General features: G+C 41.8%; 1 protein-coding gene across 1 annotated transcript; it reads left to right on the plus strand.

Moving 5' to 3' along the window:
* Positions 1 to 7024: 7024 nt before the first annotated feature.
* Positions 7025 to 64090, plus strand: IRS1 (insulin receptor substrate 1). The gene is made up of 2 exons (XM_075031839.1): positions 7025 to 11811; positions 63027 to 64090. Exon 1 carries the CDS (start codon positions 8180 to 8182, stop codon positions 11786 to 11788), a length of 3609 nt encoding a protein of 1202 aa, XP_074887940.1. The 5' UTR covers positions 7025 to 8179; the 3' UTR covers positions 11789 to 11811; positions 63027 to 64090.
* The last annotated feature ends 41726 nt before the right edge of the window (positions 64091 to 105816 follow it).

Raw genomic sequence — 105816 nt, forward strand, 5'->3', positions numbered from 1 at the left:
TGATCATCTACTCTTATCTTTTCAAATTCTTTAATATTGTTTTGAAGACCAGAAAGTAGAATTTTTCCACAGTAGGCAAGGACAAGGTGCACAATAGATTATACATCTAAAAAAATTGTTCTATATTTTGTTTTCTCTCCTTTACATGATAATTCCTAGTGTTCTATTTCCTTTTTGACTGATGTTTGCATAGAGCTTACATTTCCATGAGCTCTTACAATTCCAAGAGATTCTTCAAAAGTAGCTGTAATTAACTCAGAGCTTGTCACTGAATATGTGAAGTCAGAATTGCTTTTTCCTGCATGTGTTTACGTTTACCATTTTATTACCCAGCATCACATAGTGTCATGAGGCTTTTCTGCAACTCTTTGAACCTTTAGTAATTCTTTGAAAGAGCAGAGACCAAGAAAGTATGTTCCATTTATGATCAGCAGGCCATGATTAAACTTGATCCCATCACACAAGTGAAAGCTCAAGGAACCCTGAATCACAGCTGGAGCCTGTGAAATGAGTCTGTGCCTTCCCAGGTCAATAAAAATCACTAAATTTTGTCCACTATCACTGGACATAAGTCAGGTCTTTAGATAAGCTCAACTGATAAACTCTTTGAAAACCACAGTAATACTCCTTTTTCTCTAGAAACCATCGCTTACTCTTTTGCTCTGTTATCCCATTTTCAGTCACCCATTCCTGATTAACACAACTGAGAAATCGGTAATGATCAAACACCAGCAGCTCGTCCTGCTTGGAAGTAATCAGCCCTGAGACCAGACTGCAGCGCAAGGACTGGCAGCGAAGTCTGATGATCACAGGCAGCTTCCTCATGGCCAAAGGAAGGATCTCTGACTTCATGCTGCAGACTTCCCATGCAGTTTCTGACACAGTGGACCCCAAAGTACAGTTAACCCATCTCAGTGGCATGTAGTAGGAGCAGATGGGTCAGCACAGCCTGGCTCCATTCACTCCTCTCCAGCAGAGCGAGCAGAGAGGGAGCTGCTTCTTGCCTCAGAAGGCTCTCACCCATGGGATCCTGTAGGGATCAACACCTTTTCTCCCTGTCTTCTGTAACTGCTAAATACCACTGCAGGCAATAACATGCACATTAACTTCTGCTTTATCTATCATTCATGGTTAAACACTGTGACACCTAAAAGATGAAATAAAGCTGACTGAATAAGACCAAGACTTGCTGCTATCACCAAGTAACTGTAGGCAAAACCTTCTATTTGGCTTTCACTTTCATACCTCTGTGGACTTTGCCACAGTGGCAAAAAACAAACCAAACCCCCATGGAGTTACAAAACTCCCTCCCTCAGACAAAAACTGCTTGAGACCATTGCTTTAAGCCATGCACAGACAAAAACTATTATAAATTGGATAAAAGATTCTGTAACTTCCCTTTTGAAATTCATGCTCCAGGCAATTTTGTCTGTGGTGAAGGAGACAGAATTAAAGCAAAAAAAAAAAAAAAAAAAAAAAAAGTCTGTGAAGCATCAAAACCTTTTCTGAACAAATTACAAGATGGAAATCTAAAGATAATAGATGCAGAGCTGAAGGTTGATCAGTGTAGTCTGGGAATTATCCAAAAGTATTGCTTAGCTTCCTGTTAGTTTAGTGATATTTCAGTGGGATATCCATATTCCCCAAAGGAAAACAGGAATGATGTTTTATCTTTTCTGGCTTCTTTAAACAGAGACATATGAAGGTATGTAGGGAGGTAGAAAAATACAAAAATATATGATCTGTATGAATTAAGTGTGGTTTTTGAGATGAAAGCTGGTTAATTGATCATTAGAACATGCATTAATTACATGAAATATTTGTTATACTCTCTGCCTAAATGCTGATACGAGTAAAACTGTTTTACACGTGAACTGGAGAATAGACTATAGAAGCAATCCTAATAAGTGAGAAATGGAAACGATGACTTAGACTTTTCTAGTTCTCATTACTGTGATACAGTGGAATACAGCTGCTAACAATCAGATACGCTTACTGTTCATAATGTAATACATTTGAAGATTCTAATTAGTCATTCCATATGTGTTGTTGTTTTGCCTCAAAGAGATGACAGTAGAAGTCAGGGATGTATGATCTGTTGTTTTGCATTTCCACTGTAATCATGATATTACTACCATTCCTTTAACAGAGAAATTAAACAACTCATTTACTTAAGTAATGATTTAACTAGTTTAGAGTCAACCACAATATTTTTGAAGGAGTTAAGCAAGTTTCATCCTTACTGTGGAATGTAGAAAAGTAAATACTACAAATGAGCTTAACAAATAAAATATCCAATCAAATCGACCTTGGAACAAGGGCAAGAACATAATTGTGTCGATGTGATGCAAGGGACAGAGAGACGGGTTCTTCTCCATGGTGCCCAGTGTCAGGACAAAAGGCAATGGGCACAAACTGAAATACAGGGAGTTCTGTTTAAATGTAAGAAAAATCTTTCTTGCTGTGAGGGTAGCCAAACACTGGAGCAAGTTGCCCAGAGAGGCTTTGGGATCTCCATCTGTGGAGATATTAAAAACTCAACTGGGCAAGGACCTGAGCAACTTGCTGTGCTATGCCCTGCTTAAAATGGGGGCAAGGGGTGGACTAGACAATCTCCAGAGGTCCGTCCCAACCTCACCTATTCTGTGACTCTGGTTTCTGTCACCAGCTTGCCCTGCTCACCTTGTTTGGATGCAATAGGAGTGGGCTGCTATTGGGGAGGTCACTGCCCACTTGCCTCACTGCCCCTTGGCACCTGGCTCCCCTCCTTTTGCAGAGCAACTCCTTCTCTTCTTGCTCCTGGACAACTTGATTCAAACTCAGAAAAAAAAGAAAAAAAAAAAGGAAGAAAATAATATTCAGAAAGCTTTGATTTCCTGACCTGTTATTTTTTCATGAGATTAGCCTGGAACTAGAGTTTTTTTTACAACTATTTTAACTGAAGATTTCGATGTGGAAGATGAGATCTAGTGTTAAGGAGCAGCTGTGAGTGGGGGTTAGAGCAAGCAACTTGTCAGTCAGTTGGGTCTGGAAGGTAAATTGATGAAGCTGATGAACAAGAGTCATGCTGCTTTTCTTACAGGCTTACAGTGATGTGATTTCACCTTTGGGGAATATTTCTTTTGGTTTGTATCCTTGTGAGTCACATTTTCAGTGGACCCTAAAAATCTAGAAGAAAGTAATAACAAGACTAACACCCTTTTAACAGAACAGTCAGGTACACAGAAAAGTGGGCAAAGTGCAGAGAGACGCGTCAGAGGAGAGAAAGGTTGGGGGAAAAAAAAAGCAGTAAAAGCAGGTGACAGCAGAGGCAAAAAAGACCAACAGCCTATGACAGTCACCTGAAAAGATAAATGGAAAGTGGTGGGTTTTTTTCTTACTGCATTAAGGGTGCAAATTTAGTCATAGCTCCTACTTTCACTCCGTTTTTTATTCAAAGGTAAAAAAACCCAACAACAACAACAAAAAACCCACCCAAAAACGAAACCACAAGGTGCTAGAAATATAATTTACCCAAACCTTCTTTTTTGCAGCTAGCTGAGAGTCTACATGTGAACAGATAAACGTGGCTTCAAGAGAAACTAGTCTTCATTGTAATTTAGAGCAGCACTAGATCTTTAATTACTTTTCGATCCTCAGTGGCCTTCCTGAGATGCCATTCCACCAATGCAGCATTACCAAGCTCAAGTTTTGATTATCTCATGGCCCTTACCTATCTGCTCTGCCAGGTTCAGTAGTGACACAATAGGAACTAATTGTTTCAAGCACTTTATGCCTCATAGGATTACCCTATGCTAAACTCATCTTTAACCAATTACTAAGGCAGATAAAAACACGGGAACTTCGATCCTTGTCTGTTCTATTATACTCTTTCCGTTCTCTACATCAAATAATTATATTGTCTCCAAAAAATGGTTAGTTCCAATACATTCTGAGGTGTGGGATCTGAATACGGGGATGCAGGGTACTGCAGAAACTTGGTTGTATGGAATTTAGGGTTTGGACATGGATACTAAAATAGCAACCTCTATTTCATTCATGTTTACTGAAGCTGAATTTCTCATATAGAGAGCTAGCGATGTAGTGTGATAGGCATGGGTATTTATACAGGGAATGAAATGTCTTGATTTTCTGCCCAGATATTCTAGTATGTGAACCCCTTTGCAATTAATTGCATGGCCTGAATTCTCAATAGCTCGCTGTCCAAGGAGGGGGAGTATTTAAACAGAAAAAGCAAGGGTATGTTCTCTTCGGTGTGCTGCTGCGCACGCTTATGTACCTTACAGAGAAGTGCAGTACTTCAGAGCTTTGGAACTCAAAAAGCCAGAAAACAATTCCAAGATGTGGTCTGATATGATGCAAAGTATCTCTAAAAAAATAGTTTTCAAAACATGTTGGGAGTATTAGTTATTGCCTGATATTTCTGCTGGACAAAGGACATGAATCTATACAAAGTTTGAAAACACTTCGGGGGTGTTTACTGAATCTGCTTGAAAACCAGATAAGAACAACCAAATTTCATTGTATCTGCAAAATCAGTTATTATTGAAGAGCATGTTCCCAAGATGAATGGAGCACATTTAAATACAGTGTCAGGGGAAGCTCAGATTGGACATTAGGAAAAGGTTCTTCACTGAGAGGGTGGTCGGTCACTGGAACAGCCTCCCCAGGGAAATGGTCACAGCACCAAGCCTGTCAGAGTTCAAGGAGTGTCTGGACAATGCTCTTAGTCATATGGTTTAGTTTTAGGAAGTCCTGTGAGGAGCAGGGATTTGGACTTGGTGATCCTTATGAGTCTCTTCCAACTCAAGATATTCTATGATTCTAAGACTATCTCCTGCTTTTACCCTCAAATCCACGTTCCCTTGTGCAATGCAATGCAAATCTGGTGGTTATTATTCTCCATCAAGAGATCATTCCACTTACATGTGCATATCAGTGTACCACTTGCTAAGGGAAAGAATGGGGCAGAGCAAATACAAGTTATTATTTTTAATATTAATAACCTTACTTTCTATTTTTCAAGTGTATAACTAAAAAACAGTGCTACATATCTTCCATGCACAAACATGCATTCCTATGCCTCTGGAGGGACAGGGAGAGGAGGCTTAGGAGCTATCCTCTTGCCACAGGACCCACTGCCTTTTTAGCATGTACAGTGCAACATGTGTGTAGGGTGATGGTGCCCTCTGCCCACAAAACATACCTTGTCATTAATGACAGCCATGGTAGCTGACCTTAATATGCCTTGAGGCCGCAATTCTGTCCCGCAGCTCCATGGCATGGGCTGGGGGAGCAATTTCCTGTCATTCTACTTGCTGAAGATGGAAATACATTTGGTTTGTAGGAAGCTTTATCTCAAGGTATGTATAACAGGTTTATTTTCAATACAAATATTTGTTTTTGTCATAATGAACTGCAGTGTGAAGTGGAGGAAAGAATGAGATGATGATATAGGTTATTGCTATAGTGTGGATTATTATTATCTTTCCTTCTCATTCCTTGCGTCTTGCCAGGTAGACTCTGCTCCTACATTACAAATGGTCATCCTGTGTTTGGTAAACACCTTCAAAGAATGCTGTGTTTTATGGTGTTATCTATAGGATAACATGAGAGAGGGTGGCTTGCAGTGCTGCCTGTTGTTCTCTCTGGGTTCTCCATGTTTCTCTGCAATCTTTTGACCAGCTAACTTCTTCTTGTCTCAAACAATTGTACAATCTCCGTGACAACAAAGTTTGTAATGCAGATGCATTAGAGAAGCCTCTAACTTATTTGTTCCATGTTTGGACCTACATCAGTCCAAACAAAAGCATCATTTTGTATTGCATTTCAACCTTGAGAGTGGGTATGAGCATTGCAATCACGCTTTCACCTCTAACCAGCTGGGGAGCAGCCTGCTCGGGCAGGGCAGCGCCAGCAAAGGGCGGATGAAAGATCGACTGCACTGCACGGCATATTGCACGGCATTCACCGGTCAAGAGAAATGGCGCTAGGAAAAAACCAAACCAAACCAACCAGCCAACCAAAACCCCAGACAAAACACAAGCAAACAATAAAACGTAAGATAAAACCTACAAGCAGGTCCTCTCTCCTGCTGAATGCCGGAGATGAACCGGGACCGTTTTGAACTGTCCTGGAGATGGCAGCATTGAGCAATTTATTTTTTAGACTTGGCTTGCAACACTTGTCTCTTTCCCTACCGAGGAGGTGAAAGTTACGCGCACGGTACATTTCAGCCCCGTAAACAGCAGATCACGTTGACTATTCAGTTTAATTTAGCATATAATGGTTCGGGAGACACAGCTAACTGCTAGACACTGCCCGGGAAAGAACTCTTCCGGGGACCTTCCCCCTGCCGCACGCCATGGAGGCAGTGCCCCCCCGCCCGCGGCTCTTCCTTCGGGGCACGGCCGCACTGGCAGCGCGGGGACGCGCCGCCTTGGGCCACGTCGGAGCCGGAAGCGGTTCCCGAGGAGCGGAACGCGCCCCAGCCGGGCGGGGAGGGCGCGCGCGCCCAGCGGGCCTGCCGCCGCCCGCCCAGGTTGCCCCCCCCTCCCCGCCGGCCCCGGGAACCGGCCCGTCGCCGGCAGCCGCCCCGCTCCCCGCGCGGCCGCCTGGCCCTGAGGGGCGGCGGTTGTCGGCGGCGGCTCGGCGCGCGGGCCCGCCCCCGCCGCGCGGGGCCGGCGACGAGGGCTGCGGGAAGGAAGGCGGGAGGAGGAGGCTTTCCGCCTCGCCGGGCCCGCCGCGGCGAAAGCCGCCACACTGCAGAGGCTGCCGGCGGCGGGTATAAATAACACGCGGCTGAATGGCGTCTACGCCTCCTTACTACGCGCCGCGCCTCGCCTCAGCCTGGCCGGGCGCCGCCCCCCCGCCGCCGCCGCCGCCGCCGTGACGGACAGGCGGCGGCACCAATGGGGGCGCGGCCCCCGGCGGGCGGTGCGGCGCGGGGCCGGGCCCGGCGGTGGCGGCCCCCGCGGCCGCGCTGAATGAGGGCAGGCGGGGAGGGCGGGGAGCGCCGGGGCGGGCCGCGGGGCCGCGGCGCTGGGCTGGCCGGGAGCCCGGCGGCGGCGGCGGCTCCGGGGATGGTCCACGCACTGGCGCCGTCACGTGTTGTTCTCCTCGGAGTGAGCCTGAGCCGCGGCGGCGGCGGCGGCGGGCGGAGGGGGCTGGACTGGCGAGCGCGGCCCCCGCCGCCGCCTGTTTTGGTGCGGGGCGCCGGGAAACTCCGTGAAGAAGCCGGCGGAGAGGGAGTCGCCGCGGCGGTGCCCGCTCCCCCGCCGGCCTGGGGCACGGGAGGGGGCCGCGCCGCCGGCCGCTGAGGCGCTGCCGCCTGGAATGAAGAGGAGGAGGAAGAGAGGATGTTCCTTCGGCACTCGGGCTGCCTGCCTCCCCTCCCGCCGCTGCCGGGCTGCGCCCTGTGTGGAAATGGCACTTTCTCCGCCTAACGAGATGGGACTGAATGGGGTCGCCAGCCTCCTCCGCACGCACGAGCGGGAGCAGCCGCAGCAGCCTCGGCGCTGATATTTGGGGAAGGGGGGGCTGTGTTGCGGGCGGCTTTTTTTTTTGGGCTTTCTCTTTTTTGGGGGAGGGGGGAGAGGGGGGGGAAGCAGCGTGTGTTTTTGGGTGCAAACCCCGGACTTTGCAAAACAATCTCTGCCCCCGGGGGGGTATTTAGTTTGCCACAGAAATCGCCGCTCGCGGAGGCAAACTTGAGACGGGGAAGGGGTGCGGGGAGCGGAGGAAGGGGACCCCCGCCCCGCTGCCGGCCCCTGCGGAGCCCGACCCCTGCAAGGGAAGATGCGTTTCTCTTTCCCGGCGGCTGCTCTCGGGACGAGACTTTCGCGTGGACTGATCGGGACTGGACTTTTTAAGGACGCGCTTACCCATCTAAGGGCGATTTGGGCATAAACAGCAACGCAAACTCTGATTTGGTGCTGGAAGCTGCCTCTGCCACTGAACAGCTGCTCTCACCCTGCTTCTGTCCCTCCCCCGTCCCGTTCTCAGAAGAGGATCCTGAGCTATTTTACTGCCTTGTTTTTTTGGGTGGTTTTTTTGTTGTTTTTTTTTTTAATTCTTGTTGCATGAATTTTATTTTAGGTGGTTATCTTTTCCAGCTGGCTTGGCCGTTTTGGGGTCTTGCGGACTGCTAGCTGCAGTAACAGCTCCACCGTCTCGCATCATGGCTAGCCCCACAGATAATAACGAGGGCTTCTTCTCAGATGTCAGAAAGGTGGGTTACTTGCGCAAACCCAAGAGCATGCATAAACGCTTTTTCGTGCTGAGGGCAGCCAGCGAGTCTGGACCCGCCCGGCTGGAGTATTACGAGAATGAGAAGAAATGGAGACACAAGTCAGGGGCCCCCAAGCGCTCCATCCCACTAGAAAGCTGCTTCAACATCAACAAACGGGCTGACTCCAAGAACAAGCACCTGGTGGCCCTCTACACCAAGGACGAGCACTTTGCCATTGCAGCTGACAGCGAGCCTGAACAGGAGAGCTGGTACCAAGCGCTGCTGCAGTTGCACAACAGGGCCAAGGGCCACCACCACCTCCATCACCATCACCACCACCACCACAGCGATGTCACCTTTGGAGGCAGCAACGCGGGACTGGGGGAAGCAGGTGAGGACAGCTATGGTGAGGTAGCCCCTGGCCCAGCTTTTAAGGAAGTTTGGCAAGTAATTCTGAAGCCTAAGGGCCTAGGCCAGACAAAGAACCTGATTGGCATCTACCGCCTGTGCCTGACTAACAAGACCATCAGCTTTGTGAAGCTGAATTCAGATGCGGCTGCTGTGGTGTTGCAGCTGCTCAATATCCGCCGCTGTGGTCACTCTGAGAACTTCTTCTTTATTGAGGTGGGGCGCTCAGCTGTCACTGGGCCCGGTGAGTTCTGGATGCAGGTGGATGACTCGGTGGTGGCGCAGAACATGCATGAAACCATCCTGGAGGCCATGCGAGCCATGAGCGAGGAATTCCGGCCCCGCAGCAAGAGCCAGTCTTCCTCAAACTGTTCCAACCCCATCTCTGTGCCCCTTCGCAGCAGACACCATGTCAACAACCCCCCACCCAGCCAAGTGGGGCTCAGTCGCCGGTCCAGGACTGAGAGCGTCACGGCCACCTCTCCTGCTGGTGGTGGGGGTGGAGGTACGGGTGGCAAACCCAGCTCTTTCCGGGTTCGAGCGTCGAGTGACGGGGAAGGCACGATGTCGAGGCCTGCCTCTGTGGATGGTAGCCCAGTCAGTCCCAGTGCCAACCGGACCCATTCGCATAGACACCGTGGCAACTCCAGGCTCCATCCTCCGCTCAACCACAGCCGGTCCATCCCAATGCCTTCCTCGCGCTGCTCTCCTTCAGCCACCAGTCCAGTCAGCCTGTCATCCAGCAGCACTAGTGGCCACGGCTCCACCTCGGACTGCCTGTTTCCACGAAGGTCTAGTGCTTCGGTTTCTGGCTCCCCTAGCGATGGCGGATTTATTTCTTCTGATGAGTATGGTTCCAGCCCGTGTGACTTCCGCAGCTCTTTTCGCAGTGTGACCCCAGATTCATTGGGACACACCCCACCGGCTCGGGGCGATGAAGAGCTCAACTACATCTGCATGGGGGGGAAGGCCACCTCCTCTTGCTGCAGCCTGGCAGCCCCCAACGGCCACTTCATCCCACGCACCTGCCACCCGCAGCAGCAGCCCCGCTACCCTAGTACACCGTGCTGTCCTCGAGGTGGTAGCGAGGAGGTTGCCGACTTGGAGAAGGCATTCAGGAAGCGGACTCACTCTGCGGGCACTTCGCCCACCATCTCCCACCAGAAGACGCCCTCGCAGTCTTCGGTGGCCTCCATCGAGGAGTATACGGAAATGCTGCCTTCTTACCCCTGCGGCGGCAGCCGGCTGCCCTCCTACCGGCACTCAGCCTTTGTGCCCACTCACTCCTACCCAGAGGAGTGTCTGGAGATGCACCACCTGGACAGCGGCCATCATCGGACCAACTCCGCCCCACACACGGACGATGGCTACATGCCCATGTCACCTGGCGTAGCCCCTGTGCCCGGCGGTGGGGGGCCCCCCAAGGGTGGTGACTACATGCCCATGAGTCCTAAGAGTGTGTCGGCCCCACAGCAGATCATCAACCCTGGCAGGGGGGGCCGCCACACTCCAGCCACGGTGGACTCCAACGGCTACATGATGATGTCCCCCAGCGGCAGCTACTCCCCCGACAGTGGCTCTGCGGGCTACGGCAAGATCTGGACAAATGGTGCCGGCCACCACCCGAAGCTCTCGGTGGAGAGCAACGAAGGGAAGCTCCCCTGCGGTGGTAGCGACTACATCAACATGTCCCCAGCCAGCGGCTCCACCACCAGCACTCCACCCGACTGCTACTTTGGGGGCGCCGGGCAGCCAGGTGTCGAGGAGGCCGCCGCCGCGGTCCACCACAAACCTATATACTCCTACTTCTCGCTGCCACGCTCCTTCAAGCATGTGCACCGGCGGGGCGGCGGCGGGGCGGCGGCGGGCGAGGAGGGCAGCCCCCAGCCCCGCATCGCTCTCGGCTCTGGCCGCCTCCTCTACGCCGCCGAGGACTCGTCCTCCTCCACCAGCAGCGACAGCCTGGGCGGCGGCGGCGGCACCGAGGGCGGCCCCCCGCCGCAAGCACAGCCCCCGCGCAAGGTGGACACGGCCGTGCAGACCAAGGGCCGCCTGGCACGACCGACGCGCCTGTCGCTGGGCGGCCCCAAGGCCAGCACCCTGCCGCGGGCCCGGGAGCAGCCCCCGCTCCTCCTGCCCCCGGAGCCCAAGAGTCCCGGCGAGTACGTCAACATCGAGTTCATCGCCGGCGACAAGCCGGCCTTCCCCTCGGCCGCCCTGGGGCTGGGCTTGCCGCCGCCGCCGCCGGGCAACGAGGGCGCCGAGGAGTACATGAACATGGAGCTGGGGCCGCCGCGGGCCCCCTGCCCCGCCGGCTTCGCCGCCGCGCGGGCGGCCTCCGCGGCCCGGCCCGGCCGAGGCGCGGCCCCCGGCGGCCGGGACTACGTGACGATGCAGCGGGGGGGCGCCGCCGCCGCCGCCGGGGGCTCCTGCTCGGACTGCGCCGACAGCCCTTCGCCCTGCTCGCCCGCCCTCTTACTCAGCTACGCCGACGTGCGGGCGGGCCGCTCCGCCGCCGAGAAGCCCCCGGCGGCGGCGGTGGCTTCCCCGGAGCTGCCGCGGCCGCCGGCCGAGCTGTCGGCGGCGCCGCCGCGCTCCTCCTCCCTGCTGGGGGGCCCCGGCGCGGGCAGCGCCTTCACCCGCGTCAGCCTCAGCCCCGGCCGCAACCAGAGCGCCAAGGTGATCCGCGCCGACCCGCAGGGCGGCCGGCGGCGGCACAGCTCCGAGACCTTCTCGTCCACGCCGAGCGCCGCCCGCGGAGCGGCGGGCGGCGGCGGGCTCGGGGCGCCCTTTCCCTGCGGCGGCGCGGGGGGCGCCGAGGAGGTGAAGCGCCACAGCTCGGCCTCCTTCGAGAACGTCTGGCTGCGGCCCGCCGCCGGGGAGGCGGCCGGCGCCCCCGCTGCCCGCCGGGAGCCGGGGGCCGCGCCCGCCCTGGAGAACGGGCTCAACTACATCGACCTGGACTTGGTGAAGGACTTCGGTCACCGCCGCCACCACCGCCTCCACCCCCCCGCCGAGGGCGCCGCTCTGCCGGGGGGGAGGCAGCCGCCGCCGCCGAAGCCCCCGGGCCAGCCTCGCGGGAGCGGCCACTCCGGCGACGACTTAAGCGCGTACGCCAGCATCAGCTTCCAGAAGCGGGAGGAGATGTAGGAGCCGGGCGCCCGCCGGGGAAGGTGAGCCCGGGGCGGGGCGGGGCGGGGGGAGCCGCGCAGCCGCTCAGGGAGTTGAACGGCCCCGGGCGTCTCTGTGAGGGGAGAGGGCCCGCGCGGGTGCCGCGGCCCGAGACTGCGCCTTGTGATTTCTTCCCGTGGGGACTGCCAGCTCGCGGAGCGTGGCGCGGCGCGGCAGGGCGGGCTGGCGGCGTGCGGCATCCTCCCGCGGGCGGGCTTCGGGAGGTGCCGCAGCCCCGGCAGCGGTGGCTGTGACACCTTAGCTTGGTTTCGTTGTGCGTTTTGGCCTTAATATCTGCAGCGTGTTTTAGCGGCCAGAGCATCCGGGAGCACAGCATCCCTGCGGGTGTCCCAGCTGCTGGCCCTCGCCTGCACGGGCCGGGCGGGGGGTTGCTTCCGAAGCAGGCTTGGATGCTCCTGTTCGGAGGGGGATACGGTACTGGGCCTACCGTGTTGCCACGTTTCCTTACTTTTCAGAATCGGGTGTGCTTCAAACGTGTGCGTGTGTGTGTGGGGGAAGGGAGTTAGCTATAGCGTAGGGCTGGAAATGGGGAAACTCCCATTGTAATCCTAGTTTGGTAAGGAATCGCTCTTGTGGCCGGGGGTAAAGCAGTCAATCATGCCAGCTCTTGCTTTCCCATGTGCAGAACACAGCTAACGGCATCTACCTCGCAGGGCTGTGATGAGTGTTACAGTTTTGTTTGGAAGGTACTTTGGATTTGAAAACAGACTTCACAGCCTTCAGAGCATTACATCTCACTCGTGTTTCAGCTGATACTAAGCGTGCCTGTCCCATGCTCGCAACAGTGTTACAAACTGTGTAAGAAACTGACCCTATGAACTGTTTCTTTCGCATTGACTGATGTGCTTTATTTTTCCTTGAAGCTTTTCATTTTTAATTTAGGAGAAACTTATGCCAGGCTGTTGCATGTTGATTACAGGTGTGTAAGATAAGTAGGAGCATTGTTGCAAGCAATGTGATGTTTCTGCTATGTGGGAACTTCATGTAGCATGTAACAAATACATCTTGTTTAGAGCTCACGAAGTGCAGTGCACGCGTGTGAGTCCTTACAGGAAAGGTGAAGGCCGTTTTGGTGCAGACAAACACTAGTAGATAGTTACCCAGTTAACCTTGTTGCGACACTTGATTTTTGCATTTTTCTACATACTCGAGCAGCAGTAATCATAGTAGTTTAAGTTGTTATTATGAATGCGTGCAATGACATCAGGGGATGAATCTCATACCACCGTTTAGATCATAAGTGTAACGAACCTACTATTTGTATTGCTTGTTTGTTCAGCTCAAGGGAATGCTGAGGGTTGGTCTTGATACAATGCCTGGGATCCTATGTTCACCGTTTTATATGTTTTCCATCCTTATAACCTGAAGAAAAGTGTCCTGCAAATGCAAATGCAAGAAAATCTCTTTGCATTTGCTACTTAGCACTTGCTGCCGTTACCCGTTAGAGCAATACAATATTAGGTGTTAGTCTTATGTGACCTGTGAATACCAGGTTAATTTCAAAGTTTGAGGTGAGGTTTAAAATCATTGCAGATATTGCTGGTCTGGTTCAAATGGTAACTGATAGGAAATGATTATTTTTGTAGGTATCTGACAGAAGGGTGCTGGCTGTCACAATACATTGCCTGTGATGAGACTTACAGTGCCACACCCTTTATCTGTTCTGGGTTGTGCTTGCAAGAGCCTGTCTAGACTGTCTTCGAGATGCCTCTCGTTTCCCTGGGAATCCATATCTGTCTAGGGCAGTGTTGGTGTTATGAACTCTCCAGGAGGGGGTTTTTGCCAGAGGATGCAGCATGTTGTGCTGTAAGTCACATTGCTAGGAGCATCACTTCTTTTCCCCCCTATTGTGTGCTAAGGTTGGGGGAGCAAGCGTGAGAGAAAATCCTCTGTCCTCATGTGGTTAAATAATAAATGTTTGCACGAGTGCGAGAATGCAGGTCTGGAGGGGGAGCAGTGTCATAACTGTTTGCTTACACAGTTTTTTTCCAAATGCATTGTTTACTTTTGCTGTAGACAACTTATTTAATTGATCCTGTGTGTCATCTTCAACATAAAAGCTGTGGCAATGTTCTCTCCATCATGGTGTTAGATAGATACCTGCTGTGATTATGCTATTCAGTGGAGCATCAGGATGTGGAAGACCTGATGTAAGAACATGCTGAAAAATATTACATAGATGTTTTTCAGAGCAGTGTTGTGAAAGGTAGTGTCTAATAGAGTAATTGCTGTTTGAAGTCGGTTGTTATTTCCCGAAATTAGGATTGGACTGAGCAAGCACAGCTTCTTCTGGGAGGTGGGGGAAGAGTCAGGCTATAATTATATGGGGAGTTTGTAGCCATGGCTGTTCTCTTTCCCTTCCCCTGTAAAGCTGTGTTAGTTGCTTGTAGCTTTCTCAGACATTAACCCTTTGGACTCTTACTTCCCAAGCTAGATTTCTTGCCATCAGTTGAAACGTTCCTTGCAAAATTCAGCCTGACAAGCTCATCTGTTGTTGAGTGTGTTAAGGAAACAAAAAAAAAAACAAACCCAGCAACATTTTACAGCTGTTTTTTGAAATATCCATGTACCTTTTGTGCTTTGGAGGTGGAACTTAGGTTTGGCAGGGGAATCAGCCCATGTAGGTTATACCTTGTGCCATTCTTGAGAAAGTCTGCCCAGAGGTGAGTGATTTACAGGCCTGCAAACAATCTGTTTGCACATGCCTGAAAAAGCTGTTGAGCACCTTCAGCTAAACCGTTCTCCTGAAAACTCGATGTGCAGTGAGGGTGCTCCAGTTCCCCGAAGCTTTGCATGCCCTTTCCAATGAGCAGTCAAGCAGGCTGTGCTGCCTCCACCTTGGCCAGCTTTCCCCTGTGCTCCTACTGGCAGGTGAGGCTGTTCAGGCTCTGGCTGAGAGTGAGGAGACTGCGGTTGATGTTTCTCCCGTTGGTGTCTGAGCAATGCGAAAGAGGAAGGAAAAGCTACTTAGAATGTTTGCAGGTATGGCAAAGAGTAGAGAACATCCAGACCTGGGAAGGGAGAGGTAAAGCTGCAGGTATCAGAACGAGGGATGGGGAAGGCTGCATTAAGTACCCTTTCTTTGCTCTCCATCTCTTTAGTGGGTTATTATTTACACTTTGAATCTCAGAAATGGCAAAGGGACTGCACGTGCTCTTTTTTTATTCCCTCCTCCTCTCCACAGAGCAGACTTCCACCCCACCCCAAAGGCCAAAACTATCTGGATAACTCTCGTTTTATCCATTCTGGAATTTTTGGTTGTTCTAGACTACAAGACAAGGACTCCAAATGTTGGCCATTCATCTCCTAACGGGTAAAATGATTGTTGCTGCTTGGCTGCAAGCTAGCTAACTCCTCTCCTCTTCTGTGCTCCCATGTCCTCCCTCCCAGCCACCTCCAAGTTGCTCAGGCATTACATTCTGAAGTATTTTTAACCTCTTTCAGGTGTACTTATTTCTCCTAACGTTAATGATCCTGGCCGAAATAATCACGTTGTTTTCCAAAGTTAATTAAAAACCATTTCTCTTGCACCCACAACATTCCTCTGCACTCTCCAATCCCGTTGCCTTCCCTGTCATATATTCTTGGCTGTTTCCTAACAGCTGGCCCTGCCCTAGCCTTTCTAGTTGCCTTCTCTCATCCTGTTAAAAGCGTAGTGCAGTGCAGTGCAGTCCTACGTGCTCCCCTGCCCAAACGCTTACCTCTACTTCAGAGGATTGGGTACTATTGTGTGTGCCTAGCCTAGTTGGTGACTCTTTGGTGCGTGGATCCTCTGATGAGTGGACTTTTATGCTCTAGCTGGAAGGCCACGTTGCTGCAGTGGCCAAATCATGCTGGGAAACAGCAGCCTGTGACATGGAGAAAGTGAGGCAAGAGCTAGGGAAGGGGGAGAGCAGTGTTGCTGTAAGGCGATTTCCTCCTGTTTAGAGTTTTGCATGCACAGATGTGGTGGGTTGACCCTGGCTGGATGCCAGTTGCCCACCAAAACCTTCTATCACTCCTCTTCCTCAGCTGGGCAGGGGAGAGAAAATACAACAAAAGGCTCATGGGTTGAGATAAGAACAGGGAGAGATCACTCATCTCATGGGCAAAACAGTCTCAACTTGGGGCATCAAATCAGAGTAGGATAATGAGAAATAAGAAAAACCACCATGAAACACCTTCCCCCACCTATCCCTTCTTCCTGGGCTTAACTTTATTCCCGAGTTCTCTACCTCCTCGCCCCCAGTGGCACAGGGGGATGGAGTCAGTTCATCACACGTTGTCTCTGCTGCTCCTTCCTCCTCAGGGGCAGGACTCCTCACACTCTTCCCCTGCTCCAGCATGGGGTCCTTTCCACAGGAGACAGTCCTTCACGAACTTCTCCAAAGTGAGTTCTTCCCACGGGCTGCAGTCCTTCATGAACTTCTCCAGCGTGGGTTCCCTCCCACAGCGTGCAGTCCTTCAGGAGCACACTGCTCCAGTGTGGGTCCCCTGCGCGGTCACAAGTCCTGCCAGAAAACCTGCTCCAACGTGGGCTCCTCTCCACAGATCCGCAGGTCCTGCCAGGAGCCTGCTCCAGTGTGGGCTTCCCATGGAGTCACAGCCTCCTTCGGGCATCCCCCTGCTCTGGCGCTGGGTCTTCCCCAGGCTGCAGGTGGATATCTGCTCCACCGTGGACCTCCCTGGGCTGCAGGGGGACAGCCTGTCTCACCATGGTCTTCCCACGGGCTGCAGGGGAATCTCTGCTCCAGCGCCTGGAGCATCTCCTCCCCCTCCTTCTTCACTGACCTGGGGGTCTGCAGGGCTGTTTCTCTCACATGTTCTCACTCCTCTCTCTGGCTGCAGTTTCTGTGCCGCAGCAACTTTTTTTTCCTTCTTAAATCTGTTATCCCAGAGGCGCTGCCACCATCGCTGATGGGCTCAGCCTTGGCCAGTGGTGGGTCCATCTTGGAGCCGGCTGGCATTTGCTCCATGGGACACAGGGAAAGCTTCCAGCAGCTTCTCACAGAAGCCACCCCTGTAGCACCACCACCCCCCCCCCACCCCACCCCCCGCTACCAAAACCTTGCCACACAAACCCAGTAGAACAGATGAGCAGATGTTGTGGATATGCTGTGGATCCTGCTTTTGGGATTACTGTGAGAAGAGAAAGCTCCTAAATGAGCAGGGATTTTGAAGATGAACCGCTGACAGCTTGTGTTCTGAGCATATAGTCAAAAAATATTCTGAAAAGGAAACCATTAGACGTTGGCTCCAGAGGAACAGGAAAGGCTGTAGTGGGATGGTAGCATGAATCCAGGTATGTGGCTTTGATCTCCAAAGCTTCAAAGCAAAGCCATTATTCCCCTGCCTCATTTACATTTTGTTGAGGAGTCTGAGAACTCGTGAAAGTGAGTGCTAATAACACCGAATAGAATATGTGTAGTCTGAGCAAGTGGTAACTTGGCTCACTTGCAGCTTTAATGATGCCTATTTTACCCAGTGCATGGGTGGTTTGGGGTTTTTTGGTGATGTAAGAAAACGGAATACAGTACAACGGCAATACAGTACAATGGCATCTATATGGTTGTTACACCTTTTGTCTGGTTCCAGTTAAAGCAAAGCACTACTAAGGAGAAGAGCTAAACACTTGTTTGGGTCTCGGGAAAATACACGATGGTAAACAGAAAATTACACCCGTAATTCTTGTATAGTATACCTGGATTTTTTTTTTGTTGGGACATTGCTTGCTTTTTTATTTTATTTCTTTAATAGTTTTCAATAGTTGGTTTTGTTTCCTTAAGTTAAAAACTTAAGGTGGAACAACAGAAACACAGCAAGTGCCAAAATAAGACGTGTACATTTAAATTAAGTTTTTTTGGCGGAGTTTGTTTCCAAAACTGAAAGAACAGAAGTTTCCATAGTTTTGGGTCAGCACCAAGGTAAATACCAGTAAGTTATGAAAGTTTTCCATGCTTTATGGGTATTACTGTAGACAAAACAGTGCATTTCTTACTGTATGCACACATTCCCCATACCTAATTATTTGCCAAAATTGAGCCTGTGTCTCCACATACTTGTGTATTTGCAGCTCTCCTGTTTAACAAGACCACAAGCTTATAATTGATGTTTTCAGTTTTTTTGAGGGTTTGTAGGATTTTTTGGTCATTTAGACAGTAGACCAGTTCCTTTAATCTAGCTGCATTAAATTGTAGTATCAATTATTTCCCCACCCCCACCTTGATTTTAATGACAAGTTTCTTGGGACTTTTCTCTTTTGTTCTCCTGGCTTAAAAATTGGAACTGTATGATTTATAAACCAATTCAGTAGATTATGAAGTACTATCTGGACTTTAGCGCATAGGTTTCATATTTAGTCAATGTTTAAACTGGTTTCTGAATGTCATTTACATTTGAAAATGAAAGAGGACATTGCAGGGCAAGGGTGACGCTCATTTTTAACTAGCAACTGTGGAGAGATCATATGTGTCCTTGGATAATACTTGTAAATAGAGAATTACAATTCTTAAATAAAATGCAGCAAGCAGCCGTAGAGTGGGAATGTTATTTGACCAATATCTTCAGTATGTTGTGTTGTTTCAGAAATGCTTTATAGTAGCTGAAATTTTGATATTCATTAGGACTATACAGTTTTCATGACTTAATAAGCACGAGTGCAAGTATTGAGAGTAAAATGTACTTGAATATTCTTTTGAACAAGTTGCAGTAACTGTATAATAGCTTATTTGCAAAGAAAGTGGGTGTTATTTTTCAGTTTATTGAAGCTCTGAAAGTGGATCTGTTCAGTTCTGATTATTGTGAAAATAAAGTCACTAGTGAACATAAGCTTTAAAAAAAAACCAAAATTGGTGTCCAGTGTTACGGAAGAGAAATAGATATTCTTTTCCAAAACTAATTTGATACTAGATTTAACCTCTGTGCCAAGTTTCATTGAAAACTAATTATTGCATTCGATTGACAGAGTTATGAAACACAGTAAGTACTCTTAAGAAATGGGAAGAAAAAGGGGTGGAATGCTGTTCATGGGACCTGTGCTGTTGCTAGAAGAGAGACTATGGGATGCTGACGTAAGACAATGGGGAATTAGAGGTACAGGCTGGGGAATAGCTGTAGAAACTGGTATGGGAGGAAGATGGAAATGAGAGATTACTTGGGGGACACAGAGAAACTTGGTGTGATGACATGGGTGGAGAGAATTGCAAGTTGTCCGTGATGTGAAGGGAATTGGGATGGTGGTATGTGAAAGTTTGAGGATGAGTATAGAGAAATGTGGAGAGCCTGGATATATGCAGAGAGTTTATTCCAGAGGCGCTCATTTTGCATGGCACTGCAGTTTTCTGAAGGAGTTTTTACTTCTATATTTTTATTTTGATCTTTATTACTGGGATAGACACTCTGTTTAGAAAGCACATGTGTTCCTTACTTGTGATTAGATTTATTATTTTAATGTTATTTGGATGTTCTGCTGACCTTAGCAGGTTGATGTGCATAGTAAGGTAAGCAGAATTTGCCTCCGGCTCTTTTTTCCTGAATTCTTTGTCTTGTAGTGTCTCTGTCATGACCACAGCAGTAAACCACAGGTAGGAATGTGAATTAAGTAGAAGATAAATAAGAATGAGTGAATTTTAACATTAAAACCCCTTGTTTTATAAAATACGTATAAAGAAAGGAGAACTATATTTACAAAGGTTTTTTTAACAGCAGTATTTTGGTTTTTGCACTCTACTACTTGGACAGTTATAAATTTGATTAAAAATGAGGACCATTAGTTTCATAATTTGTCTTATGGTTTAGTAAGTATAGACTCCCTTAAAATTGTTTAATTTAAAGAATATCTTGTAAAAGAAAATTTCAAATGGCAAAATTATTGTGGCTTGTTACAGCAGATCTTGTGTTTTTCATTTTGTGGGAAGAGCTGCAACACAAATATATTAATATTAACAAATACATCTGAATTCCCAATTTGTCAGACTGCTAAAACCTGGCTTTTGGTCATCTGCACATAGTCTGATATGTTAGAGTACCTCTTCGTAAAAGTGGATAGCGTTATGTATTTTTACATCATTCTGGGTTTTTGATAAGTGATGATTGTGATGATTATTATTTTGAATACATGAGATAAAGTTAGTAAAGGAGAGATGTCGGTAACATAAAAAAAAAAAAAGATGCTCAAGTTTAACAGCTTTACTCTCCGCTTACAGAAATGATGGGAAATATAACAAAAGCCAAGGTGTGAACAGATAAAGGAGATTTAAATAAGGCTGGTACTCTTAACTAACTAAAAGATGTCTTGATATATATCTCTCTGATCATGTTTGACATATCTAGGTCATGTTCTCTGAAGACTATTATTAGAGATTTAACCTTGGGTAATTGTAAAGTGTATTTTCTTCAGAGTAGTTTTTGATCAGGTAGGTGAGACACTGAAAGTTTGTGTGTGTTCAACTGCTTGTAATAATTTGGGAGTCTAGTTAGAAGATCTGGTGTCAGCCACCTGAGCTGTAAGGTGAAACGTACCATTCCCATGGCGTATCACAGAAGATTTGCCTGTGTACATTTTTTCAACTGTTGTAAAATTCAATTTTTTCTGGAAGCTGGAGATGTCGAAGAAATGACCTGTTAAATTTTCAAATAAGATACGCTTCAGGAAGAATGGAATTACGTTGTACACTTTACAGCTAGTAGAGCTGTTGAAATGTACTTGCACATTTGAACTGTCTGATGATACATGTTATAAAATGCAGGAAGGTAGTAGTCTGGGAACATCCACAGCTTTAATTGACTGTGTTTCTTCCCCCGCGGCCTCCCAGTCTGTGTAGGTTGGGTATTTGTAACCCACTAGGGCACCTAAGCATTGGGCAGGCTTTCTTTGAAATACAGAATCTACGTGAACAGAAAAAATGTGAATTATCTATCGGCCTTGGTTCTTGCCCAATTTCAGCAGTCTGGCTTTCAGTGTGGTGCACAAATATTTGTTAAAGACATAACTATAGGGGAGGAACTCCATAAGCTGGCTTTGCCAGTCAGTAAAATACACAACTCATCTGTGCACAGGAGCTTTCCTTCAATGGCACAGTTACGTGAAGGAGTAAAAAGCTCAAACATGTGGAGTGGAGGACACTAAACCAGTGATTGTATGGGTTCCTTCTGCCCTTACTTCACTGAGCTGTAGACTTCAAAAAAACCCAAACCCCAACCTCAACCCCAAGCCCCCCTTCATCCTCCTTGCAAGATACTGTATGTCTGGATGTCACTAGTAACATCCATGTTTAAATGCTGTGCCTGGAGTTGTGGAGAAGACATGTGTCTTGGTCAAGAGAGTCAAAGAACCTCAGGAAGTGTAGATGGGAGATAGAAGATTGAGCTCCCCTTACAGCATATTTCAGCTGGGGTCTCACTGTTTATCAGTTTGTAAGTAACAGCAGAGGAGTGGAAGGGAGGTGGGGAGATTGAAACACTGTGGCTGAAGCTGTGACTTGCTTGCTTCAGTTCTGTCTCGAGCTTCCCGTGCCCTGTGCTGTGTATGAGAGATGCAAAAAGACATCTAGAGCAACAGCTGATGTGTATCAGTGAGGAAATCTTTTAGATTAAAACACTGGATGGTAACTCATCTTCAGCATAGCTGGCCTTCATTTTGGAGAGAAGATTGCTGTGTTAGAAAAGGAAATTTTAACCCCTAGAGAACAGGGAAAAAGATAGGGGAGACCTCAGCTTCAGAGACAAGAGTTGGAGCTCGGAAGCCCTCTGTATGCGCTGCACACCAGGGGAGTGCTGCTGCCCAAGTGTAAGTAACGTTTAGTCACTTTGCTAAAATACCTTGAAAATTACTAGAGCAAGGAGACTATGGTCTTCCAGTAACTTCCCAGTTTAGTTTGATGATTCCTATGCAAGTGATCAACAAGGTGTTTGGGAGTCAGTGTCAGCAGTGATGCATGTGATATGCAAGAGCCTTCATACTGCTATTAGAAAAGAGGGGGGAGGGGAGTGGGAAGTAAGGGCTGATAAAGTCTGCTTCCTTCCCTGGGGTGGTACAGTGTGCTTTATCATGGTACTTGTTTTCTAATGGTGATACCCAGAGAAATGGTTTGGGCACTTCTGCTGTAATAATGGCTGTTCCAATTCTGACTCTTGCAGGCACTGTAGGTAAGTGGTGGAGAAGTTGGCTGAATCGTCTCTGAAAGGTGGGATTAATTTTCATTTCCTCAGAAAAGTGCTGTCACAATTACTGATTCCTCTCCCGTAATTTCTGAACACAAATACTGAATGACTTGTTACTTCAAAATAGCAACATGTAGCATTTATGGAGCAGAGTGTTATCCAATAATGAGGAAGTAAACTGACAAGTTGTTTAGCAAGTTGAGGCTAAGACAATGTTCTCTTTACTTTTTTTTCTACTTTGGAATATATCCATGAGGATTTTCCTTTCATAGTACAGTTGTATGTCATGGAAGTGACCAACAGCAGGTAGCCCAGCTGCACAGTCCTTGAAAGAGGCAGGACAGCTTGGCTTGCCCAGAGGATTTGAAATGACTCGTAGATGTCAGTAAGGTAATGCTTGTTTTGGTGGGAATGAAGATCCGTACAATGGCTGCATGAAGGGAAAAATGAGCAATATTCACCTTTTTGCAGTGATGGTAAATTCAAACTGAACCATTTTCATCTGGTGAAAATGAAAGCAACTAATTGAAATCCTTAGGAGGACAAAAATATATGTTGGACAGGTAGGAACTGCTTTGTTAAAAGTGAAAAAAAGTCTCTAACCTGCTACATTTGCCATATCTCTCTTTTTGACTTCTTTGCTTGCAAGGCATAGGCACAATATACCATCCCTTCATGCTTTGCTCTGTTATGATATTTTTAGTACTTGGTCCACTTTTTATTTTCTGTACTGCAGAACACAGTTGATTTTTTAATTTCTTTTTTAAACTAGTGGCAACTAAACTGCAGAATAATAAATATTCATTGTCCTTTGAAAAACAAAGGGAAGCGCACAAGTACTAAATAGTTAATTGCTTGATCACATACATAAAATGAAATACAGGTAAGGAAACCCTAGCATTTCTAAAGCTTAGGTGTACTGAAAACCATTACAAACAAAGGAAACTTGCTATCTACTGTATGTCGTTCAGGAATCTCAAAAAGCAGGCTGGCTGGCCCATCTAGGGTGTGGTCCTGCAAGATGTTTGGGCAGATTTAAGCAGCTTGCTTTACTGAAAAGGGTGCTCTCACCTTAGCTGCCTTTACTCTCATCTGCATGCTCCCACTGTTTTTCTGTGCTGGTTCTATACAAGTAAATGGCAACTATAGTTAGGCTGATGTATTATTTAGTAACTGTCTATATGTCCTCATTTTGCATATAATTGCATTCAGATTTCTGAGAAAAGGTAAAATAAAATTTATTAAGAGGAATTTAGTTTGTTTAGGAAGCTGTAGGTTGAAAACTGTAAATATTTTTCTCATTGAAAGTTAATATTTGTTCTAGTGTCAGTATTTTGGCAATAATCTGTTATTTTGTTGACTCTATCATCATCTGGTGAACATGATGCACAATGTTCTTGAATTCCTTGGATATCTTTATATGGGTGGATAGCCATGTGTGATTTACAACTATCTTACCAGTTTGAGATAAAAACAGAGGCAGATGAAACTAAATAGAAGAGCAGCGATGGAAACCAAACAGCTCCAAATTATCTGTCTTCCTTTTGTAACTGCTGTGTGCACTTCTTCTTCCCATGGCTGCTTCTTGGGAGCAGAAGTTAAAGAACTGGTATCTGCTAGCATCAGTTCACTGTGTATGAACATTGTAGTTTAAACATGGAAATAGTGAAACTTTATTCTTTGAATAAAGTGAATGAATTAACATAGCTGATCAACTTATAAACAAGACAGTCTTGAATACTTCAAACAATTTAAGGGTTCTTAAAAATGAAACAAAACTCTCAAATACATTTAATTCTTTTCTGTATGAAACTTTCCCTAGCAAGCTCTGATACAAGGGAAAAGCCCTTCTGAAGGTGTGCAGGCATGTAGCTAGGGCATGTTTTTTCAGGCCTTTGAACTAGGTTAGGAATGTGTCTCAAGATGGAAGAATGAATAGTTACTTGGTGCTTTTAGCCTCCGGGCTTGAAACTCGCAAGAGGAATGTTATTGTGTCTTCAAAGCCTGTTTCACACAAGCCTTTGTTGAGCAGGAACTTGGAGAGTCTTTGTATTATCATGCACAAAACAAAAACAGGGAGCCACACAATTTGATCTAATTGGGCAGTGGTGGTGAGATGTTTCTTCAGTAGGAAGGCTCTGAAAAATGGGGTGCATATTTCTGATTAGGAATACCCTTTAGAGTGATGGAATTGCCTCCACAGACATTTACCAGCTTGATAAAACTCTCTAATTACACTGATGCAATTCCCCATATGCACATCCCCTCTTATCCCCTCCTCTCAATGTAGTGCTGTCCTAGGAAGAGAGCAAATATTTACATTTCTTTTAAATTCTGTTTTGACCCTGAGGTGGTGGTAGCACTTCCCTGGAGAAGGCAAACTGGGGTTGAGAAAGTGGGGTGGTTCAGGTTGAAGTAATTTTTGTAATGCTTTCTCAAAGTTATACCTGTATTCAGGACTAAGTATGCTGTAATATACTAATATTACCTAAATTAAGACAGACCTTTCAATCAACGTAACTATCAAGTGTTTAGAGCAAATAAAACCACTCCTCTGGTGAGCATGATTGGTGAAGTATCCAGAATCGGGGTTTGAAGTGCTAAAAACTCATTTTTGAGAACAACAGCTGCTTCAGTAGATATCCAGAGAAATCTGTTTTCATTTTAGTATATGACTTGCCTAATTACATGAGTACTTTATTCACAGTTGAGTGAGATCAACTGAAACTGAAAAAATAGGAAGACTGATTTCCTTTCTAAAGATTTTTTTAGTTAAAAAAACCCCCATGAACTCTAGTAAATCTGAAATTTTGAAGTCTGTAGTAGCCAAGCCCACTCAATTTCACCTACTAAATAAAGAGGAGGCTTTAAAAAAGAAAGGAGTTGTCTTTAAATGCAAGGTTTATTTTGTTAAGCAACTTCCTTATGTGTTCAGGATATTTTGTTAGTTTTTATTTAGCTGATAACTAAATACAGACCATAGTATTTTACAGTTGCATCCTGATTTTCATTCAAACACAGCTTGAAAAGTCAAAAATATAATATTTAACCAGCTTGTAAATAGTGACCTGTATTGGTCATAAATTTTATGTCAAGAATCTGCATAAATATACACTAATGGTATTGTCTAATTAGGGACTATACCAAATGCTAAATTAAAAGGTTATATTGCAGATCAGCATGATTTAGTGGTTATCACTCTTTGAGAATGACCATTAAGAATGTAAAAAGATAAGTTTCCTCATTTGCTAATCTAAATTTGATTATTTTAATTTGAATTAATCCACCGTGAAGCCAAGTGTCAGGATATACATGATAATTAAATATATTTGAACTGATATGACCATGCAGAAATAAAGCGTAGGCACAGAAAAGACCTGGTTACGGGACCTCGTCTGGTCCAGAGGAGGAGGAGCAGATGATGATACATGAAATGGTAGGAGGTTGGGAGGGTGAGAGGAGAGGACAAAACCACAATTACAGAGAAATGGTGGTTAAATGTATTGAAGGATAAGAGTGACAGGCAGGCTGTGTAAATTGGCTGGCCAGTTAGTGGGTCTTCTGTAGGAGAAGTTTCACAAGGTTAGAGAAGGCAGAGTTGTGTAGGAAGAGGTACAGGGGTTGCGTGAGCAGAAGGAGAAATTGGAATAATGCTGGGAAGTTCAGTTTCAGTTGATGTAATTGGGCTTTAATGGCTTGAATGATTCATAATCTCTTAGCTTGATAGGCTGTTATACAATTTTAAACATAGGTATGAATGAAGTTACTTACGCTGATAACATTGTGGGATTGCAGTAGTGGAAAGCATTGATGTGCCAAGAATTGTTAGAGGAAAAAAATTGTATAAGATGATGGTAACATTTGTGTAAATGTATTTTGGAGGAAGGTTTGAATGATGATCCTTCTGCATGAGTGTGCTATGAAGTATTTCTCATCTTGGCAGGGAAAGGGAGGAATCTTCAACTGATGTAAATTGCTGTACCTACTTGAAGTCGACAGGACTAGGGCAACATGCCTCATTTTAGAATGTGTCCCTTTAACTTTTTTTTCTTTCTTATTCTGTAAGCTGTTACTACACTGTTCTGTTTGAATTAATAGCAAGTCCCCATTAATTTTAATTAGCTATAGTAATGAGTTAGTTCTAAAGTGCTACAAAATGATCTGTAATTCAACGTCTAATTTATCTCCCACCTTGGGTATTTAATCTTTTCCAAAAATTCTTCTCCTGAAGATTGGTGAGGCGTTTGATCTGTCTTGATTTAAGCTTGTTTACGTCTATGTTTGTTAGAGTAGCTCATCAGCTTTTATTCCTTTATCAAATAACTCCTGTGATGTTAATTGTGCTTTATGGATTTGGGTCACATTTCAGCATTTGCATTTAGGTTGAAGGAACAGGTAAAAGCAAAAGACTCTTAGCAGGACTGCTATATGCTTAGAATAAACAGGGCTACAGAACACTTAATGATAACCTTTGTGTTATAGGACTCCTATTGTTTCTAGAGCTTTGCAACCTGTTTTTGTTTTTAACTGATACGCTCTTATAGTAGCTTCAATAAGAACTTCATTGTAACTTTTTGAAGGCTTTTGCTTTGTTTTTGTGAAGTCAAGAGTTATACAAATCACTATCTGGAATCTGTTTTCATGTCTCTGGCTTTATCTGCATATCCTATAACCATACTTGCAACTTCTACCACTGTTGCAACTTTCTCTTGTTCTGAGTCTCTAGGCTCGGTTCATGCAGGTATGTATGACATTTAAGGCCACAAAGAGCTGTGATAAGTATAGGTAATTGTTCCACTTCAGAAGCAGAATGCAGGGCACAGCTTTGCCACCAGCTTAAAGTACTTGAAGGTCACCCTGTTGTTGCTGTCTCCTTGACCATGTATTACTCTGGAGAGTTGGTTTTGACATCACCTGTGGTTGCTCACAGGTGATGGTGCAGGGGAGCACTTGGAAATATATTTAGGAGGAATGCTGGACCATTTCTCTAGGCAGCAGCTTCTAGTTTGGTTAAAACCACCTGTGAAACCTCATCTGCAGTATTCTTTCAGGCAGCATTTAAACTTCTTTTTCCCCCCAGTCTGGACTTCCGTTTTTTAAACTTCAAGTAGAACACCTTATGTGATTAGTGCCTTACACTCTCCTTGAAACCACAGTTGTCTTGGCCTACACTACTGCTGCTTCTGGTCTGGGTTCTCCTTTTGCCAACTGCAAAAACTGTGTTTGAAATTGCCTGCCTGCACAGTTGCTGTGAAATTGTGCCTTTAGTGAGGTATGATACTGACTAGCTGCGAGTTGGCCAGAACCAGCTGTACCACCAGTCCCTTAGCCCCAAATGCCTTCACAGGTGTGCTGGGTTAGAATCAGAGAGGTTTTATTGAAATGGGTTTGCTTCTTCACTGGCCCTGGAGGTACTACTTTTAAGTGTGAATGCTGTATAGTTGTATTTATGCTGTTGAAAAAAACACTTCTCCATTATGTCTTGTTTTGGTTCAGGTAAAAAATAGTGAGCTGTATCTGAGAAAAGACATCTTTTACTGGCAAACCTGCACCTGCTGCTTTAGTATTCATACTAGTTTAGCTGTCTGTGTTAGTCATCTTCTCAAACAAACCTTTACCACCAAAACCAAAATCCACACTGACAAATTAGCCTTTCTAGTTTAGATAAGGTCATAAGTATGTGGAAAACATTTTCAGGTGAAAATGAAAAAACATGTAATGGCTTCAGACAGCTGTCTTTCAGACCTTCTGATATAGTTACTCAAGATGTCATATGAGAAACAGGCAGCTTTCCCACCTTTCTGCCCCCAGTTCTCATTCAAATTTAGTGATTATAGAAGGATTCAGTAAGTACCTGACTTGGACAGAAGGAAACACAGTTTCCCTGAAACATTTCCTGCTGATCTCATAGCTACTCAGTTGAGTCTGTGGAAGAAAATTTTTGTTCTTTTATTAAAAAATCTTCTGCATGTTGTCCCCTGTGGTGTGATACAAAACTGAATGTGTGTTGTCCAGCAGATGTGCGACTGTAAAAACAAAACTTGCTTTTAACTATTTGTTGAACTTCCAACATTATGGTCTACATTAGGAAGTAACCTCTTAAAGATAGCTCTGTCTTTCTGCTACTCCTGGCAACGTTTCTGGATGTATTTGATTACAGCTGGACAATTAAAATGCTCGAAGAGCTACTATAGTCATCTGTAGCTTGGCAATTTTTTTTCTTTGCCTCAGTTTCCTGTAGCTTTCTGTTTTAAGCCTTATTTATTAAGAAATGTTACTGCGTTCAGTTTGTTTTTTCAAACTACTGTGTCATTTATTTAGCAGGAGAGGGGGAAGGTTTAAGTTCCTCCTTACCTCCTCCCCCTCTCTCCAGTGAAATTTTTGATTGTTCTGTTTAATGAGTCATTTTCTCTACAGCTGAAGTTAATTTAGCAGCTTATCCAAACAATGAGTATTTTCTGAGTGAAGAAGTGAGGGAACTTTAGTTCTTCCCCCCCCCCTTTTTTTTTTAATATAAAGGTGTGTCTTGGGTGTTTCCAAAGAAACATGGAAGAAGACACAAACACAGGTTTCTTACATCTTTGGAAAAATAACCTTAAATTTTGTTTTGCATGAGCTTGACTTACTGTGTTTAGGTTATGTTCCTCCTCTCCATAGACTCATGGAAATCCACTGCTCCAGATGGATGAGTAGTTTTCTTGACCTTAAGTAGCTCTGGCAGTGCAAGTATTTGGCATCTTCTAGTGGATGTGTTTGTCTGTCAATGACAGGATTCCCCCAAGTTCATTCTGCTTCAGCAACTGAAGGTCACACAACACACTCTTTTCAGTTGGCACCTGGCAGTTTATTGTTAGCAATTTTATGGAAACCAGAAATAAGAAAAGCTGGACCAAAACTTTCAACGTATTGTTTCAGATGTTCAGTGCAAGCTCAGTTCACCTACACCGTGTGGTGGCACCTCCTTTCCAAGGGCCATCCAGCCCAGCCATTTGGCATTTGAAGCAGCTTTACCTTCTGTTTGAGACACATCTCCCCAGGGTTTCTTCCTTCTGTCCGCAGCTGCCTTTGGATCTGTTTGCAGTTTGAGTTGCAGTGCCATAGAAAAATAGGCTTAGTTTTCATTTCTCTGTACCACAGTTCAATTTTTAAGCTGGGTAGTCCTTTGTACCATTATCCTGAAGGCAGCAGGAAGATACGGCTTTGCTAATGTGTTTGCATGCTGTTGGAGGAACTTTATCATATAAGAATTGGTAACAAAAAGTCCATTGACTTCATTGGAGCGGAGTTCCCTCAGTGGTATAGACACAGTAGAGGGAAGTGAGTAGAGTTTGGAGTGCTGTAGTGCTGCTGTATGTTCAGAAATGCTCTTTTCTAAGGGTTCTTTATCAGTATTTAAAAGCTGATAGTGCCATTGAACTCTTATTTTCTCTAGTTCTTTCTTTCGTGCGGAAGTGTGTGTGTGCATTAGAGTGAGAGTTGTGTGCTTTCTGCTGTTTCAGCCAATCTGCCCAAGAGCATTGTTTTCCGGAGAAAAAGGGTAATCAAAGATTTGAAATGAAAATCACTTGTGAAATATTTCTGACATGTATGTCATAGATTTGTAAAATCTGTTTTATACTTCTGTTTGTTGAATGTAGAGTGTTCTGATTTGGCTGAATAATACCAAGTTATTGTGCATCAGTGTCCTCATGCACAAGGCTTTGATTAAGCAAGAAGAAAATGCTGTGATATTAAAGGCTGGCCTATGTACAAACTTGCACAGAGAAACAAAATGTGTGAATTAAGAAAGTAAGCATTTTAACACAAGTGTTCTAATACCATGCATAATAGTGACTGGTCTGGGCAAAAGAAAATGATGGTGTAAAGTGAAAGATTCATGTAGACCTTTGGGGAAGACTCAGAGACATTTCATAGCAGATCGGGGTTTGTTGGTTTTTTTTTATTTTACAGCTACATGTAACTTTAACCAGGGTAAGTTCAGTGACTTTGTTTACTTAACGTGGACTGCAGGTATGAATGGCTATTCAAGGTTCAGTCATCAGCTCAAGTTCCATTTGACTAAACCAGATTTCCCCTCCTCCTGGTAAGCCCTTTACGGTTTTGATCACAGTGTATGACACTGTATTCCTGTGTTGAATCAGGTTGCTGAGCTGAACATGCTGTCTGATTTGGCCCCCCCCTTTCCCAGGAAGAAGAAAGGGTTACTGGAGCTGGTGTGATTACAGCTGTCTCTGAACAGTCTCTTGACAGGGGAAAGTTGGTGCCCTGTCAGTTCAGAGCATGGATGGCACTTGTACATGAGTACCAGCGCAAGGCTTTGGGCATGCTTGTACACCATCCTTTCACTGCTACTTTTTGGACTGTCGTTTTGAAGAAGTATTCTTATTCTTGCTCCCATGCTGCTGCCTCCTTTGTCCAAGTAAAAGCATTCCTGTAGCTGAGCAGAGAGCTACATCAGGGACCTAATCCAGGCTAAAAGTAACCTGGTTTGGGGAGGGGAGAAATCAATTTTTAATTCGAATCCAATTCATCATGCTGCTACAGCATCCGTTGTGCCTGGGCAAAGGAGGGGTTGCTGTGTGTGATGGGGCTATGTAAAGTAAGTGGGAACACTTAAGGCAACAGCAGGACAGGCTTGTACTGGCTTTAAGTAGACGTGAAACTGTGATCATCATCTCTTTGCAACATTTTCATTCATTTTCCAGAGTGCTTATTTCATTGGAGCAGGATGATAACTGTGCCTTGAGGCATTATACTGATGGTGTGAAGCAGAAGGGGCTTGGTCTTTTCCTGTGTTTTCCGGTGTTAGGATCATAGAAACTTTCTAAGTCAAATGGCTGGAAGTGAGCCTTATGCACAAAGGTTCTTTTGTTTTGTTTTTGTATAAACCCATTTGATGTTAAGCAGCCAAATCTCATCCTTTATGGTTAGCCTAGTGCATTTTTTAGATGCTCCTGGCCTTCCTGTTCAGCTTTCAGCCCCTACTCCAGAAGGGTATCTATCTCCTTACATGGTCCTGTCTCATACCTGCCAGGTCGGGGATACCAAAATGGCACTGGGCACCTCTGAATTTCTGCTTAGGAGTGTTATTTACTCTAGTGATTTTTCTGTCTTTCAGCTATGGAGAGTTTTGTGTGGTTTTTTTTTTTAAGAAGAATCAAGTTATTAATCGAAATGTGAGTGATTGTGCTGAATTATGTAGCGAGATGAGGGGGTGGTTGTTGTTGTTTTGGTTTGTTTCCTGAAAGGTTATCTGTCTTCTCTGTCTGTGCTTGCAGAAGCATACAACCTCTTGCTCCTTGGGAAATGTGTCACACTAAACTCTATGTAACAGTTAGCTAGTAGAACAAATACAATGTTTGAGGCTTATTCTGTAAGCCTATCATTATCAACAACAGATGAACTGGTAGTTTACCTTGCCCAACATATGACTTTAACATGCAGGGAATAGATCAGTAATTTACTTTGCTGTTAAGCACTAGAAGGGGATGCACTTTTTTGTGCCACAAGGCAGATTCTAGGTTTTGTTTCTCAGGTCTACAAGCAAGTATTTTAACTGGACTTTTTACCATCTTACTACTCATTTGAGAGTTAGGAACAGATGTGTGCTTAATTGTTTTTGCGACAAAGATTAAATGATTAAAACTCAAGGCATTCTTTCAAAGAAGAAGAAATAAAGATTTTTCCTCATGTTTCAGGGCTAGAAAGATAGAGGAGGGGAAAAATAATGAACTTCAAAGAAAAACCTTCTGGATCTTTTTAGGAAATGCCAAATAAAGAGCAGGTCCCAAAGACCAAAATTAGTTAATGAAATTTTTACTTAAAGAAGAGAAACCTAGAAATTCACGTAAGGGGTACCTGATGGGTGACCTCTGCAGTGCACTCAGTGGGCTGAGTTTGGAAGCAATAACCACATCATCTAAGCTCTCTGGCCATGAAGTACTTAATAGAAGCCATACCACTATAACCCACTGCTCATCTTCTGACCATCCAAATGCCAATCTGATGCATCATCATAGTGAGGATGTATTTCTAAAGCTTTAGATGATGGTCACTTTAAAGAGAGGAGGGGGAATAAGAACACTCAAGCCCAACTCCAAGCACTCTCTTTTAATGTTGTGTGTCCTGCACTAGTCTGTGAAGCATAGTTAAAGGTAAGAAGCCTCGCTGTTCAGATGGAAGTTCTCTGATGTGCATGTAGGAAGGATGTTGAACAGTTACGCAATTGCAGCTGTGTGTTTGTTAATTAATGAGAAATAGGCCAGCTGTGGCCTTTGGTAAGTTGTACATGTGGCTCACAACATGTTGAGAAATACTGTGCAGTTATTTCCCTGTGCTCTGATGTATCGACTTGTCTCCTTTTTCTTTCCCCATAGGTCTGCTGGGGCAGGGACTGTCATTTTACTTTCTTTGCTCAGCGGCCAGTAAAGTGAGGCCTTCAACTGTGACTGAGGCTCCTGTGTGCTGTTGCGGTGCAAATGATACGAGTAATCATTATCGCTAGTTATCACTTCAGTTCCTGTACAGCGCTGGCTGGTGTTGTCCAAATACGTAATGTTCTGCCGCTGCTGAGATTCAGTGTCTTCATAAACCCTAAATCGATAAGCCTCACCTTGTTCACAAAACAACTTGTCGTCAAGCTTTCTCCCCCTCTTCATCCTCGTAACTGTTTCTGCCAAAACTTGTCCAGAAGTGCTGGCAGTGGGATTTTTTTTCAAGCCTGCATCATAAAGGTTGTAACCAGGAATATGGTGTGTATACCAGCTTCCTTTCCTCTGTGTTTAACTTTGAATCACATGTGTGATTGCTTTCATTGCCCTGTAATCTTTTTTGCTGTCTCTACTTGCTGGTTGGTATTTAAGAATAACAGCAATCTTCTTAAAAGGCACATCCTTCATTATTTAATAAGAATTGGATCCTTTTTAATGTCAAGTGATATTTTGTTACAAAGCAAACAACAGATGATCTGTCTTTTTCTCTCCCCACAATCGTTACACAGCTTGTGTAGTGTGCTCTGTATACCTTTTCTGAACTACACACGTGGCTGCTTCTCAGTGCAGCAGAGCTGAGACAGACATGGTCACTCTCCCTAAAACCACCTGGAACTGTAGCATTTTGGAGAGGGGGAAAGAGCTTCTAACTCTTTAATTTTATGACCGCTGTCATCTAAATTTAAATCTTCAGTCATTTCAGGGATGATGAAACCAGATAGCCTGGGAGGTTCCTCTTTTGGGGGCACCCAAGAGAGAGCACCAGCCAGACAACTGGTACAGACAAGCAAGAAGTATCGAAACGCACAGCGCGATCACTCAAGCCGTGCAGGAGGGAGAGCTATATTTAACAGATACAAGTGCTAATAATGAGACTTCAAAGAGAGCACACCCTTTTCTTCCACAGCTGTGCTTTGCCATGCAGAAGAGACAGGGTAGTTTTCCAATGGAAGTTTGCTTCATGTCTTTGCCTTGGGGAAGAAGTTCAGAGAGCTCTGAAATTAGCTTAGAATTTCAGAAAGGCAAAAGGGAGAGAGGAGATATGAGGGTAATTACGAATTTTGATGCCAAACCCGTCATTCTGAAACAGAAGATTTTTTTATTCCATCTTGTACTTTAGGGGATAAAAAGGTTTTGGGGTTTTTTTCCTCCCCTCTGTGTTTCCTTTTAATTTGAATTTTTACTAGCTTTTTTTACACACTGCCAGTAAAAGATCCGCTCTGTTTCCTGCTGAAAGCTGTTTGCTTAGCTTTGTTGAAGCACAAATAGACAGTTGGGCTATCTTTTTGGACAAAACATTCACAGTCCCTTTATAACTGAAGCCTTTTCCATAAGGTAGGGTATAGCTTTGATTCTGTTTATTTTCAAGTGGTTTTTCCCCTCACATATGAAGCCATAAACCGTAAAGGGAACTTGATATACTTGTACTGTATTTGCAATTTAGATTGTAGAGAGTGTTTTGGAGTGCACGTGTTTGGCTGCCAGTGAAACCACTGGCTGTGAGTCAGAAGGCATCGAACGTTGTTTTTAAAAGTGTCCTTAAGGATGAGGTCACGTAAATGATGGAAAAATATTTCAGAGTGTTCTGAGAAGCAGCAGAAGGCTATTTCATGTCTTGTGAGTAGGTGACCTGAGCGGCTGGAGGGTACATGCCAACTTTCCTTGCCTATACCAGTCTGATAAACCATTTCAGAGGAACTACCAGGCAATCTTAAGTGTTGCACTTGTGTGGGGCAATTTAAGGCTGGGAGTTAATGGAGACTCAGTTTTCTACGCAGCTTTCCTTTTTCTTTCCCTTCAGCTGTGGTCCCATTTCTTGCCATTCTAAGTTAATTTAAAAATATTTCTAGGTCACTGTTTTAACTTCTTTTTATGGTTTAGAAATAATCAAATATTTACTTTTAGGTATATTTTGTTGTTGTGGTGTTAGAGATTTTTAAATGCCTCAAGTCAAGAGCTGTAGGGTCACAGACACCGTAGGAAGCACAGGAAAGCTGTTAAATGAGGTTTATTTGCAGCCCGGCTTTGCTTCTCCTTCACGGATGTGTTTAATGAAAGGGCTGAGGTGCCTTGCTGAGAAGCAGAACAAAAATCCTCTTCTTGGTGCTACCTACTCCGCTGGTTTGGATCTGAGGCTGGAGACGTGTCACTTACAAGCATTAAAAGTGAAGCAAATACCTTGTTGCCTGTGAGTGCTGGGGCCGATTTGTTCCAGTCCCTCACCCGGAGCTGCGGTACGTGAGCGCAGCAAATGGGGCAAAGTTCAGTCCCTCGCCCCGAGCTCGCTGGCGCTCGCTGCGCTGCTCCCTCCCGCCAAATGCGATCCAGCTGCCGCCTCGGCAGAGCTGGATCACCGTTTCTCCTCCTGAGCCTGTTTATTAAGGTGTATGCTGTTAATATTCTAAGTTGTTATTATTTTAGAAACATTATTACATGCTAAAGCTGGCTGCCAGGACAACTGACAGCTTTGGTTTTGCTGCTGCTGGAGAGGCCGGGAAGAGTTTCGAGCAAGTAGGAGGAATCAGCTGTTGGAGGAAAACCTGTTCCATGGATAAATGGGGGATTGCATTCTCCTGAGTCAGCACAGACTTGAGTGAGCAGTGTTCATAAGCACTAAATTAACTTTTCTTTTTAAAAGCGCATGTGCAATATTTTTTTTAATTATCACTGGCAATATGTATACTGTTTCTTTTGCAACTTGGCAATTTGTTTTACATTTTAATTCTTTTTTTCTTCAGACTTTTAAATTAGTACTAGAATTCCTATCCCATGCTACAAAACCCCACTTCCTTAGACCATCAGATCTTTTATTTGTTTTCTGCAAATTACATGGCTTATATTTCACTAGAGCAAATGACAGGGTTATCTGGAGTAGGCAACTTAAGTGCTCCACTTCTGTGAGCATAATTCATGACAGGATCTGTGCCACTTGCGTGTGTAGTCCAAGCTAGGCCTGTAATGCTAGGGGTTTGTATTGTTTCAGTTGCAGAAGCATCTTTTCAGCAACACGTATTGGAGCATCTCTTATTATGCAGTCTCCCTAAATGTTTTATAGGTTTCCCGAGGCTTGGTAACTACGATCTACTGATCTACCAGCAAAACCCATTATTATTTACCTTAGAGATACTCTTAGAGGATTGACAGAATGGTGTAGTTTCATCTTGCTGACAATTCTTGGATGAAACTGTTTTCAATTTACTCCTCTGTACTGTGTCCATTACGTTGTAGTCAAGCATGACCAATTCATAAAAGATGTAGGATAACAGATAATCATCTTAGATGAGCTAACCTGTCATCATCATGAGTCTCATCTCCCTTAATAACTTAATGCCTTAACAGATGAAAGTCCCAGATCAGGGAACCTCAAATTAATAATTGGCTCAAATGGAATAGAAAAGATACAAGTGAAAGCACGTAAACGCTACTAGTCAACTGAGGGTAAATACATCTTCTATTCTGATGTTCAGTCTGTGATTTGAGACTAGACTGACCACTGAAAAGTGACCTCTGAAGATGGGCAGGATAGACTGTGTTCAGCTAATACATTCCTGGGGCAGCCTTTCACAGCCTTTAAAATGACTGTGAATGTTTCTCTGCCACTGTGGATGGAGGTATAAACCAAGAAGTATCAAAGTTATAATCGCAGCTTTAAGGCACTATATTAATTTCATCTGTCAGGTCCTCGGTTTTCTCTTATTAAGTAGTGTATGTTTTAAAGGGAGTTTAAAACTAGCATTTTTTAACAGCAAATGCAGATTAGAGGAACCAAAAGATTTGATCTAATGAATAGAGCAGAGAATTGGAAAGAGGAAAGAGATGGCTTGTAATGTTTGACACATACCCTTTGCCTGTCTTAAACAGATTATAAATTATGTTATTTATTGCCTCTGACTTATGTGGGACAGATTGCTTTTTAGGGGAGGACTAGATATACGTGCCAAGGTAGATGTGATAATAGTAGTCTCTTTCTGCTTTACTAAGTTAAACAGACTCAGGATGTGCAGGGTAAAGAACCAAAAACCTGAGTTAGCATGTGCTAGTATCTCAAATGTGTACATAGTGGCAACTTACTTGCTAACAAGTTATTGTTGCATATACAGGTTTCAAAATGTTTTGAAAATATATTCTCCATACAGCAGTTGTAAGGAAAATAAAACTTGAAGAACTGAAGATCTTCATGCCCATTACTGGGCACGTTTTGTTACTTCTGAGTGGCTGACTTGCAGGAAAACAAAACAAAAAACTTCTAGTTAAGAGACAGTGCACAAAAATTTACAAGGTTTTTCATTTGAGAATCAAAAGTAGGTTTTCTTCTTTTATAGGTTTTCTCCTTTTATTATTCATTATGCTCTACTTTACATTTGTTCTGGGAAAACAGAGTTAAGGTGTTGGAGACTACTCTAGAGGGCAAATGGCAGACGAGACTTCAGCACCCTCAATGAAAGTGCAGTGCTTTTAGTTGCAGAAGATAACACCCCATTGGTACCAGGTGCTCCAGAAGCTCTTGTTCTGGGCTGCTACAAGGTTCTTCAGCATACAAAATTTCAAGAAAAGAAAGTCAGTACCTGTCAATCAGCTGATCCCAAATGGAAGATTCATCGAGAACAGGGGTTTCTGAAAACATGTCTGCTGAGCAAAACGTTCAGAAAATCCCAACACACACATTAGGGGGAAGACAGAGAAAGTAGATTTCAAATGTAAATCTGTTGGAACCAGAAATTCATTTGCATTCTGGAATCTGGAAGTTTGTGGGGTTCTTTTGTTTTGGAGAGGGGGTTAGGGCATTTTTTCAGTAAGTATGGTATATGCTAATTATGTGCAATGTGTAAGTATCTTTGAAGATGATAAATACGAAATGAATGTGGTATTTATATTTGTTAGGAAGCAGTCTGTGCCAACACACCTGAAAGAGACTCCTGGCTTTACCAGGTATGGCTAAAAAAATACCCTTCTCTTCTAAAATCACTGTCTCGTCAACAGAATCTGATGAAGCTAATTTTTTAAATGGGGGATTTTTTTTGTGTGAAATTATTTGATGCTCGAGAGAACAGCCATAAAATTGTCTTTGATTCCTTTGACTGAGAAAAGAGGGAATGCAGTTTTGATAGTTAATTGAAATTAACTTTTGAGTCTGAATGAAGGTGGTGGTGTGCATTTGGGTTTTTTTTTTGTTTTCTTTCACAGAGTAAACTGCAGTTGTATTCAGAAGTAGAAATTACCAGTATTGTTTTTAACTTTAGATCTGCTACTTTTACCACATGAAGTTTCTGTGATACATTTTAGGGGACAGCCCTTGGCAATGCTGCACATGATAGATGATGAGTCCTATGGTGCTATAACAGTGCTCAGAATGCAGTTGAGCCAAAATAATTATTTTTTTAAGATCTTACATTAATCACAGAAGTTCTTAAGGCTTTTGTTTACAGTTGCTGGTTAATTTTGTTGTGTGATAAGCTGTTGTAGCCGTCTAATTTGAGTAAGGTTTTGTTTAATTTCTGTTGGTATTGTGGTGATTCAGCTTTGCCCAAATACAGAATTCTTTAGCAGAAGAATCCTGCTTCAATCTTCAGTATGATTTCTAATTAGAATTTTTTTTTTCCTCCAGTGTTACTTGGATTTTTACATTAACCTTTTAAAAGGTAGTTTTGAAGACAGTCATTTTTCATTGTAAGGTAAAAGTGAGGACTGATAGCTGAGATACACAAAATGATGTTAGGAGCCCTGCTGTCTGGCTGACGTGCTAGAGTATCACCAGAGTTGGTGTTACAAGAGATCTAATTTCTTGCATAATAGTGGTCAAGTAGCTACATCCATGAACAGCCTACAATTCTATGAACAATCCATTGCAGGTTTTGCACTGTTCTCTATCATCAGTCATGGAGGTGTGATGGGGGGTGGGGGGGTTATGTTCTGGTTAAATTTTGCACCCGATTTCTGTCCTGTTTAATAAATCTTCTATCTGGTAATTTTCCCACAATGATAAAACCAGCTCTAGTGGTCTTGATTGATCTCAGTTGCCTTCCCTGTGGCTTCTAGACATCACTCAAACCAACAGCTCGATTTGTTAACTTGCACCAGCCTCAAAATAATTCCAGTTCAGATGAAAAACAGTATTACTGTTACTTTTGGGTATTTATATGCTGTGTCAGTGCTGAGGAATTCCAGAAGGCCATCACATAACTAAGTGGGCAAAAGCGCGGTAGGCGAATGTCAGCATAGGTAAACATAGGTTTTTAAACATAAGTTTTTTCCAGTAAGGAAAAAATTATACTAAACCATGCTTGTGTGATGCTGAACTCGGAACTGAGGGTTGCAACTTGGAAGAGAGGTCTTGTGGTTGTCATTGACAGTTCTCCAGAATCATTGTCTGCAATGTGGAGCAGCAGCAGCCAAAAAATGCCAGAAAACCATGGGCAGTGCCTTTTGGCATCATCAGAAAAAGGTACTGAGGACAAGAAAAAGGTGTCATTTTGTCTATATTTAAAACACTGGTGTGCCCACCACATTTTGAGCACTGGGTGCAGTTTTTGTGTCCACGTCTTAAGAAAGTATAGTTAGTACCCTTAGTTTGGGGAAGGTACAGAGAAGGGCAACCCTCAATCCAAGGGGATGGTATCACTGTCTTGTGTGGAGTTGTGTCATTTAAAAGGCTTGATTTAGAAGATGAGAGGCTGAGAGGGGCAACATGATCAATGTTTACAAAATCATGAAGTTGGTGGGTAAGGTGAATGCCGAACTCTTGTTGACAGAAACCCTGCAGTACCAGAATTACAGGACTCTTGATGAAACTGGTTGGGAATCGGTTTAAGACAGATTAAAGAAAGTATTTGTTTACATAGCAGGTAGTGAATTTATGCAACTTGCATCCAGAGGATGTTTTGAAAACAGGCTGTGTAGGCAGGTTCAAAACAGGGTTAGAAGAGTTCATGGTCAGCAGGTAGAGTGTGAGGGGAGTGGACCACAGAACATGGTTTATGGGTTCGCTCTAAATAGTACCTTTTCTGCCCTGTTGGAGACACATTCTGGACTAGATGAACCATTGGTCTGACCTACCTGGGCATTTCTTACATTCCTGAGCTCTCAAGCTTAGTGGGATCTTTTTGTCATTCACTCAAAATTATGTTCTCATTCATGGCAGGGTTAGATGGGAGGCATGAAGCTTCTCTATTTTTTTCTTGTTCAGTAAGCTGCAACTCCAAGGGACACCCTTGATCTACTTGCTTAAATTCATCAGTACTGCAAGCTGAGATGGCTGTTGCTTCATGGTAAGCTGGAAAAAATTTCCTTCTTTCTAGCCAGGAAAAAAATACTGGGAAGTCCATCTGGGAATGTGATTCATCTGGGTCACACTCATAATTTTTCTTTCAGATTACAAGGAGAGGTTTGGGATAGTGCTCAGCTAGTAGTGATAAGATTTTATTCAAACTTAGCTGCCTTCAGTTTGTGGTGGTAAGCAGGTACACTGCTGTTTATGCAACAAGACTCCAAACACACTTTTTATCAATTCATCAGTGTGACATACTACTTAGTATTTGGTATGTCCCAGGGTGCTTTGAGAAATGAAAGTTCTTCATCCCCTGCCTCATCTCAAAGTTACAAACGCTGCATATTGATGTAAATAAGTGGGTGGACTTTGCTCATGAGCAAGAGTAAAACCCGCAGCTAGAAGGCATTGAATTACAATCTGAAAATGTGAGCAGTTCTTTTGTTAGTCTAGGGTAGTATATTACACAATTTTCAAGTAAATGTGTTTTTTTTTAAATCCTCACAAAGTTAACTTCAGTATAGCAGTGGCTTGTAGGGTGGTAACCACTGGTAACTGGAAGACAGTGAACCTAGGGCTGTTAGTGGTTTTCTTTGTTGTATTTTTAGAATTAATTTGGGTGGAAATCATCTAAAAGACAGATTAATAAAAAGAACTTGGAGGTTTTTGCATAATTTTAAGACTGGAGAGGCTGCAAGGCTGAAAAATAGCAATTTGAACAAATGCTAAAAATGGCATAATAAGAAAAATAGAAAAATTGGTGAGGGCATTCCTTTCAAAAGTGGTGGGGTTTTGTTTTATTTTTAACTTCAGTTTTAACTTCAGTTTCTTACAAGAGAAATAAATGTCCCATTTTTAATGTAACATTCTGCAATGTATTTTATCCTACAGGAAAACTTCATTAATGAAAAGAGCTAGGTTGTATCTAAATCTGGACACAGTCGAGCTTCATCTTAGTTTAGTCAAGCTGCTCTAGAATCTGTCACTAAGAAGGCTATGCTAGCAATAGTTATTGTTCATGTGGATATATCCATCTGAATTTTTCTTGCTGGGGCATGGTTGTCTTGGAATAGCACTGAGTATGAGCCCTGTAAGAGCTTGTCCTGCTTTCTTCCTGCCTTCCCTGTCCCCTCTTTCTGTAACGCTGCAGTGAAATTTGATAGCTCAGAGTGTAAATTAATCCTAAATTATATGATAGTCTTTCCTTGAAAGAGACCATAAATCTTAGCAATACACTTCTACTTCTTAGAATACAGAAAAAGAGCCTCTGTTCAGGGGGTGGCAGAGTTGATTTTTTTTTTTTTTTTTTTAAGTACTTAATAGAAGTGTATAAAGTAAAGTTTGCTCAATAACTTTAGAACCAACCAAACAGGAAAAAGCCCCAGCTTTTCTTCTTTATTTATCATCTTCATTATTAAATAATGAAATACTTATATAAAAAATGTCAATATTTACTATTTTGTGAACAATCTTTAATATTTACTGTTTGAGGCAGCTCTGTACTTTTTTTGTTCATTTTTGAGAATGTCTAGTGTTTTCACGCAATGCAATGAAAATACTCTTAAATGTTGATAATGTATTTAGTGATCAAAATAATCTTTTAATTTGCATTAAACGAGTTTGTTGAGGTGATGTAAAGGCCATTCTTGGTGGGTGGAAAAAAAGCACTAGAAGAATACAAACAGAGAGGTTGGTAACATGATGAGCACTGACGCTGGAAACTTGAGCTTAGAATTACTAGGGTTTTGGCTGGTTTGGTTCCGGTTGCAGCATGCAACAGGGAAAAACAGATGTGACTTCTTTTTGGTCCCTAGAAATTGTCAGCTGTAAAGAGTGAAGGAGGTGGGGGGAATGAAGTCTTCCTCAAACCTGTTTTTTTATGGAAGGCCACAGCGTATGGCTCCTTATTAGATTGCTTTGCTGGTCCATTAGGAGCCCTACCACTCCTTGAAATATTATATTGCTACAGTTTGGTCCATGCAGGGACAGGGTCCTGGTGATGGCCAGCCAACCTCTGAGGGTAACGTGGAGCCCACCTCTGTAGCACAGGGAAGTGTGCGGAGGCCCACCTGATCCTGTGTATTGCATACAAGTACTCGGGGATAAGCGTCAACATTTTTTGATCAAGGGGAGCTGAAAGTACGTGTCTTAGTATGCTGAGAGAGCATTTAACAAATGCAGCGTAAGATGAGGTGCAGGATGCTGAGTTTGTCTCTGTGGCTAAGTAAAGCTGTAAACTTGCATGCCAGCAGTGGTGAATTCAGTGCTCTCAATATCCATTGAAGTGGCCTTGCTACTTAAAGCATAGGTATTACTCTTCTGCAGATGGATGCTTACAGATAATATTACAGCCTGATCACTACTGAAGGAAGAGAGCTAGAGCTCACAGCCTAGGAAACAGTAGCAACTCTATTCAGTTTCTCTGTTTCTGTGGAAGTTGGGTTTTATTTCCAACTATATTTGTAGAGCAGGAACTGAAATCCAATCCAGCTTTCTAATATATATGTATTCCTATTGGCAGCTGGATTTGAAGCTTTGCTTGGTTATTTAGCTTTGAGAGGCTGGCAAAAGCTGTCCGAAATACTCTTCTATAATAATGAGGTAACTGACCGTAACGTAGCATGTCAGGAAGGCTTCTTGGGCAGCTGCATCCTACAAGCAGCTAGAGGCATAGGAGAGGCAGTGGAAAACATGCAGCTCCAAACCAGCCAGAAAGAGGGGACAGACAGATCTACCATCCCCAGCTGCTGCTGCAGGCTGCAGTACATTACCATGAACAGAAAAGATGCAGCTTGACTGTATTGAATGTCAAATGAGCCTGTCAAAAAGGGAGAAAACCATTTGATAAGCTGTATTCTGAGTTCTGGCTAGTGCAGCGATGGCAGTTACATTTGAGGTTAGAATAGAGGAATTCTTCTAATAAAAAGATGAAGTGCTGAAGGCTACAAGCCTCTGTAGGCTGGATACCTGTCCTCTCCCTGTTGCAGGTTAGTTGTGCTGCAGAATGTCAAACATCATGGTATTCCCATGGCAGCCTCACTAATCCAGCTGCCGCAGTTAAGAGAGACCGTAGCTCGGTCACATGCAGGGATTACTGAAGTTACTAGCTAGAGTCTTGCCATTGATAATTTGCACAGTCAGGTTCTCATCCCTGAAGTTCTGTGAGCAGAAAATTCCTTCTGTTACTCTTGGAGAAATATGTGAAGTATCCACGTAATCTCCTCAGCCTCTCTGTTCCCACAAGTCACGGGGTGCTTTGACAGGCATGGTTGTCCTTTCCTGGGTATTCTGCAATATCATATTCATTATAAGAAGGCTGAAGTCATCTTGTATAGTTTCAAAGTTAACTTTAACACCTCCTTGGAAGTTATCTCAAACTGTGAGATTTGTGGCTTTTTATATTTAGCTCAAATTGCCTGCTATAATTGGCATTTAGACTAGTTATAGAAGGATAGCTGGCTCCCCATGAAATGCGCTTGTATTTCATGTAACTTAAAAACATGCATCTGTCGTCTTGTCATCTCAAAATCTGCTTTGCAGGGTAAGATTTATTGGCATAACTCTTCAATTTACTTCCTTTACTTCCTTACTTGAGTAAAAATGAGATCAGGCTGTCCCTGCATCTTCTTACTTGGCTACATGTTTGTCTTGACACACCACCTCACCCCCCCGCCCCCCCCCCCATGGTGCTCAGCTTGGCTTCTAACTTTAGTTTCACATAAACAACCAGCAGTGAAACCTGGAGGTATTGGTTTTCATTGAAGCTCTGCTGAAAGAGACACACACAGCTGTGCTGCAGAGTACACCCTTACGCTGTGCTGTGGTGGCGTGTTGACTTGATGTAGTCTTTTCTCCAACATACCATATTTTCTAATTATAGAAGAAAGCAATGTAATTACATAGTTGCTTGACTTTGACTTTTTAAGAAAAATTAAAATATCTGTATGGTTGTGATATTTTATATTGGTAGTCGTTCTCAATGCTTTGTTAGGGCCTTTGGATGGTATGGAAAGAAAAATTAAGTTGAATTGCTTCAAGATACTCTGAATAGTGTGAAAACAAAATACAGTGAAAGTTAGATGTATCTGTTGTCCACCCCCCCCCAAATGTTTTTTATTACCTTGCAGTACAGTTGCACTATCTTAAGGTTAGTTGTAGTCTTTCCAAAATTACAAAAATAGATACATCTAGAATGATGGCTCCCAAATGATGTGCAGGGACATGCAGAAGATCCAGCAGGCTGTTAGATATGCTTTGAAATATGAAGTAATTATAGCTGTCTCTCTGAAGTGTTGCATTCAGTTTATAAGCACACTCATGGAAGTATATTGGCAAATGCATGTAGGTATATCATGGAACAGTTAATGGATGGAGGAGAATGCTGGGAAGAAGTACTGCTCAGGAGAGTTAAGATACATGGGTGTCAGGTACTTATCTGGTATGAATCTTATTTGATGCTTTGTTTCATAGTGACATGAACTCATGTTATTTCCTCTTAGTATAACTTTGAGCTCTTATCTTCATGCAAATGTTTGCATGTTTGTGGTAACTAGAAAAGTTGCAGTATAATGATCATATTAGTGACATGTATGATACTCTTGCTTGTTCCTTATTATGGTGGTTACTATAAATATCTTGCTGTACATGAAACAGAATTAACACCATCTTTTTTTAAAAAAGTTAAATCTCCCTCATTTGATGATTACGGACTGTATTAGAAAACACGATGCTATGGGTTTCTAATATTCATGTAATTCTTCCTTTGGAAGAGTGATCTGGCTTAGTTACACTCTGTTCACATGATCTTTGTTCAGCTGTAGCACAGAAATAATTGTTAGTGCATACCAAAACATATAGGAGGTGCAGCAAGGTTTCTGAATTTGATTTGCTACAGCTGCTCTGCAGTGGTTAATATGTCCGGATGTTTACCAGCTGCCGAAGTGTGCGTATAGGGACATACGCACACGCACCCCAGTTTAACTTGGTATTGTAGCCTAGGGCTTAGTGCCTGTCTTGTGGTTTGAACCCGAGGATCTGCTTTTTCCAAAAGAAAGGTATACATGAAATGATGGAAGAAAAATGTGAAGCAGAGGACTTGTTACAGTTGTTGTTCTGCACTGTGAATAGAACATGTTTAGTAATGGCCTTTCAAAATTATAATCAGTATTTTTCACAAATGATAATATAATTAAAAACTAAGTAATCCATTCCAGTATTTTTGACTTCCCACCACCCAACTGATAAGTTTAAAAATAAAGTAGCTGCTGCACAAGGAGCTGCACGTTGTGGAGCACGGAGTACAGTTAGTTTCCCAAACTGGAAAGGGGCCAAATCCACAGAAGGTGAAGAGAGGCTGGTGGGGCCTCTCTGCTGTAACTTAATCCAAAGAACAGATAAATTCTTTTCAAAGTCAAAGCAAGTAATGAGTTCCCTCCTGGTATACCAGTGTTATACCAATTTAAAAATGGCTGCTGTTTTCATGTCGTCTTTACAGCCTGTAAGATGGAGGGGCTTGAATTTTTTTTTTTTAATGTATGTAGTCACTAGATTTAACTTTTTCTATTTTATTTTATGTTGGCATATATGGGTACTAACTAACACTTTATTTCATCTTCACAGAAACAATCGCCACCAACTGCAGAGAATGGTTTAAAACTATAGGAAGGTCAAATACTGCTTGTTAACATAGTTTGATTTTAGTATTGTGTATGCCAGGGCCTCTTTTAAGCTTTTTCTGTGATAAAGGTTAAAATCATGTAAAGTAAAAGTCAAGTTATTTTCTCACAAGAGACCTGAGCCTCTTTAGAAGCTATCTTTTTATTAAGTTAGAGTAAAAACGATAGAGAGTAATTAAAATCAACAAAACTAACTAGAAACATTATTTGCAACTCAATTAGTTGCTAGCAGCAGCTTGTTTTGTAGGGTGGTAGCTGAGATACCATTTTGCAACTACAGGTAATTTTGGAATACATGGGAAAGAAAATCATCAATTCTTGTTGACTTCAGGTAGGTTTGCAAACAGTGAATTGGTATTATTTATGAAATGTCTGAAATCTCAGCTGCAAGTTCTGTGTGGATTTATTTATGAGAGTCTGCAGATGTACAGAAGATTGTATCTGTGGGTTTGTAACCACGTCTGTTTTCCCCTTTTGAGGAAACCTAGCTTCTTGTCTAACCTACCTTGTTGTGGATACTGCTGTAGTGCAGGTTACGGAATTGTATTTGTGACAGATGAAGGCGAAAGGTAGGCTAGCTCAAAGTACTTAATATATTTGGAAGCACTGTTGATCACACAAAGACTGTCCCTCAACTGTTAAGTGACTTTAGTATTTGTTTTATCTCTCAAAAGGTTAGACTGTAAGCTGCTTCAGGACAAGAGTCATGAGAGCTTTGAAAGCTTCCAGATCATCATCTGTTTCGGGTGCATTATTTTCTAATGATTGATAAATCTGTGCACATAATCTTTACCCTCTAGTTGGTACTGACATGGAAGATGACACGTACTGTAGACATTTGAAGGAAATGCTGAAATAAATCATGCTTTATGCTAACCTATATGAACGAAGAAAGAGTGCTTGGATATGTTGTGTGTGTATATGTATATACTTACATGTATCAGTCTGAGTGTGTGTGTACAGAAAGAGGGGAAGAGAGATAAAAACTGTTCTGTGGCAAATGAAGGCAAAAAGTGGGCTAGCTCAAGTCAAACCACACATGTATAAATGATTGCAATATCAAGGTTGCTTGGGTGGTGGTACGGGTAATCTGTGCAGTAGAGTGAAGCATGCCTTTTTCTGCCTGTCACCTGACAGCACTAACCTTTCTAGTTGCTGTACCCTTTGAAAAGTGCCCTACCTACCCAGACTGCAGACTGAAGTTTAATTTGCATAATATTGCAGGAAATGCAATGTTTTAAAACTTCTGTGGTTTTGTCCTTTATTCAGGCACAACGTGTTTTATTTGTATGGAGAATATTTTAAAGAGTGGATGCTTTAGAAATATAAACAATTGGAAAAGTAAAATGCAGCTGTTTTCTATTACTACTTAATATTATGCTCATCTGTGGCCTCTAAGTAACAGGTACTTGTTTACATATTACAGAATATGGATAATAATTTTATAAACATTGTTTGTAGTTGCATATTAGTTTCCTAAATAAAAGAAAAGCAATATTGGCTTATAGAAATACTTGCACTAAGGCAGTCATTGAAGTCAAAAGAAGCAGCTGGTATACAAAGATGAGAGCGGGAGGAGTTTGTGCTTTATGGACTGCCCTTCCCATAGCTCAGGTACTGTGTCTATGCTCAAATTTGTTTCTACTAATGGCTTTTTGCTTACTAAATTTAGGGTTTGTTGTAAATGAAGATTGCAGCATTGTTTTCCTGTAACTGAGTCTGATTTGTAAACCCTTAAGTAAAGGGGGTTCTTTAAACCTTTTAAAGCAAAATGTCAGTAGATATCTATGTTGTTCCCTGGTTTAACGACTGCATCTAAATTGCAACTGTGGGATGTTTCCAAAACCCTGTTCTCCTTTCTTCCGTTAATTTTGTGATCTCACTTTCAGTGAAGCATGGCTTTGTTAGTGAAGTGGCTTAATATTTTCTGGGTTTTATATACATCGTATTACTGAAGTGGCCAGTTCAACATTTAAAATATACAGCTTTGAAATCTTACACATGTCTAAATATATTATTACTTTTTGTTGTCATAAGATTGCTCTGACTGAAACAACAGTGCAGAAAAAATTGGTTGTTTACTCCTCTCTTGAATGTTTAAGCTGAGAATAATATACCAGCAGCAAGGAGGCATCTGAGCACAGAAAAGGAAGTAAGAGTCTGGAAGCATGTGTGGACGTATTCTTAAGCCCATAGGGAAGACATTTGACAAGTAAAAATAGTAGCAAAAGAAGCAGTTTTGTGGTTTTTTTTTTAATAAAAAGATGTGTTTACAGTTATGCAATGATTGTGCTAGCAAAAATCCGATTGTCTAAGATGAGCTAGCTTTAAAATAACCATTATGTTGTGCCCTATAAGGAAGTTCAGGGCGTTTTATCCAAGTTGCTTATTCTTCTGAAAATGGATATTACAAGAAGATTTTCACTTAAGTCATGTGAATGTCTGTATTGTCTATATTTTGGATGGTAAAATAGAAGAACATCTAATTTGCTCATTTTTTGACAACTTTCAGTGCTTAAGGCTGGAATTTCTCATGGTTGTTACCAGTCCCCTCCAGCTGAAATTCATTGGAAAGCTTTATCTAAAAGAATTTAACCATCCTCAATAAGGTGAGAACAGTATTCCTTTTTCATCCCTTCCAACCAATATGTTAGACAGCTCTGATGTTTTGCAGATTTTGAAGTGACCTTGACGTTTGGAAGGAAGTAATCACTACATTTCAGGTGTTGTAATTGTTTGAAAGCCATGCTTTGTTATGTCAATAAGTAACTGAAAAATGCCAAGTTGCATTTACAGTAGAACTTGTTATACCTTTCAGTTATTATTTCTAAAAGCTGTGTCTCCCACTGTGTGTGCTTCCACAGACCTTGATGCATCTTTTCCTATCAACTAGGGCTTTCAGCTAGAAGAGAATCACAGACAAAAAGGAAAGTTTGAAGGGTTGTTTTACCTTGCTGAAATACCAGGACTCGTGAGTTATAGAAAGTGTTTGTATTTCATCATATTGTCTCTGTAGAACAAGATGCCTACAGACACTGCAGAAACTCTGACATTTCATTGTCGTGATTCTTAATTAAAATTAAAAATTGCATTGAGCATTATGCATAGTTGGTAATGAGCAATGAAGTTAAGTTTGAAAAGTTTAAAGTAATGTTTTTAAAGAGAGATGAATATGCAATTATTGAGACTGGAGAAAATGTAATAAAAACCAATCATTACCAATAGAGGATGTATTTATCTGTAGAAAATAAGTGTTCTTTGTTTTTCCCTTCTCCTTCCAAGATGATTCTTATTTCTAAGAGTCCTTGGAATTTGAACTGGGAATCATAAGTTGTGTTTGACAATATGGAGGTTTTGGGTTGGGTGTTTGTTTGGTTTTGTTTTTTTACTGAGACAGGGAGCTGTCCTGGTTTTGGAGGTTTTGGGGTTTTCCAGCAATGCAGTTGAACTTTTTTTTTCATGCTACTATAGCCTACTTTAGCTCCTTTTTGCATATATGCAAACTCATAGGCAGTGGTGTTGTACTCTTACATTTTGTACAATGCATGTGATAAGTAGAAAACTCATGTTGCAGAAAAGTGTGATAAGCACTATACCTTCTGATAAAGTTCTAAACTGCAATATACATATATTTTCAATATGACAACATAGTTGCAAAGTTGTTTTCTTTTGTTCCTTATGTGATGTAAAGTGATGAAATGTACCTTCAAAAAACCTTCTTAATAATATGAAAAATCTGCTGTTATTGGAAAACAGATGGACAAAATAATGTAGACTGAGATCTCTTTGGTTGCCATGCTGTGTGTGGTGTGTTGGGTTTTTTTTCCCAAAAGGCCATGAAAATGGAAGTTTTATAACAAAAATACTAGCTTTATCTTAATTAAAGCCTTCATTTAAGAGAACTGGACCTAAAATCATACTTAGAGTATTTTTTGGATCTGGCATGAAGATACAGATGGAAAGCAGAAGTCAAGATACTTTCTGCCATTCTTCATATGTTGTTCTTACTGTAGCAAGGACACTCAAGAGTCCCTACCACTGGAGCTGCAGGGAGTTTCCAAACAGATAGAAGAACTTAAAAAACAAATGCGATATCCTGTTGGATAAGGATGCAGGGAGAATTTCATATAGATAGCTTCCGAAAGCAGAAAAGGTTTTAAAAGGGACTGCACTGTAAAACTTCCTTACTGTGGAGCATTGGCTTTGGAAGTAACTTAGTATTAGGTGTCATCAATTGCATAGCTGCTTGGTTGCAGTCTTATTGTGGTTTGGATTACCTTTATAACAAAGATCAGAGTGACAACAACTTTCTTGAAAATTGCAGTGTGGCTTGTCACAACTGGTGATTTTATTTATTTATTTACTTATTTTATTATTTCCCTCTGCTTTTCAAGCTGCCTTCTCCCATCTCAGGAATATGTTGATCTGCACTTGCTCCTTTAAGTATAATGCAGACTTCTGGTTTTTAAGTTATAAGGCTAAATGGAGCATCACCCTCCTTGTTTGACCTTCTACATGTGATACACAATCCATTAAATCTCATGTAATATTTAAGAATTTAATGCATTCTTTGCATAACATAACAGTAATAGTACTAACAAAACACTGCTGCAAGCAAAACTGCTTACACAGACGATCTGTGAGCAGTGGAACTAATGAAGCCCTGTTTCCTATAGATTTGTCTTAGAAATATTAACTGGCCCTTTTGTGCCTGCAGTACACCCTCTGCCCCTTTTCCTCTGCAGTATCTGCCAGACAGTGCTGGGTCTGTTGAGGAGAAGGGAGTGGGGTCTAATGGTGGGTGCTGACCAGCCTGCTGTCTGCGGCACACACGGGTTAAAACTGTGCCTCAGAAAAGGAATCCTTTACTCAGCCATAGATTTTTACAAAACATACAGCAGTGTGGTGGGTTGACCCTGGCTGGAGGCCAGTGCCCACCAAAGCCACTCTATCACTCCTTCTCTTCTCAGCTGGACAGGGGAGAGAAAATATAACAAAGGGCTTGTGGGTCGAGGTAAGGACAGGAGAGATCACTCACCAATTACCATCATGGGCAAAACAGACTCAACTTGGGGAAAATTAACTCAATTTATTACCAATCAACCAGAGTAAGGTAATGAGAAATAAAACCAAATCTCAGAACATCTTCCCTCCACCCCTCCCTTCTTCCTGGCACAGCTTCACTCCTGGATTCTCAACCCCCCGCCAGCGGTGCAGGGGGATGGGGAATGAGGTTAACGGTCAGTTCATCACACGTTGTCTCTGCCACTTCATCTTCCTCAGGGGCAGGACTCATCACACTCTTCCCCTGCTCCAACATGGGTTCTTCCCATGGGCTGCAGTTCTTCACAAACTGCTCCAGCGTGGGTCCCTCCCACAGCGTGCAGTCCTTCAGGAGCACGCTGCTCCAGTGTGGGTCCCCCACGGGGTCACAAGTCCTGCCAGAAAACCTGCTCCAGCGTGGGCTCCTCTCTCCACAGGGCCACGGGTCCTGCCAGGAGCCTGCTCCAGCGCGGGCTTCCCACGGGGTCACAGCCTCCTTCGGGCATCCCCCTGCTCCGGCGTGGGGTCCTCCCCGGGCTGCAGGTGGAGATCTGCTCCACCGTGGACCTCCCTGGGCTGCAGGGGGACAGCCTGCCTCACCAGGGTCTTCCCACGGGCTGCAGGGGAATCTCTGCTCCAGCGCCTGGAGCATCTCCTCCCCCTCCTTCTTCACTGACCTGGGGGTCTGCAGGGCTGTTTCTCTCACATGTTCTCACTCCTCTCTCTGGCTGCAGTTTCTGTGCCTGCTGCAAATTTTTTTTTTCCCCTTCTTAAATCTGTTATCCCAGAAGCGCACACTACCACCGTCGCTGATAGGCTCGGCCTTGGCCAGCGGTGGGTCTGTCTTGGAGCCAGCTGGCATTCGCTCTGTCAGACATAGGGGAAGCTTCCAGCAGCTTCTCACAGAAGCCACCCCTGTAACCTGCCCTGCTACCAAAACCTTGCCACACAAACCCAATACAAGTAGCTTAGTGTATCTGAAACTTTACGTCTTTGCAAAGTTAAACTGAATTTTACATCCTGTTTAGAAGGTCTGCTCTCTATTCTACCAATTACATCAGCTCCATTTCTTCAGGAAACCAGACCAAAGAAACCAGTGCAAGCTAAGGTTTCTTGATTATGGCACAACGTATTTTGTCGTCTTGGTGACTGTGTTACTTGTGCTGTCCATACCCTCCTTTCCTCTCCTGTCACTTCATTGTCTTTGGGTTTTGTGCTGACTGTATTTCTGCTTTGCAGCAGATGAATGTCTTTGCCCCTTAACTGGCTTATGTTTAGCTGCAACTTGGGCAATCCACTGAGCAGTTGCTCTGAAGGAAAAGAAAATATTTATGTGCCTAGGATAGTTATTTTCAGGGTATTTTAGTCAATGGCTTTTTTGTGGCATGGCTGAACTGTAACAGACTTCAGTAGTGGGATACATAGTTGTTAGAAGACTTGGTGGTGAAAAGAGGCACAAGGTAATGTCTGACGGTAATTTGCCTTGAGGACCTTTACTTCTGTATGCCAAAGTTTGTCCTTTTTCCTAATTGTGCTTCCTTCTCTTTCTAGCGCATTTTAGTTTTTGAAGTGCTAAATGCCAAAAGTATGCCTAGTTTTGGACATCAAGGAAACTATGGTCCATCATCAACACTAATTTAAACAGTACTGTAGTCAGTAAGACTAGCAGTTTCAATAACTACTTGTCAGATACTATTTTGTGAAACCATTTCTAAAACCATTGTTGATGCTTAACTAGTATAATATTAAACTTCGTGTTTCAGGAAGAGACCTTGTTCTGTGTGTGTTTTGAGTAACTTTTTGAATGAAGTTGATATTAAAGGATGATTAATTTATTTGGGGGAGAGGTTTAAATGTAGCATCAATTACTTCTGTAATCACTGAGACTATCAGCAGTCCAAGATAGTTAAAGAATTCCTCTCCTGGTTGAGAAAACTGGGTGGCCAATGGTACAAGTTCATGTCGTAGGTTATGAGAACATGGAGAACTTTTCATTTTATGAGATTATATAGTGCGGTCATACAGTGTAAGAAGGTTGAATTTTTACATATTTTGCCAAGGTTAATGTTTTGTGGATGTTTTCAATCATTGATTAACCCAGACATCTTAATGAGATGTGACATCATATACAGATCCTTTGGTGTGCATGCTAAGCCTTTAATCTGTAGTGCTATATGCTTTTAATTTTCAATTGACTTATACTAATGGCTTTTAAAGAGTTATCCTTAATACTAGGTTCGACAACTGATGGAAGATTTATGTGTCATGATAATACAGTATCTATCATCTAGTGAGATTCTTACTGATGCTGTTGTGAACAACTTTCATTAAATGGGAAAAATTTCTACTTGGCATGTTTTTTTAAAAGAATTTAAGTATTACTGAATTAAAATGTCTGACTGCAAATTCTGAGATGAGAAAAACTTTCACCTATTTTGACTTTTGCTTGTGTAATTATACAGTTTCATAATGCTAGATTGTTGTTAAAATTATATCGGATAATTAACGTGACTGTTGATTTGTTTCCCATTTGAAATCACGGCAACTGAACAAGTGAAGGTTAGTCCATTTAAGCTGTTAGTAACTTTAAAATATAATATTGGCTGTCATTCAGGCTTTTAGGATTTCACTGAATGAAACTCTAAAGAAACAGCAGTAAAAGACTTGGTTTGTCTGATTGGTCTTTATAATTTGGATTTAATTCACAGCTGTATCCACGTAGTGCTCCCCCCTCCTGGAGAGCCTGCCAGGTGCTGCTTCCTCTGTCCATATACTTAAAACTTGAGATAGCTCCATTGTTTTGAATCAGTATTATGTTTCCTTTGTGCTCTTTCATCACCCTATATTTACTATTTTCTTGTCACTATGGTTTCTGGAAATAAATTGGATTACAATTATTTTGAAAACCTAATCTATATACAGACAAATATTTTGGTGTTTAAATGGTACAATGAATAGTTTAGCCATGAACCATCTCGGAGCTCATTAAAGTGCTCAGCATTGTTTTTGAAGTTAATCCCATCACAGTCCAGAGTATCTTGATTGCTAAATCAGTGGGAGTAGAATGGTAGAGCTCTTGCTCTACCAGTAAAGGCTTATTTTCTTATGTTGGAATTTTGTGTCTTTTTCCAGCTAAAAAATCTATTTGCATGTAGAGTTCACTTGATTTTATAAATCTGTTTTGATGTGGAATAATGCTTGGCAATATATACAGTCACAAAATTCTCACATGTTATTTATTTTCTTAAGCATTGATACTTTTGCCCCCACCCTCATGCATATGCATTCTCACAGTTTAAGACCATGTAGTAAGAAATTAATATTACCCACAGATAACATATTCTTCTTCAGTTTGTAGGCAGTGTTCAGGGAATGAAGCATTTTTTCAGTTCTTTTTGTTCTCATCAACCTATGGTTGGCCTAATATTTTACTGATAGCACCTTGTCCAGACGCTGCCCTGCATCTGTCATCATGTGGGCGCTGTCCAGACACTTATCACCCTGCTGTCTGGCCCTGGGCACAGTCTGAACTCTTCTGTCAGGTAGCAGTTCTCATCTCACAGTCAAGACACTGAGATGCGGGAAGATTAAGGCTCAAACCTAATTCCCTAGATGTTATAGTGATTGTGTTTGAGACATCATGACTTCCTCCTCCTCACAAGAAAATTTTGTGTAGAAAATAGATGGGACATATGTTTTACTTGTTTTGCGTGAGACCAAGACAAAGTAACTTGAGTAATAGCAAATCAAACCAAGAAGCAGAGTTAGATTTCAGGTCTTTCTGCATCCAGTTGTGTGCTTGTCCACGTGCCTCTAGGTTGTATATACCCCAACCACAGCACTTCATTGTTGAAGAGCTTTTGAGCATGGCTGATGCTTTGGATTTCAGTTGTCAGCTTAAGTGTCAAACGATTTTGAACATCAGATTTGAAGTGCTGGGAAGAGGAAAATGCCATACGACTCCAGCTAAAGTTTTGCAATTTATGGCAGAGAGGTCAGGTCAAATGAGTGCCAATTACTAGAAACTAGAAATAAATTGTGAATGTATGTGGATGTACATGAAAATACATTCTTACTGAAACAAATTTATGTCAGATGTTGTAGACTTGTAAGATTTGTTATTGTCTTGGTCTACAAAGGAGAAAACAATGGGTCGAAGCAGTTAATGTCACTCATTTGATGTCAGACTGATGATGGTATCTTGGTGAAAAGCTAAGTCTGTGGTTAAATAATTGTTTTCTAGTCCAGCTTCAAGTTGTAACAAAATTTACTGTTGCTTTTTGCCTTTTACCAAAGGCCTTCTCCTTTTACTTTATTAAAGCACTACCTTGGCACTGGTGAGGCCGCGCCTCGAGTCCTGTGTTCAGTTTTGGGCCCCTCACTACAGGAAAGACATGGAGGTGCTGGAGTGTGTCCAGAGAAGGGCAACCCAGTTGGTGAGGGGCCTGGAGCGCAAGTCTTAGGAGGAGCGGCTGAGGGGAGACCTTATCACTCTCTACAACTACCTGAAAGGGGGTTGTAGTGAGGTGGGTGCTGGTCTCTTCTGTCAGGTGGCTGCAGATAGGACGAGAGGCAATGGCCTCAAGTTGAGCCAGGGGAGATTTAAGTTGGATATTAGGAAAAATTTCTTTACTTAAAGGGTTTGTCAGACATCGGAATAGGCTGCCCAGGGAAGTGGTTGAGTCACCATCCCTGGAGGTATTCAAAAAGTGTGTAGACAAGGTACTCCAGAATGTGGTTTAGTGGGCATGGTTGACGGTTGGACTCAATGATCTTGAAGGTCTTTTCCAGCCTAAGTGATTCTATGATTCTAATTTGTTTTCAACTGTTATTTCTGCTGTATGGTACAGTTTTTGTATTAAGGCATAGCAAACAGTGTCAAAATAATGAATGCTTTGCTTCTACCTTGGCTTTCCAAACTACTTCTTACAATTTTGTCAACTTTATGACATTTCATTTCTTCTTATCCCTTCCTCTGTTTTCTTGGCGTGTTTTTCAGAATGTGTTTTCCAGCACCTCCTTATTATCCTTTTTTGATACTTAATGCGCTGTTGTTGGGAATTAAGGAAGTGTTTTATCCAAAAGTACTGCAGAACTTCCTTCCCATGCTGCCGCCAGAAGTGCTGCAGACTAGCTACTTAATTTGCACTGGGAAAATTTCAAAGGAAGGTCAGCTAGCCAGGTTATGCCCCTGCAGGGCTTCTGTATGTCTTCCTTTTAAATGCCATTTTTCTTACGTCTGTTCTACTTTTTTCCCCTTACCTTGTCCATTGGGAGGAAAATGGCTCCAGCGAAGCCGAATGGTGTGAATCCTTGCTTTAAGGTGGAACTCTCACAATTTAGCATGTATCACGAGAATACTTTCAAGGTAGTTGAGACTATTTACGTATGTTAAAAAACCATGTCAAAGAAAAGTAAATCTGGCAGAAAATAAGCATTGTAAAGTTGGGTCTGGAAAGCACAGGAGAAAGTGGCAACGTTTGGCTGCAGGAATGGGGAACCAGACCACAAAGCCAGAAAGGCATGTGAACTACAAACTTACAGAAGGATAATGAAAATGAAAATTCAGCAGCTTAGATCTATTCTGATTATGTGGTAGCTACACTGGGTGTTATGTGTTGCTGAGCTCCACTGCTGATGTAATTTAGTTGATATAATATGAGCACAGCTTCAGTGCACTCAAGTTTGGTCAAATTTAATTGTGTACGTTTAAATTGTTAACAAGCTAAGGGTGTGTGAGTGCATCTAAAGGCACACAGGTCATCTGCTTCCCCATAGGGAGAGCAGTTGTAATGATTCCCAGCATTGGTGAGTTTTATTGAATTCCAAACTACCATAAATGTAATTTAAAAAAAAAAAAAATTGTGCTAAGAAAACTCCTTTAAGAAACAAATTGCGTAATGAAGTTGTGTTTCTGGATTCCCTATGTGTTTGATAAAGATAAATACTGAGCAGTGTTTCCCTCTTTCAAGGATACAGCCATACAAAGTACACTTCACTGTTGCTTTATTGAACTGAGTGTGGGTTATTGGGTCGTCAGGGGAAGCGTGAATGCCCCAAATTCTTCAGGGTTAGACTCTGAAAATGCAGTGAACTGAACAGTACAAATTCCAAAATAATTAATGACCCGGGTTGTTGAATTTGCAAGTTTCTTTGGATCTTAAAATCAGAAGCAATGTTGTCCTGTGAAGGCTGAAGCTATTAACTAGATGATACACATTTAGGTTTTGATATCCCTTCTCATTATTGCAGTCTCGGGGATGGGAGAAGACCCTGAGCCAGCAGTGGGTTTATCTGAGGGATATCAAACACAAACAATGCTGCCAAGAGTATTAGAGAAGCATTATGAGAAGATTTGGGATGAACTTGGAGTATTGATCTCATGAGATCCTGCATTCCCGGGCTTCATAATAACATCATTATTTTCAGTCCTGAAAACAAAGGAATTTCTTTTCCTGTAAGCTGGACCTAACCTGTAGGTGATTACTCAGCTGGACTACTAGTAAAGGAAGGGGAAAGATGCACACTGTCAGTCCTTACAAAATTGGAAGAAACAAACATGAGAATCCCAGTTATAATGTAGCACTTTTTAATGAGAGATACTCTTCCCATATTTTCCATTTAATAAAAAACAAACAAAAATCTTTGGGCTGCATCTTGGGTTTTTATAACTTGCAGCTGTTGGACAGTTGTTTTGCTTTATCGCTTAGTTGTACCAATGCAAGAAAATTGTAGAATTTCTTTACAAAACAGACTATTGAATTTAAGCTCTTTCTTTCTAGGCTTAGTCATATCTTGTTTCTTGTAGTCTTCAAGAAAAACAAGAACTCAGTAACTTTTTTTTCCAAAATTGAAAGATGAAATATTTAATCAGAAATCCAGTACTTGGGTCAAGTACCCCCTAACTGCTGCTGATTTTGTGTAATAGAGCAGGAGATCCCCTAAATATATTTCTACATACAAACTTGGTGAATTCCTTTTTCGAGTATCTTTTTTTTATACCAGTGCAGAGAGCTGGCTTGTTTCTTCCTCTTTACAGGTGGAAACTGGAAATGGGCAAATCTGACCTCCAGCAGTGTCACTCTCCTATGCTAGATGCTTGGGGCAGACAGTCCTTGGCTTCCTGTCTGTAGCAGCAGCCTTTCTTGCTGACCTCAGTGATGGGTTTAGTTTTGTCTTGAGAGAGTTTAAATCAGGTTGACATACTGTGAAGTTGAAAACAAACATACGAATTCTTTGCTGGGTAGCAGCTCATCCGAAGAATGCATGTGGTTTAGTTTGTGTTTTCTCACTGTACTTACACCCCAGGAAATGAGTTCTTAAATGTAAGAACCTGATTCTGCTCATCATCTTATTTTAAAAGTCTCTTAGTTTTTTGTTTTTTTTTCTCACCACCTCTTTCTGGGGAAAAGAGGAAGATCTTCCTCTGTGGTGAGGATGACATTTTTCAGTGCTATACATGAAACGAGTGAATTCTGTCTGAACTCATAGCAGAAAGACTGTACCATCTATTACTGGTCCTTACGTTCCCCCATCAGAGAACGATTACCTGTACGAACAAGAAAAAGGGGATGAAAACATCAAATCCAGTTACTCGCCCTGATAGGAAAGGACTTGGTGAAACCGAATCCTCAGTAATTCCCCACTTACGACTGAAATAGGCATTTTGGGGTACAGTGAAGAAAAGCTTATCTAGGCTTATTAAATGTAGATTATAGCCTGTCAAGTTAAATAGCAACGTTGTAATTACTTTGTTTAGTTCTATATTGAACTGCTTTTGTTAGTACTTAGGCTGCAATTAACATACTAGAGCAACCATTGTTTCTTCTTGCATTCCTTTACTCTTTCAACGGTCCATGTGAGGTGGGGGAAACTACACCGTATTTTTATCTCTTTGAAAAGAAGCTATTTGAGCCAGTTTAAATTTTGGTGGATGTTTTTAATTTATCTGAATGGGGTACTTCCCATATCTGTGCACACGTTAGTAATGCCAAGATGTAAACAGACACTACTTAGGATCATCAGTACAGTGAACACAAAAACATGTGGATAAATTCAGCTTTTAAGTAGGTGTGCACCATTTCATTATAATCAGGTGATGACTCATGCAAATGTCACCAAGACAAGAGCTGTAAAAGAGTTTTTCAGGACTACTTAATGTGTTTACGTTGTGTCACATTTCTAGAGACCTTTGGTTATACCTGCCCAGACAAAGGGTGCCCAGGCTGCATGCAGACCTCGACGTGTGAAATTCTGCACAAGTCTGCTGTGTGTTTTCATAATGGCTATCTTTTTATTTTGAGCTTTTGATCCTGAGCTTTCTTTTCTTTTTTCTTTTTTTTTTTTTAACTAGGTAGATGTATTCATTATGCTGTAAATCACTGTCTAATCTACCCAGAATAGGATACTCTATGTGATTAATCCTAAAGTAAATAACAAGTGCATTTACTTTTAAAACCTTTTATTTATAACTAATAACTTTGGCAGGGAGTCTTCAACCAGTCCTTGTTGCTTATTGTTTCAGTTGAGATGCTGGTGGGATAGGTACAGATTTAGAGAATACATTTGGTTTAGCAAGGTTGATGGCAGAGTTGGGAAATGATCCCCCTTCTGTAGGTCTGGAAAAATCTGCATTTTCTTCAGTCAGGAGTCATCTTCTCATTGACGTGGCTCTATTAGCTGTAGAGTTGTTTCCTAAACAAATGTCCAGCTAACACTGGAAAGGTGTCACAGTATACTAAGCAGATCTGATGTTTGGGGGCTGCATTTTGCCCTGGCGTATTAATCAGTGACAAAGTAGTTGCATTTATTTGCTGAAATGATCATGGAGCTTAAACAGCAACTCTGCATAATTTTATTTGTTTTGAAATGAAATGACCTTTTGGAAGGGCATTTCTGTTGGCATATTAGGGGCAAGACAAATTATTGGCCCTTAATAGCAAATAAAAGCTTAAAATGGCTACTGGAAAGTCTTTTGCTTGAAGATCACTTGAGTTTTCACTTCTCATTTCTTTTAATATATTTGTTCCTCCTTGGTTACGTTTCAAAGAGAATGGGTTGTAAGGAAGGAGTAAGGATTACACTTTAAATGTATTTTAACAACACATCTATTTTAAATATGAAAATTCTGTTAACTTCAGGAAAGATATATTATTAAATTGTCTAGACAATCTGCTCTTAGGGAGTTCAAATTTTAAGTACTCTTTGCCTTCTCCAGCTCCCCGATAATGGAAATAAAATGAAGTATCAACTTATTTTTAGTTACTGGATTTAAGAATGGGACTTCAGTTGTAATAGGAACTACAGCTAACTGTGTTGTATCCAGCCTGGACTAAAAGATTTGAGAAGAAAGCATTGCCAGCTGGAACGTGTGTGAGTGTTATCTGCGTGTGTGTTGTAACAGATGTTGAGCAGAGACTACTTGTCAAGGGTACCTTGTAGTAACTTTTAAAGATACTTGTTTGTTTCAGTACATTTTTCTTGCATCACTAATTTTTTCCATAAATTCAACCACAAGCTGCATTATTGGGGACTCCAGCTGAAACTTGTGGTGAGTAGGAAATAGATTAAACACAGGTTTTCCCTTTTCTCTGGTTGCCAACAGTGATGTCAGTAGTTTTAATGATCCTTACCTCAGCTCGCTGCTGTCGTAGCACTCTCTATTAAAATGCTTGTCTTCTGCACTGTTTTTATATGTTGTTAAGGAAATGCTGATGGCTGTTGATAAGAAACAATGAGGTATCCAGCCGATGACTTCAATTCTGAATAAGGTACTTCTGTCTTGAAACATACTGCTAAAATGGAGGATGGGGCTTTGGGCTGTAAGTTATGCACAAACTAGAATTCCCTGGATCCAAGGCCTTATGGGTTGACTATTTCCAGTGACCTTGGAGGAGCAGTTTTGCCCTCAGAATGGCTGTTTTCTAGGCATCTTTGTGCATTCAGACAGAACAGGCAACACTGTCCTGTAATAGTAGCACGGGTTGTCATTCTCAGTTACACAATTTTTGTTTTGTGGAAGGAGATTTGTCAGAGGAGTTGGGGATATGAAAACAAATGATTGCAATCAATAATTTCAGTCTGTATTAAAGAGTCTAATTTTTTTTTCCTTCACAAGATCAGAAGAAAACAAAAGCTACTGATATTTTATCAAAGGTTGACAGTCAGATTTCCATGTTGTACTGCTGAAGATCCTGGAGGTGTAATTACAAGCTTGAAACTGCTCCATGCCCCAGTGTCCTGTCATACCCGCAGCTGAATTTTGTATGAAATGCAGCCTGTACCAGTTTGTGTCCTACATGATTCTGGCTCTTAATCCTAAATCTCAAACTCTTGGATATTTCAGCCTGCCTTTTACACATGTGCAGGACTTGAATATGGGTTTCCTCAGTATTATTTTCTTAGTGAATTCCTCTAGGAAGTGTTTTGTTTTTCAAATAGACTTGTTACTCTCTTTCTTCCTTTGGTCTTCTGACTTCTGAATCCAGGAATGAATGCCTGCTAGTATCGTTTGCGATGACTTCTTGGCCATATTGATTGAATTGGATTGGGCAGGCCATTTTGTTCAATATATGATGTATTCGAGTTTAGATGGCCTGAATACTAGTGAAGAGGTATAATACTTGGCCCTGATACTGCAAATTATTATTTATGTACTTAAAATCTCTTAGCAGAATAAGGTCTAGTGACATAGAAAAGCTGTTACTTGCTTTCCTTCTGCTTGCCCTGTCTGTGCAGGGCAGGTCGGGCTGTGGGGCCCTGCTGATGGGCACCCAACTGTTCCTCTGGCCCTGCTGCACAGGAGCTGGGTGTGAAACACCTGCCTCAGATATGCAGCACGCAGATCACACACACTTTGCTCCTCCGTTTAAATGAAGCCATTTCTCCTTTGTTGCTCGTCTTTATTAATAAAGTGTGGCATTACTGGCTAATTTTAGGTCCAACATAGTTGAAGGGCTGCAAAGCTATGTGAAGCTGTATATAGATATTTGGGTAGGAACATTCCAGTAGATCGTAATGCGAGTGCAGAAGAAAGTTGAAAGTAAATAAGAGATCTGTGAGATAATTCTCCAGGGAGTTTTCACAGCATACCACACATCATTTGCAGGGATAGGCTTTCCTTTCACTTGAAGGACCACACAAAGTAAATTCTGTTTCTTGGGCAATTAAAGAATATAGGACAGGAGGTCTTTTCAGTTTTTTTTACTTCAGCGTGTCTATGGGAAGCCTTTATTTGTACTGAGGAAAATGCACTGTTTACCTATCTTTTCAGGAGCGTAGTTAATATCGAATATAGAAATAGACACACTTTTATGTAAAATCTGAGTCTTGCTTCATCAGATTTTGGGTGAAACTCCTGAAATGTAAATGATGGCAGCCCTCTAACCCCAGTTAAAACAAAAATAGTATTCATTTCACTGGTGCGTTCTTCAGTCCCCAGTGGGCACGGCTGCATGTGACTGTAGTGTGAAGAGAGGAGGACGGGACTGCGGTCAGCGGTGGCTCGAGGATCGCATGCCTGTGCGGGCAGCGGGGCTGACACCGGCGGCTGGCGGGAGGCAGGCGCTGTGCGTGCGTGCAGCCGGCCGTTGCGGCAGGGCCTTGGGTGCAGCGGGGAGGCACCCCACGGTGTCCTGGCGGGCGGCCTCAACCCTGCGTCCTCCAGTGGGAACGCCACTCCCCGCAGGGGGCTGAAGCGTCTGCCGCAGGGTTGCCGGCAGAGCACAAGGCAGATCGGCACCCAGAGCGCCCTACTGCGTGCTACATTGCCTGTGACCGGAGCCCTCGCACTGGTGACCTGCCTCTGTGAAATCAGCTGAAAAGCAGAGTTGAGAGGACTTGTTGACAGACGCAGTTGCACTGTGTGCCAGATCAGGGAGCCTGGAGCCAAGAGATGAGGAGGACTGGTGGCGGCACAGGGTCAAAAGCAGCTTCTGACATTCATTCCCCAGTAAACCTGTGCTGTGCGTTATTAGGGTTGCAGGACCTTGTTGTGCACCCAGTACTCTCTCAGAGAGAGAAGCAGAATGTAGATTAAATTTATGGACTTTAGCAGGATTTGCTGGATACAATTTTTTTGGTAACTTGTAGGTCAATAGAGAATGGTAACGCTGCACCCCTAGTGCTCTGTTCTTTGGTCATCCTTCTCATGCAAGCCGTAGCATTTGCAGGTGGGCAGGAAGCCCTACAAGGAGGCCCGATATCTAATGAATCTTTCTTGTAATGGGTAAAAACACCACCAGCAGGCTAATGGTTTGAGCTTTTCTCTCGTCACAGGAGCTTGTCAGAGTTAATCAGTATGGACATTTAAATTGTTTCTGCTTAGGTGAATCTTTTGCAAGTTTTAAATGTATTTCTGACTGCTTTGACTTTTATTGCCAACATCTGTTTTAAATGCTTTTGGGATTCAGATGCTTGAGTACAGTTCAACTGTGTATGCCATAATTTTTCAAGGTGCTAACATTTTCTGTTTGTATGATAACTCTTTTAAAGAAGGAAAAAAAAAAAGGAGGGGGAGGGAAATAATCACAGAAAAGCTTTTAAAAGTGCCCATGATGCTAATTTTCTTTCTCTTTCAATTTCAGAATGATGACCTATACAACCTCAGCAAATCCTTCTTTTAACTCATGGGTATCAAGACTATAAATGTTTCATGCTATCACAACTAGGACCTCACCTCCTCTTCCTCCTCCTCTTCCTCTGTAAATGGGTACGATGCATCCAGTTCAGTTTGTTTACTTTACACAAACCTCAGGAGTTAGTTGACTGAGCTGCACATCCTGTGTTGTGCCAAGCAGAAGCACTGTGACACCTGGACAATTAGTCTCTCTTACTTCATCCTCTACCATAAGGACTTAGCTGGCCACGATGAACTGATGTGCCCACCACTATGTCATGGTGAGAATGGGTATTTTACTAGCACATTTACACAACTTCATTTGCTGCTGAAAACCTGTATGACAAATCATCATTGTAAATTATTACATACAAAACTTAATGTTGGTTGAAGAGTATTAAATATTTAACATAGGTTTTGATTTATACATGTACTTTTTTAATTAAAATGTAACTTTTCCTACAGCACATCTTTTTTGATGTGGAACTGAGGTATACTATATTCTGTTGTAAACAGAGTGGGAAACCTGCTTAAAACAAGGCTTCTAAGAATAGAGTAGGGTACTATTCTTGTTTTAAGATTGTAATTCAGAAAATAATATAATATGAGTCATTGGTCCCTGGGCCTTGATTGTACAGTCATATTTACTGATACTATCAGTTGTAAGATAACCCTGATGTTGAGTTGAGTTCTTTCCAAAAGAAAAATAATTTTGTACTCCTTGTAAAATAATAGTCTGTATTAACTACAATGAAGACAAACATTACTGTACATGGTATTTACAAGTGTCAACTTGAATTCATCAATTGCACAGGAACTGACAAAAAATCAGAAAAAAGAAATCAAAGTCTTCCATTGTATATATTGTAAAGAAAAAAAAAACCAACCAACAGAAAACCACAAAACAAATTGAAAACAAAAAAAAAGGGTGAACTTTTCAAATTGACTCTTTCCCTGGAATGAAAATGTGGGTGTTTGTAAATTCTGGAAATCTCTTTCTATATGTAATAAACTAGATACTGTTTTATCTGCTGTAGTGTTTTTTGGGGTTTTTTGTTTTCTTGGTAAGCTGTCTCAAATATCTCAAATTGTCCCACCAGGTTTCTTTGATGTTTCCATTGTGTGTAATTGAGAATGGCTGTGGATCACCATAGCTTAAGAATAAAGTCAAGTGTAATTAGGTGTAGTAGGGAGTATGCTTCCTTGAATTATTTCACTAAAGCTCTTGTTTCAGTTTTCTGGAGAATCTTCAGGATACAGCCCTCTTTCCACTGAAGTCGGTGGAAGAGTTTACAGCAAGTGAAATCACTGGAAGCCATAGCAAGACTTCAGTATAAAATTTAAAAAGAACAGCCTGGGTGATTGTCCGGAAATCAGTGCAAGAGGAAGGATGAGGAAGAATTCTTCTGTGAGTCTCCTGTGCTCCACTCTGGTTCTGTGCAGATGGAAATTCTTTTGTGCATAGCATTTGCAGAGCCTTAATTCTTTTTGGGACTGAGATCATGGATTTCCATATAAAACATTGTTGAAGGGAAAATTGAACTTGAAGCCATGTCAGGTCTGTGTTGGTCCCTCCTCCTGCTTCTGCGAAGCAGCTCCACGGACCTGTGCACATTCAACAGGATTCTTATTATCAGCAAAAGGCAAGCACTCAGCACCAGCTCTCCCTGCAGGAAGGCTGTCAAACTCTCAAAGAAGGGGTTTCTTTCCCCTGAGATGTTTATGATGTCTGGGGTTAGGCAGTGGTTAATGCAATGTTCTCCTCTGACTGCAGTATAGATGAAGGGGCCATTGCACAGCTATTTTTCACCTCTTCTTTTGCTGGAGGCTTACCATTCCCTTAGATCTGCTGTTATTACTGCACATATATAACCACTTTGACCCTGTCAAGTCAAAATACTCACTTAAGAAAGGACTTGCAGCTTACGAATACTTAAATCATTCCAGATCACTGGGAACAATTGCATGAGTGGTGATGCTGGCAGTTTTGAGGATGTTGTTGCATGGTGAGGTGGCAGCCTGGCAATGGCCTGCAAATTCCCAGGGTGCTGCCTTTGGAAATCTTGGCCTTTGCTGACAGAGCAGTCTCCTCTGAAAGAGGCCGATACCAATCAGTAAAAAGACATGAGGCTTTGCTGCTTTTTTCATGTAGGAAGAGGTAGGTCAATCTGCAGTAGCTTGCCTATTACTTTTGGTAAGCATTGGTGTATATTTTTCCAAAGAACCATTAATAGCTAAGGCGGCAGCACTTGCTTTAAAAAGAAAGCCACATGCATCAGACCAGTATTTCAATTTGCAAGTTACCCATTTTCATTTTATCTTAAGATCCTTCTTTTTTTTTCTTTTTTTTTTTTTTAAATGGGCTCTAGTTGCAATGAAAACTTGCATATGTTCTGAGGTAAAAACATAAGAACAACTCACCCCCAACCCCTTTGCTTGCAGCCTTCTCCAGCTTAATGAATTAACATAAATGTTCACTGTGTTGATTTGGTTCCTAAATATTAGCCCATGTTGATGTTAAAGTGCCTTGGATAGAACAGTATTTTATGGCTGTTGTGCTTTGTATTGTTTCAGATAATTTGCATGCTCTACCAATTACTGAAATAATAGGTTTGTAGGTACTGGAAGCTACTGTTAAGTTCTAAAAGGCACTAGTGGGTACATTTAATCCTTGTAGAAGTGTTTCACAGTGATACATCTATGGGCAAATTTTGTTCATAAAATATGAATTTTAAAAAATCGTAGGAATTGGCAGTGGGAGGGGGAGGATAGTGCTGATCTGATGGGATTCCATTCTTGTTAATAGTAACGTATGGCCAGAGAAACAGCTTGTTAATGATGTTAGCATGCTTTTTTTTGTTGTTGTTGTTATTTTTTCCTAGTAAAATTAAACATGCCTCTTTAGCGAATGTTTTGAAAAGGCTTTTGAAGCAGAATGCATTCATAACCAAACCTGGAACTCTTGATTCTTTTCTTGCATAGGTTTTTATTCTTATAAATTCTTCTAAATAGGCCATTATGAACCAAACCCTTTAAAATTAAAGCATAAATGCCTCAAAAATATGGTACTATACTATCTCATCCTTTCATGAATTCTTTTGTTCTGTCTGCCCCAGAACAGATTATAATTTCTTTAAGTTTGAAAATGAGCAAATGGGATCAGTCCTATATCAGCTAGGAAAACTCAGATGCTCAGGAATTTATTTTGCTTTGAATTTTTTTCAAGTGGAAGTTTCTGGTTATTATTTGAGTTCCTTTCTGGCTCCATTACTGGGACAGCTTCAGTTTTCAAAAACCCTACTGAATGGATTTATTGGTGCTGTTGGTTGAAAATGAGTGGGGTTGAAAAAACCATTTGAAGCAGTCTCCAGGAGCACAAGCAACACTTACACACTTGGGTTTTTGCAAGGATTGCTGTGTTCAAGCTGAATTTGATGCTGAGTTGACATGTATGTTGTGGAACTCTGAATAAATTTTTGTCCTTCTAGTCTTTGATATTAACCTCTTTAATTAGTATTTAAAATGTCATATGTCTCCTGTAGTGTTCATTAATTTTTTTACAGCAAAAGTACAAATTCAGACAGCAAAAAAGAAACTCAGGCCACGTTTATAAGCATATTCTAGTGCTGTAGCCTTACTTTCAGCATATTTAAGAACTAAGCATCCGTGTCCATCTTGCTACCAGCTGACTTTTAGCTGATGCTATTATTCATGCTCTCTACTACACTCAAGGGGTGTGTAATGAGTAGTATGTGCTTAAATGGGTCCTATCAACTTAGCGTGTGCAGTATTTCAGTTACATAGCTCTACTCTGCAGCAACAGATTAATGCAGCAATATGAACAGCTTTCACATTTGCTTTTGAAATGATTAGCTGAAGCTAGTACTTGATAGCAGCTTAAGTACAACATGTCAACTGTTAATTGAATCAGTCTGGATAGATGTTTGAGTGCTTTGTTCTGCAGCTGAATTCACCTAAGCTAGCTTAGTTTAAAGAAGCAATACTGAAAATAATGAAGTTAGGGTGAATCTTTTGCCTGTCTCTTGTGTGACCTCCAACCCGTCTTTGGGAGCAGCTGATGGTTTCCTGTTTTTTTCAGCCTGCAAGCCTTGAGGCTAGTTCACTGGTGTAAAGTGACGTATTCACTCTTGTCCAGGTCACCTTGTATTTGCCTGCTTATTAGTAATTTCATGAAGCTGTGGCTTTGAAGATACTGTAAATAAGTTGTTTGTGAACTTACAGATGCCCATATGAAATTCTTCAGGCTGTAGGGTGGAGAATGGAAAAGAGTGGAAGTTGAAAAAAATTCAGGACTTTCAGTTTGTAGAAAAGCTCTTTCTTTTTTGTCTTTGTACCTCTAAGGTGATAGTATTCTCAAAAAAGATGAAATGAGGAATATGAGATGGGGAGGACCATGATCTTCCATACTTGCTGCTTTCCAAATGGGTGTTCTGAATGTTTATGTATAAGAGGAAAAGGTGGAGGCTAATCAATGACTACTTGAGAAAGCAGGCATTACTCTAACTTCTGTATTTAAATACTTTCAGGGTGGAAGTTTTGTATTCTACATTTGGACTAGCAGTAATGGGATAATCAAACGTTAGCGTATGCCTGCAGTGGGTGGGCTCAGATGTTACAGCTCAAGAACTCTGCATCTGTACTGTAAGACGGAGTAAAGCTGGCTGCATGGCCTCTCAGGGCTGGGGGGGGGTGAACTCAAACACCTTGTGCCTTGTGAAGCTCGCTGGGAACATGTTTTCTGTAAAAGGTTCTGTGCCATTCTGAAATCCTGATCTGAATTGGTAGATGGCTTGAAAATTGGTACATTGCATTACCCAAGGGCCATGGAAAAGTAATTGCTGAGAAATTCCCCTAACACCACGCAACCTATAGAAAAGCTCTGTTTGGTGGGTATGCCTCTGGCTGGAAGGATCCCTAAAACTCCGATTTCTGCTGTATTAGGATACTTGACATTTATATTTGGAGATGGACAGCAAGAGAATAAAATAAAAACTAAATGCCTTCTGTAGATTAAACCAATTAAATACATCTTGGAGAAATCAGATGTAGGCAGATAAACTATATTGAACCAGAGCAACAGGAAGAAGAGTTATTCTGTGTCATGGCTTGAAAAGAATGGTTCTCTTTTTCAATTACTCTTAGGCCCTGCTTCTATCTATAGAAATCAAAGCATGGATTTAGAGGAAAGAGACCTGACTAGAGAATTCGCCTACTATGTTTGTAGAGAGTAGTGTGTTGCAAAGAAAAACCATTAAAGCAGCAATGCTGCTACAGAATTGATTGCAAAATTAAAAATACCAGATAATGTCTTTAATATTTGTGCCAGTCATTTTTGAAAAGGAAAGGTTCTGCCTTGCGCCTCTGTCCCTGTCTGACTATCCAAGGGCTTGTGGCATTACAGTATATTGTATGCGGCAGTCCCAACCTCTGCCTTTCTTTTATACTTTCACTTTTTAATTTCAAAATCAGTCTGGTGTTTGATGTCGTGATTGAACCTTCCTGGTGTGGAAGCAGAGCTGAAAGTCCCCTCCTGCTCTGCATGGCTGTGGTGTACCGGGCCTGGCGGGAGGAACCTTTCTGAGGGGCCCTGCTGTTGAACTAGAAAGGGATAGCTCCTGTCTCTTGTTCTTGTTTGGGGTTTTTTGTTTTAATAACTACTTATTTATTAGACTGAATAAAATGTCAGTTATGCTGTGAGTTGTTTCTTGTGAATAAATACAGTAAAGTTGAAATGTCAGGGGGCTTCTCCTCAGTTTATTGTGGACAATGGTACTGACCTGTTAAGTTTCCTCACTGCAGTGGTAGTGCTCTGTTTTTCCACTTTTTTTGAACATTAACTGAAAGAAGAAATCACAATTATAACAATCTATCAATTTACTGTTTCGCCTTCAGCTGGTGAATTTAGAATAGCATTTCATTTTTCTTTAAACTATTGTTCGGCAATTTGATTAAGGCAGGAGTTTGCAAAAAAAATTTCTCGCCCATCCTGATTCTGCAATCAGCTGAGGTGGGTGCAAGGCAAACTTGTCATTGTTTTTTTCCTCAGGCTATATATTCTGAAATCAACAACAGGTTGTTGGCTTTTGTTTTTAAAAGGCTGATGGAAATAAGGTGAGTGTCCAGTTCCTGTGGTCACAGTCTCAATCCAAAATGTGGATTGAGTCCGTGAAGGGCCAAAAAGTGGTTATTTGTCCTTTAAATACAGATATGACTAACTTCAGAGAAAAAAGGGTGTCCTCTAACAACCTTTAGATACTCCTGTGGTTTCAATAACTAGAATTTGATTATCTTTTCTCCAGAGCAGCCTGAAGGCCCTGTGTACTGAATCTGCATGCTTGTACCTCCTCAGAGGAGAAAGTCATTGCTGTCCTGCCCAGCCTGCCATTTTACCACAACATCTGGCTTTCTTCAGCTACATGGTAATCTAGCTCATACTGTTAGTGTGCAGTGTGCCTTTATCAGTAGCATGTTTTGCATTAATTTCAGCTTCTTCATAGTGCGTCTGTGACTGCTGTAATGCAGATGGTGGGGTTCTTGCCAGCTTTCCTTAGTCATTTAGGCCATCTTCTTCATCCACACCATCGGTGCCACCTCAGTGGGATCCCACAGGAAAAAGGTAAGCTGAAATTCTCTTTCCTAAATCTGCCAGGAAACAATTTGCCTGGGCTTCTTCCTTGTCAGGCTTTCTCTGTGTGAAGTGGCCTGGTAATCTGTTGGCTCATCACCAGTCTCCCAGTCATGTGGCTAATCCTGAGGGTTGTCATCTGAGGTGAGAGATAAGGAGAAGGGTCTCCTTACATGTATGTGAAAGATCAAGAGACTTGCCTGCTGTGTTACTTTTAAAATTAGAGCTAACAATGGGACATGAGTGAGCTGTTTGTTCTTACCTCTTCTAAAACATTGTAGGAACGTGGATAAATCATTTAATATTATTGCCTTAGTTTTGTGTATGCAAAAGGAAAATGATTTTTACTTTCACTGAGTTGTTAGGAGGATTAAGTAAAGAATAAGTACTCGACTCCTGCATTGTTGGGCAACATTGAAAAGCTTGTAAAGAAACTACCTAAACTTTGTTGTTGCAGAACAGTAGTGCTATCCCGCCCTTCTTATATCTAGATTTCAGTGTCTCCTTCAGTGCTTCCTCTGTTCTTTTTAATGTCATCTTGCTCAGTCAGGAAACTTGGTTGCTGAAAGGTTTTGGTCTGTAGTCCAGCAGTCCCTTCCACTCTTGAGTTTCGTTATAACTGTTGCACAGTCAAGGTGTTCTCACCAGAAGATAAGTGTTTTAAGCCAGGTCTGCAGTTCTCAAAAAACCTTCTCTCTTATCTATTAATGCGAGTTGCACTTGATCCTGACTCTGGAGACCACTGCTGCTCAGGAAGACCAACGCAATGCCTGCTGAAGATTCATTAAAGTGATCTTTACTAAGCAAAGCCTATAAATGAAATACAGAAGCTTAAAGCAAGTATATTCTTAAATTACGAATGACTCTATACATGTATGTAAGTGCCTTGGGGTGTCTGTGTTTGTTTTTCCAGCAGTTTCATTGTGAAAGCTAGGAGGTCTATGAAATTAAGATCTTCAAAGCTTCCCTGAAGATACGATGCTCTTCTCCACTAATGTCTTGACTTTGTGCCCTGTCAAAACAGAAGCCTCTTTTAGTCACAGTGAGCTAGTTGTCTTCCTCCTCTTAATACCTCTTCCCATGGACGCTTCAAAGAGGGAGCTTCTTACTATTGAGCTCCTCATGCCTTCCTGAAACTATTTTTCTTTGCTTTCCTCTTTTCTGTGAAGCACTTTTAGCACCGGAATGTTCTTTGGCCACTATATGCTGACTTTGGGGACTGTGCTGGCTTAGTGAAACCATGCCCTCCACACAGCTGCTGCTACTGCACTACCACAACATGCCAGCAAAACTTTCTAGAGATGTACTGTAAGCAGTATCACTGAATTGACTTGGACTTAAATGACCCAAGAATATGGGAAGGTGTGAAATCCTTAACTTGAAATTGCCACTGAAGGCAGTGGATCCTGAAACTACAGCCTCTCCAATTTTATTGTGAGTAGATGGACTTGTAGCATTACATTTTTGGGGGAAATAAGACTGGTTTTCCACATTACAGAATTATTTTGGTTTTAAAAGGCCCTGTCCTCTCTGGTATCTTCAGCTGGAAATGATGGCCTCATGGAATACTGGGTTGTTTTACCTGGTTGAGTAATTTTGTTCCTGACTAGGTATGTGGAATGATTTCACTTGAAATAAGGCCTCCAAAATAAAAAGTGAACTCACTTTTTTTTTTTAAACATAATTCAGTAAATACAATTTAGAACATGATTACACAGGTAACAACACTACTCAAAAGGTGGAACCTTCCAGTGTGAGACAACAACCTATTAAACTTATTCTGGGTTTAGAAGAAGAGAAGCAAGAAAGTAGAAGACTTAATGTCTCAGAGAACACGCTATTCTTTTTGATGGAATCCAAAACGAACTCAGTGTTTGGATCAGAGTCTCTTTCGCACAGTGTATGTTACACACCTTGATAGGTGGCAGTGCCTGAAATTGTTTCCTAATAAGACTTCCATTATTGTAAAATAATCGCGTATCCTTGCTAAGCAAATAACATTGTCATAACTGTGATGTGGGTTTGTCAGTCCATTTTCTTAACAGTGTTGTTATTTAAGTAGGATGTTTGTCATATGTAACAGTAATATAAATTGATGCTGAATAGATTAGATCTTTTAAGGAGAGCTGTGATCAACATCTCTAAGAATTTAATGGCTTTTGGGGGTGTTTTTTGTTTGCTTGGGGTTGTTTTTGCTGCTTATTACATTTGTGTGTATGCAGAATAGAAACCACTTTCAGAAGTTTGTCAGTGAAGAATCAATATTTGATTGCATCGCAATAGACATTCAGATAGGTGCTGTCTAATAAATTCATATTTGATCTTTTTGTAGACACTTCAAGTGTCACTTTCCAGCAATCAGCAGCTCTTCTAGTGCCAGTGATCGCCAGAAGTTATTTTGGGAAATTACAGGAAGTACATGCTTAGTCTGAAAATAGTTAAGGCTAATTCTTAAAAAGAGGAGTTAAGCCATGAATGACTTACAATTCACATAGATAACTGTCATTATAATACTTCCCTAAAAAATATTTCAATAGCTATAATGAGAAGGAAACAAGAAATGAAACTCAAAGGAAATAAATTACAAGTCCAAAGTGCTCAAATTCTCCTTTGTTGTCTTTGCATGTTTTGTTGTTTTCAGTCTTTCTGCATGTTCTTTATTGAAGCAAACTTTACCCAGCAAACAAGAGTCGGATTCCTCATGCCTATCATTTGCATTCCTTGGTTTCTTCTCTGTTGTTTTCTAAAATTGACAAAGATAAATTTAGATTGACTTTCTTTGATTCAACAGCCTTAGTGTTCTAGTCTAATTCCACCTTTAGTATACCTATTTGGTGCTATTGCAGTACTGTAGTATCTCTAAGTATAACACTATGCATTTTCTTTTATTATGAAGGAAAATAAATCAAAACCAATTGTGAGAACTCTTAAGGCCATGCCTTCAGAAACAGATTTAACCTCCTGTGCTACTTCACAGGAAGTGAAAGGTCAGGAGAGTTAAAACAGGAGTGCTGATTTTGCTGCAGTAAAATACAATGCTTCCATGTGATCATAATTTTAAATTACTTCTCCAACTTTCACTGCCAAAATTAATCAGGGTAATGTATGGCAGAGTGAACTGAAATACACAATAACAATAAGGTATCCTGACTTCCTAAGACAGGGAAAAAAAAAAGTTCATTTCTGAGAGGGAGCTGAATTAACAGAAGATAATTCTCTACCATACGAAGTAGTCCATAAGAAATTAGTGTGTTGTTTTGTGTTGTGTTTTGTTTAAATAGTGAGGCTTAAAGTGAGGCTGCTTAAAGGAGGAGGGAGTTCAGTGTCATAAGGATTCTTTGTTTGGGGGTGAGGGGAAAAAGATTGTGGTTCCCTGCCAGGTTTTTTATATGATAATGGGAACTGTACACACATTGGTGTGGGAATATGCTGTGCACAGGCTTCCATAAACCAACATCACGAGGCGCACAGCAAATAAAGACATTCCAGATTATAATTATTGTTTGGTCAATCCACTGTTTTAGAGCCAGTTTAGAGAATAGAGGTAACCCTTCCTCACACCAGCAAAATTTGAAGGAGCTGAAAGCTAGGTGATAGGCTCAAGCGTGGACACATGGTTATGCAGGGAAGCAGTGGGTTAAAAAACATAGCCAACAAAGATTGGAAAAAGCCTAACAAAATCCACAATTGTGATCTTTGCCCATGGAAACAGCATGATCGAAGTGGAGCCTGAATGCTGAACTTAACCCCGCTCACACCAGAGGGATGATCCTCTCCTGACTGGCCTTATCTGATCTCCCTTCAGCAGCAGTGACCTCAGGAGCAAGGTGCACCATGTCATCGGAGGGCTCAGCCGGCGGTCTCTGCCATCTGTGACCGTGCTGTTGGCCCTCCCCGTGGAGCATGCATGCTTGCAAGGGTGATGTGACGGGTCTGCTGCCGAGGCCTAGGCAGTGGCTGCACCCAACGCTGCTCTAGTGGGAAACCGTCCGAGTGCTATTCATCACTCATCCCTGATGCATGGACTTCGGGGCCACCTTTCAGGTGTACAGTGGTAACGTACCTGATTAAAACAAATGGGAATTTGGCTGCAAGCTTCTGAATGCCTGCCTTGGTCACAGTAGCAGGCAGAACATGTCATGACTAAGTAAATTCCTGCAGCCCACACAGTCAAAGTGGTCCTCCTTCAGTTTTATAATTTATTAATATGTTGCTGGCAATAAACATAGGGCTTCTGTGCTCCAGGCAGTGTTTAAAACTCTATCTTGCTCTTGTTTCACTGCATAACAAAATCCCTGTCACAGATGGTAGCTAAGCTAGAGATAAAGTCTATAATGAATTGATGTTAATTTTTTTTAACATGTACAGTTAGATTTTTGTAAACATTTCTTTGTTCATACCTTCTTGTGTATAGAGTATCTTCACGTCCTCTGCACCTGCGTGGAAAGTCTGCCACTGCTCCTAGAGTGATGTGACCTAGATTTTAAAACAAAAACTGAACCCAGGAGGTTTTCAGCTGTAGGCTTACATTTTCACTGGAACTGAACTTTCCCAAAAGTACATTGGCCTTAATCAAGGTCTGGAACGGGTGAGCTGAGAAGGGAATTCTTGCAACTCAAGCCTGACTTTCAGATCCAGCTAGCATAATTATAGTTTAGCTACTGGCCAGTAGTACTGCTCTGGATAGCATCAAAGCATTCTTGTAAAACATTTTGAACTACTCCCAATGACCACTTCTGTGGTTGGTATATAGTAACTTCTGAGCACATACTCAACTGTGCCTTGTCCAAAGAGTTACGCAGTTTCTATATACAGACACCAGCACAGATCTGTGTGAATTACCCATCTACCAAAAACCTTGGTTGTAAAGACTGGATAACTTGACTACCCAGGCATTGTGGCGTCCATTGCATAACTGTACTTCAAATGCTCTCTGGAGTCCATGGCAGCTTCTCAGGCAGGATCTAGCATATTGACTAATGTATCCTGAATTGGCTGTACCAAAAGCTTTAGCAAATCAATGCCTACAGAAATGTAATTTTACTTTAATCAATTTTATTGTTAGAGTAAAAGAGGAAAAAGTAGATAAAAGCTTTAAGAGTACAGAAAGGAAAAATTTAATTTGTAGGAAGCTGGTTAATTTGGTTTTAAGATGTGTTTTTTCAGACCTTTGGTGGAGTGCAGCTTGTTTAAAGAAACTGACTTGCTGGAAGGAAAAGACAGCATCCATAGCAGTGTTGCTTCTCTGTGCAGAGGTTAGTGTAAATTAGTTGCTTTTATTTTCTTCTTTTTCTAAGAACCTAAAATACACTAAGGTTATTCAAAAGAAAATAGAAAGAAGGAAAAAGGGAATTAGGTGGAACTGTAGAAGATAAGGAAAGAGGAAATGGGAAAAGCATCAGGGATTGGCTGTGTCTAACAAGGTATGTGTGTATGGATATGAATGTATGTGTGTAAAACCAACAAATGCTCCAACAGCACTGACTGTAAGCTAACCAAAAGTCACAAGTCACCCTTGAAAACTCAGTTCTATTTTTATGCCGTAACAGCTTTAACATCTGTATTTAGTGGCATTTATTCATTGGTGAATTACATGAAGTGATGTTTTATGTATGGGGTTCAAGTTATGGCTTGCTTTATGCTGTAGTTGTGATGCACATGTTCTATGGGATGTATTTGAAGATGAATACCTGTTGGAGGAAATGTTGAATTATTTGTGTTTCAGAGTATGTTAAATATTCACCCAGGACTCAATTTGAGTAATAGACCTGTTTCTGTGAGGTGGGGTACAGTTCAGCAGTTTCTGTTGAATCAAGGTAAGTTTGGAATTATTTTCCTGCAGGTGATACCCATCCTAGATCTCTATCAGTATAAAAGAGCTCAGTATATGATTCTTGCTTCTATAGCAGGCTGCTTAGTAAGTTAGATAATCCTCTTCTATTGCTGTTTGATTTGAGGGATATCTGTTCTGGAAAAGATGAATACAGATAAATCTGCCTACCCATTTAGATGGTATCTGAAGAGTGTCTATGAAACTAAGAGGCCAAATATTTACATTTAACTGTAGTCATTGCATATTAATTCCTATTCCTATTTATAATACTATGTGCGATGAAACAAATCAAATAATGAAATTTCCTGTAGATGTATGTAAGATTATCATAGTTGTGAGTCAGCCTATTCTGATAACACTGTGAATCTCAGCATTCATTTTCAAATGGTCTCCTTTTCCTAGTTTTCTGTCAGCTTGCTGCTGCTATTCTTAACTCCTGAGCAGTCAGCATTTGGGTTGGAGGAAGATGAAAAGTAGGTATTTCATGTCTGTGTTTCTTATTGAGGACAGCTTAAAAGCTGGAGAGGTGCATCTGAACATTTGTGGGAAAAACTATGTGAATATAAATCAGAACTAAGCATTATTAATTTTGTATTTATTGTTTTTAAAAAAGGTGAGATTTTTATAAAGTAATTAGTAATTACTTTAATGCGACAGACATAGAAAGTATCTTTATTTTTTATTTTCAGCTTTTAGAATTGGCCTGATTTCTACAAGTGCAGGGCAATGGCAGATGCTGTCTTTCACGTTGGGCTCTGAGGTTATGGCGCATTTCTGAGAACCAAGCCATTTGCTGCTACTTCTGCATTTCTGAAACTAACTTCTTATGGTATTCAGGACTATAAAAAGTGATTTATATAATTCCCAGATATTGTGAATTATTTGCAAAAACCTCGTGTTTTCAGGAAAAATATTGCATCTTACAGCACCATTAAAGAGCAACAGACCTAAAAAAAGAAAAAAAAAAATCATGTTTGCGTGAGTGATCATGCATCATTTGGGGATTTAAATCTGTCTTTTTATTTTATTATGATTTGCAGTGCTTTTTCTGTTTTGTTCTGTTGAAAGGAGATAGTGCTGATAAAGAAATGCTCTCTTCTCCTCCTGCTTGGTGTGAACTCTTGCCTTTAAGTTAATAATCCACATATTTAAAAGCGTGCATCTGTCCACATACATGTGCATGCACATAAAAAACAATTTTTAAAAAGAGAGAGGGGAATGCTGTGAGAACCACCTCAATAACTTTACAAACTTAAGTCCTGACTGTTCTTAAGAGTTACGATCCTTCTGTTCTATGGTGAGCATTGTTGTAGGGTCATATTACTATTCTTTGTGCTGTATGTATTTCCTTGCCTTCTTGCAATAAAAAGAACCCCTGTTTTTCTTGTAGGCATTTCCAATTTGTAACAGATCAGCAACACAGTGTTTTTTCTTTGGCAGGGTGAGGCCATCAAGACCTATCCTTTATGGGACTTTCCAGGTGATTTACTAGCTATTACTTTTCCTTCATATCACAGCTGAAGTTTCATCAAAATAATTTGGAATGTACTGGGACCAAATAAATGGCATAGGCTAAAGTATCTATTTGCCAAGATAACCGCACTGAAACTTGCCAAACCAAACATTATTGTTAGAAACATGGCTTGACCGTAATGCCTATCTCTGAACTGGAGTGGGAATGGTTTCATGGGAAAAAGTTTGCTCAACAATATATGGGCTCATAGACCCTACATTTGGAGAAGAGACAGTATACCTAATTTAAATAAGTTTAAACTGCAGCCAGTACTGTGGTTTGTGGCTGATCTTTACTACTTGCTATCTTTTCAGATTTTTTTTTTTTTCTTTCTTTTAACTTGTTTCCCCCATTGCTGTTTTGGGGGACTCATTAGAGAAAGCAAACTGTATTTCCACCAAAGATTCTTCTTCCATTTTGTCTTTGAATTTTGTGACTGTAGGATGCCTTACAGAACATACGGCTGATTCTTGACCTTACAGTGTTTGGGTAGTTTAGCTTGAAGCATCATTGCAGTGTTTGAAGTTAGGAAAAAATAAAGGTTACATGATGAGATTATTGGAAAGGAAGGGGGAAGAGATGGACTGGATGTTGGTCTTATCAGCTTTGCATTCAGTACTTGAGTCATATTCCCAAATTTAGTAGCATCATCTAAGAACAGCTCATACCTTTTAAGTGGCTTAAAGGCTGAGGCTCTGAGAGGCAGTTTCCACACTTTTCATAATCTACCTGAAGTTTGTTAATAGAGTTATGTTGGTTATGGGTGGGAACAACAGAGCAGGGTAGATTTCTCAGCATCCAAACCTTGCCCAGCCCCACAGAGGAAAACCAGTAGAAGTTGATAAAGCCAGCTGCTAATTTAGTTGAAAAGTCTTTTCCCTTCATTTTTGTGAATGAAATGCTCAGGTGAGACAAGTGCTGTGAGGAGGATGGTGGCAGCAGGAAAGCCATGTGAACAGTTTGTCACCCAGGGACTGGACTGCAGTAGTGCAGAGGCAAAGCACCAGATCAACAGGATAAAAGGGGATTAAGTAATCAGGGTAAATTCCTTTTCCTGATAAACTCTGGAAACTTTGCTGCTGTTTCCCCTTGTTCTTTAGCAAGGAGAGCTATGGCTAAACTGCAATGCTGAGACTATGTCTCCCTTGTATGGAGTTTGTTCCAGTAGGTTCTGAAGAGGGAGAGGGGATGATGAAGCATTAGACTGCTGTGCTTTCAGCTGGCCTTTCCTTTCCCTTTCCCTTAAGCTTTTCTATCAAGGATCATCCAAATATATGCCATCTCGCCTCATGAATGTGTCTAGTGTTTCATTTTGTCCTTGGTTCAAATTCTCAGGTGGTTTGGGGGGGGGGGGGTGTGTTTGATTTTTTTCCAAGCATCAGTGCAACTCATGTTTTGTTCTTCCCATAGTTTCCATCACACTGACAAATTTTGACTATCCTTTCACCAGCTTTATTGTCACTTGTCTCTGTATTACAGTTTCTCAGCTTGTCATTTAATAACTGAAATACTAGGACATATAAGAACATGGGAAATTACATATATCACCCAGTTGTCATGTTTGGAATTGTAGCAGCTCTGTTGCACATGATACAGTTGTAAATTAAAATTTTCCATTGACCTGGAGCTTAGAAGGGTATTCTCAGTACAGTATTTGCGTAGTCAGTTTTGCTGCTCTTGATATATTTATATCTGGGGTTTTTTATATTCCTATTTCTTATTTCATTTTGCTGTTCCGAGTAAAAATGCTTTTCTTTGGCATGCCCTTCCCTTTATGGGAGGTGATGTTTGCAACCATTCTTGAGATTGGGTGAAAGGTTTTGATTGTAAACTGGCAAAGAGTATACAAAATCCTGCGTGTTTTATCTATGCAGGAAGCTATGAAAGTTGACTTTTCTTAATATCAAAGGAGAAAGGAGAAAATTATGTCATTTAAAAATGGCTGTATCTGAAACAATTCAGTCTAAGGAGGTTTTATGAGACCTGTCTTTGTAAATTCTGGGATTGATGTATTTGTCTCTTTAAAATCTAACTACAGTCAAGAGAAAAATTAAAGATTATGTAGTTTTGATAATGTTAAACAGAGCTATTTTTAGTAACTATAAAAGCTTGTCAAAAGCACCTGCTTTCCACCAGGGCTAGCACATTGAAGCCAATATGGGATTTGAATCCTACCCATTTTTGGGTTGTGACAGGCCCAAGATCTCTTTAAAAATTTTGAAATCTCAAACGCTTACTGATTTGCTTCAGACTTTACAGGTACGTTCTGCCTTGGCATAAGGTATTGAAATTTCAGACATGTTGGTGTTACTTCACTGAAGCTGAGACTGTATGTGTCAAAATCAGCTTTCGAAGGGAAGGACTGTTTCAGCCTTCACTACGGAGAGCCTATTGTCTCTTCAGAATAAAGTAATAGATATTTCAGAAGTGCTTTGAAGTTGTGCCAGCCTCCTCACAGAGCTGTGAAATCTGATACCTCTGCTTTTAAGCTGTTTGTGAAAGTACAAACTGTAGTACTTGTGGAATTCATTCACTGACTTCCAAACTTGAGTCTGGCCTGGGAATGGGAAGAAAGAGTTTAAGAAAAAGGGGAAAAAAAAGACTTCAGTAGTATGTGGCAGTTAACTGACAACTTTGGCATCTTTTCAGATTTGCGGCTTCATGCTTTCTAGAGATAAACTGTGACTTTTCCCTAAGGATTGGAGGATTTTATTTTCTTTTCCACCAAAGCTCTTAGGATTGTATGACTGTAGGAGCTAAGTGAAGTGCAGAACTACCAGCAAGGCGCCTGCCATGCTTTTAGTTAATTTAAGGTCGCAGAATGTTTCTTGCAGGTTGTTCCTATTTACATTAGTTTCTCAATATTTTCCATTTGTAAAACAGATAAATAGGATCTCTCTGTCCGTATTACCATGCTTTGTTGTGTTTCATCTGGGTTTGCCTGAAACCTTTTGTGTCGTTAACAGGTGAATTGAAGATTTTCTGTGGGCTCAGAGCATTCCTGTGCACCCTCTGTGACAGAGGATCTTGCGTAAAAGCAGAGAAGGAGCAACCCTGGGAGCAAGCGAATCTTCAAAGAGTCAAACTTTCTTATCCTTTCCGTTCTCATTAGAGCTCAAATGTGAGCAGGCAGCGAGGCCTCTGTTTCTGCTGTGCAGCCTGTTGCTTTTGTTTTATTTCAACAGAGTTGAAGGAAAGTATCCACTTAGCTTCTCTTGACTATGTGGTACATTCGAGTCATAACTTCAGTTTCACCCCAGCTCAAGTCTTGTCCAAATGCAGAAACCTTTAAGATGAGTATGGTGGTGTTTTTACTTGAACTGACTGGCTTGTCTGATCACATAGGCTATAGCTTGAGTTAACGCAGTTTGTCAGCTGCTAACACAGTTATTCTGTGCAGTAATCCAATCCCTCTGTGCAATGCAAGGGTTATTTTGCAGTGCGGCTGCTCTCGGCTAACAATCCCAAAGAGAGGGCAGGCAGTGAGAGATGAGCATGGCTTTCTACATTTGTGGGGGCGGGGGGTGGGGGAGATGGAAAAGGTGCATTTCTACTTGCTGAGGACTGATATGACAGATTTCGTGGGCACGTAGGGAGAAGTCAGAAAGCTCAGGCTAAAACTGAATTGCAACTGAAGGAAGAATAGCAAGGAAATACTGGAGTAATCAAGGTGGAGGAAAGTAGAAGTTTATTACTTAATGTGGAAATGAGCAAATAATAGGTGATCTATTTGATGTCTTTCTCCTTTCAACCACCACAGAAAAGGCGAATTATGACCAGACGCATAAAAGAATTAATTTTAATAAAAATAGGACTGAAAAGGAGCAGGTCAGGTGTACTTGATAGATAAGAGACATTATGCAAGTCAGCAGGACTTGATATGATATCCTGTAATGTGAAAAATTTGCAAATGCTAAGCTATCTGCCATTCTTTTTAAGAAATGTGGAGTCTCCTGATGATGTCAAGAAGGCAAATGCATTACCTATGTTTGAAAATGCAAGGGCAGCTGAGGGGAAGGCAGCCACTGAGAATTCAGAGAAAGCTAATGCTTATTCAGTATTGAAAATTAATAATGGCATAAATCATTAGATGATACTTTAAAAATCTTTCTGGTCCTTACAATTATGATAAATAAGTATCATGGTGTCACTATGTACTGGTGCTACTGGTCTAGAAGATTTGGTGGAACCTTTTTTCAAAGACAAGCTAGGACACAGTCCCACATGACATTCCTTCCTATAAGCAAATTAGTCTGGTTCTATCTATCATGAAAACGTGGTAAAGTGGGCACACAACTGACTGAGACATCCTGGGATGAACAGGCAAATGGGGATTTAGAATTTCTAATCTGAAGACTGCCCAGGGAGGTCATGATGACTTTGCTGCTGGAGTCTTTTAAAAACAGTGTAGATATATGGCACTTGATTGTGCCTCAGAGGTGGGATGTGCACTAGATGATTTCCTGTGATTCCTTCCACTTCTCTGTTCCCGTGACTCTGTGACATGAAGCTAACTAGGGAGATATTAACCCAAGTGCAAATAACTCAGGTTAACTGTGCACTGAAGACACAACCCTCAGCTTAATAGATGTCATTTTAAAACCTGGCTGGAAAAACGTGGTTTCATACGTGGTAATAATGTCCCGAGAGGACATCCCAAGATGAATGGTAGCTTCAAGAATGGTGCGGACTGATTGGAGAGGCTCCAAAGTGTGAATGATCAGACTACTAGGAAACAAACCTAGAAGGTGGACTGAAACAATTTGGATTGTGTAGAGAATAAAAGACCAGAGGAAATATTACAAGGGTCTTCAAATACAGAAAAGGCTGCTGTAAAGAAGAGCAGTATGTTGTTTGCAGAGAGTAAAAGCTCTGCAGTAGATGGAACAAGAATTAATAGAACTAAATTGCAGCAGAAAAGATTCAATGAATACATTAAAAAAAATAAATAAAGTGGGGGGGCAAAACCCCAACTATCCAAAACAGGGATAGCAATGCACTGGAAAAGATTGCTCAGGTGATTATGAAATCTGTGATGATCTTAAAGAGCAGGTTAAAGAAATACCTCTCAGAAAGGACATGGAGATAGTCATTCCTACTTTGGGACCTGGTATAGACTGGATGTCCTTTCAATGTCCCTATCTGATTTCTTTTAAAGATCTTCTTTCTCCTGAGGGGCAATGTTTTGCCTTGATACTTGAGGTACTTGGGGATTAAATTTGTTCATTTACTTTTCAAAATAGAATTGTTACTCTCTGTTCCTATTAAAATTGTCTGCCTAGCAAGTAGGGAAAGTAGCCAGGACTGCATCTAAGGTTTTCATCTTTCTGTTCCCTGTTTGTCTGTGACGAGGAATATGTGGAAGATAACCTGTTCACTACTCCATTGCAGCCAGCATTGCAGCTTGTTTATGGGAAGAAGGAGATGTTGTTTCTTCGCATGAGATACTAGAGCTGTGAACAGGTAGGTCATATTGAATATCCAGACATTGCAAATGAAACTATTGTATGCAGTTGTTGTGTATGTGGCTCCCTAATTAGCATTTGCAATGGTTCTTCAAATAACACTAGACTTGTGTTAATTGCACATATTTAGATTCTGTTGCAAGTAAAATAATCCCGTAGCTAGAGCTTATGTCTGAATTTTCTTTGTCTTTTGGGTACTAAGCTGTTGGAGAATTATGTAAATTTAAAAAAAAAAAAACTAAAACCAAAAACAAACCTGGATGCAAAATGTAGCTCATATTTAGGCAATGTCAGATAAGTTTTCTGAGGCTACATCTGTTAAAAACTACAAAATGATCTGTCATTTCTGTTTAGAAGTTCAGAAGGAAGCAGACAGTTTGGATCAGGCAACAGTCTGCAGTGATGTGTCCAAAACAAGAGCTTTTGTTCCAAACTGGGCTGACGTATGCCACCAAATATGCAAAGCATGCAAGGCCGTTTGTGGTGCTGCTGCAGATACCATCACCGGAAAGCTAAGCACCCAAATTCCTGTTGAAATAACATTGCAGTTAAGATGAAGGGAACCAAAATAAGGCAAATCCAAAGCAGAAGGGATGCCATTGCCTGCAAGTATGCTAATGTTTGATATAAAATTATCTCTGTTTTTCTTTGAAAACCATCATTTGTGGACCTCTTCCTCCAGCAAGTGCATTGGCTCAGGCAAGTAGCTGTGAAACCTTTCAGGGTCAAAGGGTTGAGGTTAGTTATGAGAAGGGGGTTAAGAATTTTTGAATCAGCTGGTGTGATTTCAGTGAAAAAACTACGAAGACTGCATCCTTTATGTCAGGAAATCATGTTTTTCCTGACATCATTTTCCAACTCAAACATAGCCATGTATGTGAAAGCTCTGTGTGTAAATATGTACGAATTGGAGGAGTTGTTGCACTGGCTTGTGAAAAGGCTCTACCAATTGCTCTGAGCAACTTTCATACCTGTTTCAGTGGTATTTTTGTAACACCACGACAATTAACAGTTAAGATTGCATTTATACTTTGAAGTAAAGTGGGGTTTATTTCTTGTTGTTAGGCATTAAAATAGTAGTTGAACATAACCAAAATAAGCACTGTTCTTAGGGAAAAAGCTTATCTTTCTGGAAAATTGTATGGAAATGTATTCATTCCTTTGGGAATTCAAAGAAGTTAAGAGTAACTTTCTTTAAATTTTACAAGTTCTGTGTAACACTTGAACTGTCAGGACATTTTAGTGCTTGAAGCTTTAGGCAGGCATAGATTGGAATCCACTCCAATAGGTTGACTACCTTGAAAATAATTTAAATGAACAAAATTTTTAACATAACACTCCGTTAGTAGTAGCTAAAGAATTAAAAAAAAAAAAACAAACCCAAACCCACAGAGCACCAAATCTGCCAAATGGCGCATCTGAACTCTGACACTTGGCAGTTTTGGAATTAGCTCCTTTGAGCAGCTGGTAGAGTTCATCTTCAGTAAAGCAAATATTTTGCAGAAGCAAGTTTATCTTTTACCTCAGAATTTGGGGCACAATAAGGAGCTGCATTTCGCAAGACCATGACTCAAGAGGCTGCTCGGTGTCAGGATTACCATCTGCTGATGTTTGTCAGTGTGCTGTAGGGGAGGTATTTTTCATCACCCATAGGGGTGAACTAAAGTAAATCTCTTCTGCTTGCTGTGGGTAACTTTTAAGAGCTAATAAGCACAACTAAGCACATCTGGAGAATAGGCGTTCATAGCTATTAAACACTATGGTCATGGCTGGTTATAAGCTCTTCTCCTGCTGGAGGGAGGCTAGAGGGGCCTTTGGCCTGACCCAAGCTGGCACTTCTGATGCTGGAAATCAAGAGTGTTAGGAAGTCCTGGTGCCTGGAGGTTACCTGAACCTGGGTGTCACAGAAGAAATGGCATGGAAAATACTGATTAATATGTAAAAACAGGCTGCTATTGCAGCAGCAGGGGCTGGCACCAGTGGTGAAATGGGAAGCAAAGCAGACTAAACTCACTCTGGAAAGATCGTTTGGTAAAGGTGATGATTTGGATCCCAACCTGCCTATTAACCTATCTAGAGGAGTCACTGCAGAGGATTCCCCCAGCCTCTGTTTTGATGAAGTAGTTAAGTGGTATAAAATCACAAATTCAACGCAACTGGCATTTTACTGTTTTTCATTCAAACAATTTTTCAATTATGCTTCTTTTTCCTTAAGCTCTTAATACAGGTATCAGATTAACAGATTTTCCAGCTTTTTAAAAGGAAACTGTGTGCTGATACTAAGCAAAAAATTTCAGGAAGAGGGACAATTTATGTCCAGTGTCTTTATCCTCCATCAATGACAAGTTGGATAGTAAAATCTTCTCTGTCTTTGCAGAACTGAGATTGTGTTTTAATGGATATGTCTAGTCAGAGCTAAAAGGAAATTTCACAATATATTTTTTTGTAGAGAAGACTCCCAATGCTAATGAGCAGCCGAATCTGTCTTGGGGAAACAGTTTGTTACTAAAAATAAATTGCAGCCTAACTGTAACTAAAATCAGATTGCAGAAACCAAGCTACTCTGATTCCTGATTTCTGCTGCAGAAGGAGATGAATCTATTACAAACAGCTCTGATTATTACATATTTTAAAATGTGCTAACTGAGCCTTGTTTTGAAATAAATCCACTTGTGAGCTTCTATCAAATACACTTACAGCATTCTCTGGAGGTTTTCTTTAGACTCTGCAAAGCCAGTGAGGACCCAGTTCATAGTTATGAGGCCAAAAGGAAAAACAGTGCACATGAGCTATTTATAGAATATGAAGCAAAACAATGTGATAAAGGGCAAATGAAAGCTTTCAACAAGAGGCTTCTTTTTGTTCCCAGTCACGTGGTCTTTCCATGCAATTTATTTTTTACTGTACAACTTAGCAGGGAAATTAAATCACTTGACAACATCCTTTTTCTGGTTAGAAAAGAACGTTTCAGTGTTTCTCTACCATTTATAATATGCTCACTTGTGGCTGTCACTGTTTGAGAGTTTTTGTTTGCAGAAGTTTCTGCAGGGGCCAGTACTCTTCTGGCAGGTGCCAGCAGAAGTGGTGACCAGAGGTTGCCTGAGGGAGCATTAGGTGTTCAATGTTGAAAACCACTCTGCTGCCCAGAACAACATGCAGAGTTTTTAGTCGTGAGCCCCAGGTATTTGGGACAACAGGACAAAGATCTATCTCATCTGAAACTTTGACATTTAAAGGCAGTAGTAGAAGCAAGTAAAGGGGAAGCCAATCTTTCTAATTGCTTTTGTGTCCCATCACCCACTGAATATAAATGTCCTTGTTCCCTGTTCCTGCCCTTTTGTTTTCAATGCAAAGAGTGAAGGACTTTTCTGTCCTGTGAGTTTATCAACCAAGCCTCATGCAGGTGTATTTTCAATATATTTCTTTCAGTCCTAGTTAGTTCCAGGTTAAGTATCTGTGCTCCATCTCCAGGGGAAAAAAAACCCCAACCTTGACCTGGGTGCCAGTTTGTGGCTTAGCCCCAACACTATTCAACTCTTTCAGAAATGTAGGAGTTGCCAATTTTTTGACACTCACTTAAATTAGATACTTTACTGCCTAAGTGTGATGTCTCCAAGAAAGGGAATGGTGCTGAGGAGAAATTACATGAACTGTGTCCCGGCAGTCCAGGCAGATAAAAATAAGTGGTGGCCTCTCAGATAGATTTCTTTTTGTTGTCTTTCCTTTTTCTTTGTGTCTGTGATAAAGTTTGAGGGAGGCTGAAAAAACTGGGTAGTTTATCTCCCAAATATAGAGAATAATGATGTCATTTCAGAATATTTTCACAGACAAGGTGATTTATGGCAGAGCCTTTTTTTTCTTGTACATTAGCGGCACGTTTACAGGTTCGCAGTGTGTTTGCTACCTGAGCTCCTCACCACTTCGGTAGATGGGGCCATCACCCAAACTGTCATGTCTCACCTTTGCCAGATTCCTCTTCAGTCCTGGGAGCTCATGTGTTTGCTTAAAAATATTAATACTTCACAGACTCAGTCTGCATTGTGACAAGTGAAAGAGTGGATAAAATATCAAGGCTTTAACACCTAGTGATGCTGTATGGGAGCTAAACACTGCAGCTAGGAATCTGGGTAGCAAGGATCAATGAATGTGATACATCTATCTGTATTCCCATATGTCAGTCTCTCAGACAATTTCACAGATTGCTAATGGGAACTAGGCTTTTCAGTAAAGCTTCTTCAGGGCCTTTACAGAGATGTGAATGTACTCCAGAACCTTGATGAGTGATAAGAGGAAACACTGAAAGACAAATTTCCACTGCTGCTTCTCAGACACATGAAACCATAAGTCAGGAGTCGCTCTGAGTTTAAAGAAATCAATGCTGGCATCCTCCCAGGATGCGAAGTCTTTTAAGACCTCTGTTTCATATGTGTGTGTATGTATGTATATACATATATAATGTTATTTTCACATATTCAGTGGAAATTTAATGGAGTTGCAGGAACAGAATGAAAGAGAACTAATTCTATATCCAGCACATAACCCAAACACTGCTGCTGTGTTGATCCCCAAGAGGAAGGCAGGGCAGTAACACAAAGCCAGAGTTGAGAAGTTGGGAGCTGCCAGAGAGAGCTTGGTCCAAAAAAATCCTCACCTTCTCTGCTCCTCTAGTGTTCTTGCTGGACACTAAAACTGGCCTAAAAAAATAAATAAAAAAATCACCAAGCAAAACTGGAAGAAAAAAGAAATTGGAAAGCATGGAGAAAAAAGAAAGAGTTGTTTTCAGCAATGTATTCTGTGGAAGATTTACTTTACTGGGCAAAAATTAAAATGGTGATTTTGAAATTCTGAGGTATGCTGTGACGGCTTGTTGCGGTTGTTCAGGTACGTCGTGCTCCCATTTCTCTCCACACCTTGAACTTCCCAGTCAGACTTATGACTTCTCTGGTGGGACATTGCCTTTCCATCCAACAGCCACACAGAGATGAAGCAGAGGAGCAAGTAGCTAATTTCATGGATGGTTGCAGAGTGTGCCCAGCTCTGTTTAAGGTGGGAAGGTGTTCCCACTCTGTCATGCCCTGTGCAAAAGCAGCAGGGCCTGGGCACCCCATTTGCAAGAGGTGGTGGCAGGTGTGCAGAGTGTGGGTCTTTGGAGCTGCCTGTGTTTGGCTTTGCTTCCCTCAGATAGGTGTTTCTGAGCATGGTATGAAGTCTTAGCTCATCTGTTCCTGTCTACTGTGGCATTGCTGATATTTTTTTACTTGTAGTTGTTTGTGCATGAAGCCAGTACAGCTCTCCTCCTGAGTTAGGCTATGACCAGAGCTACAGTCAGTAGGTTATAGGTGGAAAACCAAAACAAACGCCCACATGCTAGTTCCCTTAGCAACAACCTGGAGCAAGGGTGAGTCCAAGAGAAGGGCTTTAAAGCTGTGGTGTTGGAGCACCAGTGGACACAAATCTGCCTCACCACACTGCCTGTCTCAGCCTGAAGACTCATCTCTTGCTAGGATGGAGCAGGCTGATCCCATTCATTACTGTCATCTTCAAACATAAACCTGCTGGAACAGATAGCTCTTCACAAAGCCATCCCATACTCCCGCTATGTGCTAACAAACAAGACTGTGCTTGTAAGAGTACACCATAAAATGGCAGTGTGGGTTTTTTTAATTTATTTATTTTTTAAAAAAAAGATGATCAAGAGGGACAAGAGACACAGGACACTGGCTTAAGGGTATTCACGTCACAAGACTTTTTGATGAAGAGAACGTGCAGCTGACTGCATATGCTATTCCAGAAAAATAAACACCACTTGTAAATGTCTAGCCCTCTTGCTATCTCTGAAGAATTTCTGCCAGCTAATGTAAGTAGCTAAGGAAGAGTTTGGAAAGCTGTCGTCCCTAGACTGCCACCCTTGTGTGTTGGGGGTGAAATGGAGCAGCCTGCAAAATCCAGGGCAGGGGAGGATAAGCAGAGGGGACTTCCCTGGTCCCAGTTGTGCTGGATCATGCGTTGTAAGCCGCATGTCCTACTGCAGTACACACAAGCAGTGTCTGTGCAGGCACCCAGTTTACAGTAAAGACTGATAGGATGAACCTTAATAGGCACAGACCTGTTTTAAGAGGTTGCTGAAATTATCTCTGAAAATATGGGACTACATCACATGCTCTTAAGTGCTCTCAGCTGTCTCAAACTGGCTTTTGTCCTGACACCCAGCTGCAGGGTAGTCCTTTGGCATAGCTGAGGGGGGGCTGTGTACCTGGCAGAGGAGGGGGCTGGCTGGAAGGGCACCCAGTGCACAGATATTTAGCTGAGCTTTCAGCCCTAGGAACTCTTTGGACTTGCTATGAAGTAAAGCAGCCTTTACTGAGAGAGACTTCTGTGGCACAAAGGCAGCACTAGGACTGGGAGACTGCCAGATCTGCAAGTTTAATAGACATGTTTTGAAGCAAGCATTGATTTGTCAAGTATTATGTAAAGTGATAGGTCTCTTTCCTGAAGAGTGGCTGAGGCTTCAGAACAAAGTATTGTGCCTTTTATTTATTTCTTTTTCCTTTGCTGTTACTGTTAAAAAGACAACTGCAAGAAGAGTTTTAGTTTTGCTGTAAGAATGCATCTACTTCTGCCCCTCATTCCTCATCTGAAGTCAATGAAGTGAAAGTTCAGGTAGTTATCCAGGTGTGCTTACCTAGTTTCAGGTCTAAGAGTTTCCAAAATACACTAGAATTGCTGGCTTTGGACTTCAGCCACAGACCTATGTGATTCTGATACAACATGTCTGATTCTTTGCATTGTTACCTCCTTTTTCAGTGCTTTGCTTATACTGCAATAAGATTGAATTAATCTTAAGTGTATCAAAAGTCATACATGAGCACACATACAGGTCTGTATGTACATAGAAACAGGGAGATAGGAAATACACTATGATACTTACAGTGCTTAATATCTATATATTTGCATAACAAAATCCAGCCTATTCTGTTTCCATTTTTACACAGACTTGTCTGATTGCTCAATCCAAAGCCTCATCCTACACTCAGTTACTGCTGAGGCAAGCCAGCAGGCAGGAGGCGAGCTGAATTGTGTTTGGTTAGTCCCCATACAAGTTGTTCTTTCCTTCTTTTCACTGTTTGCTTCTTGTTCTTCCTTTTTTGCTTGTTTTCTTTTTTCTGATAGTGGGGGTTTTTTGTCATTGTTTCAGATTATGAGCTCCTTGGGTCAGGAGGTTCTTCACCTACATGTTTACATTGCACCTAGTAGTATTGGGCTCTGATCCCAAATTTGGGTCTGTGTGCTACTGCAATATAAATAATAATGTTGCTGCTTTGGCCTGCAGTCAGGTTGGAATCACTGCAGCTCTACTATGCTTGTGGGCACTACCCATCGCAAGACTGTTTTTTTAATTTTTCCCTGAAAGTTATGGTATGTAAGGTACAAATAACCCCCAGCACAGCAAAATAATAAATAGCAACAGCATAGCAAAACCTTTCAGCTGTGCCAATGGTGAAAACGTTTTCTTGTAAGAGTGCAAATGTGCTGTAAGCACTTCTTGGTTTGTTAGACATCTTGGGATGTGTAAATATAACTAATCTCATCTAGGTTATCATAAAGGGAGTTTATTGGTGAGTCTGAGGTCAGAAACCCCCTAAGGCTCAAAGGACAAGGGAAACAGGTGCTTTCCCGGAGCCTTAGATATTATGCTACAATTAGTTTCTTCCTTTCCTTTGGGCTTAATAATATACTAAAGTTGGTGTATTATAGCTATGGTAACATTTATAACAAGAAAATACGCAAATACAGCAGCAACATAATTTTTCCAGGTTGCTTAGCAAGTAAATGGTTGTGTACAGAATGGCCTTCAATCCTATGAATATCTTCCTGTCAGAGACAGCTCGTGTTATTTATGACGGTAATAAAACTGCTGATTATTATTGGACAAATTTCTCAGACATGAAAAAAAACTTCAGACATTTTACTTTCAAATCTTTTAGTATGTAACAAGAGGTTTGGGGTTTCAGAAGTTTAGTCCCTGAGGATAAACAAATAAAGTTGTAAAGAGCACACCTTGCTAATATGATTGCTCCTTATTAGCATAATAGTTTTCAAATAAACAACCTGCTAATGTCTCTAATAAGCAATTACTCTATGATGAAAACTGCAAATGGAGCCCACTGGTGGGTAACAGATAACAGTAAAATCTGTCAATAAAACAAATATTGTTCTGCCTGAACAGCTCTCTTCTTTACTCCAAGAGAAGAACAGAGCTGCCTAGGTATTTTTATAGGCTGATATTTGACAGCCAGACATGTTACAGCACTGCTCTTCTCATATGTTGCTATGATGTTATGTGGTGTCTTTACTCTTTACAATGTAAGTGTTACAACAAAATAAGGCAGAGTTCTTTACTTAGTTGGAAGCTACCTACTTTGAGTACTTGAGTCAAATAAAACCACAGTAGAATGAGAGTTTGCCCAAGAGTAGTGGTTTGCCAGATTATTAGGGTTTTCTTTCTTTCATAAACTGAAGATCATAATTAAAAACTTGGAGTCCATCCTATCTCTGAAACATGGAAATGAATGGAAATTGTGTCTCAGCATTTTTTTCTTCCTGCTCTTCTAAAACATAAAAATCATTTACAGTGGCAAAAAAGTGTTAAATATATGCAACAATCTCACTTTCCCAAACATTGAAAAGTGTTTTTCAAGCATAGTTGACAAACTATTTTCAAAACATTTGCAGATGTAATTTACATACTTGCCTGGTTGCTTTACCATCGATTAGAAAGCCATGTTGTGCTTGCTTTAGTCTCTGTATTTCTGCAGTCATTTTTCCCAAATAATTTTGCATATGTTCTCTTAGTTTTTGGGAAATAAGGATATGGAATATGAGAGGGTCACAAATCCCCAGACCTGGTCCTTTCCGAATTCTGTGGTGAGTAATAGGTTTTTATTTTATATATAGCTTTGTAGAAAAGGGATCATTTGAAGGAAAGTCTTGAGCCATTCTTATCTTTGTTCCACTTCTGGACTGACATCGTGATACAAAAATGCAAGGAATGTACAGTAAAGCCTGGTGTGGGAAGAAGATCTTGGCAGAGGGATGATTAATGGTGTCTAAAAGAGGGAAAACAGTTATGTAATAAATACAGCCCATGAGATTTAAACTGAAGAAACCCATCACAGGTGCAGACTGTAAACAGGTCCCAGAGGAAAGAATATTGGTCTTTTAAAGGTGGACTCTGTAAACAAACAGATGAGGCATAGGAAATATCCTTTCATATAAATTTTTATGGTACAAATCAGTACGTGGAGCACGTAAGCACCATAAGTGTTTATAAACTCAAAGAACATCCGTACTGTAGTAAAGCAGCCCAAATAGTGCTGCGGTGTAAATTTATATAGCGTGGGGAAGATGTGTGGTCTGATGGCTCAGTTCGTTTTTTTGATTTTCGCAAATGACATGATTTCTGCCTCTCTGGTTTTGTTTTGTTCCATTTAGCTGCTCTCAGCTACATAATTGTTCTTTTAGCTTGTAAATATTATGGTCAACCTCCAGCAAAGTTTAGATGAGGCCAATCAAATGTAAACAAGTGTGTCTGTGCCAACCATGTGAGTAAGCAAAGCCTTCTCTTGTGATATTTCCTCCCCCTTTTCCTAACTCCCCTGGGACTGCAAGAGCTTTTCAGAGCCTGCCATGGTAGCACACAGCCTAGAGTTCAGTTTAACTGCCTGTCTGGGGTCTTTTTTCTTTTTTCTTTTTTCTTTTTTCTTTTTTCTTTTTTCTTTTTTCTTTTTTCTTTTTTCTTTTTTCTTTTTTCTTTTTTCTTTTTTCTTTTTTCTTTTTTTCTTTTTTCTTTTTTCTTTTTTCTTTTCTTTCTGGTATTTGATTTAGGAATTATGCAGTGAAATGAGAACGATGGACCAGAATAACTTCTGGGGAGTGTCCTCGCATCTGTCCGTGCTTCTGTCCCTGGCCCAGAGATCACTGTCTGCACACTCAGCACAAAGTTAACACGGGTGTAACATGCAGTGCCGAGAGGTCCAGAAGGGTTGAGGATGAGTACCGACTCCTTATTAGCTGTGGCCTCACACAATGTTGCAATGCTGTGGCAGGACATGGTGGTGTTGCAACGATGCTGTGCAATGATCTCAGACCCTCTGCTTGGCTGTGCTGGGACTGCAGTGTTCCAGCGGGGCTCAAGCTAGCCTGTGCTGCTTTGCACTGCAGCAGATAGGAAGGCCAGCAGCACCGCAGGTCCTGTGGCTTGGCAGCACTGTCAGAGCTGTTACGGTGCAAGGTCACAAGTGCTCTTATGCTAGAGTCACTAAACCCACTGCTTGAAAGCCTTTGAATTAAAAAGGTATACATGGCATACATTTTACCCTTGAATATTATCTTTGAGTAAAGGGGTTTCACTCCACGTTGCTCTACTCTTTCAGCACAAATTCAGCCAACCATATTAGCAGCACACTAATCCACTGTCACTCTGTACAGCCCCCAGCCTACAGGGCATACTGTCAACACAGTAAAAGAATCCCATGGGCTTTCTGCTGCGTAAATGCAAACACAAACATGCAGGTAGGTTTTCCCTGCACGCAAGCTCCTCCCTGTTGCTTTGGAGCCCCTTGCTGTTGTGCACTTAATCCAGGTACTGCCCGCTCCCCTGCACACAGCCTTTCCTGGTCTCATGGCCTTGCCTTCCCGCCCCAGCTTTGTGTCTTCCAAGTGCCTGAATCCTGCTGCTTTTTGCAGCTGTAGCAGTTCAACACTAGTGGCAACCTTATGTCCCACACCTCATCCTCCCGTAAGCAGTGAGCTCTATTTTGTGGCTGTTGGGTCACGATTTGTGTGATTGGAGACAAGTTAACCTTCAAGGAAAAGAACCCACCAAAGTAATCATTGCAATGCTATTGATCTCCTGGGAACAGAGCCTGGGAGGTGTCTGACATTTTGCATTATTATCTATGGGAGAGGAAGGAGCTGGGCTGTTTTTTCCCACAAGAAACGTATCTATTTTTGAGTGCAAAGTACTTTCTTTGCCATGGGACCCAAAACAGTTTTCATACACTGACTCACGGTCTCTGGAGGCTTTTTCCCTGAGCTTAGGAGGCAAATGCTTTAGTGATTTGCAGCTGGAAAAGTGACAGCCCAATTACCTAAAACTGTTAATTAAGGGTAAAGATGTCACCTGTTTACAGCTGTCTTGGCTTTGAAGAACCAAACAGTTTCCACCAGCCCTGTTCCTCTGTGTTTACATATAGAGTTGCTGTAGATGTGATCATAATAGCTATCGGGTGAGAATCTGAAACTAATGTATCAACAGCATATGATTTATTCTGTAAATAGAGTTCTTGTGCAGAAAGCCAAAATATGATTTCATGCTTTCCTGTTTCTCTTTAAGGTGCTTTTTCCTTTTTTTTCCTTTTTCTTTTTTTGTCATCTTATGGTATAAAAATCATTCATTAGCTATTTGCTATTAAACTTGTCCAATAGCCTATTTACTTAATTATGGATAAATGCTTACTGATGAATCTTTCCTTCCTAAAAGACAATCTCTCCAAGGCCTAGGCAGAAACTACAGGAAATGTATTCGGGCAGTGTTCAAGTTGCATCTCTTCTTTTGGTGTATGGTAGAGCCAGTGTGGGTCAGTTTGCTTCCATGTGCTTTGCTTTTTTTTTTATTTTTGAAAGATGAGGAATGTCTACAGTCAGCATTCATGGTCCAAATAGCTGAAAACTCTTTTCTGTATTTTTGGAGGGTCTGATGGTTGGATCCCAGTCTGACTTGTCCCTATGGAAGGAAGGGACTAGGTGGCAAATGTACTCTGGGAGCTGCCACTGTGCATGCAGCCTAGGAGTTGTGGCAGGTGTGGGACACTGGCAGTTGGGACCAGGCATCTAAGCATGCTTTTCTGTTTCATTCACAGATTACATAGGGACTGCTTATAACCTTTAGACAAAGCCTTTCCAAATAAAAATGTTTTACCAGAGGAACAAAATAGCAAGGAATGGGATATAACAATATTTAGAATTCCTCCACATTGCAAAATCTGTGCAATAAACTTTGAATGAGTCATCACCAAATGTGTATAGTAGCACTTCTTCATATTTGGAGTTGTTCTTAAATCTGTATACCTAATCAGCTCTTTTAAACTATGCTCCAGGCATACTGAAGTGGAAAGAAATATTAAAAAGATGCTGCAGAGATCAAGTCTTTTGGCATTTTTGATAAATGCACTGCTTTTGGTCTTGTTGGGGGGGGGGTCCTTAGTTTGAATTGTCTGTCTTAATGCAGCTTACAAGTTATTGACAGTAAAGGAGATTGCAAAATGACATGTTACCATGGAATATTTTTACTGTTAATATATAATAAAGAGGTAACCCTCATTAATCCAAAAGTCAAAATGCAACTTCAGATTTCTTATTTAGAAGATGATATCTTAATTGAGCTCCACCTGGGAGATGACTGGGTAAAGTTCATGTGATATTTTTGCATAAGGTGTGGCTGTCAGGGGCAGTTGGTTGCTTTAGAACATAGCAAAGAATGTCAGTGCACTGAAACCATTTTTGCTGCCTGTTGACCAAAGCCCAAGTTTTCTGTTGGCTTTCTAGAGCTTGGCTTGTCTGAGGCTGTCTGCCACAGTATGGTAGAGGGTCCATGAGCTTATGTGCCTCTAGGCACACAGGCAAGCAGATCTAAAGGACAGTGCACTGGGGTGGGGTCCTAGCTGTATGTTGTACCGTATGTTATGAAACATCTGAGAGCTCCTTGCACCACCTTTCTTACACTGGTGGGCAGGGTATGGGCACCAATGGTCTGAAATGCTAAGTGTGGACAAAACTGGCAGTCAGTACCTTGTGTCTTTACTGAAGTAGCATTTTATCCCAATCTGTTTGTGAAGTAACAACTACTGTATGCAAAGGACCTAATGTGGCTGATGATGTGCTTTGTCCTCCTATTCTTTTGAATCAGCCTCATGTGCAGAATCTTTGCTCAAACTCCTTCTTACTGATGTTTCACGCTTTCTGCTTTCCATTATTTGCCAATTACTAAAAGGAGGTCTCATAACTAATGCAGCATTAAGAGTAGATCTTAAAACAATCAGTAGTTTCTGCAGCTCTTTCTATTCTCCCTGCTTTTGTAGCTTATTATAAAAGTGTCAATCTCTCACTGCTATCTAACAAACAAACTTCTGCCCTGGATCCATTTCCTCTTGGGCAGTTTGCCAGGAATAACAACTTTAACTTCAGCTCTCAGCTTAAGAAGTTTCACTTCACTGAGTAGAGTTCAAGTACAGTCTATTACCCTGACTAAGTGATAGAGGAGTCCTTTGATGTTTGCTTCTTGAGTGGCTCACACAAGCCAGGGCTTCCTGTAGGAAAAAGAACTGCAGCTAAAGGAAATACTTGATTGATCAGGTAGCCTCTTCCTCTCACTCTTATTTGAGAGTGCTTGAGTGCCCAATGACAGAATCATGCAGAGATATACAGAGATACTTGGTACATGCTCCACCAGCAGAAGTCGCGTACAGTTTGATGATGTTGCTTAGTTTATCAGGTGAGGGAGCAATCCTGCTCCTTCCACCTTCCTGTCCCCCACTGCTTTCTCCCACTGCTTTTCCTGCAGCAGCTCGGATGCACCACTACGGCTTGCTCAGCCTGCTTAGCTTGTGAGACTTAACAACTGAATTTAGGTTTTCTGCCATGCCAATGAGCTGAACTGGATAATTAGTGGGGCTCCTGCCACAGGAGGGGCTGGGCTGCACAGGTGGCATCCAGACTGGGAGGCACAGGGGAGGGGGGAATAACAGCATGGGGGAACTGGAGTCCTCCATCTGCACCTGCCAGCCAGCAGGTCAGCTTGGCTGTGTCACTGACCCATGGACTGCGAGGGTCCTCCAGAGCCCTTTAACCTTCAGCTGAGTCCTACTCCAAACTCTTCTGGAAGATACTGTTTTCCTCCTATGATCACCAGGGGCTAAGTTCACTTCATCACTTATGCTGTTTCAGTGCTGTGTTTTGTCTCTCTATAACAAGGCATAGTGATGCTTTGTTCCCAGTGATTCTGACATGGAAGTTGGGGGAAGAGGTAGAAGTTGGCTAGAGTATATAGAGGAAAAATAGGGAATGTGTATTGAAAAGGTGATCAGAGCATAGGGACCAGCTAGGAACATGGAGGAAAGGGAAGAGGTACCAGCAAACCTTGCATTGTGTAAGTTGTTTCAAGATACCCACTGTTCTTTGGTTAGTGGTCAGGAACTGCTGTGCTTGTGAGCTTGTGTATTTAAAAGCTCCTTCTGTTAGCTTGTCACTCACAGGTAATTGTTTTTTCTGGGCAAATGTATGTTCATGAAAACTCTGACTCTCCTTGATCTTTATAACTGTGGCCACAATGCATGTGGTGAGTACAGCATTGCTTTCTTGTCCATGCTGGAGCTCCTGGGCACAGCAGTGACTCGCAGAACTCTCCCCTTTAACCAAGGGGACAGCTGAGCAGTTTGTGAGTAGCACTGCAGTGTCAGAAGTAGCTGTGCTAATAGTTCAGTATTACTGGCAGGAGAGGTCCTACTCCTCTTCTTAGCTCCTGCCTTACAATTCTGCTATTTCCCTTGAGTTGGATGTGTTGGGCGCCTGTCAGATGATTATTGAGCTGATTGAACTCACTAACCCAAAAGAAAACTATCCCCATGTAACATTGTCACCATTGGCTGAAGGAGGGCATGAGGAGGTTTGGAGGAAAACAGCCTTAATTTTGCAATTAGATGTTGCAATACCTGTGGATATTGCATGTTCCGCAGTGTTGCAAGAGAGTCCCTTGAGCAGAACTCATTGAATTTGGTTTGTAAAAGCTTCTCTTAAGTATAGGCATTGGACGTTGTGAAATTACCCATTATTCAGTGCATGCAAAGTAACAAGATATTTCCTAACTATTTTATTACAACTTATTTTGCATTGTGTAGAAGTGGCTTTTCCTTCAGCCATATCCATGCCCCAGTTCTGGAACAATTTCAATCCAGAACACTCTGGCTTTCCTGAGCTCCTTTGTTGTATAGTTAAACACTTCAATAAGGTCTAATTATCTGTAGAAATGCACATGTTGGAGACCTCAGTGTTTTCTCCCTTTGTGGCTCTGATGTAGGAGGCAGTTTCAGAGTACCCTCGGGATGACTGAATAAACCTGGAAATTGTCTTTTTTCCCCAAGTGATCTGCTGTTGCTATCCGCCTTTCAAGATCTAGACTCCCCCCACAGAGAACTTCTGAAACTTTTTGCAGTTAGCCGCAAGAGTGTGTCCTGCATAGTGGACGCTGACATTTTCCAATCAGCAATGTTATTTTTAAGCTCTGCCACGTCATCAGCTAGTCATGTATCTTACTGCTTCACAGACCCTGTGGCCTGCTTGTGTCTGCAGACAAAGCTAGCACAGGTTAGGGAGAGGGTAATTCCTCCTTTTCTGCCTGCTCCTTCCCTTCTTAAATCCTAGAGGTCTATTTCTAGCTAGGAGTGGGGGCTGATTTTGAAAGGGCAGGTGACTATATGTGACTGTACATGACAATGCCTTCTTGAATGCAGACAGCTCTGCTGGGTCCCTTCCTCTACTATCTTGCTTCTCTGAATCTCTCCTGTAACCCATGGTGCTTCTTCTTCCCCCAGTGGGACTTTCAGCTCTAGAAGTGCTGTCAGTTTTCTTGGGAATTATTTCAAAAGGAATTATGATTTTCCTGTTGTACACCCAAGATGTGCTTTCTTTGAAAACCCCATGCACTACACCTCATGTGGGCTGCAGAGGTCATTTTTTTGCGCTTTGGTACTCTTCCTGCCTTCCCATAGAAACACTGTTCATCAGCTAGTTCAACACTTGCGCATTCCTTTTCTTGTCCTAGAGGTCAATGCTACTTGTTTCTCTGTCTGAGGATGGATAAAGTGATGGTCCCTTGCTAAACAGAAACATATTTTTCCCCTCAAGATTTTTGCGTTTATCCAACTTGTTTCTTGAAGAAAGACAAAAATGCCAGAAACAGAGATGTAAGCTGAAGCAATTTGTTTGTCTGACTGCAGGCTCACCCTTACTTCAAAGTACAGTAAGGTTGTGTGGTCAGATTGTCAGGTGCACGTCCTGAGTGTGAGGAAATGAAGTTTACAATAACTGCAAATGGATAAGCTTTTAAAAAAGTTGAATTGGCCAAGTCTCAATCACGTTTCTCTTGGTTCTACTCATCAAAAATCATGTTTTTACTTTCTCATGAACTCTTTTCTGGATGAAACGTTAGAATACATGTCGTTATGCTCATCCTATGTAGGTAATAAATATTGCAGGACTCCTCTGGAAAAAGTAAGTGATAAAATTCTGGTATCTTTGCCAAGATGCTAATTTTTGCATTCAATGAAACACTTTCCAAGGTGGTGGAAAACAGAGTTTCTGGTTAGTAGAAAACTTTATTGTTGGTGATTTTCAATTTGGTTTTGGACCTCAATATTTAGGATCATCAGCTTTGAAGCGGGAATCCAGGCTGGGTCCTGGCTCAACTGGCTTCTGACCTGGGGAAGGTTTGGAACAAGGTATTTCAAATAAACAGCATTTTCTTTTCATAAATTCTGACAATTTAAGATGTCTAATACTTCATACTTCTGGTCAATTGGATTTGTTGTGCAAAAGAACCAGAGTCTGTCCCATCTGCCTGGAAACCTTGTATTTTCCCTGGGTGTGGGCAGGGAGACACAGGAGCAGGCACCTCAACATCCCCTCCGGAAAGTCACCTCTGCACAGGCTGTGGTATTTCCCCTTGCAGCTGCAAGGCTGAAAGTGTAGCTTTTGTGGCTGACTGCAGCTCTGATGGTAAATGTAAAATATACCAACTATTTACAAGGAGAAACAAAGCAGCCCTACAGCAATAGGACTTCTAACTGCCAGCATTTAACTGTGAATTTACTTCCATAGTAACTGGGATAAGGCCTTAGGGGAAAAAAAAACCCCAACAAACCATGACAAGGAACATGGCAAAATATGAAGCCCCATTTGGCAGCAAAGCTGGTGAGGGGCCTGGAGCATAAGTCTTATGAGGAGCGGCGGAGGGAGCTGGGGCTGTTTAGTCTGGAGAAGAGGAGGCTGAGGAGAGACCTTATCGCTCTCTACAACTACCTGAAGGGGGGTTGTAGTGAGGTGGGTGCTGGTCTCTTCTGTCAGGTGGCTGCAGATAGGACGAGAGGAAATGGCCTGTTCTTTAGTAGCAACTGCTCTCTTCCCACAGCTGGCAGTGAGGGAGCAGACGTGAAGACAGCCTGAAGTTTCTTTGTACCCATGATTGATTTCTTCTGCTAGCAAAGGACACATAAGAAATTCCTGCCCCAACAGATTGTTCCTGTCCCGAAGTTTTTAGCTGGCATCATGTCACAGAGCCAGTACATACTCTACCCCTCAAGCAGTTGTATCCCTCTAAGTATCCCTGTGGTCCCTGGCATGGTGAGCTGCAGCATTGTGGCTGCTGGCGGCGTAGCCATCAGCAAAAATGCACACTCACGGTACACCTTGGGCAGCAACGTAGCCCGAGGGCATGTAGCCTTCTCATCCATTGGCCACGTAGCACTGCACAACCTGTGTTGCTCTTGTTCATTGTTCTTGCAGGTAATCGCAGTCAGTATGCTGAAGGGTTGGATGTGTTTCTTTAATGAGAGGAAAGAAGACTATGGTAGAATCACTTGGTTGAAAAAGGCCCATATGCAAGGAACAACAGAGGGAGGAGAAGCACAGCCCTGGCACTTCTCAACCGAGAATGAAAGAGGAAAATGATAGGTCCTTTTTAGGAAGGCTGCTTTTTAGAAAGGCTTTGCTGCTTTCTTATGAGTCACTCCCACTCAGCTGGAGGGCCTCGTGTTGTCTTTTGCCCAGGACAGGAGTAAATCAAACCACCTACCATGGAAATTGTAGGCCTCACCAGCCAATGTCCATTGAGTTCAGCTTTGGGAACTTCACGTTTATTGTGCCAGAGGCTCAGTGTGCCTTTCTCTGTATGTGCTGCTGGTAAAGGCATTACTTGCGAATTAGTTTTGACCCTTTCTGGCTTTTTGGTTTTTACTTTTGTGGAAAAACACCCCTCCTAAAACTTTGGAGAGAGGATGGAAGAGAGGGAAAACTGAATGCAATAGATATTTTTACATCATTATTGAACTGTTCGGATGAGAGAGAGAATCCTGAAAGTTCTCTGATGATTTGAAACATTTTCATTTCTTTGGAAAAGCCCTTGCAGAAGTGTTTTCTGGGTTTTTTTGGCTGGCACTCCCCAGCAGCTGTTGCCAGCTTTCTTACAGGTCTGGTAGAAAGCTGATAGACTCTGGGTGCTGCAGGACTGTGTGTTCCTTGATGTATTTTGTCTCTGTGACAGTGCCCAGTCCTCATTTCAAGTTTTAGAAGTCTGCACAAAGATGAAGGCTTGAGCATCACACTGCGCAAGTGCAAATGAAAACCACCTTTGTTTGACCCCCTAATGCCCATAGTTTTTGCTAATAAAGATTCACTGTGTAACTCCCTATTACAAGTGGCAGTTGGAGACCAGGAATAAAATCAGTTATCCAATGCTTGAAATATCCGTTTAGCTGCTGGGAGCCACCATTTGATCTTGAGCAGGATACTTAGATGTGTTCATTTTTAAGTGTCAGGTAGTTCAATGACTTCACTTAGCATTTGCATTTTATGGGGGTACATGTAACCTGAAGAACAAAAGGGTAGTTTGCTATTTCCTGTAAACATTTTTATATAAAAGTGTCACATGAAAGGCTGTTAGATGAAAAAAATACTGTATTGTTGAGTGCCTGGAAAAAATCACTTAGGCATTATTTTAATCCTTGGCAGAAACTATTCCAATGTATACTGTTTAAGAAATCTAGAACACCGTTCCTGAAATTACTTTCTTAGGACTCTGTGTACAGAGCCAACTACAGGGAATCTGTATGGACGAGTAGATAGAAGCTGTCCCCTTTGGGAGAGTAAGACCATGGAAGGGTGCAGAAGGATTCTGACCATTTTACCTGGAATTTAATTCAGACCATGTTGGGTTAGCAGTGGTATAAGCCTGTAACCAAAGCAAGTAAGCCTAAAGGTCGACAGTCGTTAGGTGATTTTCCTTATACCGCAACAATATGCATTGACAGAGAATTCTCTCTCTCCTTATCACGCTCTTTAGATTGGTTGCAAGGTGTTAAACATGCCACTTTTCTAGGGCTTTCATCTTTATGGGAACAGTGTTATGCTGGTCTCCTTGTGTAATTATGGTTATGTCTGGGAAAAAAAGAAGAGCAGAGAAAGAAAGAGCCTGGAAAAGCCTGAAGATACCCAAATGAGACAAGCGAAAACACATTTTGGGAGGATGAGGTGTAAATCAAAGATCTTGGGAATATTCAACAGCAAATTTTGTCCTTTCAGGTGACAAAAAGATTTTGGTTATTAATTTTGTGTTTAATCTTGTATCCCACCACAGAAATAAAAGTTGAAGGAGCAATCTCTTGCCTGACAACAGAATCAGATTGAGAATTTTGAGCCTTCATACATCCCTAGTGGAAAGTAAGTGCCGGTAAGAAACAAAAACATCCCTTTAATAGGGAAATTGGTGGCACAGGTCATCATCTATTTTGACAAGTCATTTTCTCTTGTGTCATTTGTTGTTTTTGCTGTTATCTGTCGGAGTGATCAAGGAGGCTGATATGTCATTGGAGAACAGGAGAGAGGTCGCACATGAAGCATGTCTTCTGTCCTGCTTTTAATTGAACCTTCCCTGCTGGTTTTCCAGGCTGGTGGCTTTTCTGCACAGAATTAGCTGCAGGCAGCGCCTTCAGAGAAGCCAGGTTAGCGTGACAGCTTGGCTAGAGCAAAAGTCTTGAAAGATGACCAGAGAACTGAAAACATTGATGGGGAAGAATTTTTGATAATGGTGGATGAAAAACAGATACATATAAATAGAGGAAGGCAGCCATAAAACGTCAGTAAAACGCATAATGGAGGAAGACAGGACGCAGTCTTTCAGTGTTTAGGATAGTCTTTCAGTGTGTAAAGGACCTTCTTTATACAGGTGGCAGTTCTAGACACATGAGCTGGTCTCATGCAGCTAGATACTTTTCCCAGGAAACCTTTAAACTATTTAAATGCCCTATTTTTATTTTTGTGGTGCTTTTCACAGCTTCTTATTTAAAGATCTCAGGCAGCCTGCGAGTGGTGGTATTAAGGAAATATGAAGTGTCTGACAAAATGGCCAAACAGCATGACTATATTGTGTTTATTGAGATATACCTGTCCCAGTCTGTTTTTAATTCAAGAATATTTAGTTACCAGTTGCTATAGAGAAGACATGCAGGTCTGAGGAGAAATCAGCATCTTTTCTACCTCCTGATGCCATTGTCCCCGAGGGAGGAGGGAGAGAATACAGAGCCCCTTATTTCAAATATCTGTCTCCTGGGGCAGTCGTCTCCAAGAATTTTCAAGTCATGTCATTTATCTCTATAACCCTGGTTTCACTTTTTCCTTGAGTTGTCATTGAATAATGATGGCTAATTCTTATTTACTATTTCTAATTTGTAGCTCTTTAAGTGCTTTACAGTGAAGGTCAGGATGGCTCTTATTTTACAGTAAGGAAGGTGAGGTCCAAAGAGGCAAAATAGCCTTGACCCTGTCATCCTATTCATTCTGGCCCCTCTGCTGTACCTGAATGGAAGTTTCTGCTAGGAAGTCTTCAGAGGCTGTTTGCCCACCATACCAGAGGAATTGGGGAGAAAGGCTCCTCACCCCTTCTCTCCTACTCATCAGAAGTAGCCACCTGACATGTTGCAAATTGTGGTGTTTTTGGAGGCAAGTCAGGTTACATGTTGTCCGTATAAATTTTCAGATAAAAGGGATGTTGAAAAAGGTAAACATGTTTAAGAGGAGAACTGGCCCCCCGGGGATACTTCCTCTGCTGTACTTTTCTTAAATGGTGGTATAGCGAAATGCTATGGGACACTTATTTCTGTGTATGGGAGAAGTTATATGACTTGAAGTTGTATGATATTGAATTGTCTGGGCTAAACAACATACAGCGACTTAAAGCATTCTCTTTGGTCTCTGTGTATTTCCAGCATTTAAAGTTTCTTTCTTTCTGCTTTTTTTTTTTTTTGGTGTTCTTTTATTTGTTGTGGTTTTGCTTGCTTTCCTGGTGTGTCCCTGAGCCTTCAGGAGGGATGAGAAGCAGTGCCATCTTCAGACCTTTATTGGTAGCCAGAAGTAGCAAACCAGAAGTAGCCAAGCAGAAGGAGTGTTAACTATCCAGTGCAGAATCATTCCTGTGTTTGAAATTTATTTTTATATAACGTGGGCAAGAAAAAGCTGTTAAAAGCCGTGTAGAAGGTGCATTAAATCATCAGTACGATACTGAAGTCAACTACATGGCTGGGTTGTCAGGAGCTTGAGTCGCTGTCGTATGCTCTTACAGTGGACAACTTGCTCGATGGAAACTTGATCTGAGCCCTGTCCTGACGCCCATGCTTTGCTGCAGTGACTACATCTAGATTGCAGTTCTTCCCTAGTAATTGGAGAACTGCTTTTTCTGGGGTTCCTTCCTGATGCAGGAGTATCATGTCCTGGTGGCTGTGGCCCACTGCACTCAGTCCCTTTGTGGACTGTGTTCAGTGCTTGGCCAAGGAGAGGCTGTGATACTTCCTTGTCAATCCCTCACCTGAGAAAGTAAAGGAGGAACCATTAGTCCTGGCTGTAGGAAAAGCCACAGAGATTTTAGGCCAGGTTGTTTTTTTATTCCTGTGGTGTTGTATTTTGTGCTGTACCATTCAGGACAGAGCCAAAGTCATACAGGCAGGCGGGTGAAAGCAGTTCTAAGCTTTTCCCTGTCACAGCAACTTGTCAGGGAATCTCTAATAGCTATTTTTGTTCTCGCATCAGTTGAGTCAAATCCATTCCATTCAAAATTACTGCCTTGACATTTGAACCTTTCAGGCAGACTGCCGGTGGCAGCACCTTATTTTTCTGTTGGAAAAGGAGAAAAAAAAATCGTTGACACGTAATTAATGGAACCAGATAGAATTTGAAATCTGAATGACACCCATTATTGAATAATGAGCTTCAAATCCTTTAACACTTTAACATAGCAATGCTATGGGAGGATTCAGAGAGGACAGTAACTTGTTTTGTTTGAGCACTGATCTTGTACGTAGACAAATGCTCATGAGAGTTGTTCCGTTAAAGACATACCTCTACAGAGCAGACAAAATCTTGGACCAAAATGGCAAAACAGAGTGGGTAGAAGCGAGCTTAGGCAGCAGTAAGTCACCAAACACATCATGTGAAATCAGAGCAAACACTTAAAAATCACCTACTTCTGTTTGCTTGCACTGCAATGAGCCCTGTGCGGATGCTGCCCATGTGGCTATCCAGGCACAGGAAATCCTGTGCACTCTGGGTGCTGGGCAGGCTGTGTGCAGGGAAAGTGAGTATGGAGCAATATGCTGTGCATTCTGCGTGTTGCGCTTACGCCAGCCTTACAGCTGTCAGGTAGATAACGTGTGGGATGTGTGGGGTCTATGACCCATGTGCTGTGCCTAATCACATTAGCAGAAGGAGAGGGAGAAGAAGATGAAAATCTTATTTTGCCACCTTCAACTTGCTGAATTCCTGCCTGGGTGTCTGTGTTTAATTTTTTTAGAACCAGTAGTAGAGTTCTAGACAGGTGGACTCTGTCTTGCATCTACTTGTATGAAGTATCCATCCACAAATGTGTTTCTGTCTGTATAACCATTGTCTCTCAGAATACAAAATACTACTAATGCATAGCTTCTAATTGAATACTAAGCTATAATTAATCATTCTTTTCAATTAAGGGGGAGCTTCAATGCCGTAAGATCTCAGAATATTGAAAGTAATTAATTGTAGATTAAACTAGAAGTCAAATCAGGCTTAACAAAACAAAATTCAAATTTGAGGAAATGGTTTTATGCTGTAAGGGATAAGATTTACATGGGGTAAATGGTTATAATTATAATTTGAATTGTCTTTTTATCAGTCCCAAAATATCAAGTTTCTCTATTACATGAAACCTAGATAAGTTTTGAAGGCATTTTATATAGTACTATGGGGTTCAGAGAAGATAGGTAGGGGGTGTCAGTCTGACACTGGATAGAAATGTAGGTTAGCTGAAATTCTAGGGCAGCTCAGAGATGTTTTAAGAAAGTGTGATTCTAATGTTTTTAAGAAGATAAGAGAGGAAAAACACATGTTAGCCTGTTTTAATAAGACAGTCTGCAAAGATTTTGACATCAGTTTTTAGTGGTAACTGAA

The sequence above is a fragment of the Buteo buteo genome, chromosome 7 (genome assembly GCF_964188355.1).
Source record: "Buteo buteo chromosome 7, bButBut1.hap1.1, whole genome shotgun sequence".
Lineage (NCBI taxonomy): Eukaryota > Metazoa > Chordata > Aves > Accipitriformes > Accipitridae > Buteo > Buteo buteo.

What these genes read in the sequence shown, in the direction of transcription:
- IRS1 (XM_075031839.1), top strand. Translation starts at nt 8,180, where the DNA reads ATGGCTAGCCCCACAGATAATAACGAGGGCTTCTTCTCAGATGTCAGA.